The sequence below is a fragment of the Erinaceus europaeus genome, chromosome 20, assembly GCF_950295315.1.
Source record: "Erinaceus europaeus chromosome 20, mEriEur2.1, whole genome shotgun sequence".
Lineage (NCBI taxonomy): Eukaryota > Metazoa > Chordata > Mammalia > Eulipotyphla > Erinaceidae > Erinaceus > Erinaceus europaeus.
In genome coordinates this window covers 56,982,252-57,116,673 of record NC_080181.1, presented here as the reverse complement: position 1 = coordinate 57,116,673, position 134,422 = coordinate 56,982,252, and the positions used below count along the sequence as shown (strand labels likewise).

General features: G+C 56.6%; 8 protein-coding genes and 2 long non-coding RNA genes across 25 annotated transcripts in view; 2 read left to right on the top strand and 8 right to left on the bottom strand.

Annotated features, from left to right (window-relative positions):
• Window positions 1-8,926: 8,926 nt before the first annotated feature.
• Window positions 8,927-15,008, bottom strand: RCCD1 (RCC1 domain containing 1). Of its 7 annotated transcripts, none has more exons than XM_060179484.1 (8): window positions 14,821-15,008; window positions 14,058-14,527; window positions 13,026-13,371; window positions 12,829-12,950; window positions 11,344-11,439; window positions 10,829-10,999; window positions 10,561-10,590; window positions 9,665-9,850 (listed from the first exon to the last, which is right to left on the bottom strand). In XM_060179484.1, the coding sequence occupies exons 2-8, from the start codon at window positions 14,221-14,223 to the stop codon at window positions 9,684-9,686; spliced, it is 1,098 nt and encodes a 365-aa protein (XP_060035467.1). In that variant the 5' UTR covers window positions 14,224-14,527; window positions 14,821-15,008; the 3' UTR covers window positions 9,665-9,683. The 7 variants fall into 7 exon arrangements, with proteins under 7 accessions (XP_060035470.1, XP_060035474.1, XP_060035467.1 ...); XM_060179485.1 differs by lacking the exon at window positions 14,821-15,008 and having other exon boundaries at window positions 14,058-14,253; window positions 14,349-14,667; XM_060179486.1 differs by lacking the exon at window positions 14,821-15,008 and having other exon boundaries at window positions 14,058-14,226; window positions 14,349-14,667.
• Window positions 15,009-16,942: 1,934 nt separating this feature from the next.
• On the bottom strand, window positions 16,943-32,390 carry UNC45A (unc-45 myosin chaperone A). 2 transcript variants are annotated; one of them, XM_007533095.3, is made up of 20 exons: window positions 32,249-32,377; window positions 31,498-31,659; window positions 31,373-31,409; window positions 30,944-31,119; window positions 27,770-27,862; window positions 27,212-27,379; window positions 25,581-25,749; window positions 25,185-25,355; window positions 24,094-24,265; window positions 22,140-22,440; window positions 21,146-21,240; window positions 20,858-20,999; window positions 20,447-20,587; window positions 20,072-20,199; window positions 19,906-19,972; window positions 19,490-19,603; window positions 19,261-19,376; window positions 17,916-18,033; window positions 17,667-17,822; window positions 16,943-17,516 (listed from the first exon to the last, which is right to left on the bottom strand). In XM_007533095.3, the coding sequence occupies exons 1-20, from the start codon at window positions 32,342-32,344 to the stop codon at window positions 17,259-17,261; spliced, it is 2,880 nt and encodes a 959-aa protein (XP_007533157.2). In that variant the 5' UTR covers window positions 32,345-32,377; the 3' UTR covers window positions 16,943-17,258. The 2 variants fall into 2 exon arrangements, with proteins under 2 accessions (XP_007533157.2, XP_060035464.1); XM_060179481.1 differs by lacking the exon at window positions 31,373-31,409 and having other exon boundaries at window positions 32,249-32,390.
• A 133-nt stretch (window positions 32,391-32,523) lies between these two features.
• LOC103115128 (protein shisa-like-1) lies at window positions 32,524-37,672 on the bottom strand. Of its 2 annotated transcripts, none has more exons than XM_060179483.1 (4): window positions 37,574-37,672; window positions 33,313-33,608; window positions 32,993-33,188; window positions 32,524-32,780 (listed from the first exon to the last, which is right to left on the bottom strand). In XM_060179483.1, exons 2-4 carry the CDS (start codon window positions 33,404-33,406, stop codon window positions 32,531-32,533), a joined length of 540 nt encoding a protein of 179 aa, XP_060035466.1. In that variant the 5' UTR covers window positions 33,407-33,608; window positions 37,574-37,672; the 3' UTR covers window positions 32,524-32,530. The 2 variants fall into 2 exon arrangements, with proteins under 2 accessions (XP_060035466.1, XP_060035465.1); XM_060179482.1 differs by lacking the exon at window positions 37,574-37,672 and adding an exon at window positions 36,270-36,414.
• HDDC3 (HD domain containing 3) lies at window positions 35,060-37,800 on the top strand. The gene is made up of 4 exons (XM_007525015.3): window positions 35,060-35,217; window positions 36,290-36,345; window positions 36,411-36,651; window positions 37,648-37,800. The coding sequence occupies exons 1-4, from the start codon at window positions 35,106-35,108 to the stop codon at window positions 37,776-37,778; spliced, it is 540 nt and encodes a 179-aa protein (XP_007525077.1). The 5' UTR covers window positions 35,060-35,105; the 3' UTR covers window positions 37,779-37,800.
• A 2,167-nt stretch (window positions 37,801-39,967) lies between these two features.
• Window positions 39,968-63,187, bottom strand: MAN2A2 (mannosidase alpha class 2A member 2). 4 transcript variants are annotated; one of them, XR_009546637.1, is made up of 24 exons: window positions 63,056-63,187; window positions 58,875-59,024; window positions 56,897-57,154; window positions 56,306-56,450; window positions 56,060-56,231; window positions 55,639-55,766; window positions 55,306-55,479; window positions 53,764-53,950; window positions 51,719-51,896; window positions 51,405-51,607; window positions 51,010-51,192; window positions 50,587-50,701; window positions 50,394-50,461; window positions 50,152-50,317; window positions 48,878-49,114; window positions 48,648-48,770; window positions 48,436-48,550; window positions 47,418-47,551; window positions 47,169-47,310; window positions 44,162-44,295; window positions 42,352-42,543; window positions 42,152-42,262; window positions 41,828-41,990; window positions 41,430-41,570 (listed from the first exon to the last, which is right to left on the bottom strand). XR_009546637.1 is itself a non-coding variant. In XM_060179479.1 (23 exons), the coding sequence occupies exons 2-23, from the start codon at window positions 59,004-59,006 to the stop codon at window positions 41,418-41,420; spliced, it is 3,450 nt and encodes a 1,149-aa protein (XP_060035462.1). In that variant the 5' UTR covers window positions 59,007-59,024; window positions 63,056-63,187; the 3' UTR covers window positions 39,968-41,417. The 4 variants fall into 4 exon arrangements, 1 of the variants encoding a protein (XP_060035462.1); XM_060179479.1 differs by lacking the exon at window positions 41,828-41,990 and having other exon boundaries at window positions 39,968-41,570; XR_009546638.1 differs by lacking the exon at window positions 41,828-41,990 and having other exon boundaries at window positions 41,432-41,570; window positions 42,352-42,505.
• Window positions 63,188-69,124: 5,937 nt separating this feature from the next.
• On the bottom strand, window positions 69,125-80,925 carry FES (FES proto-oncogene, tyrosine kinase). Its single transcript, XM_007535116.3, has 18 exons — window positions 80,497-80,925; window positions 80,192-80,365; window positions 78,219-78,315; window positions 77,945-78,128; window positions 74,827-74,964; window positions 74,636-74,755; window positions 74,415-74,537; window positions 74,142-74,328; window positions 73,764-73,847; window positions 72,147-72,356; window positions 71,894-72,016; window positions 71,428-71,481; window positions 70,518-70,636; window positions 70,311-70,405; window positions 70,099-70,222; window positions 69,857-70,014; window positions 69,644-69,766; window positions 69,125-69,394 (listed from the first exon to the last, which is right to left on the bottom strand). The coding sequence occupies exons 1-18, from the start codon at window positions 80,698-80,700 to the stop codon at window positions 69,252-69,254; spliced, it is 2,460 nt and encodes an 819-aa protein (XP_007535178.1). The 5' UTR covers window positions 80,701-80,925; the 3' UTR covers window positions 69,125-69,251.
• A 781-nt stretch (window positions 80,926-81,706) lies between these two features.
• On the bottom strand, window positions 81,707-95,928 carry FURIN (furin, paired basic amino acid cleaving enzyme). 5 transcript variants are annotated; one of them, XM_060179502.1, is made up of 18 exons: window positions 93,978-94,214; window positions 93,151-93,500; window positions 92,444-92,519; window positions 90,936-91,267; window positions 90,706-90,804; window positions 90,503-90,598; window positions 90,265-90,393; window positions 89,991-90,067; window positions 89,746-89,834; window positions 89,024-89,196; window positions 86,495-86,707; window positions 84,996-85,096; window positions 84,811-84,914; window positions 84,612-84,729; window positions 84,354-84,533; window positions 83,912-84,036; window positions 83,722-83,832; window positions 81,707-83,620 (listed from the first exon to the last, which is right to left on the bottom strand). In XM_060179502.1, the coding sequence occupies exons 4-18, from the start codon at window positions 91,110-91,112 to the stop codon at window positions 83,025-83,027; spliced, it is 2,388 nt and encodes a 795-aa protein (XP_060035485.1). In that variant the 5' UTR covers window positions 91,113-91,267; window positions 92,444-92,519; window positions 93,151-93,500; window positions 93,978-94,214; the 3' UTR covers window positions 81,707-83,024. The 5 variants fall into 5 exon arrangements, with proteins under 5 accessions (XP_060035485.1, XP_060035486.1, XP_060035489.1 ...); XM_060179503.1 differs by lacking the exon at window positions 92,444-92,519; XM_060179506.1 differs by lacking the exon at window positions 93,151-93,500.
• Window positions 95,929-97,737: 1,809 nt separating this feature from the next.
• On the top strand, window positions 97,738-100,570 carry LOC132534882 (uncharacterized). The gene is made up of 2 exons (XR_009546640.1): window positions 97,738-98,106; window positions 98,202-100,570. It is a non-coding gene; the product is annotated as an uncharacterized LOC132534882 (long non-coding RNA).
• Window positions 100,571-118,989: 18,419 nt separating this feature from the next.
• Window positions 118,990-120,249, bottom strand: LOC132534940 (uncharacterized). Its single transcript, XR_009546699.1, has 3 exons — window positions 120,047-120,249; window positions 119,822-119,892; window positions 118,990-119,614 (listed from the first exon to the last, which is right to left on the bottom strand). It is a non-coding gene; the product is annotated as an uncharacterized LOC132534940 (long non-coding RNA).
• Window positions 120,250-132,445: 12,196 nt separating this feature from the next.
• Window positions 132,446-134,422, bottom strand: part of BLM (BLM RecQ like helicase) — an 88,713-nt gene continuing 86,736 nt past the window's right edge. Inside the window, exon 21 of the mRNA XM_060179616.1 lies at window positions 132,446-132,777. Coding sequence (XP_060035599.1) covers window positions 132,600-132,777 — 178 coding nt within the window. The 3' untranslated portion in view covers window positions 132,446-132,599. The remainder of the gene's footprint in view (window positions 132,778-134,422) is intronic.

Below are 134,422 nucleotides of genomic sequence, written 5' to 3'. Positions count from 1 at the left end.
GTGCTGCTGGGGATTGAACTCAGGACCTCATGCTTGAGAGTCCTACACTTTATGTATTGTGCCACCGCCCAGACCACTCTTCATTTTCTGTTCCTTTCTTTCCTTTTTCTCTTCTTGTCCACAAGCCTGGAGCTCTGCCCAGTGAACCCTGTGCCCTGCCTCTCTCACTCCTGGGAGGAAGCTGCCAAGAACAGACCCCGAGAGCAGACTGCAAACAGCCTCCCCACAGGAACAGCCCAAGGGGGCAGCCCCGTGGGAGCCGGGCGCAGCCAGCAGGGGCCCTGCTGTGAAATGTCGCCGCCTTGTGGGCGCGCCGTAGAATGCACCTCAAGGGAGACTCGAGCCCAGCCCAGGGCTCCCGTGTGTCTCTGAGTCCATTGTCTTCATGGTCTTTTCCTCACACACATCCAGTGAGAAAAACACACAGAGAAACCCCACAACACTGCTCAGCTCAAGCTCACGATGGTGCTGGGGATTGAAACTGAGTTTTTGGCAGGGGTAGAGAGCAAAATGTTTATGGAAACAGACTCTTGTGCCGAAGTCCCAGGTTCAATCCTCCATCCCACCATACGACAGCTGAGCAGTGCTCTGGTGAAAAACAAACAAACAAACAAAAAAACTGGGTTCTTGAGCCACAAGCATGAGTCCTTGGTAGAACTCTACTCATATCTCCTAAGCCCAAGCTCTTCTTCTTTTAAGTATCTGCATTTTATTTTATTAAATTTAGCTACTCATAGAGTAATAGAGTGTTGCTAATTATTAAGCTGTCTCCCAGCCCAAGGAATTCTTTTTAAAATATGTTTATTTCACTTTAGCTTGTTAATAAGTTTAGTGATGAGAGACGGGTTTAAGGAGAGAAGGACGCTGACTAAGAGGCAGGCACTTCTGCCCGAGCTCTTCTTCCTTATTCCCTACTTTATCCTGTTTGTGTTACTGTTCTCTCAGGAGTGAGCGCTAGAAACCCATGAGAAAGACACAGAGAGACTGGCCTGGGCAGAGGCAGGAATCCTCATGGGAATGCAAAGTGACTCTCACACCTGAAGCTCTGAGGTTCCCACAGCTGCAGGATGCAGGGTTGATCCAGGCTTTGGTAAAATAAAAGCAAATAAATAAATAAATAAATAAATATCCCAGATTGAGACCACACTGCTCAGATCAGACTTACGCTGGAGAGCTGGAGATTGAACCTGAAGCCTTGCTACATCAAACACAGAGCTTTTGACGTCGCCATATGCTCCCTGCACAGCCCCCAAGGTGTTCTTTGAACTTGAGCTCACAGACTGTTGATTCAGGCCCAGAATGGAGCAGCCAGCCAGAGGGCTCAGTGCAGGACAGGGATTCTCACACCTGAGAGCCTCATCCATCCCCTGCCCTTCCCAGGCCTAACTGTTCTGATCCCCTCTTGACTGGTTTGGCTAAATACACAGACCTGTTTCCCCCTGCAGAAAAGAGTGAATTCTGAGCAGCCTGGGAAATGCAAACTCTCCAGGTCCCTGGAAACAGAGGAGACCTTGACTCACATCCCCCAGCAGTGGGTAAAACTCTGCTCCTGCTGGGTGGACTTCCCATTTTCCAAGCACTGGGCAAGCCACAAGCCAACTGGATTTCTAACTCTATCTACTGATGAATTTATCTCTCTCTCTCTGATATTATTTCAAAATGGTATCAATTTAGAATGCAACATTTTCAAGATGTTATGTATTACCTATCATACACCAATTAGGAGAGAAGAGAGAGAGAGATTTAGAGCATCTCTTGCACAGATAAAAGTCAGCGGAACTCAGGCATCACCCTCCAAGGCCCTGTGCACTGACCCACTCACCTCCTGGGTCTCCAGACCCCACTGTGCCCATGAGGGGCCAGCTCAGAGCCTTTCTGAGTCAACAACAGGAAAGGAATAAATCCCCTTGAAGGGTCCCTGCTTGTGAGACCTCCACCCTGACCCCAGGCCCTGAGCACAGCTATGCGACTTGGAGGCACTTTCTGCTTGTTGGCACAATGACAGGCACCAGCCTCGCCCTTCATTCTGCCAGTTCCATCCCCAGCAGGACCTGTGAGGGATCCTGCATTTGTGCTTTGTCCCCATTTTCTCTCTCTCTTTCTTTCTTTCTTTCTTTATTAAGGAGAGGGAAATGAAGAGACAGAGAAAGAACCAGACATCACTCTGGCACATGTGCTGCTGGGGATTGAACTCAGGACCTCATGCTTGAAAGCCCTACACTTTATACATTGTGCCACCTCCCAGACCACTCTTCATTTTCTGTTCCTTTCTTTCCTTTTTCTCTTCTTGTCCACAAGCCTGGAGCTCTGCCCAGTGAACCCTGTGCCCTGCCTCTCTCACTCCTGGGAGGAAGCTGCCAAGAACAGACCCCGAGAGCAGACTGCAAACAGCCTCCCCACAGGAACAGCCCAAGGGGGCAGCCCCGTGGGAGCCGGGCGCAGCCAGCAGGGGCCCTGCTGTGAAATGTCGCCGCCTTGTGGGCGCGCCGTAGAATGCACCTCAAGGGAGACTCGAGCCCAGCCCAGGGCTCCTGTGTGTCTCTGAGTCCATTGTCTTCATGGTCTTTTCCTCACACACATCCAGTGAGGAAAACACACAGAGAAACCCCACAACACTGCTCAGCTCAAGCTCACGACGGTGCTGGGGATTGAAACTGGGTTCCAGAAGCCACAAGCATGGAAGTCCTTGGTAGAACTCCTAAGATAGCTCCTAAGCCAAGGTCTTTTTATTTTAAACATTTGCATTTTATTGCGTTATTACAATAAAATGGTACTTCTGTGAGTTTTGCAGGTAATCAATTTGCAACCTAATTGCATCAAATCAACACCCTGTATACCATACACATACAGAAAGTTTTATCTGAATGGGGGAGGAGTGCCTTTAGAAGGAGCACTATGCCCAAACAGTTACCACTTATTTAGACTATGCTTGTGCCCGGCACTGCACTGTCCATTTGCATATTTCATGTTCATAGCCACTCTATGAAGCAGCAAGTAGAGTCGCCTTGTGCAGACAGAGCTGACACAACTGTTCACCTGCCCAAAGGAGCGGCAGAAGTGACTTCTTACTGCGCAGTCACTTGCCAACTGCCCAAAGCCTTTGCACATAACAGAAACGCTCAACTAGAAATTATAAAGAACCAAATAATACACTACTAATAATCATATGTGAACTAGTAAGCCATTAATCCCCAGGATAAAGAAAAAGAACTTAAGAACTAGGAGACAAATCTTTTTAGATTTATGACCTTGTACATCATACACAATCACACAAAAAGGAAAGATTTAGGCTATGTAAGTGCAACAAACACCATTTACAATGACACCTAAAGTGCACAGTATTTACTTACAGGCACTGAAAGGTCCAAGGAATCAATGGTGGTGCACCTTATAGAAAGCACATGCCGGGCAGGGGTAGACAGCATAATGGTTATGCAAACAGACTCTCATGCCTGAGGCTACAAGGTCCCAGGTTCAATCCCTTGCACCACCATAAAAGCCAGAGCTGAGCTGTGCTCTGGTGGAAGGAAGGAAGGACGGACAGACATGTCACTATGCCCAAGGACGTAGGTTCAAGACCTGGTCTCTGAGAGGCAAGCTGCAGCTGGTGAGTGCTGCAAGCGTCTCTTTTAATCCCTCCCACTCCATCTCCTTCCTCCTCTCAACTTCTGTCTCTAATCATAGTTTTATTTATTATTGGATAGAGACAGAGCAATTGGTAGAGGAGACAGAGAGGGAGTGAAGCAGGGACACTTGCAGCCTTGCTCCACTACTCACGAAGCTTTCCCTGTGCAGGTAGGGACCAGGAGCTTGAACCCAGGTCCCTGCACACTGTAACATGAGTGCTTACCCAGGTGCCCCCGCGCCTGGCTCCTCTCTGTCTCTATTAAAATGACCAGAGGAGACCTAGATTTATCATGCAGACAGAGACCAGTGATAACCTAGGGCATTAGCAACAAAGTCCAAGACACATATGGGAAGGTACCATGGGCACAAACTTGCGGGCTGGAAGAAAGCATGATGTTTATGCAAAAAGACTTTCATGCCTGAGCATCACAGGCCCATTATAATCCATAAACCCAGGCTGAACAGTGATTTAATATAAGGAAAAAGCAAAAAAGCATGTGATAGTCAGAGAGGTGGTGCAGTGGATAGTGTTGGACCCTCCAGTATGAGGTCCTCAGATTGAGCAAAACCATCACATGTGCAAGAGTGGTGCTGGGTTCTCTCACTCAGCTCTGTCATATATGACTCTTTAAAAGAGTGGTAGAATAGAAGGGGGGAAATGACCTTTCTTGCTAGCTCAATGCATCTACAGATAACAATGAATTCTAAAAAATAATGTGTGGGGGCTGGGTGGTGGTACACCTGGTTGAGAGAACACATTACCAAGCACAAGAACGCGGTTTCAAGCCCCATGATCCCCCAGGCTGACGGGAAATTTTATGAGCAGAGGAACAATACTGTAGGGATTTTAGATTAGTATGTCCAAGATTATCAAGTTTTTATACACATGATCACATCTGAGCAAATTTTGAAAAACAATATTTTTTCCTGGATATATTTTGAAATGGAAGATGGGGCTTATTAGTCGGGCCAGAATGAACATAAAAACAGGTTCTCAACACTAATTCAAAGGTACACATGCACTTCTATGTTCATAGCTGCCTATCCACAGTAGACATGGGGTAGAAGTACCCTATATACTTATCAACAGGTTACTGGATAGAGAAATTATAGGATACAGGATTAAATAAATCCCTTTAATTAAAGCAATAAATGAATAAACAAGTTATGAGATAATAGATTCAGTGGAGTATTATGCTGCAACTGAAAATACGGCTTTGTATCCATCAGGACAAACTGGAAGGAACTAAATGTGATTATGCCTAATGACTTCAGTCAAGAGGTCAAAGACAACTACTGTTATGTTTTTTGCTCAAATGTGGAATACAGAAAATGGAAGCACAAGGCTGGGAAGACAGCATAATAGTTCTGCAAAAAACTCTCATGCCTGAGGTTCTAGTGTACCAGGTTCAATCCTCAGCACGACCATAAACCAGAGCTAAGAAGTGCTCCAGTCTATGTCATTAAATGAATAAAACATACAGGGGCTGGACGGCGGTGCACACGGTCAAGCACGCCTAACCATGCACAAAGACCCAGGTTCAAGCTCTCAGCTCCCACCTGCAGAGGTAACTGCAGAGGTAAAGCTTCAGGAGTGGTGAAGCAGTGCTGCAGATGTCTCTCCCTCTCGTTTTTTTTCTTTAATTTTTTAAATATTTATTTATTTTTCCTTTTGTTGCCCTTGTTTTTTTATTGTTGTAGTTATTGATGTCATCTTTGGTAGACAGGACAGAGAGACATGGAGAGAGGAGGGGAAGACAGAGAGAGAGGGGGAGAGAAAGACAGACACCTGCAGACCTGCTTCACCGCCCGTGAAGCGACTCCCCTGCAGGTGGGGAGCCGGGGGCTCGAACCGGGATCCTTATGCCGGTCCTTGCGCTTTGCGCCACCTGCGCTGAACCCGCTGCGCTACCGCCCGACTGACTCCCTCTCATTTTCTCTCTGTTCTATCAAAAGAGTTAAAAAGAAAAAAGAAAAAAAGCCAGCCTTGGGCGGGCGGGGGGCGGATAGCATAATGGTTATGCAGAGACTTTGATGTAAAGAAAAAAAAGGAAAGTAGCCTGCGGTGGAGCTCAGCGTATGTATATATACAGATCCCCTTCCAGCCGCCGGCGCCAAGGACCCAGATTCCGGATCCATGGGGGAAACCTAGCGGATCAGCAGGACTTTCGTGCGTCTCCAAAAGAAAGTTGCCACTAGAACCTTTGCTGAACTCCAGGCTTCGAAGATTTCACAGGGAAAGGACGGGACAGACCGGCTTCTGAGCGGCGTCTGGGCCCAAGGGGAGGAGCAGGCGCGGCCCTCGCCGTCACCCCGCCTGCAGGCGCCTCGTCTCCCAGGATGGTGGCTTCCCTCCCGTGACTGTCCCCGGGCGTCGGGGGTCACACCCCGTCCCCATCAGGCCTCGGGGCGCTCAGCCTGCAGAGCCGGGCGGGCGGAGACGGGGGCGACGGCTTACCCTCCGCCGCAGAAGCGCGTCCAGCCGCAGCCCCGCACCGCACCGCTACGCCCCGCACGCCGCCCCCTCCAGCCGCGGCCGGCCGAGCGACCGCCTTCCGCCCACGATCAGGGTTCTGATTGGCGCGCTCTCGGAAGCCCCGCCCCCGGCGACGCGTACTGACGCACTTCCGCCGTCTAGGGCGCCCTGGAGGCGGTCTCTGGGCCGGAAGGTGGCTTCGCGCAGCCTCCCCCGAGCGGCTCGTTCCGGCGGCTCGCGGCGTCACGCGCTCAGCCGCAGCCTCCCGGTTCTGCAGCCGTGGGGCCCGCAGCTGGCCGCCCGGGAGAAACGGCTTGCCGGGCACCTCCTCCGGGGCTCGTGCAGGTGTGGCCGTGGCGCGGAGCGGGACTTGCCGGCCACACGTCGCTTTCTGGGCAAGGGCCGCTTGGTTTCCTTGACTTTGATAACAGAAGCGCAGTGACACCAGAACACTGCTCAGCTCTGGCATGTGGGGCTCCAGAGCCTTTCTGCATGAGCACGATACTCTCTCCCAACCCGAAAAGGGTTACTTCTTTTTTTTTAATGTTTTATTTATTTATTCCCTTTTGTTGCCCTTGTTGTTTTATTGTTGTAGTTATTATTGTTGTTGTCGTTGTTGGATAGGACAGAGAGAAATGGAGAGAGGGAGGGGAAGACAGAGAGGGGAGAGAGAAAGACAGACACCTGCAGACCTGCTTCACCGCCTGTGAAGCGACTCCCCTGCAGGTGGGGAGCCGGGGTTCGAACCGGGATCCTTATGCCGGTCCTTGCGCTTTGCGCCACCTGCGCTTAACCCGCTGCGCTACCGCCCGACTCCCAAAAGGGTACTTCCTAAAGGGTTTATTGGGTGGGGTAGGTAGTATAATGGTTGTGCAAAGAGACTTTGATGCTCGAGGGCTCCTAAGTCCCAGGTTCTATCCCCCCACACCACATAAGCCAGAGCTGAGCAGGGATCTGATTAAAATTAAACTATCTTCTAATTCATATTAAAATGTGCCTAAAAATAAAGAGGAAGTTGAAGGGAAAACTGATGTGCTGAGCTTCATTAGTTGGTGAGCCTCACTGTCCAGTGTCTAAAGTGATTTAGGTCCTTCTTTGTTCACCTGACATGTATAGCTCACAGATGGAGGAACTCATCAGAACAGCTGTGTGATTCAGGTGCAGTGCTTCCACTCAGTTTGTTTCAGCACTTTCATGCCTGGTCAGAAACTGAACTTCAAAAGGCAATTGTGACATAGAAGAAACTACAGTCTAACAGATGTACAGCAGGGAACTCCCACTATCCTTGACACTGAGGAAAAGTATGTCAACCTCAGACAAGTGATCAGTTAATTCAACAAAAATATGATTTTGTTTGGAAAGTCATAATAAAAGTGGGCAGACTGGAGAATGCTTTCATGATGAAAGTCAAGTGTATTTCCCTGAATCTAAATTTAACAATCCCCTAAATAACCTCTGGAGCCCCGTCCCCCTACACCTCAAAGAGCATCACCTGCAGTAGGAAATGCAAGGCCTGCTGGGATCTGTAGTTCCTGACTGATACATATGTGGGTGCTCAATGCTAGTCACCTAACCTCAATGAAATAGGGACCTAAAAATGGTGCAGTGGATAAAGCACTGTACTCTCAAGCATGAGGTCCCGAGTTCAATCCCCAGTGGCACATGTACCAGAGTGATGTCTGGTTCCTTCTCTCTGTCCTATCTTTCTCATTAATAAATTATATGTAGAGAGAAAGACCTAATGCTTAAGAGTCCAATACTTTTATCCACTGTGCCATCTCTTGTACCACTGGAGAACTCTTAGAAGGCTAGAAATGGACCTACCCTATGATCCTATTATGATTTCTCTCCTGGAGATAGACATATCTATCTCCAGGAGAGAAACTATACATACATACATATATATATATATATATATATATATATATATATATATATATGATTTTCCCTTTTGTTGCCCTTGTTGTTTGATGGGTATATATTTTAAGGAACCAAAAATGCACCCATCCAAAGAGATCCGTGTATACCCATGTTCAAAGCAGCACAACTGTAACAGTCAAAGCCTGGAATGAACCCAAGTGTCCAACAACAGATGAGTGGCTGAGAAAGTTGTGGTCTATATGTACAACAGAATACTACTTAGCTATTAATAATGAATTCACCTTTTTCACCTCAACTGGGATGCATTGGATCGACCTTCTCATGGTGCATCCCGTGAGTCCCCATTCATTGGGGAAACTGACGATCCTTCCTAGCCGATTGAATCCACATGGATCCCAGTCACTTTCAAAGCCAGCAACAAGCAGCTCCTGACAGCTTTCAACCTGACGCTGTTGACTGGCTACGGAAGAAGGGCAAACGCTAGAAGAAGAAACTTGTATGGAACTTGAAAGCATCATGTTAAGTGAGTTAAGCCAGAAAAAGAAGGATGAATATGTGATGATCTCACTCATGGACAACAGTTGAGAAATAAGAACAGGGGTTGGGGAGACAGCATAATGGTTATGCAAGACTATCATGCCTGGGGTTCTACGGTCTCAGGTTCAGCCGGGGGTGAGAATGTTTTGCAGTAAATTGAGAGATTTTACCTATGTATCAACTGTATTTACTGTAAACCCAGTACTGACCCCCCAAAAGAAAAAAAGACTGAAATACAAGACCACAGTGTTTAGAAAACTAGCAAAAGCTACATCAGAGCATAATCCTGTAAAAGAAAAAAGCCTAGACTTTAACAAAATATAATTAAGAAAATGAAGAGTATCAAGTGGAGAAAAGATTTCAAATCTTTTTTTTTTAATATTTTATTTTATTTATTTATTCCCTTTTGTTGCCCTTGTTTTATTGTTGTAGTTATTATTGTTGTCGTCGTTGTTGGATAGGACAGAGAGAAATGGAGAGAGGAGGGGAAGACAGAGAGGAGGAGAGAAAGATAGACACCCGCAGACCTGCTTCACCGCCTGTGAAGTGACTCCCCTGCAGGTGGGGAGCCGGGGTTCGAACCGGGATCGTTATGCCGGTCCTTGTGCTTTGCGCCACCTGCGCTTAACCCGCTGCGCTACAGCCCGACTCCCACGATTTCAAATCTTAAGCAACAGTGCACTTGTGTCAGGAATTTATAAACAACTCCCCAAACTCAGCAATAAAACTGCTGGGTTTCAGCAGCAGGGGAACCAGCACTGCCCCTAAAGCCCCCAACGCAGAGTCCAGCCTTGTCCCTGGAGGCACATCGCAAGGCAGCTCCAGTCTCAGGTCCCAGCACAGCAACTATGGGTGCACCAATGAGCTGTTCTGTGCAGGAAGGTGATGACGGGGTGAGGTTCACAGTGCCACTGCAGTGGGGACAGTGTGAGCTGGGACAGAGCCCTGGGTTGATGGTGTGGGGGGACTCAATCAGGGGAAGGAATTTAATAGCACCACTCCAAGGTGGAGGGTTTTACATCAAGTCTGCTGAACCACAGTCAAAGAGAACAAACCAAAACCCTCCCTTCTAAGAAATGTTTCTTAATAGCCCCCATCCCCCAAACACATACACATACAGACACGCTGGCCAGGAACTGGACATCTCGGGCACCAATGTTTATTAGAGGCAGCTCTTCGTCTTGTTCTCCCTTGCCATGGCGCACACGTACGTGTTCCAAGGCCCGCAGCTCACAGCCTGCACGCGCAGCTGCTGAGCGACAAAGAACTCCACGCAGCGGGGCTGGTCCAGGCTCTGTGTGTCCCCATGGCCCAGCTGTCCGTACTTCCCTGGGAGGAAAGGCGCCCCTTTGCCATCGTCTCCTCTGGACAGGCAGCTCCTCCCCACCACGAGGGACAGGCAGCCACTGGAGCAAGGAGCCCTCAGGGAGAGGCCCCCCATCAGACACTGCAGGCCGGCCCCTCAGAGGCCAGTACAGGTGTTCCTGCGCCTCATCCTCTCTGCAGAGCTGGGGCAGAAATGCTGCCAAGAGTTCCCAACACAGACCATCACTCAACAGGGGCATAGAATATTGATACCAGGGGCTGAGTGGTGGCGCACCTGGTTGAGCGCATGTATTACAATGCTCATCGAACCCCCAGTCCCCACCTGCAGGGGGAAAGCTTTACAAGTGGTGAAGCAGGGCTGCAGGTGTCTCTCTGTCTCTCTCCCTCTCTATCACCCCCTTCCCTCTTGATTTCTGGCTGTCTCTATCCAATAAAGATAATAAACAAAAAAAACAAAAATACTGATACCAACACCTACTTTCTCCTGCCTGCTCTCTGACCTTCCGAGTGTGCCTTCCTCTCCCCAGAGACCATGAATCTGTGAGGAAGGGCCCCGGGTGCTCCAGCAGTGCTAGGCTGCCTGCGTGGTGGAGCGCATAGCAGGGTCTTCTGAGAGCCAGGCCACAGGCCCAGGCATGTGGGGCTGCCACCCATCTCCCTTCATCTTCCAAGGGCCCCCCTGCTTGGCATCCTGAAAGCCAATCTCCACTTACCCCAGCCCCAGGTGTACAGCTCCCCTGTCCCTGCAACCAAAGGCACAGTGAGGGCCGGGCCCCTGCCTAGGACACAGCCACCCCGTGAGCATGTGCTGCCTCCTCCAGCAGCTAGTGAGGACCAAGCCAAGGGCAGTCCCCTGGGCACTACCCAGAACCTCAGTGAACCACACACTGCCTGGTGAGGCTGTCTGGTCCCTGGCACCACTGTGCAGCCTATCCTCAGGTGCCGTCCTCTCCATCCCGAGTCACCCACTGCCCCACTCACTTGTCACCACGGCTGTGTGCCGGGATCCACAGCTGGCCTCAGCTGCCTCTGAGCCCAGGGGCAGGTCCAGCAGGGCAGGGAAGGGCTGGATAGTTATGAAGGGGGCAGGGCCTGTGTCCTCAGCTCCTGTCACTCTCTCCTCAGCAGAACCACCGCCATTTAGACCACTGGCTTCAGAGAAGAGGAGGGGTGACAGGGGCGTGACCTCACTAACCTTCCTTCCATTTTAACTCTCCCCCAAAGCGTCTGCCCCCTCCCCAACCTCCCGTGGAAGGGGCTGTGGTGTGATCCAGACTGGCAAGGAAGTCACCTGTCCTTATAATGTGACCTGGAGAGCCCTATGGTGTGAGCTGATGTGGCAAGTTTGTCACCTGTCCCTGTGATGTGACCTGGAGTCACAAAAATGTCACCTGTCCCTCTGAACACTAGCTCAGAGGCCAGCATGTGGCTAGGAGGTGGGTGACAGGCAGTTTTGGGGTAATGAGACCTCTGTGAAGCAAAGAGCTGATGCATACCTTGTCCTATGGCTGACTTATCCCCTGCCAGACTCCGGGTGGGCAGGGCCAACTGCCCAGACTCATTCCAGCCCCAGATGTAAATGTCCCCACTCTCTGAAATGGAAAAGCGCCAGTTACACAAGCCCAAGCATCCATCCAAAGCCCCCTAGCTCCTCCAGACAGTAAGTTCCTCCAGCACAAGCAGATCTCCGTATTTTCTGCAGGTGGGGACCAGGGGCCTGAAACCGGGTCCTTGTGCACTGTAACATGCAGTCAACCAGGTGCGCCACCACCTGGCCCCCTACTCCATCTTCTAAAAAATATTGTATTTGTTTATTATTGAGGAGAGACAGACAGAAGTTGAAAGGGTCGAGGGAGAAAGACACCTGCAGACCTGCTTCACCACTTGTGAAGCTTTCCCTCTGCAAGTGGGGGCCAGGGGCTTGAACCTGGGTCCTTGCACAGCATAATGTGAGCACTGAACCGGGCACCCATCACCACCTGGCCCCTAAATCCTTGTGTTTATGTATGTTTATGTTTACCAGCACACTCCTCAGCTCTGGCTTATGGTGGTGCTGGGGACTGAACCTGGGACCTCTGATGCCTCAGGCACGACAGTCTGCTGCCCTATTAAAAGCCCCATGTCGTTGGCACAGCAGCTGGTTTCTCAGAGGTTTATTTACTTAATGAAGGAGAACCCTGGGGCTGCCGGTTTGAGTCCTGGTGCTGCATGTACCGGAATGGTGCTCTAGCTTTTCTCACACGTTTCATGAAAACGAGCAAAACAAGCCGTTAAAAACACCGAGCACGGCTTAAGGATCCCGGTTCGAGCCCCCGGCTCCCCACCTGCAGGGAAGTCGCTTCACGGGCGGTGAAGCAGGTCTGCAGGTGTCTATCTTTCTCTCCCCTTCTCTGTCTTCCCCTCCTCTCTCCATTTCTCTCTGTCCTATCCAACAACGAATTGCGTCAACAAGGGCAATAATAATAACCACAACGAAGCTACAACAAGGGCAACAAAAGGGGGAAAAAAAATGGCCTCCAGGAGCGGTGGATTCATGGTGCAGGCACCGAGCCCAGCAATAACCCTGGAGGAGGAAAAAAAAAAAAAAACAAACACCGAGCAGACACTTCATCACGGCCTTCTGGGTGGGCATCACACGCCCGTCATCTTCCCACAAACACCATGGGCCTAGACCGCTGGTGGCCGCCTCTCCACCACCACCGGCCACGACCACCGGCAACGCCAGGCGGGGGGCACCAGGCACTGCGCGGAAGCGGGTGCGACTGACAAGGATGTCACCTGTCCCTGTGATGTGACCTGGAGTCACAAAAATGTCACCTGTCCCTCTGAACACTAGCTCAGAGGCCAGCATGTGGCTAGGAGGTGGGGGACAGGCAGTTTTGGGGTAATGAGACCTCTGTGAAGCAAAGAGCTGATGCATACCTTGTCCTATGGCTGACTTATCCCCTGCCAGACTCCGGCAGGGACCCGGGGCCACTCACCGCTCACGCACACCGAGTGCCAGCCGCCCGCCGCCACCCGCGCCACGGACAGGCCCTGCAGCGCCTCCAGCGGCCGGGGCTCCGGCTCGGCCTCCAGCGTCCCGTGGCCCAGCTGTCCGTGCCTGCGGGGGAGCCGCTCAGCGCCCACCCTCAGCCCCGCGGCCTCAGCCCCGCGGCCCTCAGCCCCGCGGCCTCACCTGCCGGCGCCCCAGGAGAACACCTGGCCCGCGGCGTCCAGCAGCAGCGCGTGTTCGCTGCCCAGCTCCAGCCGCCGCGCGCGCAGCCCCCCGGGCAGCGGCCGGTAGAAGGGCGGCCGCGGGCTCACGTAGGCGCCGGGCAGCAGCGGCAGCGCCCTGGGCCGCGGGTCGGCATCCGGCTCCAGCACGCGGGTCCAGAGCGGCTTCTCGTGCAGCGCCGCCGCGGGCGCCCAGCCCTGCAGCTCCCGGCCACGCACGACCACAAGCAGCCTCTCCGCCGCCCACGCGTCCTCACAGCCGTCCGCCTCGTCGCACACGGCGCCGGACAGCTGCAGCCGGCCGGCGCCTGAGAAAGCAATGCCAGGGGCGGGGCCAGCGCGCAGAGGCGGGGCCAGAAAGTGCGAGGGGCGGGGCCAAGGTGCAGGGGCGGGGCTAAAGTGCAGAGGCGGGGCCAGTAGGTGAGAAGGGCGTGGCTAGCATGCAGGGGCGGGGCTAAAGCACAGAGGCGGGGTCAGTAGGGGCGAGGGGCGGAGCTAAGGTGCAGAGGCGGGGCCGGTAGGTGAGAAGGGCGTGGCTAGCATGCAGGGGCGGGGCTAAGGCCTCTCGGGGCCAGTAGGGGCGAGGGGCGGGGCTAAGGTGCAGGGGCGGGACCGGTAGGTGAGAAGGGCGTGGCTAGCATGCAGGGGCGGGGCCAGTCGGCGCGAAGAGAGGCGAGGCCACCGTAGCGAGACTCGAGCGGGCGGCGCTAACACACAGAGGCGGGGCCTGTAGTGCGGGGAGAGGACACGGGCGGGGCGGGGCCTGGATGCACAGGATGGGGCGCGAACACTAAGGGATCAGGACCAGCGTGGGAGGTGCGAGGCGGAGCCTAGCAGCACAGTAGGGCCCGCCGCTAGTGCGCGGGGCCAACGGGCCAGGAGCGGGACGAGGACATCCCGCAGGGGACGAGGGAGGAGGGGATTGAGCCAGAAAGCCGGCGGTGGGGACCACAAGGACCGCAGGGGCGGCAGGCGGTGCCGGGCGGGCGCTCACCTGTCACCAGCGCCGTGTAGCTCCAGCCGGCGCTCACGTGCAGGAGGTCAGCCGGTGCCTGCAGCCGCTCGGGGCCCAGGACCTGGCGCGTCTGTCCCGCGCCCAGCGCCTGTCCGAAGCCGCAGAAGCCGAAGCCGAACCAGGTCCCGGTGCGCTGCCCTGCCATGCCCTGCTCGCCGGGAAGGTGTGAAGGCGACTGCGTGGGGCTCGCCCACCGAGGGCTGTTGTCGCCGCCTCTGCAGCCCCCCAGGATCAGACCAGCGGCTCACGCGAGCCTGGAGCTCGACCTACCCCGCCCCGACGGGAGCCGTCCGGTGCACAGCCCTCAGCTGACCGAGCGCCGCCAGCCCCGGGGCCTCCGCGGGTCCCACGCAGGCACCCGCCTCCGAGCTTCACTGGCCCTTATGGGCCACGGCTGTCCCTCGCCTGGGTCTCTGCTGTCCCTCGTGGGTCACTCGTCCCTGGCACTCCTGAGCGCGGACACACCGTCCAGGGGTCAGCAAGCACGTCCATTTCAACCCGCACCCCAGGGGCATTTTCGAGCCCGGAGGCCGGCTCTGCTGTCTCAAAGGCCGAGGCTCCGAAGATGGCTGCCAGGCGCCCCGGCCCCAGGCCCAGCTTCCGAGCCCCGCTACCCGCGGAAAGACCCCCCCCCCCCCCCCGCCAGGCCCCGAGAGAGCCGCGCGAAGCGCCTATTGGCTGGCGCGGCCTCCGCGGGGCCAATCGCAGGCGAGCGCCGTGACGTCAGGGTGGAGCGACTCACCTAGGCTCCGGCCGCCCCGGCGAGGCGGCACAGCAGAAGCGGCGGCGACCTTGGTGAGCCCGGGCCGCCGCCCTGCCGGGTGTAAAGTGCCGCTTGCCGGACAGGAAGCTGTGGGAAGCGGCCGGAGACGCCCTAAAGCCTGAACTCAGGGGCCGGCCAGGGAAAGCCTATGCAGGGCGCCACGCCCCTCTTGCCGCACGCAGGAAGTGGCGTCCCAGGGACGCACAGCTGCCATTGGCTCGAGACCCGTCACTCAGCGCCGCTGGACCAATGGGCTGCAAGCGGAGCTTCCGAGCCGAGGGCTTGGGGCCCCAGAGCTGCGTCCAGTGCCTGCACGACCCCCTTGCTCCCGCTCCCACTGCTCACGACTCCCTCTCACCCTAGAAGTCGGTGGAAACCCAGCCACACAGACAAAACACTGTGGCCACACACGCAGAGAGCTCACTCCAGGTTTCCCTAAGGCCCGGCAGCCTTCATCCCTAGACCCCGAAGTGCTGGCATGGCTAGCACGTGCCTTACTTTGTTGCTGAACTAAGTTGGCCCATCACTAGAAATTCAGTCAGCTCACGAATGGATTGTCTCCGAGCAAAATCACCCACTCTGTCCTTCTGGCCATAGAATAAAACTTAGTATTTTTTTAAATGTGTGTTGTTTTAAGATTTTATTTATTGATTGATGAGAAAGATAGGAGAAGAGAAAGAACCAGACATCACTCTGGTACATGTGCTGCCGGGGCTTGAACTCAGGACCTCACGCTTGAGAGTCCAGTGCTTTATGCACACTTGGTCAAGCTTTGCTGCCTGAAGGAGACTTGTAGGCCACCTCCCGGACCACCTTAAATTTTTTTATCATCTTTATTTATTGGGTAGAGATAGCCAGAAATCTAGAGGAAAAAGGAATGACAGAGAGGGGGAGAGACAGAGAGAGACACCTGCAGCGCTGCTTCACCACCGGCAAAGGTTTCCTCCTGGGGGGTGGGGGGGACTCGAACCTGGGTCCTTGCACTTGCACACTATAATGTGTGCACTCAACCAGGTGCCACCACCCAGACCCATAAAACATTTTTGCCTCCAGGGTTATTGCTGGGGCTCGGTGCCATCACTATGAATCCACTGCTTCTGGAGGCCGTTTTTTCCATTTTGTTGCCCTTATTGCTGCTGTTGTCGGATAGGACAGAGAGAAATGGAGAGAGGAGGGGAAGACAGAGAGGGGGAGAGAAAGATAAGACACCCGCAGACCTGCTTCACCGCCTGTGAAGCGACTCCCCTGCAGGTGGGGAGCCGGGGGCTCAAACCGGGATCCTTACACGGGTCCCTGCACTTCGCGCCATGTGTGCTTATCCACCCCCCCCCCCCCATAAAACTTTTTAAAGACTTATTCTAGGGGGTTAGGAGGTGGCTCACCCAGTAGAACCCAGGGTCAAGTCCCACATTACAACACAGGAGCATCAGGCAAAGGGGAATTTCATAGCGGTGCTATGTTGACTCTCTCTCTTCCCCTTTCTGTCTCTCAGCTCCATTAGAAAAAGTCCGCAGGAGTGAAGCTCCAGCTAAGTTCTTACATCAAGAAAACTACGTGTATTATACGTAAGCTAGAGAGATTCTCAGTGATAGAGCAAAGGACTTGGATGTCTCTCACCCTCTACAGAAAACCTGAGGACACTAGGAGTGGAATCCTGCAGGCATGGAGCCACAGTGATAACCCTGGTGGTAAAAATTTAAAAAAAAAAAAAAAAAAAAAAAAAGGTTTTACTGGGCTGGAAAGACAGTTCACTTAGTAGGGGTTCAAGCCGTTGGCACACCACATCTAAGCACCACAGCACTGGGGGAGGCTAAGTGCTGTGCTGTCTCTCCCTACCTCTGGCTGAAAGTCACAGAGCAGTGAGGGCCCAATGCCGACAAAAAATGTTACATCTTATTTTACTTACTGCCTCATGGAACTGACCATACTGCTGTGAGCCGCTTTTGGAACTACTGGTAGTGTTTCCCGCAGACTGGAGAGGCTTTTGCTGTTCAGCTGGTGAGGGCTGCTCCTTGCCTAGGTTAAACCTATTTTCACCTGGAGGGTTCTGTTCTCCCCCTTCCAGGACCCTCACATCCCGGCCCAGGGACAGGTCCATGCCTGAGGTCCACACACTTTATTAGAGGGCAGGGTGCCTGCTGGCAGGCTCTGGTGATGCCCTTGGCTTATGAGGTTGCTCCACCTGTCCTTCCCAGTGCCCTCACTGGCGCCAGGCTCACAGGCCCAGCCAGGGCACAGCTTCCTGTTGTGCCTTCTACAGTAGTTTGGGAGAAGTCCTGCTTCGTGAGGCTGAGGCAGTGCTGGAGGGTGGGGTTGTGGCCACACGTGGCCCCAGGCTTGAAGCAGAGGCTGTGGAAGGGCAGCTCCCTGTGCCCATGCAGGTGTGTGCACTGCTTCAGGCAGTGTGCGCATGAGGCTCACTCTCCGTCCTGGCTGGGTTTGATCAGCCCGTACTCTACAGCCTTCCCCAGGCAGGTGGCAGCCACCCTGCCAACAGGGTCCTCCTGGCCCTTAGCCAGAACCGACAGGATCTCCAGTACCTCGCTCTCCATCAGGGTGCCGGCAATCTCCCTTGAGGCTTCCACCAGGTTCAGCACCACCACGGCACCACGGTGCTGTAGCTCCCGGCTGGGGCTTAGGAGCAGGGCCTGCAGGATCTCCAGCCAGTGCGTGGTCTGCCGGAATGCACAGGGCTGGGCATGAGGCCGGGGCCAGCAGGGACCACCCCACGTCCTGGGTTTTTGCCCAGGCAGCGCCCCCAGGCCAGGGGTGTCCTGGCTCTTCAGGCTCTCCCCCCTCCACCCCTACCAGGAAGCAGGACTGACCACTTGGGGGATGCGGCTGCAGAGGGAGGGCCGCATGGAGGTGAGCATGGCCAGGCCCCCGGCTGCCGCACGCTGGAGCAGCTCATCGTCTTCCCCACTGTACAGCACCAGCAGCTTCAGACGGTCGTTGCCAGGGGCTTCAAAGAGGTCCTGCACCTGTGATCAGAGAGGGGAGCGGATGGGTGAGCCTAGCCCCGGCCCGGGAGCCTGCGTGGCTGCCCCCCAGGCCCACCTGGCCATCTGGCTCACCTCCTTGCTCATGGCCAAGTTGCTCATGCACTCCGTGGCCGCCCGGCGGATCATCTCGTGCTCCTCAAACATGTAGCCCTCGATCATGGGCACAGCCTTCTCCTTCAGGATCTTCTGTCTGCAGGGCCAGGCAGACGGGTGAGAATCATCTCAGCCTCCAGGCCCACTGCCCCCACCCCGGAATCCCCAACCAATCAAGCCCTGGGCAGGTGTCATGACTCCTGACAGGAGAGAAGACAGGCCCACACAGGGAGCCTAGCACCCACTGTGCGGGTGCTTCTCCACATACACTCTCACTCCTGCCTCCTCGCCGCCCTTTGTGAAATAGGTACTAAGCCCGGCCCACGTCACATCAGGACAAGAGAGGTGCGGGATGGTGAAGTTGCCCGTTTGAGGCTACACACTAGTAGCCATCGAGGCCAGACCTGAATGCAGGCAGCCTGGCTGCCTTCAACATGAGCTCAGAACACTGCTCAAGGCAAATGTCTCTTGGGGCCAGTGAGGCAGCTCCGCAGTGGGAGCCTCATGTGCCTGAGTGAGGTCCTGGGCTCCGCTCCTGGCTGGTGGAGCCTTCTCTGTCTCTCTCATCACACAGCTGTGCTGGGGCAGTCTAGGCGGTGACACGGCAGATGGAGGGCAGGATTCACAAGCATCAGGGCCCAGCATCGCATGTACCAGAGGACTGCTCTGGTTCTCTATCATAAATAAATCTTCAAAAAAAAAAACTGGGAGGGGGCGTGTCTGCGTGGTTGAACGCACATGTTAGAATGCTCAAGGAACCAGGTTCAAGCCCTGAGACCCCACCTGCAGGGGAAAGCTTCATGAGTGGTGAAGCAGGGCTGCAGTGTCTTTCACTCTCCCTCTCTCCCACTTCCTCTCAATTTCTGGCTGTCTTTATCCAATAAATAAATAAAGATAATAAAAAAGAAACGGGGGGCGGGCGTTGATGCACCTGGTTGAGTGCACGTTACATTGTGCAAAGACCTGGGTTCGAGCCCCCGGTCCCCACCTGCAGGGGGAAAGCTTTGTGAGTGGTGAAGCAGTGCTGCAGGTGCCTCTCACTCTCTCCCTCTCTATCTCCCCCTTCCCTCTCAATTTCTGACCGTCTCTATCCAATAAATAAATAAAGATAATAATTTTTTAATGTGTTGGGAGGTGACTGAGCAGCGCAGTACATGGCTCACGTGCATGAGGTCCTGGGTTCAGCGCTACAGGAAAGAAGCCTCTCCGGGCCTCCCAGCTGTAGGACACAGAGGCTTAGGGAAGCAAGTACCAAGAAGTGCTGTGAAGTGCTCCCTAGCTCAATGTCCCCCAGTGGCTTGGCCCACGTCCCCAGAGAGCTCACCGGAGCCGCTCGCTGATGCCCGCCAGGTTGGTCAGTGCCATGAGCGCCTCGAAGTTCTGCAGGCCTGAGCAGTTGAGGTGCAGCAGGGAGACCAGGGGTCGGACCACCTCATAGACCTGCACACACGCAGCTATCAGGGCAGGCCCCTCCCTCGCCCTCCAGTAAGTGCCCTCAGCCCTAGCCCTGGGTCCAGTGGGGCGGACAGGCAGGCCCAGCAAGAGACACGCACCCGCTCACCAGGAAAGGTCATCTCTGGGTTGGAGGTGATAGTGAGCTTTGCCAGGGCCTGGGCAGCCTTTGTCTGCCCTGTGTCGGTGCCTTCCAGGGCCAGAGGGAGCAGAGCCTGTAGGGGAAGGCCAGCAACACCCACATGTACCACACGCCAGATCTGAGGGAGCCCTCACCTTCTCCACTCACAGGGCTCCCATCAAACCAGCCAATGCTCCTACCAACCAAGGGCTGGGAAGACACAGCATCCCGGGTGCTAGGGCCATGGGGAAGGACGCTAGGGAAGGTGCATGGTTCCCAGAGCTGTGGCCCAGCCCACTCAGCAGGGAGCAGGGTGCTCCAGCTGCTGTACCACACACGCCCCCACAGATGCGCTGAGTCACACTTGACACCCGCTCAGAAGGAGTTGCGGCTTACCTTGCCCCCGCCCTGGGCAACCACAGTGCCTCGGTCCTCCACCTCCTCCACCAGTGCCAGGAAGACCCTGTGGGAAGACGGGGGCAGGTGGGCAGCTTAGCAGAGGAGGCAGCCGGCAGGGCCCTTGTCTCTCCGACCCGGCGGGCAGCAGGCTTGACTGGCTCACCGGGACAGCAGCTCCCTGCAGGAGTTGGTCAGCACGGGGCTCTCGGTCTTCACCATGCAGGTCAAGGCCGACACCACACCGGTTGCCAGCAGTTTCTTCACCCGCGCCCGCACGAAGCTTGGCTTGTCCTGGGGAAAGGGAAAGGGAAGGGGAAAGGGAAAGGGAAAGGGAAAGGGAAAGGGAAGGGGAAAGGGAAGGGGAAGGGAAGGGGAAAGGGAAGGGGAAAGGGAAAGGGAAGGGAAAGGGAAAGGGAAGGGGAAGGGAAAGGGAAAGGGAAAGGGAAAGGGAAAGGGAAGGGGCAGGGCAGGAGGTGACCAAGGGAAGGGGACAGACGCTGTGAACACAGGGACAACACTCGCTGCAATGGGGCCTCACCTTGGGGTGCTGCTCGGGCACGTGCTGCTTGGCATACTTGGCCAGCTCCACCATCTTGGGGTCAGGCTCCTCGTAGTCATAGCTGTTGGTGCAGTTCACCAGTGCTGAGGCCACGGCAAAGAGCACTGAACGCTCGTCCGACTGTGGGGCAGGGGCAGGGGCAGGGGCAGGGGCAAGTCAGCTGGGAGCAGGCAGCCTGGAGCTGGGCCCTGATTCTGGACTCTTGACGCCTGACACCATTCCCCCCACCCCCAAGAAAAAAAAACACCCTGAGATAGGGCCTGGACCAGCAGTATGGTCCCGGGCCATGTGCCCACCTGACTGCCCGCCACTCAGGAATACAGAAATCATCGGCTAAGACCTGCAAGGAAGGGCTAGAAAGCTCAAATTCAAGAGGAGCCCCCAGCTTACCTTGCTGAGCTGGAACAGAGCCTTCAGGGCAGCCTCGTCCTCCACAAACTCCTCCTTCACGTCGGCATCGAAGGTGAGGTAGGCCAGGCCCTCCACTGCCCAGCGCCGGGTGCCCGCATCAATCTGGTCATTGCACAGCCACCTGGGGACACGTGAGGCCAAGATGAGTGTCAGAGCCAGAGCAGGGGGACCTGGGGGTGCTGGAGAGAGCAGTGAGGAGCCTTGGGCCTCCTCCCTGCCTGAAGTCAGGCCAGCAGATGGGGAGCCCAGGCCTTGCCCGAGACTCACTTGCGACACTGCTTGGCCAACTTGAGCGTGGAGCCCTCAGCAAACTGCTTCATGCTGAAGTCGGTGCCTCCGGCCGAGCCCAGCTTACAAAGCCCCTGCAGGAAGGGAAAAGTGAGAAGGGAAAGCGGTCTGTGCTGGGACACGCTCTGCTCCTTCCCTTCTCTCTTTAAAGACTTCTCATTTATTTTCCATGAGAAGGTGAAAGAATTCAGAACAGTGGGAGTCAGGCGGTAGCACAGTGGTTTAAGTGCAGGTGGCACAAAGCACAAGGACTACCGTAAGGATCCCTGTTCAAGCCCCCGGCTCCCCACATGCAGGGGAGTCGCTTCACAGATGGTGAAGCAGGTCTGCAGGTGTCTGTCTTTCTCTTCTCCTCTCTGTCTTCCCCTCCCCTCTCCATTTCTCTCTGTCCTATCCAACAACGACGACATCAGTGACAACAATAATACCTATAACAATAAAACAGCAAGGGCAACAAAAGGGAATAAATAAATCTTTAAATATATATTTATGAAGTCAGAACAGCACCAAGACTCTAATGGGACACAGGTCCTGCACTTTATTGGCTGAGCTATCTCTCCGGCCACTGCTCTGTCCCCTTCCATGTCTACAAAAAAGGTTTTCTATCCAACACTGGAGGAAGCTATGCCATCTCTCCACCTGAAGTGAGAATGGAAAGTGGTCTGGTAGGGGTGGAAGCAGCATACTGCAGGCCCAGGTGTAGCTGAGGCCTGTGTGCACAGGGCACTCGAGCCACAGCAAGGCTCCCTGCAGAAGAGAGAACCCAGGTCCTTGTGCTGGGGCAGGCCCACCTCCCCCAGGCTCAACAGGCTCCTGGAGGCCTGGACACCCACACTGCCCTAGCCCCCACCTGGCGTCCCCATAGACCAGTCCCTGGCCTGAGGGCCAGGGTGAGGCGCCCTCGTGAGCAGGGGTGGGAGTGCCCCACATGGCAGACAGCCTGGCCCCGCCACCCCGTCTGCCCCAGCCTCACCACCAGAGCCCGGATGCGGATGCTGTCCTTCTCACTGCGCTTGTATAGGTCCTTCAGCAGCGAGACACCGTTGGCCGTGATGAAGGAGGCCCGCTTGGCCTTGCCGGCCGCGTGGATCAACGCCTCCACAGCCACCAGCTGCTCCTCCTCCTGTTCCGAGGCACACAGGGTGATCACGCTCTCCATGACGCCGCTCAGCTCCAGGGCCCGGTTGCCAGTGTCACACGGGCCCTGCAGGAGGCAGGACACCGTCTGGATGGCCCGCAGCTTCCCGGCCAGCCCGTGGCCCTCAAACCAGCTCCTGGAGCACAGGGAGAGTGTCACAGTCCCTCAGCAGAAGTGACCCCCTTCCCTGCACCCCCAGGGCAGGAACAGCAGGGGAAGCTGCCAGCACAGGACACAGGGACAGTCCCCACACCTCACCGAGGCTGCAGGCCCTCGCTCCCACCACCCTGCCCACTCGGCCGGCAGAGACGGCATGCCGTCATGAGCAGGGGCCCGGGGTGAGCCCCAGGCACACGCGACAGGATCTGCAGGGGCAACTTCACGGGTGGTGGAGCAGTGCTGTGGTGCCCCCCCCTTCTCTTCTCACCCTCACTCTATCAAAAAAAGAAGAAGCAAGGAAATGATGGATGCAGGACTTGTGGATGCACACAGGCATTGCGCTCTAGTGCCGAAACAACATTCTCATATACCTATGAATGAGACTTTCAGCCTAGGAGACAGCTCATCTGGTGGAGTGCAGGACTTCCACATGAGGGATAAGCTTGATCCCCGACACTACACCTGCCAAAGTGATGCCCCCTACTGGGGCCTTTTTCCCCCCATCACCAGGATTATTGCTAGGGCTGTGTCTGTATGATTCTACTCTCCTTGGTAGCCATGTTTTGTTTGTGTGCTTTTTGCTTTTTCCACAGAGAGAGAGGGCTGGGGAAACGGCACAATGGTCACACATAAGACTTTTCTGCCTAAGGCACCAAAGGTTCCAAATTCAGTCCCCAGCACCACAAGCCAGAGCTGAGCACTACTCTGTTGAAAAAAAAAAAAGGCAAACAAACAAGAGTGAAAGAGAGAGGCAAAGATAGAGACATCGGCAACAATGCCCCCACCCCCAGTGGGGGCCGGGGACTTGTGCACGGCAGCATGTGCGCTCCACCTAGTGCACCACCACCCAGCTCCTCTTGGGCCAACTTTTCTGTTCTTTTCAACTCAAATAGAGAGAAACAGAGAAACATTATAGCATCAGAGCTTTCCCTGATGCCAGGACACTGCCAGGTGGTGCCGGGGCTTGAACAAGGGCCATGTGCTTGGAAGACATGCACCCCACTAGGTGAGCTCTCGAGCTCTCTCCTAGCCCCTCAAAATAAATATTTGTTTGTCTGCTTTTGTTTTGTGTCCAGAGCTTTGCTGCTTTGGGCTGATTTTTTTTTTTTTTAATTGATGAAAAGGATAGGAGAAGAGAAAGAACCAGACACCACTCTGGTATATGTGCTGCCAGGGATCGAACTCAAGACCTCATCTTAAGAGCCCAATGCCCTATCCACTGTGCCATCTCCCGGACCACAATCTTTTTTTTTTTTTAATGGAGAGATAGAAAAACAAAGAGAGGGAAAGACCCCACAGTATCAGAAAAGGTCTGAAGCCATCCTGCTGGTCCCAGTCCAGTCCTGCCAGCAGCCTTCTGAGCACTGAGCAGTGGGCCCCCAAGGGTGAGGCCTGGCTGGCTGGCTGCCGAGTCAGACAGACACACAGAGCTCAGGACACACAGCCTGTGTTCCAGGATGTTTTGCATCTCAGAGAGGTGATGTGAGAAACCAGATCCCTCGGGAGATCACGTTGGAACAAGAGGAGGCCACGGGGACTGCGTCCTCCCTCCCTGTCCCCTCCTGAGGCTGAGTCCCCTGGCGCGACCCCTCCCGCCCCGGCCCAGCCCAAGGCCCAGCCAGCGCCTCACTTGATGTAGTTCTCGCAGAGGCGGTGGAAGTTCTCCCTCTCAGCGTCACACTTGAGATCCTCAAAGAGTTTGCTGAGGAGAATGGAGGCACTCATGCAGCTGTTGGCTGTCACTGTGAGCTCCCCCGGAGCATCCGGCACGGAGCCCCCCACCTCCAGAATCTTCCTCAGGCCTGAGAAGACAGGCAGGCAGTCAGACAGCTCCCTGGGCTGCGAGTGAGCAAGTCCACTCGGCTCAGAGTGGGGAGCCGAGCACACGGGGACGTGAGGCTCCTGCAGGACCAGAGGGGCACAACCCTGACTCGGTACCCAGGCGCTGCTCCTGGGGACCCCTGCGCCTTGCTGGCCTGACTTGTGGGGGGTGTCCCCACTCCGTCCAGGGGCTTGTCGGGGGTGTCCCCACTCAGTCCAGGGGTTTGGGAAGCCAGGGCTTCAAGGAAAGTGACATTTAAAGGAAGCAGGTCCTGACTATATGATTTCAATCAGTGTTGCCAAGAATGTTTTTTCTCAACATTGCAAAGAAGTGGCACTGAGTGAGTGGGGCTTTGTTTCTGCTTATTAAGTTTAATGCTGTGTTATACTTTTAATGTTTTTACTGAGATCAGATGGAGTACTCGCACATGAGAAAAAAAACCTTCTGCTAGAGAGCTGGCCTGGCCTTCCCCACAGGCTGTGTGAGCACCTGTCTCCCCACATAGGCCCCAGGGTGCACGTGGGTGCAGGCAGAGCCGGGGACAGTCACTCTGGGGAGAAGCAGGCCAGCTACACCCAAGCAAAAAGCAAGCCATGTGTTCTGTCTCCTCTATTTGTTTGGAATGCATTTCTCATGCAGCTCCAGGGGGTGAACCCAGGGCCTCATGAACGTGCAAGGGCACTGCTGAGCAGCGTCCCTGGGTGAGTGTAGAGAGGAGGAAGAGGAGGGGCCAACAGAGAGAGGAGAATTGACAGCACTGCCGCACCAAGCAGGGAGCTCCCTGAGGGCCACCCACAGTGCTCTCCGCTGGTGCTGGGCTTGAACCAGGGTCTCACAAGCGGCAAGGGGTACACGCCATAGGTGAGCTCTCTCCAGCCCTCCCGAGTGGTGTCACCCACCTTGGTCAATGACCCAAAGGGTGAGGCTGTTGTTGGGGTCCTTAGGAGACTTCCGGGGCACCACTTTAGTCAGGAGGGTCAGGGAGTTGTCGCGGCCCTGGCCCGAGACGCCCTCGTCAGTCAGGAGCTCCAGGAGGTTGCTGATGAGGACCTTCAGCTCCCGGGAGGGGTCTGCACACAGAGCAGAGGCATCGTGGCTGACCCTGATGTTCCCACAAGCCGGGAGACGCCGGCACCCGCCCCCTGGGGCTAGCCCTCCCTGAAGCACCCAGCTGCTCACACACTGCCACCCAGTCCACCTTCCGGAACCACCAGCAGCTGCCCCTGGTCGTGAAAGAACACGCCTGTTCCCTTAGCTCTATGGCGGCAACACCCACGGGACCCAGGTCCACTCACCCACGATGATGGCTCCTTCTTTGCCCCGGAAGCCTTTCTTGACACCTTCCTTGAGGGCATCAAACATCACCTGTACCAGATGGCAGGCCGCCAAGGACACGGCAGGGCTGTCTACACCCAGCATGGACACCACTCGCCGGGTTCCCAGCACACTCAGAGTGGCCACCGTCTGCGGGGACAGGGAACAGAACCTCGAGTTGGCAAAGGTCAGTCAGAGAGACTGACCAGGAGCCAGTGTGGCCAGAAGGCGAGGAGTACAGTGGCTTTATGAGGATGACAGCCCCCATATCAATGCTCTGGCTCCCATCTCAGGAGAGGGAGACCAGACCAGCACCTGGAGACTGGGCCAAGCTGCCCACCCACGGGTGCTCCACGGGCAGTCTGGGGCTGGCGACACACGGGGGACAGTCCATGACCCTCTCCACCCCACTTCTAAGCTGCAGGCTGGGGCTATAATCAGGATGGGGAAGAAGACTAAGAAGCTCCCAGAAATACATAGCTTTCGATTCCTGGTCTTAGCAGCCCAGAATAGAGTACCAGCTTGGCTCAAAGAGCTTTCATGGGGGCCAGGTAGTGGCGCACCTGGTTAAGCGCACACTTTGCACAAGGACTCAGGTTTGAGCCCCTGGACCCCACCTGCAAGGGGAAGGCTTCACCACTGGTGAAGCAGGGCTGCAGGTATGTCCGTCTCTCTCTCTCCCTCCCTTCTCAATTTCTGTCTCTATCCAATAATAAATCAATAAATAGTCATTTAAAAATATAGAGCTTTCGGGAATTGGGTGGTAGCGCAGCAGGTTAAGCACAGGTGGTGCGAAGCGCAAGGACTGTCGTAAGGATCCCAGTTCGAGCCCCCGGCTCCCCACCTGCAAAGGGGTCACTTCACAGGCGGTGAATCAGGTCTGCAGGTGTCTATCTTTCTCTTCCCCTCCTCTCTCCATTTCTCTGTCCTATCCAACAACAACAACAATAACTACGACAATAAAACAACAAGGGCAACAAAAGGGAGTAAATATAAAAAATAATAATAATAATAGAGCTTTCATGGAATGTTCTAGAATCCTGGGTCTCCTCCTCCCCATGTCTAGGAAGTGTGGGCTCCTCCTCTGGCCCCCAAGTACAGCCCATCCTGGAGCTGGGTGGGCTGCATGGCCCCAGGCAGCACAGCTCCTGCAGAACAGAGGGCCAAGTCCCAGGTCTCCACTGAGATTCACTCTAGGGCCCCTCCAGTCACTGTCTCCATGGTGACAATGCCACGGGTGACATCTGAGACCACATGGCTGGCACCACATGGCCTCCAGGGGGGATGCTGGCTCGGTTTTCCAGGAAAGAGCGTGTCCTTTTCCTCTGACCTTGTAGCCGGTGAGGGGCTGGCCACCAGCTGTCTCGTGAGAGCCACCCTGGGCGCCTGGGGCTGGGGCGCCTTGGCCGCTTCCTGCCCCCACAGCCCACTCACCCCAAGCCATGTTTAACATATTTTAAACACATTTTAAACATATTCTCTCTCTTGGGCTACGTGTCTCATCCCACTTTGCCTGCGTTCTGGAATAAGCCGAGGGGTGCTCCAGGGAGAGGCTTATAGTCAGACGGGGGGAGGACAGAGGCTGACAGTTACTAGCCTCTCCCCAGCCTACCCGGGACTGGTGCTCGGAGCAGATGCCAGTCAGCGTACGCAGGGCCGCCAGCATCAGGTCGGCCTCTCCCGTGTCCAGCAGGCGCTGCAGGAGCTGAAGCCCGTTGCTCCGGAAGATCTTCTCAGCCCCACTGTCCTCGCGGGCCAGCACCACCAGGTTCTGAGACGCCTGTGTGGACGGAAGCATGCAACGGTGTAAACGCTGCATGGAGGGTGTGCCGAGCCCTGGAACCCATCTCCCTGCTCCCACCTCAGCAGGTGAGCTGGCCACCAGGGCTGACCGTCAGGGTAGGTGGGCTCCTCAGACACAGCAGAGCCAGAAGGGCAGGGCCAATGCCTCTGTCACCTTGGGCACCCAGTCCCCGCAGAGACTGATGCAGAAAGCACTGGGTCCCTCTCCTGGCTCACACTCAGGCCCATAGGCCCCCACCCAGCCTGAGTCCAGCAGGGAGCCTCAGGCCTGGCCACAGGTGAGGCAGGTGGGTGGGGCTCAGGCAAGAACCCGCTGGAGGGCGGGGTGCTCTGGTGAGTGTCCTCAGCTCCGGCCTCGACCTCATACCTTCTGCTTCTTCTCAGTGCCCTTCTCCTGGGGGTCCAACAGGATCTGAAACATCTGCTCCACCTTCGCATCCGTGGAGGACATGTACCGCACCTACGGCAGACAGCAGCTCCTGCTCGGACACGGCGCCTCTCCAGGGCCTGGCTCCAGTCTCCAGGAGGAACAGGGAGGAACCGAGGCTCCGGGCAGGAAGAGACTTGCCTGGCAGCCTCTCCCTAGCTTCTCATAGTTGCTTTCCCTCCTGAGCCACTTTTGGCTTGGGCAGTCGGGGTGGTGGCAGCGCTGCCAGCAGAGTCACCCACCAGGGAGCAAGCACCCTGCAGCCTGAGCTAACCTTCCCCGCATCACAGTGCCCCTCCCTCGGGTGACAAGCTCAGCAGGAAGCCAGCAGCTCATGAGGCCACTGCTAACACTCCCTTTAGCCTCAACTGTCTCTTTCCAGTTAAAAGAACTTAGCTGACAGGCCAGGAAGTGGTACACTGCATAAAGCACTACACTCTCAAGCATGAGGTCCTGAGTTCTACCCCCGGCATCGTGCTGGAGCGATGCCCTGGTTCCCTTTCTCCCCCGCCACTCCCCATTAAGAAATGCATTTTTGGGGAGTCGGGCGGTGGCGCAGCAGGTTAAGCGCACGTGGCGCAAATCGCCAGGACCTGCATAAGGATCCCAGTTCGAGCCCCCGGCTCCCCACCTGCAGGGGAGTCGCTTCACAGGCGGTGCAGCAGGTCTGCAGGTGTCTGTCTTTCTCTCCTCCTCTCTGTCTTCCCCTCCTCTCTCCATTTCTCTCTGTCCTATCCAACAACAACGACATTAATAACCACAACAATGTTAAACAACAAGGGCAACAAAAAGGAAAATAAATTAATTAAAAAAAAACTTAAAGAAATGCATTTTTTACATTTATTTACTTCCCTTCTTTTTACCCTTGTTATTGTATTGTTATAGTTATTGTTCTGACGGTTATTGATGTCATTGTTGGATAAGACAGAGAGGGGGAAAGAGAGACAGACACCTGCAGACCTGCTTCACTGCCTGTGAAGCGACTCCCCTGCAGGTGGGGAGCCGGCGGCCCCAACTGGGATCCTTGCCGGTCCTTGCGCTTTGCGCCACGTGCGCTTAACCCGCTGTGCTACCACCTGACTTCCTAATAAATATATTTTAAAAAGTAATCTGAAGGGGGCTGAGCAATATCTTTCTCTCCCCCTCTGTCTTCCTCTCCTCTCTCCATTTCTCTCTGCCCTATCCAACAACTATGAAACAATAACAACTACAACAAGGGCAACAAGGGCAACAAAATGGGAAAAATGGCCTCCAGGAGCGGTGGATTCGTAGTGCAAGCATTGAGCACCTGGAGACAAGAAATAAAACAAAATAAAAAATGAAAATAAAAATTAAAAAACATTTTTTAAAAAAAAGTAATCTAAGAAAGACCATCCTGGGCCTGCCTCACAGTCCTGGGCACGGACAGCGGCACACACCTGGCACAGGTGCTACCCATCCTGTGCTTGTGAGACAGACAAGTGCGGTCAGCCATGGCACAGTCCCTCCAGGCCCAGGCAGCCTACTTCCTGCACACAGGGCTCTGGGCCCCTGTCCAGCATGCACAGCTGGTACAGAAAAGAAAAGAGTTGGCTTTCCTGAGTCTCGGCTTCACAACAAGGTGTTTGCCATCGTGTTACTAGCTCCTGCTGGCTTAGCACTTCACCCCCAAATTAGCTGCTTGATTCAAGCTTGCATGTGATGCATGGTAGTCCTCAGAGTCCACATTAAGTCTTAAATATGTGTACTATACAAGCTATATCTCTTTATAAAAACAAATTAATGCTCTCCTTTGAAAAGCCTCCTCCCTCTCATTCTTTTCCCCAGATTATACCATTACCATTTTTTAAAATATTTACTTACTTAGTCCCTTCTGTTGCCCTTGTTTTATTGTTATAGTTATTATTGTTGTTGTTATTGATGCCATCATTGTTGGACAGGACAGAGAGAAACGGAGAGAGGAGGGGAAGACAGAGAGGGGGAGAGAAAGACAGACACCTGCAGACCTGCTTCACCGCCTGTGAAGCGACTCCCCTGCAGGTGGGGAGCCAGGGGCTCGAACCGGGATCCTTATGCCGGTCCTTGCGTGCTTTGTGCCACGTGCGCTTAATCCACTGCGCTACCGCCTGACTCCCACCATTACAATTTTGACACAAGTCTTTTAAAAATATTTTTTAAGTTCAAACCCCAGCACTGCTAATGAAGGAGTGGTGCTCTGGGTCATCCCTTTTTAAAATAATTCATTCTCTTTTATTTTTATTTACTTGTTATTTGATAAAGACAGAAACTGAGAAGGCAGGGGGAGCTAGAGAGGGAGAGACACCTGCAGCCATGCTTCACCACTTGTGAAGCTTTCCCCTTCAAGTGGGGACCAGGGGCTTGAACCTGGATCCTGTACACTGTAATGTGAGCTCTGGTTTCTCCTCTCTCTGTGTGTGGTTCATTCCAAAGCACTTCTCCTTCATACACAAGGATGGAACCCTGGCCTCACAAAAACCAACTCAAGAAGCTCAAACCATTGAACCATCCATAAACGTAGGCTTTTTTTTTTTTTTTTTTTTGCCTGCAGGGTTATTTCTGGGGTTTGGTGCCTACACCGCGAATCCACTGCTCCTGGGAGGCTATTTTTTTCCCTTTTGTTGCCCTTGTTGTTTTATCGTTGTGGTTACTTTTGTTGTTACTGCTGTCGTTGTTGTTGGATAGGACAGAGAGAAATGGAGAGGAGGGGAAAACAGAGAAGGGGAGAGAAAGATAGACACCTGCAGACCTGCTTCAACACTTCTGTAGCGACTCCCCTGCAGGTGGGGAGCCGGGGGCTTGAACCGGGATCCTTACACTGGTCCTTGTGCTTTGCGTCATGTGCGCTTAACCAGCTGCGCTACTACCAACCCCCCCCTTTTTTTAATTGTAAGAGCTATTTCCACCAGCAGCTCCGTGCCACCCCGGGTCCCCCCACCTCACCTCCCAACACAGTGTACCAACTGGAACCGCTTGCCTGACAGACTGCGGCAGAAGCACCCCTGGCTGCTATGTGGCTGCCTCCCTGACTGCTGGTCACCAGCCTACAGCCACAGGGAGCAACAGCCTCCTGGGGGGCCTGTGCCCCACTCAGTCCCCGCTCCCATCACTACGCACCTTTTCCTGAATCTGGCCCCCGATGTGCCGCAGGGCCTCCTGGAAGACTCTGTTCTTGGGCTCCAGGCTCACGCATCTCTGCAGGTCCAGGACGGCCTGGTCCAGGCGACCCAGCTTCTCCAAGGCCTGGCTGCGCCGGTACAGGGCCTTGACGTCCCCGCCGTCCCTTTCAATGGCTGAGCACAAACAGGAGCCCGTCAGCACCCAGGCTCTGGGCGAGAGCAGGAGGGAGAGATCTCGAGGGCCAGAGGAAGGTGAGGGACACAGGTGGGGCCCGGTCCGGCCTCAGAGAAGGTGAGAGCAGCTGCAGAAAAGGAAATGGAAACGCCAAGGTGGCGGGAAAAGGAAGAAGGTGGCGTGAGGAGGGCGAGGAGGAGGAGGCAGAGTGCAGGTGTGGCCCCAGAAGCCCCGGCCCCCGCCGCTCCCTACCCCTGGAAGCCTCAGCTTCTGCTCTGTCATAGTCCTCCTGAAAGAGAGGGAGCCCGGACGCTGGTGTGGGCCAGGGGGCAGTCCTCGGGCAGGGACAGCCACTCCCCTGGCCCCTCGGGCCTCACCAGCTTCAGGTGGCAGGCGGCCCGGTTCCGGTGCAGGACGGCCCGGTCGGGGGGCGCGGCGCCCAGGTCCAGTGCCTGCGTGTAGGCCGCCAGGGCGCCCTGGTAGTCCCCGCATTTGAACAGCTCGTTGCCTTCCTGGCGGAGCTGCTCGGCGGAGCTGGCCTGCAGACGGGCAGCGAGGGTACACGAGGGGTGTCGTGGCACATCAAAGGGGACACGGGGGACCCAGAGGGGACGCGAGGGGGGGGTACCCAGAGGGGACGCGGGGAGGGATCCAGAGGGGACGCGGCGGGGGGACCCAGAGGGGACGCGGGGAGGGGCCCAGAGGGGACGCGGGGGGACCCAGAGGGGACGCGGGGGGACCCAGAGGGGACGCGGGGAGGGACCCAGAGGGGACGCGGGGATGGACCCAGAGGGGACGCGGGGGGACCCAGAGGGGACGCGGGGGGACCCAGAGGGGACGCGGGGGGACCCAGAGGGGAGGCGGGGAGGGACCCAGAGGGGACGCGGGGGGGGGGACCCAGAGGGGACGCGGGGGGGACCCAGAGGGGACGCGGGGGGGACCCAGAGGGGACACGGGGGGGCGTGGGGCTATTTCGGGCAGGCTGCGGGCGAGTCCCTGGAAAGCCCGTTGGGGTCCATCAGGGCAAGAGCGCGTCGCAGGGGCCAGCGGGGCGAGTCCCTGGAGGGGAGAGGGCGCTCGGCAGAGTCCGAGCCCGTCGGCGGCCGGGCGGGGCTGGGGGCCACTCACCATCATCTCGGAGCCGCCGTCCCGGCCGCGCAGGCGCAGTCTTTGGGGCGGGGCGGGGGCCGGGCTCACGAAGTCTTTGCCACCGCCCCGCCTCATTACGTCACGAGGGGCGGGGTCAATAAGACTGTGTGTCCTGCAACGCAGGCGCAGTCTCCGGAGGGGAAGGATCTGGAACCGCCGCCGTCGACCGCCCCGCCCCCTAACGTCAGGAGGGGCGGGGTCGTGGCTCCGGGGGCGGGGCGCTGGGCCCTGAGGCGCAGGCGCAGAGAAGCCCCGGGGCGCCTAGGTAGTTCCCACTGGGACGCGCAGGGGGCGCGCGGCGGAGGAGCGAGAGGGCGGCCCGCGGCGCCCACAACCGGCTTGGCTGCTCCTGCCCCGGCGCTCGGCTCGTGCGCGCTCCCGGCCCCGGCCCCGGCCCCGGCCCCGGCCCCGGCTCCGGCCCCGGCCGCGGCAGAAGTGCGCGAGGTCTGCGGCCATCAGCGCGGCGAGCAGCAGGCAGTAGAGGCCCAGTGCCAGGAGCGGGCCCGTGCCCCTGCGGAGAAGAGCCGCGTCGGGCCCGCCGTGGGCGCCCAGGCTCCCAGGCCCGGGGACGAGGGCGGGTCCGTGCTGGCAGCCCGGGGCTCAGGGTGCCCGATGCTGCGCGTGCAGCGCCCCCCGGTGCAGTGGCGACCCTGGGTCTCCCATCTCCTCTCTGACTGTCCCTCCATGGCCAGTGAGCTGCAAGCCACCACCCCCGCTTCTCACCGGAAGATGGGCGGTGGCGGCAGGGCCGACAGGTTGACCCGGTACAGGGCTTCGAACTCGGCGCGTGTGCAGCAGGCGTCCCCGGCCGCCGGCGAGCGGCAGCAGTAGGCCTCCTCGGGGGCGTCGGACAGCCGGGGGCAGAAGAAGCCGGGGCTGCGGCGGGTGGTCTCGCACAAGTGGGGGTGGTGGGCCAGGGCTGGAAGGAGGGGTGAGGGCGCTGGAAGGGCACAAGGGACGCCACACCGCCCTGCCTGCAGAGCGCGAGCGCTATCCCGAGAGCGGCCCCACCTCCCCGGGGCACCTTGCCCTGCTGCCAGTACCTGAGAGGTCGGCGGGCTGGGCAAGGGCCACCCAGCTCAGCAGCCCGGCGCACAGGCCCGCCAGCCGCGGGCCCGGCCTCCGCAGGAAGCCCATGCGGTCACCTCCGCCTCTGCCCTGTCACGGAACCGGACACCCCACTCTGAGCCGGGCCACTGGCAGCGAGGAAGGAGAAACCGGAGCCCCGGGCCACCCCCACCAGCAGCACAAACCAGAAGATAAGAGGCCGGGGTCTGTGTCCCGCCGGGGACCGTGGGGACGGTGGTTCCAGCCACAGGGTCTGGCCAGGCTCAGGAGACTAGAGGGGAAGGAGCAGAGCCAAGTGAAGCCCAGCTGCCTCTCGCTGTGCTGTCAACTCCAGGGCTGCCTGTCCCGAAGCCCTGGGAATCCTGAGAGCTCCACTCCAGCCCCCTGGGACCCTGGTGGTTCCCTCCCTGAACTCTGCACCGTGGCAACCACGCAGACGAGCTGGAAACCCAGGGCGATTCTCTCTCTAACCTGTCCCCCGGGCCCCATACGCCTCAACTCCCAGCCGAGCACCAGAGCTCCCTGCCTGCGCGACAATGCCTTCTCCGTGGCCGGCACCCCCATCTCACGGGGATCTGCCCTGCCGGGTCTGGCTGCATGGCACAGCGGTGGCAACATGTCACCCCAGAGGCCCAACTGGGGCATGGTGCCTGGGGACTGAAGGGCGCTGCTTAGACTGCAACTACACTGCAACACCCATGTATTTTGGCCCAGCCTCTGAGGGAGAAGACAGCTTCTGCAGAAGCGTCTCGGCCTGGAGCCCAAGTGGCAGGGTGAGGCAGGGCGCCCAGTCTAAGCTGTGCCTCTGGGGTGCTCAGCCGTGGGTCTCTGGGCCCCAGAGGGGTTCCTTTGCCCTCAGCAGCCAGGCCTGTCCCTGTTAGGAACTGCTGCTAGCACAGGCCGGGTAGGAGGCCGACTAGGGGGCGGGGAGGCTGAGAGTCTAGGGCAATCACCAGTCCTCCAGGGGACAGGGCCCTGTGCCTCCCCGGACTCTGCACACAGGGACCTCACTGCATTTCTGGTCGGCCTTCCTCCGTCCCCCGGAGTGTGGGATCCCAGAGGACCAGGCCTGTTCTCACTTGCTCAGCAGGGCACAGAGTCAGGACCTGATGCCCAGGAGTCTGAGGGTAGCGCAGCAGGTTAAGTGCACGTGGTGGCACAAAGTACAAGGACCGGTGTAAGGATCCCGGTTTGAGCCCCCAGCTCCCCACCTGCAGGGGAGTCGCTTCACAGGCGGTGAAGCAGGTCTACAGGTGTCTTTCTCTTCCCCTCTCTGTCTTCCCCTCCTGTCTCCATTTCTCTCTGTCCTATCCAACAGTGACGACAACAATAATAACTACAACAATAAAACAAGGACAACAAAAGGAATAAATAGATAAATATTAAAAAAAAAAAGAAAGAAAGAAAAAGTGTAGGAGTCAGGCACAGTGGGTTAACCGCAAGGACCGGAGTAAGGATCCCGTTTCGAGCCCCCAGCTCCCCACCTGCAGGGGAGTCGCTTCACAGGCGGTGAAGCAGGTCTGCAGGTGTCTGTCTTTCTCTTCCCCTCTCTGTCTTCCCCTCCTCTCTCCATTTCTCTCTGTCCTACCCAACGACGACGTCAATAACAAAAATAATAATAAGGGAATAAATAAATAAAAATATATTTTTTTAAAAAGAAAAGGACCTGATGCCCTGCCCCCCCTCCGGCCCAGCGCCGGGCCTCCGCGGCGGCAGGGGGCGCTGTGGACTCCGGGCGCACCGCCCGCCCCACCACACCCCCGGCGATATGGCCTCCGAGGCGGCGCAGCTGCTGGAGGCCGCGGATTTCGCGGCTCGCAAGCACCGATGGCAGCGGCGGAAGGACCCAGAGGAGACCCCCTACATCAACCACCCGATCGGTGGGCGTGGGGTCCAGCGGCGGCGCCGGGGGGAGGCCGGGGAGCGTTGCCTGGGGAGCGCACTCGGTCCCTGCGCAGGGCGGACACGCGGGGCTGGACTGGCCGGGGCCACCCGGCTTCCCAAAAGCCGCCCCAGTCTCCCGGGACCCGGCCCACTGCCCGCTCTGCCGCCCCTGTGCTCCCGGGACCCCGGCCCACTGCCCGCTCTGCCGCCCCAGTCTCCCGGGACCCGGCCCACTGCCCGCTCTGCCGCCCCTGTGCTCCCGGGACCCCGGCCCACTGCCCGCTCTGCCGCCCCAGTCTCCCGGGACCCGGCCCAATGCCCGCTCTGCCGCCCCTGTGCTCCCGGGACCCCGGCCCACTGCCCGCTCTGCCGCCCCAGTCTCCCGGGACCCGGCCCACTGCCCCCTCTGCCGCCCCTGTGCTCCCGGGACCCGGCCCACTGCCCGCTCTGCCGCCCCAGTTTCCCGGGACCCCGGCCCACTGCCCGCTCTGCCGCCCCAGTCTCCCGGGACCCGGCCCACTGCCCCCTCTGCCGCCCCTGTGCTCCCGGGACCCGGCCCACTGCCTGCTCTGCCGCCCCAGTTTCCCGGGACCCGGCCCACTGCCCGCTCTGCCGCCCCTGTGCTCCCGGGACCCCGGCCCACTGCCCGCTCTGCCGCCCCTGTGCTCCCGGGACCCGGCCCGCTGCCCGCTCTGCCGCCCCTGTGCTCCCGGGACCCGGCCCACTGCCCGCTCTGCCGCCCCTGTGCTCCCGGGACCCCGGCCCACTGCCCGCTCTGCCGCCCCAGTCTCCCGGGACCCGGCCCACTGCCCCCTCTGCCGCCCCTGTGCTCCCGGGACCCGGCCCACTGCCCGCTCTGCCGCCCCTGTGCTCCCGGGACCCGGCCCACTGCCCGCTCTGCCGCCCCTGTGCTCCCGGGACCCTGGCCCATTGCCCGCTCTGCCGCCCCTGTGCTCCCGGCCCACTGCCCGCTCTGCCGCCCCTGTGCTCCTGGGACCCCGGCCCATTGACCCCTCTGCCGCCCCTGTGCTCCCAGCCCCCGGCCCACTGCCCCCTCTGCCTCGCCAGGTGTGGCCCGCATCCTGACCCACGAGGCGGGGATCGTTGACATGGCGGTGTTACAGGTAACCAGGGCGGCGTGGGGGCCCGCGCCCGGGGCTTCCTGGCCTGACTCGGCGCCCGTCCCCAGGCCGCCTTGCTGCACGACACGGTGGAGGACACGGACACCACCCTGGAGGAGCTGGAGCTGCACTTTGGGGCGCGGGTGCGGGGCCTGGTGGCAGAGGTGACTGATGACAAGACTTTGCCCCGGCTGGAGAGAAAGCGGCTGCAGGTGGAACGGGCACCCCGCAGCAGCCCCGGCGCCAAGCTGGTAAAGCTGGCAGACAAGCTGTACAACCTGCGGGACCTGAACCGCTGCACCCCAAAGGGTACGCTGCCCACTGGCAGAGAACTAGCCCATGGGGAGCACGCAGGGCTAAGCCCCAGGGGTCACGTGAGAGGCGCTGTGGTCTCTCTTGCTCCAGCTTTTTGTCTGTCTCCATGTGAGTGAAAAAGTGATCCAAAGTTGGGAGTCCGGCGGTAGCGCAGTGGTTTAAGTGCACATGGAGCAAAGCTTAAGGGTCCTGGCTCGAGCCCCCGGCTCCCCACCGGCAGGGGAGTCGCTTCACAGGCGGTGAAGCAGGTCTGCAGGTGTCTGTCTTTCTCTCCCCCTCTCTGTCTTCCCCTCCCCTCTCCATTTCTCTCTCTCCTATCCAACAACGATGACATGACATCAATAACAATAATAACTACAACAATAAAAAAACAAGGGCAGAGGTGTTGGTAGTATAGTGGTGAGTATAGCTGCCTTCCAATAAAAAACAAGGGCAACAAAAGGGGAAATAAATAAATGAATATAAAAAAAGAAAAAAAGAATCTAAAAAAAACAGTAATAATAAAGAGGCAGGCCATGATGCACTGGGTAGAGGACACATCGCCATGCATGAGAACCTAGGTTCAAGCCCCCAGGACCCATCTGTAACAGGGAAGCTTCATAAGCAGGGATAGCAGCGCTGCAGTTGTCTCTTTGCCTCTCCTCCTCCTCTCTCTCTCTCTCCCTCCCTCTCTCTTCTGCCCGTCACCCTATATCAAAAGAAAGAAGCAATGGTCGCTGGCACTGGTGACACAGTATAGATATGGAGCCCTAGGAATAGCTCTGATGGGAAAAAGAAAGCAAGCCTGGATATTCCTGTTCATTCCCCAAATGTCTTACTACTCTGATCTTCTTCACATAATGGAAATGTAATTGTGGGGCCAAGGGGGACGTTTTCAGTATAGTCATTTCCTCACGAAATCATCCCATTCACCAACCTGTCCAGAAAGTGGCTAAAGTTCCATGATGTTCCGGGTGTTGCATGAGCAGGTTTCTGTCGACTCTTGTGCAGGATGGTCGGAACAGCGAGTCCAGGAATACTTCCAGTGGGCGGCCCAGGTGGTGAGAGGGTTGCAGGGAACAAACCAGCAGCTGGAAGATGCGCTGAAGCAGCTGTTCAAGGAGCGGGGCGTGGCACTCTGAGCCTCACGCGGATACGAGGAACGATACAGCACAATCCGTATACGAGGAACCCAGCCCTTGCCTTGTGTCACTCTGGAGATCGCCTGCCAACCAATCCCAGCATGCTGGGCATCAGGCACACGCCTCCATTTCTGATGGGTTTCCTGCCCTTCTCCGGGCTTTGGGCCTGTTGCTTTGTGCCCTGATGGAACCTCTGACTCCTTGGAGACCTGGGCGTCAGCTATCACTATGGGAAATAAAGCCTTTTTGGGTAAAGGTTTCAGTGCCCGCTGCTCCTTCTGGGTCCTGAGTGGGGAACTGGAAGGTGGGGGGAGGGGGCGTCTGGCCCTCAGCAGGGCAGGTTCCCAGTCCCCTGGTACAGCCAGCTCAACCCCACCCTCACGCAGGCCCAGCTCTTCTCTTCACCACCTGTGAAGCGACTCCCCTGCAGGTGGGGAGCCAGAGGCAAAGAGGGATCCTTACGCAGGTCCTTGTGCTTCGCGCCACGTGCGCTTAGGCCGCTGCGCTACTGCACGACTCCCTATTTATTTCTTTAGGATAGAGACAGAGAAATTGTGGGAGAAGGGGGAGAGAGAAAGAAGCACCAGCAACATTTTTCCACCACTCACGAAGCTTCCTCCCTGCAGGTGGGGACCAGTCCTTGGGGACTCGAGTGTGTGTGCACACCAGGTGAGTTACAGCCAGCCCCATCATTTGTGTTTTAACTTTGATGTTTCTCATCCCACAGAAACTTCATGTGTGTTAAAATATTTATCCTCTCCTTAGTTTATCTTTTTAAGATTTCATGTCATGCTCAGAAAAGGCCTTCCTGGGGCTTGGCAGGTAGCTCACCTGGAAGGCTTCCTGCATTGTTTTGAGCTGCCCAGGTGTATGTTCCTGGTGTGCCACACGGGAATGCGAGGGCCCAGGGCGGGGGTGCTGTGACGTCTCTCCCTGTACCACTCTCTTCTTTTTGGTAATTTACTTTTTTTTTGTCATCAGTGTTTTTCCTGGGGCAGGTGCTTGCAGGACAAATCCATAGCACCTAGTAGCCATTTTTTTAAAATTATCTTATTTTTTAATAAATAATTTTTAAAAGATTTCATTGATTGATTGATGAGAAAGATAGGAGGAGAGAGAGAAAGAACCAGACATCATTCTGGTACATGTGCTGCCGGGGCTTGAACTCAGGACCTCACGCTTGAGCATCAAGCGCTTAATCCACTGTGCCACTTCCCGGACCACTAAAAATTATCTTTTTTTTTTAAATTATCTTTATTTATTGGATAGTAGCAGCCAGAATTTAGAGGAAGGGGGTGATAGAGAGGGAGAGGGACACCTACAGCTCTGCTTCACCACTTGTGAAGCTTTCCCCCTGTAGATAGTGGCCAGGGCTTGAACCTGGGTTCTTGTGCACTGTGGCATATGTGCTCAGCCAAGTGCACCACCACTCGGCCCCCTTGTGGCCATTTTCCTCCTTTCCTCCTCCTCCTCCTTTATTTGTTAGGACGGACAAAAATTAAGAGAGGCAGGGGAGATTGAAAGGGAGAGTGACGGAAAGACACTTCCACTACTTGCCTCACTGCTTGTGAAGCCTCCCCTCCGCAGGTGGGGACCATGGGCTTGAAGCCAGGTTCTTCTGCATGGTGATATGTGTACTGAACCAAGCACACCATCACCTGACCCCTTTTTTCTTAAGAGATTTATTTATATTGACATTTAGGGGCTTGAGAGGTGGCACAGTAGATGGGGTGTTGAACTCTCAAGAAGCAGGGTCCTGAGTTCAACCCCCAGCATCACCTGTGCCAGAGTAATGTTCTGGTTTTTAATTTCACTGAAAAATAAATACATCTCTAAACATTGGAGAGAAAGGACCAGAGCATCATTCGGACACATGCAATGCCAGGCATCGAACTCAGGACCTCATGCCTGAGAGCCGACACTACGCCGCACCACCTCCTGTGCCTGCCTCCTTCTACCTGAAAAACACGGCCAGGAGTTTGTAAAAGCCCAGTGATGACCCCCCCCAAAAAAAAAAAAGAAAAAGAAAAAGAAAAAAACCACAACAGAGGTACTGAAAGAAAACAAATCATAATAATAAAAAACTTTAAAAAAATTTTCTTCTATAATTTTGGAATTGTTTCCCTTCCACTGTAACTAATCTTTGTGGAAACCTGAGACAGCACTAACTTGCTTTAGTAAGCAGCCAGTTGTCGTAAAAGTACTATGTTTATTAAATATCCCATCGTTTCCCTACTACATATGCCTTTTATCCTGGACTCCCTGTTCTGGTTCCATCTGTGTGTCCAATCCCACAACAGGCGGTACTGACTGGGCTCATAGTCCTGACAGAATCCCAGGGCAAGCCTGCGGGGTGAGTGACCGCCTCAGCGCCACCTGCCCTGTTCACCCCTCCAGAATGCTGTGTCCACACGTGTTCAGGCTTCCAAATGAGCTCTAGAGCTGGCCAACCTTCCAGGCTCACCACTAAATCTGGGGTTGGGGGCAAGCAAGATCTCTGCGGGGACAGGATGCATGTCCCCGGGTGAGCAGAGGGAATGCTCTCTAAGGACCTGCAGTTGAATTCTATGCATCTTTTTTGGCCTCTGTCCTACTGTCTACCTGGGATGCCAAGTGCCATCCTTCCTCACCTGCCCTCCTGCAGGGCTGATGGTGCAGTGCGGGATGTGGTGGCAGGGTGCGGAGCCCTGGCAGCTTGATCAAGCCTGGGTGCTTACTCCAGAAGGCCCCGAACTGCCGGCTTCCGATGGAGCCCTTTCTCTAGGTTTGGGTGTTTCTAATCTGAACTAGGTAAGGGTTTGATGAGGGCTGGGTCTAAGCTGCTCTGACCTGGCCTCAGCATCTATAGAGACAGTCACAATCTCTAGTCATTGAAGCTGAGCTTCAGGCTGTGAGAAGCTCTCCTGGCTCTCCTGTGGGAGGGGCACTGAGGCTGGTGCTGTGGCCTTTTCGAGGCGTCGTGTGCACGGGGACTTGGAAAAGAAGTCTACCAGCCCACACGGCCTGGGATGGGAAGGTGTTCCCGAGGATTGGGGTGCAGAGTCCAGGGCCCCTGCTACCGGCCACAGATCAGCACACAAACCAGATGCCCGGTCTGAGGAGAGGATTTCGGTACCTGAATTGTGGTGACATCTGGTCATAACAGTGTCTAGTGAGTCCTTCCTGCCACCTACAGCCCTGAGCGTGCAGCCGGGTGGCACCTGAGTCCGGCCATCATGAAAAACAGTGCTTCTTTCTGTACCTGGCCCCGACTGCCAACTGAATCCCCTGCCCTCCTCTTCAGTTACCCCGGGGCATGGTACCCACGGCTTTCTCCCTGCATCTCCTCCAGCCTGTTTCAGAAAAAAGGATAGCTGTTAGCGCCCAAGCTAGGCAGGGCCAACACGGCCCAGAGCTAATGCTGGCAGCACCACCCTGCTCCCAGGCCTCCTCTCCTCTGCCCTCTGCCGCGGCCCTCCTACCACACCAGGCTCTGGGGAGGTCCCGCACGAGGAAGGGACAGGTGAGCGGGAAGTGTGGATAGAGCGCAGTCCATCCCAGTGCCGAGAGGTAGGTCAGGACTGGCTGCCGGGTGGTGTGCCCACCCAACCCCATGTAGGGGCAGTCCCTGCAGACAGGCTTCTCTGCGGCCGAGAAGGCCTAGCCCAGGCGCAGGCGGAAAGTAGCGATCTCCATGGGCTCCAGGGACACGTCCGTGCTGTTGGACGGCGCACCCAGGGGGTACAGCAGGGTCAGGGAGGTTGGCTGCAGGAATCCCACGTCCAGGCCCTGGAACAGGCTGCTCAGGGTCACCTGCGGAGAGAAGTGGGGGTGCAGCTGGGTGGTGCAGACGCCACCTTCAGGCAGCACAGAGGACCCCGGAGTGCAGGGCAATCTCAGGCTCCGCCCACTCGGCCCGTGGTGCACCCACAGACCCGTGCCCGGCTCCTCACGCACTCAGCCCTGCAGTGGCCCAGGGATCCCAGCCGCCAGCCCTCTGAGGCTGGGAAGTCGCCCTCCCCCCAGTCTCATCCCAAGAGCCGAGGTGCGGGGGCACCGCCAGTACCCACTCTGGCCGGCAGCCAGTGACTGTGAGCAGAGCCCGCATACAGCATCAAGGCTGCTCCGATGTTTTATTTCTGGAGGCTTCCGCTGTGCGTGGGGCCTACGCACAGAACAGAGGCTTCCCAGCTACAGGCCTCTCCTGAAGTGTGTCCTTTCAAGCCTCCGTAGCTTTGAGTTTTAGCAATGTGTTCATTGCGTGAGAAAGACAGACAGGTCAGAACGCCACTCTGACACGGGGGGTGCTGGGATCAAACCTGGGGCTCAAGGGGGTGTGGAGGTGTCCCTGGCCCCCATGGGGCTGCCTTCCCCACACCTGGCCCCTCGCTCACCTTGCCTTGGCTGGTGCTGCAGTTGAAGCCCAAGTTCTTGGCCTCCAGGCCACAGTCAAAACCTTTGCGGTGCAGGATGAGGGCGACTTCTGCGGAGGGCAGGGACTCCTCCTGCAGAGACAGCGCAGGGTGGAGGGTGGGGCTCGCAGCTCCCGGGGCAGCACCTCTGCCCAGAGGAGGCAGGCCAGGAAGCCACTCACCTCGGCTGGCAGTGCCCGCAGGTTGAGCAGGTGGAAGTCGCAGGGCAGTGGGGCGGCCAGAGGGCAGAAGGAGCGCAGTGCGGGCCCCGGGGACTGTCTCTTGGCCACCGGCAGTGCCAGCACGGGGGTGCCGAGGCACGCGGTGGTCAGGTGGCTGAGGAGGGACGGGTAGCTGGTGGGGCTGTCCTGCACCTGCAAGGTGGGCCCAGGGCCCAGTCCAGTCACTCCGTTTGTTGGGTTCTGGTTCTTTTTCTGTGGTGCCATTTCACCACTCCTAAGCTGATTTTTTCATTCTTTTTATGTCAGACAGATAGGCTATAGCATGGAGGCTTCCCCTGGACAGCAGTATTCCAGTATGGCATAGGAGACTTGAACCTGAGCCTAGGGCATGGCAAGGCAGGTGCCCTACCCAGTGGACCGGCTCATTAAAAAAACAAAATCCGGAATTTGGGCGGTAGTGCATCAGATTAAACGCATGTGGCACAAAGCGCAAGGACCGGTGTAAGGATCCCAGTTCGAGCCCCCGGCTCCTCACCTGCAGGGGAGTCGCTTCACAGGCAGTGAAGCAGGTCTGCAGGTGTCTTTCTCTCCCTCTCTCTGTCTTCCCCTCCTCTCTCCATTTCTCTCTGACCTATCCAACAATGACAACATCAATAACAACAACAATAAAACAACAAGGGCAACAAAAGGGAATATATATATATATATATATATATATACATATATATATATAAAAAGACCACAGCACCAAAGCTTCCTTCAGTGCAGCGGGCCTAGGCTCAAAGCTGGTGGGTGGTGTGCACGGCAAAGCAGCGTGTTGTCCCAGTTCTCCAGCCTCCTGCGATTCTCAGCCCTCGGCCACAGTGGCAGCCCTGATTCCCTGGCCCAGCACTTCCCACAGCTCGGCAGATGGCTGATCTGGGCTCAGGTTCTCAGCTCCGGGTCCAAGCGTCCCCAGTGCCCCTGCCTGCACTTCCTCCCCCTCCTCTGTATCCCCACCTTCCTGCTCTCCTTCCACCCTCAGCCCCGGCCAGCACACCCCTCACAGAGGTGAAGTTCCACCCTGCCACGGTGCTCCCACACTGCCACACCCTCCCACGGTGCTCCTGCCCAGGTCTCCAGGATAGTCTGAATTCTGCACTGTCAGCCTAGCACTGGGTTCTAGAACCTCCTGCAGCAGTGCCTGCCTGCTATGGGCTGCATTCAGGCCAGCTACCAGCCCTTGTGGGCGCCGACACCCTGAGCCGAGGCCGCCGCTGCTCTCGGCTCTGCTGCACTCAGAAGCAGGAGAGGTGTCGCCGCTGTGGTCTCTGAGCTCCCCGGCTCCCCACATGCTGCCCCGTGCTCATGGGTGGGTCCGCTCAGAGCCCAAACATCAAAGCACCACGTCTGTGTCCATCCGAGGCCCTCAGGGATAGCAGGTGCTCATTCTGTTCTGGCCCCTGCACCAGGGATGGGGTGGGGCGGGCGCTCTGGCTGTAACCTGCTACCTACCTCTGGGGTGGGCTCCTGCTGCAGGGGGAGGAGGGTCCTAAACCTGGCAACCGGATGGAAAATTAGCTAGGCGGGGGGTGGGGGGGGCAGTGGCGAGGGCACTGAGATGCAGGCAGAGCAGGTGGGAAGGCACTGGCCACGGAGGGTTGCAGACTACAAAGCTAAGTGTCCGACAGACCCCAGGACCAGGTCTTGCCTCACTCTGCCTCTTCTACCTCTAGCCCTGCTCTTCACAGCTGGGTGGTGGGGACCTGGGGCCACCCGCAGGGCCCAGCCTGACTCCAACCTTGGGCAGCGAGAGGGGCCTGGGACTGACCTCGCTGCCTGGTGCCCGCCGCTCCAGCAGGAGGCGGAAGTGGTTGTAGGTCCGCTTGTTGTCCTTGAGGCCCTGGCCGAGGCCCCGGTTGTCATCCTGCATCAACCTCCGATCCAGGATCACCTCCAGCTGACCTGGGGAGGGTCAGCAGGGACACTGTGAGCAGCCAGGACAGGAGTCCAAGGGCCCAGACAGGACGGGGGCCGGGGGCTGGTTTCAGCAGCCAGGACAGGAGTCCAAGGGCCCAGACAGGACGGGGGCTGGGGGCTGGTTTCAGCAGCCAGGACAGGAGTCCAAGGGCCCAGACAGGACGGGGGCCGGGGGCTGGTTTCAATAGCCAGGACAGGAGTCCAAGGGCCCAGACAGGACGGGGGCCGGGGGCTGGTTTCAGCAGCCAGGACAGGAGTCCAAGGGCCCAGACAGGACGGGGCCGGGGGCTGGTTTCAGAAGCCAGGACAGGGGTCCAAGGGCCCAGACAGGACGGGGCCGGGGGCTGGTTTCAGAAGCCACGGCAGAGGCCAGGCAGGCATTCTCAGGCTGGGCAGGTCTTGTGACAAATGTCACAGGATGGCGTATTGCACCAAAGTCAAAGACTCTGGGGTGGGTGGGGGGGAGAGTACAGGTCCAAAAAGGATGACAGAGGACCTAGTGGGGGTTGTACTGTTATATGGAAAACTGGGGAGTGTTATGCATGTACAAACTATTGCATTTACTGTTGAATGTAAAACATTAATCCCCCAATAAAGAAATAAAAAGAAGTAGTTTAGATACAGCTTAATAAAAAAAAGCCGCAACAGCCACCCTCCTGCCCTGCTGTGCCCAGGACACCGGCCCGTCACTCATCCGCCAGAGGAGGACAGCTGAGACAGGCCAGCCAGGTGCTGCTGCCTATGGCTCTCTGGGGCTGGGACGGGGTGTTTCTGTGTGGAGGGCACAGGGGCTCTCAGGCTGCTTCCTGCAGTTGGCCAGCCCTGTCCACTGTGCCATCATACCGGGGGCCTCTGAAATCTTTGTAGGTAGAAGTCACAGTGCACACAGAAGGGCAGAGAATCAGCTGGGCAGTGAGACCCACGGGACAGTTCAGGCAGGTGGGGAGGGCCTGGGTCCTGGGGCTACAGAACCACACTGCCCTCTGCAGGGAGCCAGGTCAGCCCCCCGCCACCCACACCCTCCCCTCAGCACTCCGAGGCCACAGGTACAAGCTGTTTTCTGTGCTCTGAGGACCTGGGTGCTAGGTGAGCAACCCCAGGCCAGCACTCAGGTCCTTGTTTGATCCCTAAGAGTCTCGGGGCCGGGTGGTGGCGCACCTGGTTAAGCACACAGTTACAACGCACAAGGTCCCAGGTTCCAGCCCCCGTCCCTACCTGCAGAGGGAAAGCTTTTAGAGTGATGAAGCAGGGCTGCAGGTGTCTCTCTCTCTCTCTCCTTCTCTGTGTCCCCTCCCCTCTCAATGTCTGGCTGTCTCTATCTAATAAATAAATAAAGATGATTAAAAAATAAAAAGATATTTATAAAAAAATTAAATGAATAAATGAAGAGTCTCAGTCTATCAGCCCAGGAAGCAGTGTGTCAGGAAGTGTGTTGGACTTGCAAGTGTGAGGTCCTGGGTTCAATTCTTAGCACCACATATGCCAGAGCAAGTGTGTGGCTCTTTCCTTCAGTAAATAAGTAGATCTTTACTCTGTGTGTGTGTGTGTGTGTGTACTATACACATACTATATATATATTCAGTGATTTTTTTTTTTTTGAGACCGAGAGGAGCAGAGAGTGAAAGAGCCCACAGCACTGAGCCTTCCTTCAATGCAGTGGGAGCTGGGCCCAAACACGGGTTGTGTACATGGCAAAGCAGTGCTCTATCCAAGAGAGCTATTTGCTTGCCTAGTTTTTGTTTTTTTACCAGGTCACTGCTCAGTTCTGGTTTATGGTGATGCTAGGGATTGAACCTGGTGCCTCCAGCACGAAAGTCTGCTTCCCTACCCAAATGGTAATCAAAAAAAAATATTTATTTATTTATTCCCTTTTGTTGCCCTTATTGTTGTAGTTATTATTGTTGTTGTTACTGATGTCACTGTTGTTGGGTGGGACAGAGAAAAATGGAGAGAGGAGGGGAAGACAGAGGCGGGGAGAAACCCCTACACCTATGGACATCTAATCTTTGACCAAGGTGCCCAGACTATTAAATGGGGAAAGCAGAGTCTCTTCAACAAATGGTGTTGGAAACAATGGGTTGAAACATGCAGAAGAATGAAACTGAACCACTGTAGTTCACCAAATACAAAAGTAAATTCCAAGTGGATCAAGGACTTGGATGTTAGACCACAAACTATCAGATACTTAGAGGAAAATATTGGCAGAACTCTTTTCCACATAAATTTTAAAGACATCTTCAATGAAACGAATCCAATTACAAAGAAGACTAAAGCAAGTATAAACCTATGGGACTACATCAAATTAAAAAACTTCTTCACAGCAAAAGAAACCACTACCCAAACCAAGAGACCCCTCACAGAATGGGAGAAGATCTTTACATGCCATACATCAGACAAGAGGCTAATAACCAACATATATAAAGAACTTGCCAAACTCAACAACAAGACAACAAATAACCCCATCCAAAAATGGGGGGATGACTTGGACAGACTATTCACCACAGAAGAGATCCAAAAGGCCGAGAAACACATGAAAAAATGCTCCAAGTCTCTGACTGTCAGAGAAATGCAAAGAAAGACAACAATGAGATACCGCTTCACTCCTGTGAGAATGTCACACATCAGAAAAGGGAACAGCAGCAAATGCTGGAGTCAAAGGAAAAAAGAAAAAAAAAGAAATATGAAGGAAGCTCTTAAAAATATATATATAAAAAAAACCCCAGTTGCCTGGGGGAAGAGAGTATCAGCGAGTGTCCACTCTGTGTCTAACGGCAAAGGAGGGGGTCAGATGGGGGGCTGCAGGTCAGGCAGCCTAGGGGAGGCTGGACTCCTAGTGTCTCTTCCCACCGCCCACTCACCACTGCGGAGGCTAGACACACCCAGGGCCTGGGCAGTGTGCAGGGTCAGGCGGCTCTGCGCGTCCTGGATGTAGGCCATGACTGGCATGGGGTAGAAGTTGGCCTGCAGAGGCAGCTTCTTCAGGTGTCGCCGGGGCTGCACCTGTGGGGCCGGGCTGACAGGTCAGGGGTGTCCTGGTGTGCTGCCCCCTCCTCCCTCCCTCTCTCCCCAGGGCTGCCTCCCAAGGCCCCTCGAGGCAGCAGACCCACCTGGAAACCATTGAGGTCTGTGAAGAAGGTGCCCTGGCTGTCAATATCAGTGTGGATGCTCAGAGCCAGCTCCTTGTTGACATAGTCCCGGATGTCCACCAGTGAGGACATGTGCAGAGACAGCCCCTCCACCCCTAGGGAGAGCATGGGGAGGGACCTCGAGTGCTGGCTGGGAGGCTGGGCTGGGCCCCCAGCCCCTCACCCACCACCCCTGTGGCATCACTTAGTCTATTTTTTAAATTTTACTTTATTTGATATGGCAGAGAGAAACTGAGAGAGAAGGAGGTAGAGAGAGAGAGAGAGAAACATCTACAGACCTGCTCCACTGCTCAAGCTTCCCCCCCTGCAGGTGGGGGCTGGGGGCTCAAACCCAGACCCTTGCACATTGTAACGTATTCACATCAACTGGGTGTGCCGCTTCCTGGCCCCGGGACATATATATGTATGTACGCATGTTTTTTAAAGAATTGGGGGGTGGGGCCAGGCGGTGGTGCACCTGGTTAAGTCCACAAGGGCCCAGGTTCGAGACCCCAGTCCCCACCTGCAGGAAAAAGCTTCACAGTGCTGCAGGTGTCTCTCTGTCTCTCTCCCTAACCTCTCGATTTCTTTTAATCTTTATTTATTTATTGGACAGAGACAGCCAGAAATCGAGAGGGAAGGGGAGAGAGAGACACACCTGCAGGTATCTTCACCACTCGTGAAGCTTTCCCCCTGCAGGTGCTCAAACCTGGGTCCTTGTGCACTGTTAACACGTGCGCTCAACCATGTACGCCAGCACTGGGTCCCTCCTCTTGCCTTCTGACTGTCTCTATCCAATGAATAAATAAAGACAGTAAGAAATTAAAAATAAAGAGCTGTGGGGCTGAATCGGCCGGGTGCCCTGTGCTGCTGCTGCTGCCCCTGGCAGGCTGAGGCCTTCTTGGACGACTCTTCCCCGGGGAGTTAAGAGCAGTGATTGATGGGGCAGAGATGGCAAAGGAAGGGCAGGCCGCACCCTCTGCCTCCCTGGCAGGCTCACCGGGCAGATTATAAAGCCGGACCACCTGGTGGACGTGCTCGTAGCAGGCAACCACCTCTGAGAAGAAGGGGCCTTCCGTGACCCGCACCACAGGAGGGTCCTTGGGCACATAGGGCTGGGGAGAGAAGGGTGGGGTTAAGCCGTGGCCCTGGGGCTCTAGGGACTGCCCCCCACCCCACCGAGTCAGGAGCCCTGGCCAGGGGTCCGGGTACCTGGGCCTCGCCGTCGGGCAGGAAGAGGTAGGCTCCGCTCTTGTCCTTGGACGAGCGGGTGCCATAGACCAGGAACCGCATCTCCGCCCGCTGCTCCTGCTCCTCATCCAGCCTTCGGACACTCTGCCGAGAAACACAGGCCTGACCCCTGGCCCCACAGCAGCATGTCAGGCCAGCCCCCAGGCCAGGACCCCCCAACCCTCTGTGGCAGTGCCCGCCCAGTTCCTTACCTTGAGGAGCCCAGTGAGGCCGGAGAACCACACCTGCACATAGCGGCTGCTGAGGGCGAAGTCGGTGGCGCCGGAGTCGATGATGCGCAGGGGGAAGGCCTCGTGCTGGCCCACCGACAGCCGGCGGCCGTGCAGGTAGAGACGCAGCGCTGAGGGCAGCGTGTGGCGGGTGTCCAGGCCCAGCTGCAGTTGCAGCACGCCCAGGCCCAGGGCGGGCAGGCGCAGTGGCACCGACACCTGAGAACACAGGGCATGGGCACTGCGTCATCCAGACCGGCCGGCCCCTCCCCCGGTGGAGACTGAGAGCCACCCTGAGGGCCCCGCTGGAGTCTGTCCTCTGAGAGAACAAGAGGTGGGCAGATGTGACCACCCTGCCCACAGAGACCTCACTCACTCACCTGCTTCTCACACACAGCACCGAGGTCTGACTCGGGACTTCCTGTGTGTGTGTGCCACCACTGAGCGGCCTCCACAGCATGTTTACAGAATAAAAGGAGGACTTCTTATTTTGTTATTTTATTATTTTATTTTGCTTTACTTTATTTTATTACCAGAGCACTGCTCAGCTCTGGCTTACGGTGGTGCAGGAGACTTTGGAACCTCAGGCATGAGTCTCTTTGTATAACCATTAGGCTATCTACCCCTGTTCTGATTTCTTCTTCTTCTTCTTCTTCTTCTTCTTCTTCTTCTTTTGCCTCCAGGGTTACTGCTGGGGCTAGCTGCCTACACTGCTCCTGGAGGCTATTTTTTCCATTTTGTTGTTATCACTGTTATTATTATTGTTGTTGTTGTTGGATAGGACAGAGAGAAATGGAGAGAGGAGGGGAAGACAGAGAGGAGGAGAGAAAGACAGACACCTGCAGACCTGTTTCACCGCCTGTGAAGTGACACCCTCCCCTGGTGGGGAGCCAGGGGTTTGAACCGGGATCCTTGCGCTTCGCACTATGTGCACTTAACCCGCCGGGCTACCGCCCAGGCCCATTTTTTTCATTTTTATGACAGAGAGCAAGCAGCACATCACTTAGCTCAGATATCTGGTGGTGCTGGGGGCAAAACTGGCCTTGGGCAGGCGAGTCTCCTGCTGAGCCACCTCCCCAGCCCCTCACTCCTAACTCAATGTGCTCAGGGAGGGAGACACCACACACAGCCCCACGCACCATTCATGAAGCTCCCATGCGGTCCCAGATGTGTGCTGTCTCCTGGCCCCCAACTGTCACTCTGTCCAAGCATAGGTTCCATCCCCAGAGTGACTGTCCAGGATGGGGCGGGCTCACCTGGTAGATGTTGGGGACCATGTCAGTGGCCGAGCTCCAGTGTGGGCTGACCTGCACGGCCAGCGGCTGGCCGTCCTCCGAGAGCACGCGCACACGGGCAGAGTCCACCAGCAGGGTCACCATGCTGAGCCTCTCCTGATCCAGTGGGTTGAACAGCACCACGAACCTGAGAGGAGCAGGGTCAGCGGGGAGGATGAAGCGGGTGGGGGGAGGTGGGAGGAAGCAGAGAAGTGTCCGTTCACCTGGGCGAGGCGTCCAGCTGGATGACTGTGCGCTCCGGCAGGGCGTCGTGATTTAATCGGGTGTCATCCTGGGAGGAAGCGGGTGGCATGGAGGGCTGGGCTAGGCCTTGCATGCCTCTGTCCACTGCCCAGGCCACCAGGCACCCTGAGAGCCAGAGGAGACAGAGTGGCAGGTGTGCAGCTGCAGGCTCACCATCTGCAGAAAGGGGGCGTCTGGATCGAAGCGGTAGGTGTCCTTGTCCCCTAGCACCAGGTAGTGAGCTGCATTGATGATGACCTGCTTCAGGCTGACCAGTGAGCGCAGAAGCCTGGGGGCAGAGGTAGGGCAGTGGGGACGGTGACTCCCAGGCCTTTCCCATGGGGGGCAGTGGGGACGGTGACCCCCAGGCCTTTCCCATGGGGGCAGTGGGGACGGTGACCCCCAGGCCTTTCCCATGGGGGCAGTGGGGACGGTGACCCCCAGACCTTTCCCATGGGGGCAGTGGGGACGGTGACCCCCAGACCTTTCCCATGGGGGCAGTGGGGAAGGTGCCCCCAGGCCTTTCCCATGGGGGGCAGTGGGGAAGGTGACCCCCAAGCTGTCCCCTGGGGTGTGGGGCATGGGGGCAGCTCCCACCTGACCCCGTAGTCCACCACCACTGCCTCCTTGGCTGTGCCCGTGATGGCGTCATGATGTTGGAAGAGCCCCAGTGTGCGACGTGCCTCCGTCAGCAGGCCCAGGTTGGACAGTGGGTACTGGCTGGCCTGTCCCGAGCGCCGGGCGTGTGCCACAGCCAGGCTGTACAGGATCTCTGCCCCCCTGCCCATACGGAGCTGTCAATGCCCCCCAGGGGCTGCTGGAGTCCCCAGGCTCCCACACAGGAGACCCCACAGTGCCGCTCCACCACCCAAGAAGCTCACATGTGGTGCTGGGGTTCAAACCCAGGGCAGTCGACCACCCACATCTCCATCTGCTGGCAGGGCTGGGGGCAAGCTGGAGCCACACTTCCCACTCCCGCTTGGGGTTCTCACCGCAGGTGGGCCTCCAGCACTCGGTCCAGGCTCTTGTAGAAAGGCCGGGACGTGTAGTAGCCGGTCCAGTAGTGGTCCTCTCGGTCGGCGTAGGAGAAGAAGTCCCCACTCAGCACGGGGAACCCCGGAGGCCGGGCCCCTGGCTCCACACCCGTCCTCTTGTACAACGCGTCAAAGTAGTCGGACAGGGTGCCAAACTGGGCCTGGGCACCCCCCAAGAGCCACTGTGTCAGCACCAGAGCCCCCTGAGGAGCCGGAGCCCCACCCACGGGAAGGGAGGACACTCAGGCTGGCGGGAGGCACAGGGGAGGCACCTGCACATGCAGCTCAGGCTTGCTGTTGAGGAAGTCGAAGAGCCGCTGGTAGTTGAGAAACTGGGCATCCCACTCCTGGGGCTTGTCGTAGCGGAAATCGTCACCCAGCGGCACGAGGAGCACGTTTCTGCGGAACAGCCGGGACTTCTTGCGGTACTGGTCCAGAAGCAGGGCTGCCCTGCAGGGATGGGTGTGGAGGGGTCTGAGCAGAGCCGGCGGGCAGCCCCCCAGACATGCCCCTCCAGGAGCCTCAGGGCAGTAGGGGGTTGGGGGGCTGGGGTCCAGCTTGCTCCTGATGCTTCCAGCTGTGAAGGCTCCTCCCTGGCCAGCACTCTGGTTGGACTTCCTATCCCCCCACCCTACACTGAGAGATGAAGCCCCCATACTCCGTGTCATCCCTCCAGGTGGCCCCGACCTAGCTCCTGGTCCACATGGCTCCCCAGTAGTCAGCATCCAGCAGCTCAAACCCCATGTCCCCAGGCAGGTGGCTCACTGGGTAGAATGCACACATTGCCATGAGCAAAGACCCTAGTTCAAGCCCCTGGGCTGCAACTTGGGAAGGCCTGCAGGGGAAGAGTTTTATGAGTTTTAGAGCAGTGCTGTGGTGTCTCTCCCTCTCTCTCTGTGTCTCTCTCTCACCCACTAGCCAGAGAAAAGAAACAAAAGAGAGGTGGGATCCCGCAGGCGCTGATCCTGTAGCCCCATGGGTAACTCTGGTGGCAAGAAAGAGTAACATGGGAGTCGGGCAGCGGCGCAGCGGGCTAAGCGCAGGTGGCACAAAGGGCAAGGACCGGCGTAAGGATCCCGGTTCGAGCCCCTGGCTCCCCACCTGCAGGGGAGACGCTTCACAGGTGGTGAAGCAGGTCTGCAGGTGTCTGTCTTTCTCTCCCCCTGTCTTCCCCTCCTCTCTCCATTTCTCTCTGTCCTATCCAACAACGACGACATCAATAACAACAACAATAACTACAACAATAAAAACAAGGGCAACAAAAAGGGAATAAATAAATATTTAAAAAAAACAGAAAGAAAAACAAAAAGAATAAAGAGGGAGTCCATGAGATGGTGCAATGGATAAAGCACTGGATTCTAAAGCATGAGGTCCTGACTTCAATCCCTGGGAGCATGTGTACCAGAGTGATGTCTGGTTCTTTCTCTCTCCTCCTATCTTCTTCTTCTGCTTTTTTTTCTTTTTTAGTTTATTATTTTATTTTTCCTCCTATCTTCTTTTTTAATTTTTTAAATTTATTTTCCCTTCTGTTGCCCTTGTTGTTTTATTGTTGTAGTTATTACTGTTGTTATTGATGTCGTCGTTGTTAGGACAGAGAGAAATGGAGAGAGGAGGGGAAGACAGAGTGAGGAGAGAAAAATAGACACCTGCAGACCTGCTTCACCACTTATGAAGTGACTCCCCTGCAGGTGGGGAGCTGAGGGCTTGAACCCAGATCCTTAAGCCGGCCCTGCGCTTTGACGCCATGTGTGCTTAACCCACTGAGCTACCGCCCGACTCCCTCCTTCTATCTTCTTAATGAATAAATAAATAAAATCTTTAAAAAAGAGAGAGAGAGCAGCCTTCCAACCTTCACTTCTTGCCAGGACTCCAGCTTAGTTTCCTGACCCTGAAGACAAAGGGCCACTTTCTTTCTCCTTGGGTCACACTTCAACCCAGGGGCATCCAGAAACCAGGGTAAGGCCATGTGAAAACCAGTTCGACCTGTTAACTCCTGAGGCGAGTAGCTTCTGACTAAACCAATCCCCACTGGCTTCATCTCTCTCTGTACTTTCTGGGCAGGACGTCTTTTTCTTTTATGATTTATCAATGTGGGTACTGACTTCAGCAATGGTGGCATGTCTGGGGGGGCCTTCAGAGAGGATAAGCCTGTGTTCCAGCAGGCTATCTGGCTGGGTGGGGACGCTGGCTGAGCCTGGAGGAGCTGGGAGACTCCCTCACAGAGACCTGCCTGCAGGGAGGCTGCCATTCTGAGAGGAGGCTCCTCAGACAGCTCCAGGCTACGGGGTCTTCTCAGGGCCCCATCCCGGGTGCTCACCTCTCTGCCACGTTGGCCTCCGTGATGGCCCGGGGCGGCACTTTCCAGGGGCAGTTGATGCGTCCCCCTGGCAGGCGTTTGAAGTCAAATTGGCAGCAGATCTTGGGGTCCGGGCCGCAAGTGTGGGGGATGTCGTAGCTGTAGAAGGGCATCATGTGGCAGAAGATGTCTGTGCTGGCGTCTGAGTCTGTGGAGCACACAGGGCTGTCAGCAGGGCTGGGGCACAGGGCTATGGGCATGGGTCAAGGGTTCAACTCAGCGCCGATGCCTGTCTCCCCATGGGAGGCATGAGGCCCTGCAGGGTGGGGCACACTGCTTCTCTGGGGACAGTGAGGGTGCTCCAGCAGAGCCCTGGAGGCTGAAGGGCAGCAGAGTGCACTCTGGGAGTTTGCCCCCAAGCCTGGTGGGCAGCTCTGAGACCCTTTGGGACATCTTTTTCTTTTATGATTTATCAATGGTTCCAAACACACCCATGAGAGGGAGAATGCATGCACGTGCGTGAGAGAGAGAGAGAGAGAGAGGGGATATCAGAGCATCCCTCTGGCATATGTGGTGCCAGGAGACCACATTAGGAACTTCCTGCAAGTCCTGTGTTCTGTCACTGCACGAACTCCAGACTGCTCTGCCAGCTTTCCCTCTACTTTTCTTTTCCCCAGAGCCCTGCTCCGCCTGGCTTGTGGTGGTGTGGGAGACTGGGCCTGGGATGTTGGAGCCTCAGGCATGAATCTCTTTGCATAACCATTAGGCTGTCTCTCCCACTCCTTCTACTTTTTAAGATTTACAACAATAATAACTACAACAACAATGGCAACAAAAGGGAAAATAAATGTATTAAAAAATATTTAAAATTTTTTACCTATTTTACCCTGACCTCTTTTTAAAAAATATTTATTTATTTATTCCCTTTTGTTGCCCTTGTTTTTATTGTTGTAGTTATTATTGTTGTAGTTATTGATGTTGTTGTTGTTGTTGGACAGGACAGAGAGAAATGGAGAGAGGAGGGGAAGACAGAGGGGGCAGAGAAAGACAGACACCTGCAGACCTGCTTCACCGCCTGTGAAGTGACTCCCCTGCAGGTGGGGAGCCGGGGGCTCAAACCAGGATCCTTAATGCCGGTCCTTGTGCTTTGTGCCACGTGTGCTTAACCCGCTGTGCTACTGCTCGATTCCCTTTTCTTTTTTCTTTTTTTTTACCTCCAGGGTTATCAGTGACAGCACTATGACTCCACTGCTCCTGGAGGCCATTTTTCCCATTTCTGTTGCCCTTATTATTATTGTTGTTGTTGTTGTTGGATAGCACAGAGAAATGGAGAGAGGAGGGGAAGACAGAGAGGGGGAGAGAAAGACAGATACCTGCAGACCTGCCTCACCGCCTATGAAGCGACTCCCCTGCAGGTGGGGAGCTGGGGGCTTAGACTGGGATCTTTACTCGGGTCTGTGTGCGTCACACCATGTGCGCTTAACCCGCAGAGCTACGACCCGGCCTCCCAGTTGACTTGTTTCCCTAGGAGAGAAAGCTGCCTGGCTTCTGAGCCCGCCTCACCCCATGCCTGCCTCCACATGAACTCCAGGCTGTGGGTGGCAGCGAAGTGCTTCTTGATGGCGTAGTGCACCCTCTGGATCAACATGCCCGTCAAGTTGGCACGGCGCAGTAGGTAGGCCATGGTGGAGCTGTATCCAAAGGGGTCCACAGCCCAGCCGGAGCGTGGGGTGGCACCTGGGGGCACAGACCCGACGCCCTGAATGCCGGCTCTGGGGCTTGTCCCGCCTGGCCTGCACACCTGACACACAGGGCCTGGGGCCCACCCAGGAAGGACGCCTGCCAATCCCTGTGCCTGTGGGCCCACCCTGGCCCCGGGGCTGAGCCCAGGCTCACCCAGGTTCCTCTCCAGCCACTGGTGCCCCTCGATGAGCTGGTCGATCAGTGCAAAGTAGTGAGAATTGGCCTCATCAGGCATCACCCAGCCTCCTGTAGCAATCTCCAGCTGCCCGTTCCCCACCAGCCTAGAGGGAGGGTTCACGTTCAGCCGGGGACAAGGACCCACCAGCACGGTTACCCGGAAATGCCAGGCTCCACACTGACCTCTGCTCAGGACCCAGAGGGCAGACGAGGTCGTCCTCTCACATCCCTGCCTCAGTCCACGACCCCGTGGGGACCCCCCCCCATGCTGCTCTGGCCTTCTGGCCTCCACCCTCTGTCATCACTGCTCGCCTCTGCCAGGCCCCAGACTCCCCCTCAGCCCCGTGCTGGCCCTCGGGCTCAGGGCACAGCCCCAAAGCATGCTGCCCGCACTGGCCTCCGCACGGCAGCTCTCTTCTGGGCACTGATGTTGTCCCACCACTTGGCGAAGAAGGAGACCTCAGCCCAGAGGAAGCGGCGCCGCGGGTCCTCCTGCAGCTTGGTCACCATGCTGTTGAGGATGTGCTGGGTCTGCTCCACGTAGTACTTGTCGAAGGTCTTGATCCAGCCTAGGGGTGCCAGCACGGGCCGTGGGGACACTGCCCACCCCCCTCCAGCCTGCCCCAACACCCCGGTTCCTCACCTGGGTCATTGTGAGAGTGGGGTACCACAAACACCTGCAGGTCCTCGGAGTCCCAGTCATTGGGGCTGTAGGAGATGTCAAAGCCTTGCTTCCACACCCCGCCGTCTACATTGTCAAACGGCAGCTCCTGTGACACACTCAGCATCTGTGTGTGGGCAGACAGGCTCAGTATCTGAGAGCAGAGGGAGGGACTCAGCGCCTGTGGACAAAGGGGCTCAGCATCTGTGGGCAGAGGGGCTCAGCATCTGTGGGCAGAGGGGCTCAGCATCTGTGGGCAGAGGGACTCAGTGTCTGAGGCCAGAGGGGCTCAGTATCTGAGGGCAGAGGGGCTCAGTATCTGAGGGCAGAGGGGCTCAGTGTCTGAGGCCAGAGGGGCTCAGTATCTGTGGGCAGAGGGGCTCAGTATCTGAGGCCAGAGGGGCTCAGTGTCTGAGGCCAGAGGGGCTCAGTATCTGAGGCCAGAGGGGCTCAGTATCTGAGGGCAGAGGGGCTCAGTATCTGTGGGCAGAGGGGCTCAGTATCTGTGGGCAGAGGGGCTCAGCGTCTGAGGACAGAGGGGCTCAGGGCCAGCAGAGGAGCACTCACACTTACCTGCAAGTCCGGCTTCTGGCCCTGGCCACCCAGGGCGAACTGGCAGTCTTGTGGGGAGACAGAGAAGAAGCTGGGCCGGGGTTCTGGGGGCACCACCCAGGAGCCGTTGATCGTGTAGTAGGGCAGTATTGCGGGCGGGCCCTCGGCGTGAGCCGTCAGCTCCAGCACCGAGTCCTTGATGTGGCTGATGATCTCATGGTTCTCCTCCAGCAGCTGCTCCAGCTGCTCGATGCGGTTCTGCAGCACAGAAATTTGGCTCTGCCAAAACAAAACAGAACAGACCAGAAAACAGGGCGGTTACCACAGCTTCTCAAAAGCACAGGGGCCAACCGTGCCTGCCCTGCAGCCCGTCTCCATCTGGGCCAGATCCAGAGTCCACAGGCCTGAAGGCTCTGGTCAGTCAAGGGAAGAGGCACAAATCACCACTGGGACACCACCGGGCCCTGAGTTCACCCCCTTCTCCCCCAGGCACCACATGAGGGCGCCCAGGGTGCTAGTGTCTCTAGACTCTCCTCTTCCTGTCTGCCTCTCCGTTTCTCTCCCAGTGTGCAGAACTCACTTTATTTCTGTCACCAGGGTTATTGATGCTGCTGCTCCTGGTGGTCTTTCTTTCCTTTTTTTGATAAAAGGTGAGAGACAAATAGAAGACACAGAGAAAAGGAGAGACCCTGCAGCACTGCCTCACCACTCAACAAGCTACATCCCTGCAGGTGCCCCCTTTAAAAAATTTTTTTAAATATATTTATTTATTTTCCCTTTTGTTGCCCTTGTATTGTTGCTGTTGTTATTGATGTTGTCATTGTTGGATAGAACAGAGAGAGATGGAGAGAGGAGGGGAAGACAGAGAGGGGGAGAGAAAGATAGACACCTGCAGACCTGCTTCACCGCCTGTGAAGCGACTCCCCTGCAGGTGTCGGGGGCTCAAACTGGGGTCCTTACGCCAGTCCTTGTGCTTTGCGCCACGTGTGCTTAACTGCTGCGCTACTCCCCCTGCCTGAAGGTGCTCTTATGTGGTGGCTGGGGGCTTGAGTCTGGGTCCCCAAGCAATATAAACTGTGTGCTTTACCAGCAAACCACATCCCAGAAATTAAAAAAAAAAAAGGGAGGGGAGGGCTAGAAATATTTATTACAGCATAGCAAGATACTCTGGGGAAGGAGGGAAAGAAAGAGTGGAGAGGGTGTTGGGGTCCTGGTACAAGATGTGGAGAAAGACCTTGTTGGCGGTGAGAGAGTTCTTTTTTTTTAATTAAATTTTTAAAATTTTTCCCTTTTGTTGCCCTTGTTTTTTTTATTGTTGTAGTTATTATTGCTGTTGTTATTAATGCCGTCATTGTTGGACAGGACAGAGAGAAATGGAGAGAGGAGGGGAAGACAGAGGGGGAGAGAAAGACAGACACCTGCAGACCTGCTTTACTGCCTATGAAGTGACTCCCCTGCAGGTGGGGAGTCGGGGGATCGAACCGGGATCCTTACACCGGTCCTTACATTTTGCCACACCTGCACTTAACCCGCTGCGCTACTGCCCAACTCCCAGGTGAGAGAGTTCTATGGACACCTATCACAGGGAGGTGAGAAATTGTGCATCTGCAGCAACAACCGTACTGAAAACCATTGGCACCTCACCAATAAAAGTGATTTTTCCTTTTATTACAGGAAAAAAGGGCTGGAGAAGTATGTCGGCAGAACCACGTATGTGTGAGGCTCCTAGAGGAAAATTCATCGGGGTGGGGGGACAGGTCCCCCACATTCAGGTTCAGGAGCGAGGCTGCACTGGCAGTGCCTGCCTGCGGGGACTCAGGAAGACAGAGCTCACCCTTCTCCTTCTTTGCCTCTTCCTGCCGTCACTGACGTAGCTTTGGGCGGGCTGGGGAGCCCTCCTGCCAGGAAGGGCTGTCCCTGCCAGTGACCTGACTTGCAACTGGCCATCGGCTAGAGGCCCCGGCCGGTCCGTGAAGAGCCCTGCCATGGCCCCACTCACCCGGGGGAAGTTGCCACCGCTCTGATGCCGGGCGGGGTCGTGCTGCACTCGGTCCAGCATGAGGTAGAGCGAGAAGACCGCCACGCAGAAGACGGCAGCCCCACACACGGTCACCTGCTTCTTCAGCTTCATCCTGGCCTGCGCACACACCTGGCAGAAGGAACGCCATTGACAGCAGCTCTGGCCTGTCACAGCCCCCCCAGGGAGGTCCCATAGGCTGCTCCCCAGGACCCCTTTGTGAGGAGGGTGAGGAATGTCTGAAGCTCTAGGTTTGATCTCCGGCAGAACATAGACTAGAGTCCTGCTTTGGCTTCTCTCTCATGCAAAATATATAAAAATAAGTCTTGGGGCTAGGTGGTGGTGCACCTGGTTAAGCGCACACGTTACAGTGTGTAAGAACCAGTGCTAAAGACCCTGATCCCCACCTTCAGGGGAAAAGCTTTACAAGCGATAAAGCAGGTGTCTCTCTATCTCCCTTTCTCCTCTCAATTTCTCTGTGTCTCTATCCAATAATAAATAAAAATAAAATAAATAAGGAGTCGGGCAGTAGCACAGCGGTTAAGCGCACGTGGCGCAAAGTGCAAGGACTGGCATAAGGATCCCGGTTCCAGCCCCCGGCTCCCCACCTGCAAAGGAGTCACTTCACAGATGGTGAAGCAGGTCTGCAGGTGTCTGTCTTTCTCTCCCCATCTCTGTCTTCCCCTCCTCTCTCCATTTCTCTCTGTCCTATCCAACAATGACAATATCAACAACAACAATAATAATAACTACAACAACAATAAAAAAGACAGTTCATCTTCTGTGTGTGAAGCTCTGGTCCCATCCCCTTCAGTGCAAGGAAACACTATGGACAGCACCACGGGGACTCCACAAATGGTGGTGCTCTGGTGTCTCTCGCTCTTTCCCTCTCTCCCTGAAAAATACAGAGTAGAGCTCCCTGGGTGGGGCAACTGCCTTTCAGCCCCTGGCACCACCTGGAGCAGCCAGCACAGGGCGCTCGTGGCCCACCAGTGCTGTGATGCATCTTCCTTCTGGCTCTGCCGGCTCATCCTCTGATATGGAAATGGGGAAAACAGCCCACTGGGAGCAGTGGATCAGGCAGGTGCAAACAGCCCAGGATACAACATCGGGTGGTAGCACGGCGGATTAAAAAAAAAAGGACCGGCTTAAGGATCCCGGTTCAAGCCTCCAGCTCCCCACCTGCAGGGAGGTCACTTTAAGGTGGTGAAGCAGGTCTGCTGGTGTCTTTCTCTGCCCCTTTGTCTTCCCCTCCTCTCTCAATTTCTCTGTCCTATCCAACAATAATCACAACAACAATAAACAAGGGCAACAAAATGGAAAAAATAGCCTCCAGGAGCAGTGGATTCATAGGGCAGCCACCAAGCCCCAGCAAAATAACCCTAGGGGCAAAATAAATAAATAATTAAAAAATTCATTATTTTTTAATTAATTATTTTTTTAAAGCCAAAAACAGAACCAACACTGGGCAATTGGGCCACATTGCTGGGCTGAGAGCCTTGGTTCACTCCCGTGGCTCAAAAAGCCAGCACACCCTCAGTGCCAGTCCCAGCACTGGCTGTGGGGCCAGCCCGCCTGGGTCTCCTCTGGGTCGGGACTGGGGGCCCAGGTAAGCACCCATACCGGCTCATGCATGCGGCTGCACCGTGGAGTGCAGGCCCGAGCGCACCCTGAGAGCACCCTGGCAGAGGTCGCGTCCCCGCCCTCTGCTGGCTCCCAGCTCTAGGCTCACCGAGCAGGCTGACTGTGGCGAGCTTCCCACCCAGCGGCTGAGCAAAGCGCCAGGCCTGGCCAGCACTCCTCATGCAGTGGAGAAGGACCTTGCTCTGCCTCAGAGCCAGCCTCCCGCCTTCTGCACTTGGGCAGGCGCTCGCCAGAAACGGTGCCTGGCACCACTGCTCACTGCAAACAAGTGCACTGAAAAGGCAGCCTGTTCCCCACACGAGCAAGTCTAGTCCCCTTGGTGGTGGTGGGGGGGTGCTAACAGGCTCTACTGAGCGCTTAGAGGCTTCCCCCATCGCTGATGCTTACGGCCCCTGAGTGACCAGTGTTAGGGACCCCAGTGACAGGGCCAAGCAGTGAGGGATGGTTAGGGAGAACTTCAAATCGAGTGATGACAGGGACCCCTGTGACTTATGGTTAGAGACCCCCAGTAACTGAAGGTTAGGGACCCCCGGTGACTAAAGCTAGGCACCCCCCCTTAACTGAAGATTAGGGACCCCCAGTAACTGACTAGGGACCCCCAGTAACTGACTAGGGACCCCCAGTAACTGACTAGGGACCCCCAGTAACTGACTAGGGACCCCCAGTAACTGAAGGTTAGGGGCCCCCGGTGACTGACTAGGGACCCCCGGTGACTGATGAACAGGGACCCTCGATGACTGAAAGTTAGGGACCCCCAGTAACTGACTATGGACCCCCAGTAACTGAAGGCTAGAAACCCCCGGTGACTGACGCTCAGGGACCCCTGTGACCAATGCTCAGGGACCCTCGTGACAGGTGTTCAGGGACCCCCGAGACCGACGCTCAGGGACCCCGATGACCGACGCTCAGGGACCACGTGACTGATGCTCAGGGACCCCCGAGACCGACGCTCAGAGACCCCCGAGACCGACGCTCAGAGACCCCCGAGACCGACGCTCAGAGACCCCCGAGACCGACGCTCAGAGACCCCCGAGACCGACGCTCAGAGACCCCCGAGACCGACGCTCAGGGACCCCCGAGACCGACGCTCAGGGACCCCCGAGACCGACGCTCAGAGACCCCCGAGACCGACGCTCAGGGACCCCCGAGACCGACGCTCAGAGACCCCCGAGACCGACGCTCAGGGACCCCCGAGACCGACGCTCAGGGACCCCCGAGACCGACGCTCAGAGACCCCCGAGACCGACGCTCAGGGACCCCCGAGACCGACGCTCAGAGACCCCCGAGACCGACGCTCAGAGACCCCCGAGACCGACGCTCAGGGACCCCCGAGACCGACGCTCAGGGACCCCCGAGACCGACGGTCAGGGACCCCCGAGACCGACGCTCAGAGACCCCCGAGACCGACGCTCAGAGACCCCCGAGACCGACGCTCAGGGACCCCCGAGACCGACGCTCAGGGACCCCCGAGACCGACGCTCAGGGACCCCGATGACCGACGCTCAGGGACCACGTGACTGATGCTCAGGGACCCCCGAGACCGACGCTCAGAGACCCCCGAGACCGACGCTCAGAGACCCCCGAGACCGACGCTCAGAGACCCCCGAGACCGACGCTCAGAGACCCCCGAGACCGACGCTCAGAGACCCCCGAGACCGACGCTCAGGGACCCCCGAGACCGACGCTCAGGGACCCCCGAGACCGACGCTCAGAGACCCCCGAGACCGACGCTCAGGGACCCCCGAGACCGACGCTCAGAGACCCCCGAGACCGACGCTCAGGGACCCCCGAGACCGACGCTCAGGGACCCCCGAGACCGACGCTCAGAGACCCCCGAGACCGACGCTCAGGGACCCCCGAGACCGACGCTCAGAGACCCCCGAGACCGACGCTCAGAGACCCCCGAGACCGACGCTCAGGGACCCCCGAGACCGACGCTCAGGGACCCCCGAGACCGACGGTCAGGGACCCCCGAGACCGACGCTCAGAGACCCCCGAGACCGACGCTCAGAGACCCCCGAGACCGACGCTCAGGGACCCCCGAGACCGACGCTCAGGGACCCCCGAGACCGACGCTCAGAGACCCCCGAGACCGACGCTCAGGGACCCCCGAGACCGACGCTCAGAGACCCCCGAGACCGACGCTCAGGGACCCCCGAGACCGACGCTCAGAGACCCCCGAGACCGACGCTCAGAGACCCCCGAGACCGACGCTCAGAGACCCCCGAGACCGACGCTCAGAGACCCCCGAGACCGACGCTCAGGGACCCCCGAGACCGACGCTCAGGGACCCCCGAGACCGACGCTCAGAGACCCCCGAGACCGACGCTCAGAGACCCCCGAGACCGACGCTCAGAGACCCCCGAGACCGACGCTCAGGGACCCCCGAGACCGACGCTCAGAGACCCCCGAGACCGACGCTCAGAGACCCCCGAGACCGACGCTCAGGGACCCCCGAGACCGACGCTCAGGGACCCCCGAGACCGGCGCAGAAGCGGCCACCCTCGGGCCCCACTTGCCTGTGGCGGCGGCGGTCACCTCTGGCGCCGCCCTACTCAGCGCGACGCAATTCCGCCGCGGGCTCCGGGCAGCGTTCCGGCGGGGGCGCCTGGGTCAGGCCCAGGTGGGCGGCGCTGGAGAGGAAGAGAGCGCTGGGCCCGGGCCGTGGGACCCGCCGGGCGGGCGGCGTCGCCAGGCCTCTGCCGCTCCGGCCTCCCCGCAGCCCCCGCCGCTCGCCCGCCTACCGAGTGCGGCCGGCCTCCGCGCTCCGGCCCGCGCCCCGGGCCCGCCGGCCGCGCTCACGCACATGCCCGGCGAGCCGGCGGAGCAGCCAGGCCGCGGCCGTGGGCCCCTCGCCCCTCGCCCCTCGCGGCGCCGCAGCCCCGATCCCGGGCCAGGCCGCTCCAGAGCGCCGCCCAGCGTCGACAGGGTGCGGCGAGCAGGGCGGGGCTGGCGAGGCTCGGGGGCGGGGCTGGCATGTGGGCGGGGCTGGCGAGGCTCGGGGGCGGGGCTGGCGAGGCGGGAAGGGCGGGGCTGACGAGGTTCGGGGGCGGGGCTGGTATGGGGGCGTGGCTGTCGAGGCGGGAAGGGCGGGGCTGAGGCTCGGGGGCGGGGCTGGTATGGGGGCGTGGCTGTCGAGGCGAGAAGGGCGGGGCTGAGGCTCGGGGGCGGGGCTGGCACGGGGGCGGGGTCTGGTGCGGATGGGGCGGTGCTTGATGGGTGGGCGGGGCTGGAGGGGCGGGGCTCCTTCCGCCCTGACTGGTCCCCGCACCCGAACTGGGCTGGCCTCTGGCTAAGGGCGCCGCCTCCTGCGGGGTGGGTGCAGGCTCGGGCCCCCTCCCAGGCAGCAGCCCCGCCTACCGGCCCCAACTCGGGTGGGGCTCTGCGCATCCGCTCCGCGGCAGGGGCCAGAGCAGCCCTGCCTCCCCCATTGGTCCCCCTCCCCCAGCGACCCCCCTCCCGCTCCAAGAGCGACGGGGTCCTCTGGGCTGAAGCCCGTCTCCAGAAACCACCGACAGGGAACAGCCTGCAGGGTGTCTGCCCTTTGTCAGTCCGCCTTGACGCCCCCGCCGAACGGCCCCTTGCAGCTCAGGACAAACTTGGCTTCCCCCCTCCTACTGGCCACGTGGACTTCCCCGGTCATGTGATTAAATCTATTTCCTCCTGAGGATCTGACTTTGGTTTGCTCCCAAGGAGTGAGTGTGAGTGTGTGTATGTGAGTGTGTGAGAGTGTGTATGTGTGTGTGTGTGTGTGTGTGTATGTGAGTGAGTGTGTTCTCTGCCCATAGCTGTCACTTGCAGAGGCGATAAGGACTTCCATGGCTGATGCTATGTGGATCCTATTGTTCCCCCAAAAGGACTGAGTCAGTGCACGCTGCCAAGTTCAAACTGCTGAATGTTGGTTAAATCATTTCCTTCCTTCCCTCCTTCCCACCCCTTTCCTTTCTTTCTTTTTTTGAGTTGGGGTCTTGTGGATGCACAGTTTCACTGCTCGCAAAACCAACTTTTTCATTCAAACAAGGAGTTGAGGGAGAAACCCCACCACAGCACCAGAGCCTCTCTCCCAGTGCCCTGACATTCCTGTGTGGTGCTAAGGCATAACTCAGGGCCATGTGTCTCCCCCGGTGAACCATCCCAATCCTTGCAACAAGGCCTACTGGGGACAGGCAGGGTTCAGGGACATCTCCCTTCCACCAGTGCCCCCGGGGCAAGAACCAGTACTTAGACATCACTATACAGCTTCCTTTTGTCTGTTTGTGAACTTCATAAAGTGTAATCCTAGAACCAGGAAGACAGCTCTGCCACATGCATGCCCCCCACCGCACTGGAGGACTTCAGAGCTGTGGTGTCTTTCCTTCTCTCCCCGTGTGTCTCAGAGTCAGGCCAGAGTGGTGAAGCCCTGGTGGCGATCAAATGCAATAGGACAAAACAAAACACGTATATAAATCATCTTAAATACACACTCTGTTGCATCTGACCTTTTTGTTCGCAAGCCTCTGCGATCCACCGGGCGGGTGTGTGGTCCTTTCATTAACTGCTGCAGAGATGCTTGGGTCACTTCTAGTTTATCCTGATCCTAACTTCTCTCTCTCGGAATGTCACACCCGAAAGTATTAGGCCTCACACTTTCCTAGGATTGGTCCTTTACATTGTCTTTGTTGTACATACCTTCTCTGATTGCCTTCATGTTCACTAATCCTGTTTTCTGATGTGTCTAATTATGACATTATCTTTCAGTTCTGTGCTTTGTTGATGAAGGTCACCTGGTGATGGTCACTTCAGAGATAGAATTTTTCAGTTCTACCTGCTCCTTTGAGTCTTTTAAAATATATTCCATCCTGATGAGATTCTCTGTCTTTGCATTTGTTCTATCCATCTCTTCTCTATTTACCATGGTCCTCACAGTTATTTTTCTTGTGTGTGTGGTAATGGGGTCTAACACATGTGTGACTCCATGGCTTCCAGGCTGTTATTTTCATTTCCAGATAAAAGAGAGGAGAGGCATAGCATTGCTCCAGCATCGTTGGTGCTGGGACTCACACCCACATTCTCCTGCTTGGTAAGATGTGTGCTCTTCTGGGTGGCTTTGATTACAGTTCATTTCTGTCTGTCAGCTCCAGTGTCTGGGTCAACTGACTGTGGATTTGTTTCTTTTCTTTTTCTTTTATTTTTCTCCCTTGGACATTGGCTTCATGTCTCTCTTTTTGCCTGTTATATAGTCATCAGTACATACTGCATCCTGGATTCAAAGATGGGGCTCCGCAGCCTGCTCCCGGTTCCCAGAGGAGCTAGTCACCTTGCTGGGATCAAGTGCTGAGACGGGTCAGAGCAGGCGTTCCTGCAGGACCCAACTGCTCACTGTCCTTGGTCCCTGAGTAGCCCACTTGAATTTGGGGTGGGAAGTCCAGTCTGTCCCTCTCAGGCCTTCACATTCCATTCTTCACAGATCTGGGGTCTGGTTTTTAGGTCCCCCCCCCCAGCCCAAACCGCTTCAGATCTGGTCAGTATCTTGAGGGGGAGACCACTGCTTCTGGCCCTTCCCTCTAAATACCATGAGATGGGGCTTGTTCTTCCAACCCTTCCCTTCCCCGCTGCCCACGGGGTTGCAGAACTTGTTAGATATTCTACTCGGGACACTGGCTTTGTGTTCTCAGTAATTCTCTCTCCTGATCAACAGTACTGTCCCTGTGGCCACCAGAAACTGTCACTTCCTTTGTCTTTCTTGGGGGACAAGTTTGATACTAAGATGCCCCAAATCAGCTAATGGCTCTGGGAAGGAAGCTGCAGTCCAATTCATTGTGGATTAATTGCTCTCTCCCCCTTGAGAATTCAAGGTGTCTGCTCCTCATTTCTTTTTAAAGATTTTTTATTATTATTATTATTATTATTATTTTGCCTCCAGGGTTGTCGCTGGGACTCGGTACCTGCACTACAAATCCACTGCTCCTGGAGGCCATTTTTTCCCTTTTGTTGCCCTTGTTGTTTATTGTTGTTATTATTGTTGCTTTTGTTGTTGGATAGCACAGAGAGAAATTGAGAGAACAGGGGAAGACAGAGGGGAGAGAAAGACAGATACCTGCAGGCCTGCTTGTGAAATGACCGACACACACCCCCCACTGCCGGTGGGGAGCTGGGGGCTCGAACTGGGGTCCTTACACCGTTCCTTACACTTTGCACCACGTGTGCTTAGCCTACTGTGCTACCACCCAGCCGCTCTAGTCCTCACTTCTGCTACCACTTCTGTTCTCTGCTTTATTTATTTTGCCACCAAGGTTTTCGCTGGTACTCTGTGCCTGCCCAACTCTACTGACCCAGCAGACTATCTTTCTCTAAATGGTTAAGAGGCAGGGGAGAGAGAGACACCACAGCACTGCTACCCTGTGTAAGTGCTCTCGTGGAGGCCAGGGGCTTGAACTCAGATCCTAAAAAGTGGCTGTGTGTTATGCAAAAAGTCTCTCATGCCTGAGGCTTCATAGTCCCAGGTTTAAGCACCCACACTACCATAAGCCAGAGCTGAACAGACTCTGATAGAAATATTAAAATATTAAGAGAGAGAGAGAGAGAGATGAACACCTACAGACCTGCTTCACCGCTTGTGGAATCCCTGCAGGTAGAGAGCGGGGGCCCAGATCTGGGTCCTTGTGCTTGGCAATCTGTGTGCTTAACTGGGTGCGCCAACACCCAGCCCCTCTGACCTCTTTTTAAAAATATATTTATTTATTTATTCACTTTTGTTGTCCTTGTTGTTTTATTGTTGTAGTTATTATTGTTGTTGTTATTGACATTGTTGTTGTTGGATAGGACAGAGAGAAATGGAGATCCTTGTGCTTTGTGCACGCAACCAGTGCTTAACCTGCTGCGATACCGCTGGACTCCCCCCTCTGACCTCTTTAAGATGAGGGTTCCTGGGAGTCGGGCGGTAACACAGCGGGTTAAGCGCAAGGACTGGCATAAGGATCCCAGTTCGAGCCCCCGGTTCCCCACCTGCAGGGGAGTCGCTTCACAGGCGGTGAAGCAGGTCTGCAGGTGTCTGTCTTTCTCTCCCCCTCTCTGTCTTCCCCTCCTCTCTCCATTTCTCTCTGTCCTGTCCAACAATGATGACATCAATAGCAACAATAATAACTACAACAATGAAACATCAAGGGCAACAAAAGGGAATAAATAAATGAAATAATTTTTTTTTTTTTTAAAAAAGGTGATGGTTCCTACTTTATCCCTCCCAGTGCTGCAATGGGAGAGGTAGTTTGAGGGACCTACCACATCCTTTCCAGGAGCAGAAGTGCCCGAGTTCCGCTTTTTTGTCATTTCCAGGAAAGACAAGACCTGACCTCTTAGCAATTCCACCTAGTCGTCCTCCAACATGGTTCACAAACTCTGGGGCCTTTACTTCTTTGAAAATAGATGTCAGCTCTTTCTCTCTCTCTCTCTCTCTTTCTCTCTCTCTCTTTCTTTCTTTTATCAGAGCACTGCTCAGCTTGTGGTGGTGTAAGGGATTGAACCTGGGATCATGGAGCCTCAGGCATGAGTCTCTTTGCATAACCATCATGCTCTCTATCCCCATCCAGCTATTTCCTAGATGTTCTTTTGAGTATGGCCTGAGACCAGCCGGCCATTCTGACAGCCTCTGCCAATATGTTTTTTTGGTGCCGGGGTTGGAATTCATACATGCAAGGCCTGTGCTCTACTGAGCCACAAGCCCTAGCCCCAGGATGCTTTTGTCCTTGACTGCTATGATTCTTTCCAGCTTCCTCATCATCTTCTTCAACCTCTTCCTCTTCTTTTTTATCAGAATCCTGCTCAGTTTTGGTTTATGGTGGCGCAGGGAGGAACTGAACCTAGGACTTCAGAGCCTTATGCTGAGCGTTTTTGTGTAGCCATTAGCTGTCGGCCCAGCCCTTCTCATTGTCTTCTTCTTTTTTTATGTTTTTTAAACTTTTTTTTATTGTTGTTGTGATTGTTGTCGTCGTTGTTGGATAGGACAGAGAGAAATAGAGAGAGGAGGGGAAGACAGAGAGGGGGAGAGAAAGACAGACACCTGCAGACCTGCTTTACCGCCTGGGAAGCGACTCCCCTGCAGGTGGGGAGCCGGGGGCTCGAACCGGGATCCTTCTGCCGGTCCCTGCGCTTTGGCCGCCTGCGCTACCGCCGGACTCCCCCTTCTCATCTTCTCCACCCTCCCTGTGACTGCTGGAACTCTTCAGGTGACTTGTAGATTTGGGGGGCCCAGGGCAGGAGCTGTCTGGAGAGACAGGCTCCCTGGGAAGCGTTTCCCTCTCCAGCACCTGCAGGCTGACCTTGTGTGACTGCTGTGCACACTTCACGCTGCCCGTGGATGCTTCAGTGCCAGGGGCCTTCAAGCCTTGGCTCCTACCGGCGCTTTCAGGCATGTGAGTCCACACTTTAGCCTGCAAAGCAACACCTCCACCCCCTTCCTCCTGCACTGGGCTCCTCGGCTCCCACTCCCCCACACCTGACCAGGGCTTGCCGGTTCTGGTTCTGCGCAGAACATGGCACTTCCCCAAGCCCACAGTCCAGAGCCTGGACCCTTCTCACCCCTGCCCCGGGGGACCACACGTGAGAGCGCGGGGTGGGCATCAGTGGCTTTATTGTTTGTCTGCAGGAGGGCCTGAGAGGGAGTGGAGTGCAGGCAGACCTGCAGCCCAAGTCCAGGGCTGGGGGGAGGCCCGGTCGTGCCTGCGGGGGCCTCGGCCAGTCTCACCGGTGCCGCTTGCGAATGCTGTGTAGCTCCTGGCAGATGGTGCTGAAGCTGGGTCGCTGCCCCGACTCGTAGGCCCAGCACTGCTCCATGAGCCGGAACACAGCATCAGGACACAGCTCGGGGCAGGGCAGGCGGCCCCCTGGGGGGACAGCATGGGTGAGGGGCAAGGGCCCTTGAGCGGGTCTGCTGGGGTCCAGGGCTCTGGGCTCAGCCCTGCCATGTGCAGGCATGAATAGCCGTCAGCTATTCTGTCTATGGGGGCGTGTGAATCCCACCTCCCACTCCAGGGCCCCCCAGCCTGCTACGAGGACGTTCCGGCCATGCCGTGAGAAGGCTGGCAGGTGAGTCCTGGCTCTGAGTCTCAGGTCACCTCCCAGCAGCTTGTTACCGTTCTCCACAAACTCCCGGGTTTGCTGGTTGCTGAGGTTGGGGTATGGGGAGGCCCCCAGGCTGAAGGTCTCCCAGAGCAAGATGCCAAAGCTCCACACATCACTTTCAGACGAGTAGCGGCCTGCAGAGGGGCAGCTGTGTGAGGGCCTGCGTGTCCCTGCCCGGCGGCCTCCTGGCTCCCGGCCCCCGACCCAGGTCCCCCCACACACACCATAGTTGAGTGCCTCGGGCGCGGTCCACTTCACAGGGACTTGTCTCAGGCCCCCAGAGGCCGCGTAGATGCCGTCTGCTTCCTCCCGGGACATCCCAAAGTCGCTGATCTTCAGGACGTTTTTCTCGGTCACCAGGCAGTTCCGGGCAGCCAGGTCCCTGGTGGGCAGAGGGGCCTGTGTCAGGGCATCCTCCCAGGAGACTGGTCCTGGGGGGTGCTGAGGGTGGGGGCTGGCGGCTCACCTGTGAATGCAGCACTTGCTCTCCAGGTAGGCCATGCCTGCTGCCGCGTCCCCCACCAGCTGCAGCAGCGTCTTCACGCGCAGGCGGCTGCCCTCCGTGCGCAGGTAGGTCAAGAAGTCGCCCCCTGTGGGCAGGAGAGTAGGGTTCTCTGGGCCTGCGGCTGGGGGGCCTGGCTGGCCTGGGTCTGCACTGCCCTCACCCCCAGTGCTCACCCTGCACCAGCTCCATGACGATGTAAATGGGCTGTTTTTGGGTGCACACGCCAATGAGACGCACGATGTTGGGGTGGCTATACTGCTTGAGGATCCTGGTGGGGTGGGGGGCTGCTTAGGATTCTGCCTCAGGGTTCGAGCACCCCTCTAGGTCCCGAGAACCCAGAGAACCCCAGGAGCCCCAGGGTTGCGCTGAATGCCTCCCACCTGGCTTCCTGCAGGAACTTGGCCTTGAGTTCGGGCGGAAGCGTCTCCCGGCAGGATTTCACGGCCACTGGGGTGTTGTCGGCCCGAAGACGCCCGCTGAACACCTCCCCGAAGTTCCCCTGCAATGGCCTGAGGCTGTGACCGGCTCTCCCGGGTGCCCTCCTCCCCTCCGCTGGGCCCCATGCCCATCAAAGGCTCAGAAGTGCTCTGCTTGCCTGTCTGAGGGGCAGGGGATGGCCTGTCACCACTGCCCCAAGTGACATTTTTTTTAATTTTATTTATTTATTATTGGATAAAGACAGAGAGAAATTGAGAAGGGAGGGGGAGATGGAGAGGGAGAGAGAGATTTGTGTAGCTCTACTTCACCGCTCTTGAAGCTTTTCTCCTGCAGGTGGGGGACCAGGGGCTTGAACCCAGATCCTTCTGCACTGCAGTGTGTGTGCTTAACCAGGTGTGCCACCACCTGGCCCCAGGGCAAGTGTCATTTCTTAAGCAGCTGTTCTGGTGCCCTCCCAACAGGGCATGTCCCCTGCACACATACAAGAGCACGGGTGGGGGAAGCAGTGGTTGAGTGCACATGTTATTACCATGTGCAAGGACTTGGCTTCGACTTCCTGTTCCCACCTGCAGGAAGAAAGCAGGTCTGCAGGTGTCTCTCTCTCCTCTCCTCTCCTCCTTATCTCCCCTTCCCCTCCCATTTCTTTCTGTCCTATCTAGTAAAATAGAAACAAACAAACAAAAAAAGATCACCCTTGGTTTGGGGCCATGTGGGGGCCAGCAGGAGGGGATGTGGCAGTGAAAAGGGTGGGGGCCAGCAGGCAGGTGAGGGCAGACAGGGAGGGAGGTGGCCCAGCTCTGAGGGCCTCAAGGAGGTGGGCTGGGGGCAGCTGGCAGGAGGCCCTCCACTCACCCGTCCAATCTGCTCGCCCAGCACGAGGTCCTCATGGTTCAGCACCCACTTGTCCTGGAGGGGGGAAAGTAAGGCCCCAGGTTGGTGGGGAGGGTGTGACAGAGGAGCAGGCCTGCTGTTTCAGGCATCGAGCTTATCGCCCCAGGAGTTGGGATAGGGAGGGGTCGGGGTCACAGGTGCCCATAAGCGGAGTGTGAGGTCCACAGAATGGATTGGCCATGACCTCCCAATCCCAGCAGGAAGTGCCCCTGAGCCCTGTGTGTGGACCAGGTGCCAGTCCACCCCTGTTCTGACCCAGGGGAACAAGCACTATGGGTGTCAGAGACCTGGCACCCCTGCTCTGACTGGAGGCTGGCCCAGGGGCCCCTGCTCTGCTTGGGGACCCACTGTGGGGACCTGGGCCCTGGCTGCCCCCTGATGTGCTCTGGGGGCTTGCCCAGCACTCTGTTCTGCTCTGGGGGCTCACCTTGGGCACTGCCCTATTGAGGACCACTCCGCTCTTCTTGGTGAGGGGCTGCTGGGAGTGCAGCAGATGGTCGATGAGCAGGGGGATACTGGGGAAGCCATCCCCTTCCAGCCGGAACAGGTTCTGTGGGGTGGGGGGTGGGGGGCAGCTGAGGGGCTGGGATAAGACACCACCTAAGACCCCCGTCCCTGGGTCAGCTCTGCTAGGGGTTCCCCCAGGCTCATTGGGGATGTGGGGAGGGCCAGGCTCTCACGTCTGAGGACTGGATGATGAAGTGGCGGGGCTGGCCGTCCCACAGCACGGACAGCACAGACTCCTGCTTGCCCTGGCTCTCCCGCACCAGGAAATCCCCTGAGTGTGTCAGCAGCTCGGCCACCTCTGTCCGAGGGATGGCCCCATGGTACCACAGCTGCTCGTGCAGGGGCTTCTGGACTTCGGGAACCAGCTGCAGCGGCGGGGGCAGCTGGGCAGGGGAGGAGTGAGGAGGGGTCAGTGGGGCGGGGGGAGCCTCAGAGGCCCAGGCAGACTTAGACTCACCAGCTCAGCCCAGCAGAGCAGGGGACAGGATGCTTACCTGTGAACCCAGAACCCCACTTAGGCTACACTCACTTCCAGAGCAGAGAGAATGCTGGGTAACCAAGCCTGCAGGGTCCTCCAGCTCACATTATGGTGGAGAGAAAGGGTGTGAAGGAGCTGGACTTGGTATTCCAGGGAGAAGAGGGGAGCGTCAGTGGGGAGGGGTTCAGTAGGTGGAGTGTAGGATTTGTATGTGCGAGGCCTCTGGTTTGGTCCTAATACTGTCTAACCGGCTCTCTGGTCTGTCTGTCTCTCTGGTGATGAATAAATAACTATCTTTTCAAAAAATAAAAAATAGGGGGTTGGGCGGTAGTGCAGCGGGTTAAGCGCATGTGGCACAAAGCGCAAGGACTGACATAAGGATCCTGGTTCAAACCCCCGGCTCTCCACCTGCCGGGGAGTCGCTTCACAGGCAGTGAAGCAGATCTGCAGGTGTCTGTCTGTCTCTCCCCCTCTGTCTTCCCCTCCTCTCTCCATTTCTCTCTGTCCTATCCAACAATGAACGACATCAACAACAACAATAATAACCACAACAAGGCTACAACAACAAGGGCAACGAAAGGGGGGGGGGGAATGGCCTCCAGGAGCAGTGGATTCATAGTGCAGGCACTGAGCCCCAGCAAAAACCCTGGAGGCAAAAAATAAATAAATAAATAAATAAATAAATAATAAAAATAAAACATAAAAAAGATGGCTTGGTAGTTGGTAGTTGGTGCAGTAGATAAAGTGTCAGACCCTCAAGTCTGAGACCCTATCCGGAGCCCCAGCACTGCATGCGACAGCCTGGTGCCCTGGCTCCCTCTTTCTTCCCTTCCTTCTCTCATTAATAAACCTCAAGAAGAAAAGGTAAGGAGGGTGAGGAGGAGGAAGAGTGGTTTGGTGGCCAGGAGGTGGTACAGCAGGCAGAGCGCATGACTTGCACCCAAGAGGTCCTGAGTTTGATCCCTGGTATTGCAAGCACCACAGTGATTCCCTCTTTTGTTGGTCAATCAATAAGAGCCGGGGAGAGAGAATAATAGTTTGTACAAGACGCTCCTGCCTGGGGCTCTGAAGTCCCAGGTTCAATCCCCAGCACTACCACCAGCCAGAGCTCAGCAGGGCTCTGGTAGAAGCATAAATAAAAAGTCCATGAAACTTAAAGAGCAGCCTGGGCAGCCTGGTAGAGGCTCCTCTCTGCAGCAACCCCATGACCAGACCCCAATCACCCCAGAAGCAAGGTTTAGGGGGCAGCTCTGAGGTCTCATCCATCTCCCCCCAGTTGGGCAGAGGGTCTGGCCTGGCCGAGCCTACTCACTGAGAACCTGGGACGGAAGATTCCAGAGATGTGGCTCTTCAGGATCTCCAGGGTGGGTGTCCTTCCCCCTTCTCGCTCGGGCTCCTGGGGCCAGGGACAGACGTCAGCGGGTGGCCAGGCTTGGGGGGTGGAGGGTGAGAGTGAGCAGTACTGGGGCAAGAAGGCAGATCAGTAGGCAGGTCAGGGAGGTGGGGGGCAGCATGGGGACCAGGGCAGGTGGGCGGGAGGGCAGTGGGGCAGGCAGCCGAGCAGCTGGGAAGGGGAGCAGACAAGAGGGCAGGTGGGCAGGCGGCAGGAGGTCAGACGAGTAGGCGGGAGAACAGTGGGCTGGCAGGTGAGGAGGGCAGGTGGCAGGTGGGCGGCAGGCGGGGTGCTCACCGAGGACGAGGTGGAGTGGCGGTCGTCCTGTAGCAGCAGCACGGGCGGGGGCTCTCCGGGGCCCAGCTGCCTCACCTTGGCCTGCAGCAGCTCATGCTGGGCCTGCAGCTTGGCCTGGCTGCACAGGGCCACCTGCAGGGCCTGTAGCGCCTCCTGCAACGCCTGCTTCTTGCCCAGCAGCTGCACCCTGCGGGCGGCACGGGGTCAACAGGACTGGTAGGCAAGACGGTGGGGCGGAGGCTGGGGGCTGGGGACTGGGTGGTGCCCACTCACCGCTCCCGGGGGTGGGTGCTCTGCTTCTCATCCTGGAGCTCCTGCTGCAGCTGGACGACCGCCTCCTGCCTGCTCACCACTGTGTCGGTGGCCGAGGCCAGCTCATCCGTCACGGCGGTCAGGCTGTACGCAGGAGGGAGGACCGAGTAAGAGCCGCGCACCCCCCCCTCCCCCGTGCACCTGCAGAGCCAGCCAGGCGGCCCACCACCCTCGGCACTCACGTGTGCTGTACGCTCTCCACTGTCAGCTCATTCAGCTGCAGCTCCCCGGGCTCCAGTGCCTCACCCTCCTCCAGCAGTGACTCGTCGAAGGTGACGCAGGGAGGGACGTCAGGGGCGGTCCTGGGGTGGAGGGGTAGCACCTGTGGGTGGTCTGGCCGGACCCGGAACAGGTGTGGGGGGGTGGCGCTTACCCATATTGCCGCAGGAAGCCGTGGTACTCAGCTTCGGGCTGGATGCGGGCAGCAGCTGAGGCCATCTCTCGGTGGATGGAGGCCACCTCGTCCTGTACCAGGCTGCTGATCTCCAGGTACTCCTGCAGGATGTCCTTCCTGCACAGATGGGACCCAGACAGTGGGGGCTCAGGCCAGGCAAGGCGGTCAGCCTGGGAAGGCCCCCACCTCATTTCCCATAGGACTAGGAGCTGCAGGGAGTTGGGCCAGGCTCCTGGGACTCCCCGGGTGAAGACAGAAATGGTTTGTGGGGAGTCGGGTGGTAGTGCAGCGGGTTAAGTGCATGTGGCCCAGAACAAAAGGACCGGCAAAAGGATCCCAGTTCGAGCCCCCGGTTCCCCACCTACAGGGGAGTCGCTTCACAGGCAGTGAAGCAGGTCTGCAGGTGTCTATCTTTCTCTCCCTCTCTGTCTTCCCCTCCTCTCCATTTCTCTGTCCTACCCAACAATGACAACATCAGTAACAACAACAACTACAACAACAATAAAAAGACAACAAGGGCAACAAAAGGGAAAAATAAATTTAAAAAAATTAAAAAAAAAAAAAAAGAAGTGGTCTGTGGCAGCTGGGCCAGGCCAGGGATGCTGACTCCCATCTGCCTCTGCAGTCCCGGAACCTGCCCAGAACTCCAGTCTCCAACCACCCACACTGTGTCCACTGCCCCCGGTAGCTGGCTCAGCAGGCGGGCAGCATGTGAGGTCCCAGGCACTTCAGATGGCCAGAGTGGCCTTGGGTATCCTCTCCTCCGCCCCCCATCTCTCATACACAATAAATAAAATAGAAAGGTCTTGGGGTGGGGAAATGTCCTGCTAGTCTTTGCTTTGACACCCAAGTCCCACCCACATCCTGACCTCAGAAGCCATTCTCCTTGGGCCTCTCTCCGCACAAGCCAGTACAGTGCCATCCTCCACATCCCAGGGCCCACCTCAATGACCCACAGGGCACTATGATGTCTCTCTCATATTCTATCCAGGCCACAAATCACGCTGGGCCTGCCCAGCTCTCCCCTTCCCTGGTGGCTGTCCCAGCCCACTGGCCAGGCTGTCTGATGTGGACTTCACACCAGCCCTCGGGTGCTCTCTGGGCCTGTCCTCACCTGGGACAGCAGGTGGGCAGTGAGGCCTCTCCTCCAGCAGTCCCCACCCCCAGCTCTGCCTGGCCCCGCTCGACAGGGGCTCCCTTACTACGGTTATCTGCATTTCAGGCCTCCCCACCCACAGGTTCCCACCTTCCCTTTTCCCATTGGCTTTCTTACTTCTCCTTGACTTGCTATCAATTTCACTAATGGGGTTTCCCTTTCTTCTCCCTGAAACCAACAATCGGATCCTGTCTCCACAACTCCCTGCTGAGCCCCAGAGCCTACAAGTGACCTGATCCAGCCCTGCAGCCCTGAGTCATGTGACTGTCACAGGACAGACAGGGTAACCTGGACCCTGTGGCCGCTCAAGTGTTGCAGTGCGAGAGTGCGACCCTTGCAAGCACAGGGTCCTGAGTTTGATCCCAGCCTTGTATGTGTTAGAGTGATGCCCTGGATCTTTCTCTCCACATAAGCCTTAGAAATTTCAAAAATGGGGGAGCCGGGCGGCAGCACAGCGGGTTAAGCACAGGTGGCGCAAAGCGCAAGGACCGGCATAAGGATCCCGGTTCGAGCCCCCGGCTCCCTATCTGCAGGGGAGTCGCTTCACAGGCGGTGAAGCAGGTCTGCAGGTGTCTGTCTTTCTCTCCCCCCTCTGTCTTCCCCTCCTCTCTCCATTTCTCTCTGTCCTATCCAACAACGACGACATCAACAACAAGAGTAAAACTACAATAAAATAACAAGGTCAACAAAAGGGAATAAATAAATAAATAAATATTAAAAAATTTAAAAAAAAGAAATTTCAAAAATGAATGAAGTGGCCGGTAGATGACTTATCAGTAGAGAGCACACTTCACCATGTGCGAGGACTCAGGTTCAAGTCCTCAGACACCATGTGGAAGCACCAGCACAGGTGATAGAGCTGTGTTGTAGTGTCTCTCTTCTGCCTCTTTAACTCTCCCTTACTATTTCTTATTCTTATTTTTAAAAACACTTTATTAAAAAAAAAACTGGGGGCCGGGCGGTAGCACAGTGGGTTAAGCACACATGGCGCGAAGTACTAGGATTGGCAATCCGGGTTTAAGCCCTCAGCTCCCCGCCTGCAGGGGAGTCGCTTCACAAACAGTGAAACAGGTCTGCAGGTGTCCGTCTTTCTCTCCCCACTCTGTCTTCCCCTCCTCTCTCAATTTCTCTCTGTCCTATCTAACAACGATGATGACAGCAATAACAACAACAACAATAAGAGGAACAAAAAATGGGAAAAATGGACTCCGGGAGCAGTGGATTCGTAATGCAGGCACTGAGCCCTAGCCATAACCCTGGAGGCAAAAATAAATAAATTAATTAATTAAAAAAGAAGAAAGAAAGAAAAGAAAAAAGCAACTAATGACAATTTCACGGTGTCAATATGACCACAGAACTTTAAAAAACAAACAAACAAACAAACAAGAAACTGTGCTGGGAGTTTTCTGGGAGTGGTATAATTGTGCAGGCAAGAGAACCCTGGTGGGGAAGTAATAATAAGACAAGCTGGGAGTCGGGCGGTGGCGCAGCGGATTAAGTGCACGTGGCGGAAAGTGCAAGGACCATTGTAAGGTTCCCAGTTCGAGCCCCTGGCTCCCCACCTGCAGGGGAGTCACTTCACAGGCGGTGAAGCAGGTCTGCAGGTGTCTGTCTTTCTTTCCCTCCCTCTCTCTGTCTTCCCCTCCTCTCTCCATTTCTCTCTGTCCTATCCCACAACAACATCAACAACAATAATAACCACAACAACAATAAAAACAAGGGCAACAAAAAGGAAATAAATAAATATTTTTTTAAAAGAAAAGCCAAAATCTATATGCCCTGGAGGTGGCTTAGTGGTGGAGCACAGGACATGAAAGCAGGAGTTCCTGAGTTTCACCTCCCGCACTACCACAGGTGCCAGAGGGATGCCCAGCCCCCTTCTCTCCTCCCTCCTGAGTGCTGGATGCCCAGGAATGCTTCCTGACACAGGGAGGGGCTCACAGGATGCAGGCCATCTCCTCGTGCAGGTCCTGCAGGGACTGGAGCAGGCCGGGCAGCAGGCGCTGGTGGTGGTGCTGGTGGTGCAGCTGTGCCGCACGCACGCCCAGCACGTAGCGGTTGTGGTGGGCGAAGAGCTTCCAGAGGCTGCGCACGTATTTGTCCTTGGCCCGGTCACGGTCCTTGTCTGCAGGGCGGGGACGGTGCTATGGGGCTGGCAGAAGCCCGGAGGCCCGGTCTGCAGTCCCCCCCACCCCGACCTCAAACGACCCCTTACCTTTGCTGGCCTCCTGGTACTTGCGCCTGGCCTGGGCACTATCGCGAGCTAGCGCACGGTACTGGCTCTTGAGCTTCTCGATGTCCTGGCTGTGTGTCTGGGGACAGAAGAAAGGCCGGTGGCGGCAGGGCCCGGGCTCAGCAGTCCTGCCCTGTGCCACACACCCATGCCCACCCTCCAGAGGCCTGCAGACCCCAGGGGAGTGACTGAGGGGCTCGGGTCAGAGGGGAGGTTCTGGGGGAGTCAGGTAGGACCCTGGGTCTGCCTGGTCTGCTGACATCATCTTTAAAATCTTTTTTAAAAAGATCCATTTAGACTATTTCACACGGGGGTAGGGGAGACATGGAAGCCAGAGCACTTGTGGCACTAGGGATGTGAGTCCGGCCACAAATTCATTTTATTTTTTTGCCACCAAGATTTCTCTGGGACTTTGTGCCTGTACAATCTCACTGCTCACGGCAGAATCTTTTTTATTTTTCTTCTTCTTCTTCTTCTTTTTTTTTTCCAGATAGAGGAGGAAAGACAGAGGAGATACCATGGCACTGTTTCACTGCATGTGGATCTTCCTCTTTCTATGTGCCACTGGGGGCTCAAACCCGGGCCCTTGTGTGTGGCACGGTGTGCACTCTGTTGGGTGAGCTGTCTCCTGACCTCCAGTTGAAATTCTTGGTAATTTTAAAAAAAAAAGTGTTGCCAAGAAATGAACTCAGGGCCTCACCCACACGTGATACCACTGAGCACGGCTGTTCAGGCACGGCGGCTTTGTTCACTCAGGAGACAGAGAAAGACATGTCCCATCCACGGAGCCCAGGGCCTTGTGTGCGGTGAGGAGCCTGCCCCACTGGGTGACCAGGCTGCAGGGCTCTAGTGCTTTGCCAGCAATGGTCCCTGAGTTCCCACTCTGCACCGAGTCCCCAGTGGCAGGACGGTTGGTTGTGGGGACAAGAGTTCTCATGCCGGCCTCAATGGATGTACTGGGCACTCAGGCAAGCTCCCGCCCTCTCCTCTTTGCCTCAATTTCCTTTCATGAATTGAGCTGAAGGTAGTGATGGGAATCATATTTTTCTTAAAAGGCCAGAGGGTGAACAATTCATGTGTGCAGATCACATTGCTTCTGTTAAGAGGAACTCTCTTTACTTGAATAGCAACAAAGCAAACCAGGGTGTCCGAGAAAGCCTATAGTAACAGTAGGCAACTGGGGAGAGGACAAACAGCTCGCTCAGTCTGCTGCAGCACAGACTCATTTGTACGCCTGAGGCCCCAGGGGCTACAGGTTCTATCTCCAGCATGATCTTGTGCCAGAGCTGAGAAGTCCTCTCCATAGATAGACAGATAGATAGGTAGATAGGACAAACATCAATCTTAAAAGAGACAGGAGAGCAGCTTCCTGGGAGAGCGGGGCAAGCTGAATGGCCACCAGGGGCCGCTGCAGTCCACATGTGGAAGGGATGGTTCCCAAGGGCTGACCTGGCCACTGAACGCAGCCTCAGACCCCAGAGGAACACAGCCTTGGACCTGGGGCTGGCAAAGCTCAGGCCTAGGCAGGTCGACTCTCTCCTTCACCTCCCAAGCCTGGAAGGACTTGACAAGACCCCTGGGGATGCCACACAGCTCCACATCGCCCAGGCTCAAGCCTGGCTACAGGAGCCATGACCAGGTGGCCAGGGCGCTGGGCTGGAGCCTCAGGGATAGCAGAGGAGGAAGCTGTGGTGGCAGAGCAGGCCTGTGGTCAGGGGCTGACTTCCCCAGTGGCCGGGGCCCTGGTGCAGAGACGTGGGGCCTGGTGTAAAGGAGGGGTGCAGAGGTGTGGGGTCTAGTGCAGAGGTGTGGGGCCCTGACACAGAGGCAGAGGAGCCTGGTGCAGAGCTGGGGCCCTGACACAGAGGCAGGGGAGCCTGGTGCAGAGCTAGGGCCCTGACACAGAGGCAGGGGAGCCTGTGGGGCGGTGGGCCTGACACAGGCAGGGGCCTCACCTTGGCCAGCTCCTGCTGCAGCTGCTGCCACTGTTCGCTGTAGCTCTTGCGCATCAGCTGCCGCTCGCGGATCAGCACACTCAGCTTGCTCAGTGGCCCCGAGTTCAAGTCCTCGGCGTGCTGCCTCAGTACTCGGCTTAGGCCCTCCGTCTGGCTGGTGATCTCGGCCCAGGACTACGCAGGGGACGGGTAGGGGACGGGCAGGGGATGGGCAGGGGCTCCTAGGGTCCGCAGCTGTCCAGCCCGGGAGAGGGGGACCCGGCACCCTGGGGGAGGGGGGACAGCCCTAGGGAGGCCGCACGCACCTGGCTGACGGGGCTGTCAGGAAGGCCCCGGCCCCCACCGTCCTGCAGGGACATGTGGTGCAGCAGCCCCGCGTACTCCCGGTCACTGCGCACTCGCTGCGCCATCCACTTGCGCATGCCCTCCAGCAGCCGCAGCTCGGCCTCCTGCAGTTGCTGCACCGCCCCGTGGCCCTGCGGGCTGCACAGCTCTGAGGAGAAGCCCATGGCCACGTCCTGTGCTGGGGGGCCAGGGAGGCTGGGGCCAGGCAGCTGAGGTACCACGGAGAGGAGCTGCAGGAGGGTGAGCCTGGCTGTGATACAGCCTGAGAGCCAGAGGGGACTTGAACCGGCCCTCACTGCTGCCCTTGTCCTGGGCACCGTCCTGGCACCACAGAGGCCCGGCCTGGTCCCGGGAACCCTGAGGGGCCTCCTTCCCTGGAGCACCAGCCGGTGGCCTCTGAAAGGGTGGTGTGTGAAGGGCTCACCGGGTCCCAGGCCACTCTGTGGCCACCGCCCAGTCAGTCACATGGCTGCCCCGTGCTACCCCTGGGAACCCCCACCCCTGCCTTCACCCCCGGTACCCCCAGCCCCTGCAGGAGTTACCAAGGCTGCTGCTCCCGGGGCCGCTGAGGAGAGACCTGCTGCCGGCCAGTTCCTGCTTCCGTGCTTCCTCCTCCGGGGTTTCAGTTGGCCAGCCCCAGGGCGGGCCACAGAGGGGAAGGGGTGGGCGGGAACACAGTCCCCCCACCCCACCGGCCCCACGGAAACGGAAGGGAGGAGGGGTGGCCGGGAAGAATGACCCAGGAGAGGTGCCCCACCCTGCACCCTAGGCCCAGGAACCCGCACCCTGCGGGTGGGGGGAGTGGTCCAGGGTGTGCTTTGGAGCCTGTTCCAGGCCCAGGCCACTGCTCCCTTGGCCAGGTGGCAGCTTCATGTCCCCAGGATGGCCAGGGGCAACCAGGCTGGGCAGCCGGCAGGGAGTTTCCCAGCAGCACCTGGGCTCATCCAGGTCCCCCAACAAACCACCCCCCACCCTTTGGTGGGTGGCCTGGCCACTTCAGACCCTGAGCTACAGTGGTAGGCACTGGCTTGACCCGTCCTTGGATCGAAGTCCTGGCCGTGGCCCCAGAGGCAGGCCTGCTGTGGGGGTCTCTTCCCCCAACACCGGCCCCAATGGTGTGTGTGGGGGGGGAGGTGGGGGGGGTGGTTTCAGCACACAGGGAGACTGAGCCTGGTTTGCATAGTCAGCACGTTTAATCACTTTAAAATCTCTAACATCATTTCATGTCCATTAAATAGAACCAACAATGCTGGGCCTGTTTAAATTACAAGAAACAAAAAGAAAAGTCACTGTGCACCAGCCCAGCATCTTACAAAACGCACTGGGCTGGCCACGCGGGGTTGGGGGCGGGCGGGGGGCACCCCTGGGCATGTGGCTGGGGATCGGGAAGGGCCAGGAGAAAGAAAAGGGGGGCTCCCAGCTGGGAGGGGACTGATTGTCCTAGTGGGAGGGGTGCAAAAGGCACGTCAGAAGAGGGGACTTTGGGAAAGGCCAGGCCAGTGTTCCCGCCAGGGCACAGTGATGGGCTCGGGCCACTGCCCGCCCGCCCACCCGCCCACCCACCCTGGCCCTTGTTAGGATGAGTCCTGCAGAGGCACTGCAGGCCTGCCCCTCCCAGCAGCCCTTGCCCGGGGCCCGCCTGCCCCTCCAGCACTTGGGGTCCAGCTGCTCTGTTCCCCGGCATCTGGCTGTGGCCAGGGGCCTAGCAGCAGGGTGAACGGTGGGCATGGGGAGGTGGATGGGCAACTGCTACCCCCATTAAAAATACAAAAAAAAAAAAAAAAATCAGCATCTAAAGTGAAATCGTCACAGAGTGAAAATATATCCTCAAACAGCCCCTGAGGTCCCCACAGGGGAAAGCAGCATAGGGTGGGGGGGGGAGGAGCGGGGGGCCACCGTCCCTCCCCACCATCCACCCAGGGGCTCCAGGACTGTGTGCCAACAGCCCGGGCAGCCCCGGGCTCAGAAACAGGGCACAGGTGGGCAGAGGGTATGCACCGCCTCGCCTTGGTCCCTTCTTCATGGCAGCCCACCACTTCCACGAGGCTCGCTGAGAGGGGGACCCGTGGGTGGGGCCAGACTGGGATGCAGAAGCCCTTGGAGAGGCAGCCTCCTCCTTCTCCAACGGCCCCTGGTCGGCCTCCCTGCTGCCCGGTGGGGCCATTATTGCTTCAGAGGGACGAGGGGGCTCAGCAGGGGTGCCCAGGAGAAGGGCCACATCCCTTCTCACGAAGCAGGGCCCAACCCTGGGCTCCACTCCTTCCTCCCCACGGGGTGTGTGGGGGGGGTGAGGCCCCTGCCCCGGCTGGTCCTGGGACCCACCTCAGGCAGCTGGGGAACCCCGTGTGTGAGGGAGGCAGTACCAGGAGGTAGCACTGGCCTCTCCTGCCTCCCCCACCAGGATCCAAACCCAGTCCCGAGATAGAAAAATACTTTGGTGAATTAAAAAAGTGCCCAGGAGGGGTGGGCCGTAGGGCGTCAGCAGGTGTCAGAGGGCGCTCTGGTCTCTGATGAAAGCGGTCCTCTCGCCTCGGCCCTCATCCTCGTCTGACTCCGATGGGCACTCCTCCTGCCAGGCCTCGGGCGGCAGCCCCTTATAAGAAATGAGGCCGCGGTCCATGGTGTGCACCTTCACGCCCCGGAAGCTGAAGCCAGAGCGCAGCTGCAGGACCAGGAAGATGGTGGCGAAGACCAGCACGATGAGGGCACAGCTCAGGCCGGCCACCACCTCGGGCAGGTGTGAAGGCAGCAGCTCTGCCCGCTCCCTGGGCTCGGCCGCTGGCTCGGCAGGAGGCCCAGGTGGCAGGGGAGGCCTCGGCGGGGACTCACGGCTGCTCTGGCTCTGCCGGGAGCAGGTCTGCCCCACAGGGTCCAGGGAGGCGTGACTGGGGCAGCTGAGGCAGTCTGTGGGGGCCGGGCCCCGGCAGGTGGCACAGGAGGCATGGCAGGGGACACAGACGCTGGCCCGGATGGGCTCCACGTCATTCTCTGTGCTGTAGTGCGTCATGAGGACCTGGGGGGTCGTTCCAGGGGGGCAGTGCTGGACACAGCTCTTCTGGTGCAGGGAGAAGCCTTCCTCGCACACTGTGGCCGGGAGAGGGGGGTTAGCAGAGGAGCCGGGAGCGGAAAGTGTGGGACTATCACCCCCAGACCTCCCTGTTCCCTGCCTGGGCCCCAAGACTCACCCACACAGGCTTGGCTGGACGTGAGGGTCTTGCAGCCAACGCTCTCTGGGGCGGTGGGCAGACCCTCCGGTGCCGTGCCATACAGCACAAGGGTGAACTTGGTCAGTGTCCCTGTGGAGGTGGGGTGCGGCAAGAGCTCAGGTACTGGCCCAGGCCAGACCCCCGCCCCCAGCCCTCCGGCAACCAGTACCGTAGTTGTTGGCCTCGCTGGTGTTCTCGATCTCCAGGACCCACTCGCCGGAGGGGTCCTCATCCCAGGAGTGGGTGGTCATGAAGGCCCAGTCATTGAAGCCGTCCGCGGAGTAGTCGTGAGGCCTGTTTGGGGGTGTAGTGTGAGGCCCCGGGACCCGGCGTGGACCTCCCACCCCCACGCAGCACCAACCCTTTAGGGTGGGGAAGGACAGTGTCCCTGGTTTCCCCGGGGAAACCAAAGGTGCCACCCAGAAGATTCTGGAGACGCGCTGGGGCATCGCACAGCCCACTGGCGTCCAGCAGGCAGACGTCAGGGTGTCCCACAGAGACCCAGGACAGAATGGCCCTGCCCAGGAGTGTCTGGGGAGATGGGGCTGGGAGCGGGAGTGTGAGGCCAGGCACACAGCAGAGGGAGGCACCGGGCCGGACGGGGTGGGCACCTGGCAGCCAGCAGGGTGGAGCGGGTGCCCATGGGGCTGACCAGGTGGATGGCCAGGTCGCCCCGGCGATTGTAGGACAGGGTGAGCCGCGCCTGCGCGTGCTCCAGCCTCACGATGTGGTTGGGCTCCCCCAGGCAGGCGCTCACTGGCTTCCGCACCTCCAGCCGCTTCCCGATGTCCCTGCAGGAAAGCACGGTGAGGGGCGCCCCTGGGGGGCCATTGGCCACCCCACCCCCCAAGCCAGGGTCCGGCCCTCACTTGGGTTCTGTGAGGATGTCGATGACACACTTCCGCTGGGGGGCCACCGTTGTCCAGTTCTGGGCCAGGGCCACCATGGCGCCCGCATCCAGCAGCCCATAGCCGTAGGAGTGGCTCACTGTGGGGGCAGGCGGGACGTGTGGGTGGAAGACACAGGGGTGGGGGGTCTGGCCGATCCACCCCCGGCGCCTGTGCTCACCTTTGCGGCCCACGCCGTTGGTGCTCCAGTCGTTGGCATTGAGGTGGGCCGGCTTGGAGGTCTGCACCACTAGGTGCTGCATGTCCCGCCAGGTGAGGTTCTTGCTGTGGGAGACAGAGATGGGGGCTGACAGGCACCGCCTGGCAGAGGGTGCTGGGGGCAGGGCTGTCGAGCCCCCCACTCACTTGGCCTCCAGGGTGAGCGCGATGATACCGGCAGCCAGGGGGGCGGAGGCGGAGGTGCCCGTGTGGGACTCTGTGCACTTCTGCCGCAGGTCCGTGGTCACCTGTGGGGAGACAGTGTTGTGGGCTGGGCCGTAGGCACCAGAGGGTCAGCTGCCTGCTTCCCTCACATGGGGTGTCTGTGGACAGGCCCCCAGCTGACTGGGCCACAGTGGCCCATGGAGCACAGTGGTCAAGCAGAGGTTGAATAATTTTGTGGTTTTTTTGGTGGCCTCGATTTCATACCTGATGGATTCCTCTACTCCTTGCAGGCTTGTTTATTTTCCAGTTTTTTAATCACAGAGAAAAACAGGGAGAGAGACTGAGAGGGGAGGGAGACAGCACGGCACCGTTCTACTACTTGTGAAGCTTGTCCTGTGCAGGCGCTCCCATGTGGTGCCAGAGGCTCAAGCTCAGGTCCTCACACGTGGGAAACTACGCTGAGGCATCGGGGAAACTCTTTTGCTTCTTCAGCAGAGCCCTGCTCAGCTCTGGCACATGGTGGTGCTGGGGACTGAACATGGGAACTCAGTGCCTCAGATGTGAAAGTCATCTGCAGAACCATTATGCTATCTCTCCAGGCCTTCCCCCAACTCATGATGCAGAGAGGAGGAAAGAGACACCAAAGCACTTGTGCCTGGTGCTGAGCTCCTGGCTCCCCCTGCACAAAGTGTGTTGTGCTGAATACACTTTTTTTTAAATCATTTTACTTTATTTATTTTCTTTTGTTGCCCCTGTTTTATTGTTGTAGTTATTGTTGTTACTGATATTTTTGTTGTTGGATAAGACAGAGAGAAATGGAGTGAGGAGGGGAAGACAGAGAGGGGGAGAGAAAGACAGACACCTGCAGACCTGCTTCACCGCTTGTGAAGCGACTCCCCTGCAGGTGGGGAGCCTGGGGCTAGAATTGGGATCCTTATGCCGGTCCTTGCGCTTTGCGCCATGTGCGCCATGTGCGCTGAACCCGCTGCACTACCGCCCGACTCCCTGGATACACTTCTGAAGTTGACTAAAAGGCCTGCTGCCACAGGAAGTCAGAGCCTGCAGGCCCACTTCTGTAGAAATGGTAACCTGAATGAGCAAGGAGGAAGGGGTGCTATTCAGACCCACCTCCGTTTTCTTGCATGAGAGAATGCTTATGCAGGGAATCTATATTTTGAGGATGAACAAACCGGCCTGACCTTAAGTGAGTCTTAAGTTATTGCTGGCCCTGTAGGAAGCAGGCTGGGCCTGAGTCCCCAGGCCTGCAGGTCATCTGGCTCTGGGTCCATGCCAGGTCCCCAGGCAGCCCTGCCCTGGGGGGACATGGTTCAGGAAGGTGCATGCAAGCTTGCAGGGAGCATCCACACAGCCCCACGCCCCGGGATTCTGAAAGCCCCTGGCTCAGGGTCCATGGTGCCTGAGCCATGTCCCCCTGCCCCGTTTTCCCTGGCTCCCCACAGCCCCACGCTGGCAAGACTCACAATCTGCTTCTCGTTCTGGTTGCCGCTGCTGTAGGTGGTGGCCAGGGTGGAGGAGCAGGCCTCGCTGTACCAGGGCACGTTGCCGAGCTGGGTGGCGCTGCTGATGGACAGCGTGTAGATGCTGTTGGTGTAGCCATCACAGTTGCAGCTGTCGTGTTCCCGGCCCCCGTTCCCCGAGGCCCAGACAAAGATGGAGCCCAGGCCCCCTCGGCCCTGTGGGCAGACGGGTTGGTCACTGGACAGCAGGGTGTGGGGGGGGCAGCCTGGGGCCATGTTCCCTATGTCCCTCCTCACCACCCCATCCCAAGATGTTTGGGGGATCAGGCATGCATGCAATATACACTTCTCTCTGTGCACAGAGAATACACCCAGTGGCTTTATAGCCATGTAAATTCTATTAAAATCTTACTTTATTATTATTATTTTAATTTCTTTTAAAATTATTTTTAATATTATTTACTTTTGGATAGAACAGAGAAATTGAGAGGGGAGGACAAGGTAGAGAGGGAAAGGGATGGAGAGACACCTGTGGCCCTGCTCCACCACTCGTGAAGCTTCCCCCCTTGCAGGTAGGGACCAGGGGCTTGAACCTGGGTCCTTGCGCACTATAATGGGAGCAGTTAACCAGGTGCACCACTGCCTGGCCCACAAATCTTACTTTATTATTAAAAAAATAACTTGACTCCCACCTAATGCTCATACATTTCAGCTCAGGCCTGGGGTGAGTTCAATTCACTTTTTTCTTTCTCCCCCCACCCCATCCTCCATTTTTTTCCTTTTTAGTCACCACTGGGATTTCAGCACTAGAGACTAACTTTTGCAGGTAGAGAGGAAAGGAGCGATACCACTACACTGAAGCAGACCCGGTGTGGTGGGGTCAGAGCTCAAACCTGGGTCCTGTGTACACGGCTAACCAGGCGCCCTCCCCGGTGAGCTGCCTGCCAGCCCCAATTTTCTTCTTCCCCCCGGTAGTCCCTCAGTCTTATGATTTATTCTATTTTTAAATTATAGTTTTTTCTTTCTTTTTCTTTTCTTTCTTTCTTTCTTTCTTTTTTTTTTTTTTGCCTCCTGCTCCTGCAGGCTACTTTTCCCATTTTGTTGCCCTTGTTGTTGTGCTTGTTGTAGTTGTTATTGTTGTCATAGCTGTTGTTGTTGGACAGGACAGAGAGAAATGGAGAGAGGAGGGGAAGACAGAGAGGGGGAGAGAAAGACAGACACCTGCAGACCTGCTTCACCGCCTGCGAAGCGACTCCCCTGCAGGTGGGGAGCCGGGGGCTCAATCCGGGATCCTTATGCCGGCCCTTGCGCTTTGTGCCACCTGTGCTTAACACGCTACGCTACCGCCCAACTCCTACTATTCAAGTTTTTTTCTTTCTTCTTTTCTGTCCAAGAGATGCTGCAGAGGGGAAAAGCACAAGATTTGCAACCATGTGTCCCTAAATTCAACCACTGGCACTGCAGCTGTCAGAGTGATGTTTTAGTTCTCTCTCTCCCTCTTGTTACTAAATAAATACTTTTAAAATATTAATTTTTATAAGGGGGGGGGTCAAAGCACAGCTCAGTTTTAGGCATTGTTTTATCCCCTTGGTGTCCTAATAAACACAGATTTTTTTTTAATATTTATTTTTATTTATTTATTCCCTTTTTTTGCCCTTGTTGTTTTACTGTTGTAGTTATTATTGTTGTTGTCGTTGTTGGATAGGACAGAGAGAAATGGAGAGAGGAGGGGAAGACAGAGAGGGGGAGAGAAAGACAGACACCTGCAGACCTGCTTCACCGCCTGTGAAGCGACTCCCCTGCAGGTGGGGAGCCGGCGTTTGAACCGGGATCCTTATGCTGGTCCTTGTGCTTTGCGCCACCTGCGCTTAACCCGCTGCGCTACAGCCCGACTCCCAAACACAGATTTTAAAACCTTAAAACTAAACATAAGAGCAAATGAAATGAGGTAGGTGAAAAGCATGTATTACCAGGCGGGTGTGAGGCCCGGAGCACCATCACCACCCTCACCAAGGGAGCGCCATGGGCAGGGCAGCGCCAAGGGAGCTCCAAGGATGATGGGGCAGCTCTCGGGAGTCTTTCTCCTTTTTCTCAGAAAGTAGAGAGTGAGAAACTTGTCCAAAGTGGGGGAGACAGCATAATGGTTCTGCAAAGAGCCTCTCATGCCTGAGGCTCCAAAGTCCCAGGTTCAATCCCCTGCACCATCATCAGAGCTGAGCAGTGTGCTCTGAATGAAAAAAAAAACTTGACCAGAGAGGTGCTCCGTGGTTGTCCACAGGCTGTGGTCCAGGGTTACAGCTGCACCACACATGCAAGAAAGAACAGGGCCAGCGAGATGGCTCAGCACGCTAGAGCACAGGACTTGTGTGGCTGGCATGTCTACACATCCTGTGATGGGGTGTGTCTCTCTCTCTTCCCCTCATAAAAAAAAAAGTCAGTCTTTGGAGAAAGAACGAAACAACAGTAAGGAAATTCAAAGGAGAAGGCTGTGAAGACAGCTGGGGCCCTAGCCCGGCTTGCACCCCACCTCACCTGGCTGACCCCCCGGAAGAAGGCCTCCTCGGCCAGGCGGGCAGGCCCATCCACTGTCTTGCCGTCATCCTCGGGGCCCCAGCTGGCGCTGTAGATGTGGATGTGGTTGGGGTTCAGGCCCAGCGAGCGAGCCTCTACCGCATCTGTAACTTCGCCGTCCAGCATGCGCACCCCTGGCGGGGGGGGGGGGGGAGTCAGGGAGAGGGGTGGCGTGTGGGTCCAGGCAGTGGTGTGCTGGTGAGCCCTGAGCCCGGTCTGCCTTTCATAGACAGGGAGGGACAGACGTGCTGTGTACTGCCCACGTCAGGTTGCTGGACCTGAAGGGCCAGAGCCTCACAGTGGAAACAAGGCCTTTATCACTTGGATGCGGATGCAGGAGAGGCCTGCTGAACTGCACTCAGCTGCCCTGAAGCATGGCACCCATGATACTGGGGCCTGCGGCATGGAGGGCCTGTGGCATGGAGGGGTCTGCAGCATGGAGGGGTCTGCGGCGTGGAGGGCCTGCAGCATGGAGAGGTCTGCAGCATGGAGGGGTCTGCGGCATGGAGGGCCTGTGGCATGGGGCCCAGCTCCTCCAGCAGCCAAGTGCCCTCTACGAAGTAGCCACCGTGCAGTGTAAGGAGCCACATGGGAGACTGGCAGGAAGCGGACAGTGGGCAAGGGGAAGGAGAACGAGCACACCCGAAGGGCCCTCCCAAAGCCGGGCTCGGGCCCACACTCACCTCCGATGCGGGCGTTGTAGGCCACACCCACGCCGCAGACTCCATTATTGGCCACGGCGGCCACTTCCCCCGCACATCGAGTGCCATGCCTGCCGGGGCCAAGGGCACGGCGGCGTTAGTGGGAGGGGGAGCACAGCAGGCAGAGGGAGGGGTGAGAAGGGCTGGCGGCTAGCGGCCACTCAGGCTGCCCCGTCCACTCCGTCTGCCACCTCCCTGCAGAGGCCTCTGGGCTGGCTTTTCCTCACCTGTTGTCATTCATCTGCGTGTACCGGGGCTGAGGGTCTGGGTCCTGATCGTTGACGTCGAAGCTGGCCCCGGGGTCCTAGAAACAGCACAGCCAGGGTCAGGGGACTCCCAGGCACCCTGGTGACAGGGCCCGTCCAGACGTGACGTGCAGCTGCCCCCACCCCACAAGGTGCAGTTCTGGGGTCTGTGGGAAGCTGGGCACATGGGAGTCCTGCACACACGAGCCCTCTTCTCACCCCATACCAGCCAGCTGCCTCCCACCCGGCTCCTCACATAATTGCCTGCCAAGTCTGGGTGGTTCTTCTCGATGCCGTCGTCCAGGATGGAGACCACGATGCCTCGGCCCGTGAAGCCCTGAGCCCAGGCCTCCTTCACATTCAGGTCCCGCTGGGCGACGCCAGACTATGGGGACGACATCCCACAGTCATCAGCCCGGAGATGCCCCCGACCTCCTCCACCAGCCTACCCAGCAATGCCCACCGCCCTCTGCCTAGACACCGAGGTCACGTACCAAGTACCACTGCTGGGGGAACTTGGGGTCTGTGGGCTCCTGGAACACGTCCCGTTTGATCCGGCGCTTCGTCACTTGCTGCTCCAGCCACTGTACCTGTGGGGGGGTGAGGCAAGCAGGTGTGGTCAGCTATGGGGCAAGGGGGGAGGGAGAGGCCCCCATGTGGGGAGGGAGGGGACAGCAAGGGCTGGGGCCACACTCACTTGAGGCTCCCTCTGCAGTCGACTGTGCCGCAGGCGGTGAGGTGACAGGGACCGCTTTGTCACTGCTCGGTGCCAGAAGTGATAATAGTCACCAAAGATCTGCAACAGAGCAGGAGACGGGGCTGGGCTCCCCATCTGTCAGTCCCCGAGAGGTGGGGGTGGACGGCAGCCTGCAAGGAGGGGCCGCGCTTCCTGCCCAGTGCCCCTTCAGCAGATGGGCGCACACCTACCTGGCCCAGGTTGAGGAAGCCATGCTTGCGGGCCACGCTGTCTGCCACGGCTGGGCCCCCAGAGACGTGCACAGCCCAGGTGTTGGTGAAGACACTCTGGCCGCAGGCGTCGGCCGCCAGCAGGACCAGGGCTCCTGCTGCTGCTACCACCCAGAGCACCCAGGGCCTCCGCTCCATGGGGGGCGCAGGTGGCCGGGACCCCCGGAGCCTTCGTCTCCTTGGCCTGCTCACAGGGCCCCCGAGTGCCTGCTCACTGTCCGTGGCCCAGGGCTGGCTGGAGGGGGCATGGGTCCGGGCCAGGCGGGGCTGGCACTGGTGGTTGCTGGCTGCGGCTCTGGGGGAGAGAAGCGGAGAGCGAGTGTCAAGCCCGTCCGGACGTGTAGTGCAGCTGCCCCCACCCCACAAGATGCAGTCCCGGGGTCTGTGGGGAGCTGGGCACATGGAGTCCTGCACACACGAGCCCAGCTTCACCACACCAGGACTCGGGAGCCCAGGCCCAAGCACTCTGCTAGAACGATGGCTTGCAGGGCAGAGGGCCACATGGAAGACCCTGTGACCAGCCGCCTCACTAAGGAGCCCGCTTGTTCACGCGTCCTTATGCACCAGCGCCAGAGTCTGGAGGGCCGCGAATTACAAAGGTAACAAGGGGTCTCCCGAGACAGTGGGGATGGCAAGTCACTGCCACCATCTTTGTGGTCTCCTAAACCACCCAGGTCTGTTCTATACAGAAATGAAATGCTGGATTTCCCGTTGGTTTTTTTTTTTTTTTTTTTTTTTTAGAGAAATGGAGACACCACAGCACTGCTAGGCCCTCTGTGGAGCTTCCCCCCGTTACTGTCCATGGTGCTCCTAGGTGGTGCTGGGTTTCAAATCCCGGGCAGGCCTCAAGTTGTGATAAAGCTTGAGCTCTACCAGGCAAGCTATCTCCTGGCCTGTTTGTGTTTTTAAAGTTTCTAAGGGGAGACAACTTCACCACGCTGCCCGTCCATTTCCTGCCTCAGCAAAGCAAATCCAGCCCCAGGGGGTTATTTACAAAGACCCACAGTCCCCAGGAAGGAAGGGTGGGTCACCCTAGGTGGTGTGGGGGCCTGGGGCACTTAGCTTCACCTCCCCCTGTGGCCCAGACCCCCGCCCAGCAGTCAGGGCACCAGGCTCTTCCGACACTGCTTCCTGGGGGAAGGCTGGCCAGTTGCCCAGCCGCCAGACACCCCAGCAGCCCCCCTGCTCACTGCCCGCTCCACCCCCTCCCTCCGTAACCCGAGCCAGGGCTGCCCCAGGGCTGCAGAGAAGCCTGGGAACACCAAGGTGAGGCTGAATCAATAGTCCTGGCGTTGTTTTTCCTCCTTCAGCAAACAGACAGCTCAACCTCTCTGCCTCTTGCTAGGGCCACATAACTGTCCCCATAAGGGCCCCTCGCCTGCCAGACACCAAGGGGGCTGGGGCCCACCCCCATCTCAGGGCCAGATTTGCTGCGCTGAATGCTTCCCACAGGTCCTTGGTGTTCTCACCACTCCAGGCCGCCTGTCCTAGGTCCCTGGTGGGTGGGGGCTGCCTCTGCTTCTGCCGAGGTTCCAGCCCTGCAGACTGGGTGACCAGACACATAATTCCTGGAGCATTTTCAGTTTACACCAAAATAACCTGACAGCTGAAGGCGGGAGGCACCCACAGCACAGCTCCTCCCCTCCCAGAGGCAGAGTCCACGGCCCCCTGCCCTGCTTGGACACCACCGGTCCACGGGGCCCCAGGCAGCCCAGTTCCAGAGCACAGGTCTAAGAGACACAGGGTAGCCAGAGGCCCAGCCCCAGAGGGTGAAGGTTAACAGAGAATGTGGAGCCGGCTCAAGACCTCTGCTCCCGTGTCCACGTGTCCTCGAAGGCACCCCAGACCGCAGCACTGTCAGCTCTGCTGGCCTCCCCCCACCCATCTAGATCCATCAGCTGGGCACGGCCAGGCTCCTGCAAGCAGGATGGGTGCTGCACCCGTGTTAGGGGTGACTAACCGACTTAATTTAATTACCTTTGCAGCACCCGGAAGACAGGCAGGCTGGAGGCACAACCCCAAGAGGGGCCTGTCCCCACTAACATCCCCTGGCCAGGGTGGGGGGGGGACCGGCTTCCCAGAGCCCCCCAGCCTGCTCCCTCAGCCTCCAGGAGCAGGAACTGAGAACAATGAATGAATGGGCTTCTCCCCACCCCCAGCCCAGACTCTGACTCACCCTCTGAGTCCCAGCTCTCAGGCGGGACTGGAGCTGGGACTAGGACAGGCGGTGGCGGGGCTGGGGTGGCCCTCCAGACACCCACACTGGAGCCTGCCCAGGAGGCGAGCTCGGGCTCCCTTCCCAGCAGAGACCCGGGGCGCCAGGGTTCCCGCAGGCCCGCGTCCAACCCCCGCGGCTCCAGTGGTCTCAGGCCAGTCTCAGTCCACTCTGGGCCTCAGTTTCCTTGCTGGGAAAAACACCAGGCCAAAAACTCTCCAACTTTTCTCTTTCTTTTTACAGCCACAGCATTAATTCTCTCTAAAACAAGTCAGATGCTCGGTGGAAGCGCAAGCAGGAAATACTTCACCCTGGCGGGGTGAGCGAGGTCAGGCTTGGACACGCTCCTGCGGTGTCCACACTGGCAGCCCAGCCCTCCCCGGGCCACACCACCTGGCCTCCCTCGCCATCCGGGGGACTCCCAACCCTCGGGCCGGGCCGGCCCCACTGCCCCCGGCGGCGGCCACACCGGTCTGGCCCGCAGGCCGCCCCGGCCCCCTCGGCCCCCCGCGTCCGCACCTGAGCCCGCTCGCCAGGTGAGCCGGGGCGGGGGCGCCCCTCGACGGCGCTCGCCCTCCCCGGGCCGCAGGCCCTCCCGGCCCGCCGAGTGGACGGGGCGGCCCCGCGGGCGCGCTGGAATCCGGCCTCCCGGTCCCCGAGGCCCAAAGCCCGCGCCGGCGGGGCGCCCAGGTGGGCCGGGGCCGCGCTCCCCGGTTCCGCCCTCGGGCCGGCCCGCCGCGCCCGCGCCCGCCGCCTCCCCGCACCCCGGCCCCGGCCCCGCCGCTTACCCTGAGCCCGGGCGGGGAAACTTTTCCGGGCGGCGCGGGCGCGGGTGCGGGCGCGGGCCTGGCCGAGCTGCCGCGGGCCTGGAGGCGCGCTCCCCGCGCCCGGAGCGGCGTCCCCGCGCAGGCGGCGGCGGCCTCGGCCTGGCCCGGCCGGCGAGCAGCGAGGGCTCGGCCTGCGCTCGGCTCCGCGGGGCGGGGGCAGCGGCCGGCCGCGGCGGCGCGGCTTGTTTACTCGGCCGCTGTCAGCGCCGCCGGCTCCGCCTCCTCCGTCGCGCTCCGCCCCGCGCCGCGCCGCCGCCGCCCGCCCAGCGCGCCCGGCCCGCAGGTAGGAAGGGGCGGCTCCGCCGGGCCCGCAGCCCCGCGCCCCTCCGCCGGGCCCGCAGCCCCGCAGCGCCTCCGCCCGGCCCGCAGCCCCGCGCCCCTCCGCCCGGCCCGCAGCCCCGCAGCGCCTCCGCCCGGCCCGCAGCCCCGCGCCCCTCCGCCCGGCCCGCAGCCCCGCAGCCCCGCAGCCCCGGTCTCCCGCCCGGCCGCACCGTGGAACCCCGAGTCCCAGGCCCGCCTCCCTCCGAGGAATCCCCGGGCCCGCGCCCCTCAAGATCCAGGACTCCTGGGCCAAGCGCGCCCGCGACCGCTTGCCGGCACCAAAGCCCTGGTGTCCCCGCCCGGACCCTCCCGGGCCCCCACCTGAACCTCGAGACCTCGGCGCCCCCCGCGCCCGCCCCATCTGCATGGTGAGCTCCTGCCTGAGCTCCGGACCCTCGGGACGGACAACGGGAGAGGGGCTGCCGCCGCATTCGGGGTGTAGCCGGTCGCACCCCACATCACCGCCGGCAGGTGCCCCACCTGAGTGACCCCAGGCTGCCTCCGAGGGGGCCCCAGCCTGCGCCCTCTGCGGGACACGTGGGTGAGCGGAACAACTCGCCAGCTGTCTTTTTTTCCTTTTTTTTTTTTTTTTTTACAATAAGCGCCTGCCAGGCAGCCGGCCAGCCCCTCACATATCTACTCCCTGTGTACATTCTTTAATCCACATAATCCTGTTAGGCTCACAGTATTAATCCCATTTTACAGATAAGGAAACTGAGGCGCACAACAGCTAACCAATTTGTGCAGGGTCCCAGACGGCCGCCTGCAGCCCTGGAGCCGAGCCTGGTTCCAGCCTAACCTGGGGCCACGGAGCTCCCCACCTGGGTGCTGCTGGCAAACCTCACCACCCTCGAGGGGCTGGAGGCCAGCACCTCCCGGGCCACCCCAGGGCTCAGCACTCTGCCTTCCCTCCCTGCTTCCCCAGATGCGGCCTCCTGTGAGGACAGCAACCAGCACGGCCCATGATCCCGTGACCCAGGAGCGCTGTGGCCACCTCCCACCTGTCACCATCAGCCTGGACCGTCGGTGATATTCCTAAGGGAATGCACCTGGCTCAGATCCCGCCTGTTCAGCACCTCAGTTCACCCTCTGCGAGGCAGAGGCAGATTCCATCAGCAGGACACGTCCGACCAGCTCCCTTCTCCAGGCAGGAACTCCCTTCGCATCCAGGGGCTTCCAGGGATGGCAGTGGCGGTCAGGGCCACCCCGGGCAGCCCCCACCAGGCCAGCACCGTAGGGAGGGTGTTACTGCTGTCAGAGGAGGCAGGAAGTGAGTCACGGCCCTTCCTCAGTCTGAGCAAGAGCACCCCAATGAGGGGAAATCGGGACAGGGCTGGCCCCAGCCTCCCAGTCCCCACGTCCTTCCCACTGTCCTCTGGCCCAGAAGGAAGGTTGGGCCAGACAGAAAGCCACCCTGGCCGCTTTCGGGCCCCTCCCACCCTGGAGGCTGGCCCTAGGGAGCAGCGGTGGGTCTCGGAGGAGGGACTGGCCTGGGCCCAGCACTGCCACCCCGGCAGGGGCACTTGCCAGCTTCTCCCTGCCAGCCTGTCCCTCCACTCCCGCCATTGGCACAAGGCAGAGTTCTTTGCAGTGTGCTGCCCAGAACCCTCGCTGGGGGAGTGGGTCTGGAGGCTTGAGGTGAGGAGTGAGCCCCGTGTCAGGCTGCATCCAGCACAGGCTTCACACAGGCATTTTATAACCTGTTTGTCACAAAGCATTTGGAAGCCGCTCTCCTGAGCCCCCCTCCCACAAGAGAACAGGCTTTGGAGGGGTTCCCCATAGCAGGATGACTGCTCCATACCTCCCCCCCAACAGTCCTGTGGGCAGTCATGTGCTGATGAGCTGGGCACACCTGGGGGACACAGGATGGAGGCTGCCAGCCTCTGGGTCCTCAGAATTGCTGTGAATCTAAGAGGCTCCAGGAGTAGCCAGGGGAGCCCTGCGGTTCAGTCTTCCTGCTCCCCTCACCCCTGCATTCCCACTGTCCCCTGGGTGGTCTGCAGGGCCCCCTTTCTCGGCACCCCTCCCCTATTTCTGGTGCCTCAGAGCACTAGGCAGCAGCTCCCCCTGTTACAGCTCACGGTGTTTCCTCTGAAAGGGCAGGACCTGGGGACTTCCCGTCCTTCCTACCTGCATTTTCTGAAGGGTCTAGAGTGGTGGTGTTTGCGACAGAATAGGGAGGCCTTGAAGCCAGGCAGAGGAGGAAGGCGAGCCCACACCTCATCTGCAGTGAGCGAGGGTGCTGAGAGCCTCCTCTCCCTCCCAGTTCCAGCTTAGCCACCTTGGGAAACCCTCCTTTATAGGATGGGCCTCGGGGACTCTGTGGGCGTGGGGAGGAGCTGGGAGTGATCTGGTGTGACACATCTGTCACGTTGGCTGGGACAGCACCCCAGTGTGGTCGACCAGTCTTTTCCCCAGTTTGGGCAGTGGGCCACACTGATCTTCTCTCATCTGCTTTTGTGAAGAGATGGTCACTTGTTGGCTCGACCTGCAGTGCCCAGTCAGTGCTGCCCGTAGCTGGGCCCTGGCGAGGTCTCCAGGTGCGGCCGGGCTGGCAGATGGGTGGATGGAGGTGCTGGGGTGCTCCAGGGACTTCCTGAGCCTTCGCCCTCCCGGGCTATAGCGCTCTCCGGCCAGCCCTGGTGCTTCCTCCTCAAGCTGGAAGAACAGCAAGGGTCTCGACACCTCGCTGGGTTCCCAGTCACTTCTGCCACCCCGGGCACTGGTATCGGACCGGGTCTTCAGCTTTTTAGGGGTCGGGCTGGCAGCGCCCTGGAGGGCCTCTGCCCCTATAATGACAACTCAGCATGTCCCCAGACATGGACATACGTCCCCTGGGAAGGTAGCATCACCCCTGGCTGCCCATCAGGGAGGGAGGCTGAGGCCCGAGGCACTGCAGGAGCGGTCAGCTACGAACCACCCGGGCAGCTGACCGTGGGCAGCATCCCCAAGCCCCGGGCCTGCCAGGGCAGCAGCGGGCCTCCTCAGGTACAGGCAGGCGGCCTGGAGTCTCTAGACCCCTGAGCCTGTGGCTGTTGGTAGATCCCCAGCTACCTCGGAATCCAGGCAAGCTGTAGTCCTGCTGTGGGGAAGGTGCCCGGCTCTGTGTGTCCTCAGCAACTTGGGGACAGGTGTGGGGGAGCTTTGGGTGTGGTGGGCCTGTTCTCTAGGACAGCAGTGACAGCCGCGGGGCCCAGTGCTGCTCAGTCTGTCAGCCATGCCTCACTACAGCTGTTTTAAAAATAAACCGTAGTTAGTTGTTTGAAGTTTCAGTGCTTGAAAGGCATTTTAAATTTTTTCTGATGGGAAATAACCCATTTCTTGACTATGCCAGGTTGGTGGAGTGGGAAGGGGTAGGGTGGGTGGGGTGGGGTGGGGGACGCTGTTGCACTTGAAAAAGTAAATGTGACAGGGACAAAGGAGAGATCATAGACCTGCAAGACCAGCTTGGGCGGAGTGGGGGGCGGGCAGAGGGCCTTGGCTGAGACCGTGAAGTAGGGGGGCCTGTGGCTTCAGGGGTGCCATGGACTTTTTCTGTTATCTGATGCTATCAGCCCGATGTGCTGGGGAAGCAGGACAGCAGAGGCAGTGCTGGCTGCCAGGGAGGTGCAGATGACTGGAAGACGGGGCCCTGACTGTAATCCCTAAAGCAAACAGTCAGGGAGAAGCCGCCGACAGGTGCTGGCTGGGCAAGCACTGTGCCACCGTGGGGCCTGGTGCCCTGAGGCTGGCAAGGGAGCGGCCATGCCCAGAAGAACTGAGGACACAGGTGAGGGGCTCTCCTGAGGGTGGGCGGGGGCTCGGGGGATGGTGAGGTGTGACAGCACAACCTCTGGAGGGTGACTGTTGACACCCCCTCCACAGGAGCTGCTGGGTCCAGGGCTTTGGGTGAGGGTGCCAGTGAAGAGGAGTTCAGACCTCCAGAGGTAGTCTGCAAAGAAAGAAATGGAGGGCAGGGAGACAGCATAATGGTCATGCACAAAGACTCTCCTGCCTGAGGCCCCAAGGTCCCAGGTCCAGTTCCCTCCCCACCTGCACCACAAACCAGGGCGGAGCAGTGCTCTGGGAAAAAAGAAGAAGAAGAAAGAAGAGGAGCCGTCCCTGCAGTGCTCAGAGAGGGCTTCCTGGGGAAGGTGTGTGAGCCCTGAGCATCTGCAGGGCAGGTGCCGGGACATGGAGTGGGGCACTTCTGGAGAGTTCTGCTCCTTTGCAAAGGCCCTCCTGCCTGCCCACTGTGCGGGTGATGCCAGGAGTGGCCTCGGGGAAGGGGTGGCAGCAGGAGGTGCCTTTCTGTCACAGTGAGTTGAGGGGACTAGACTGGGGACACTGAGTGACGCTCATCACTAGGGGCCCCAAGCAGGCCTGGGGAGGCTGGATGCAGGGGTGCCCCAGGTCCCATGGGGGAGCCCCTCTTAGGCTGAGGACTGGCAGGGTCCCTCTGCTTAAGCACCTGTGTGTCAGGGGCTCCCCCACACCACACCCTGTGGGCTCCCAGTGACCAGAGCGCAGTGGACAGCCAGGCTGGTTGCCTGGCTGTTTCCCGGATCAGTGCCCAAGGCTTGGAATGAACATGGCCCCTTCTTATCCTGAGCCAGACACTGTTATCATCCCCAGCCTACAGAGGAGGACACTGAGGCCTAGGCAGCTTGCTGGGAGTCAGGGAGGGGGGACCCAGGCTTTAAAGTGGGGGGGGGGGGCACGAGAGGGGGGAAGCCCAGTTTCTGCCGTGGGGCTTTTGTCTCTGGGTGTGGTGTGTGGGCAGCTCCCAGTGACTCACGTCTGACTTTTTCTGGGACGAGGCTGGCTCACCTGCACTCGCCCAGTGCTGATGTTTCTGGAACGTGTGAGCCACTAAAGCGGAGCTGTTCTCCCCCACAGCAGCTCTGTGTTTTTCTCTGTTGTCCGGGGTGAAGCCTCAACGCCCTGGGCCCCGGCTTCTGAATCTGTAGAATGGGACAGAAGCCGCACAACTCATCAGGGACATATGCGAAGTATTCTGGGTGGTGAGAGCCTGAGCCTGCCCCCACGGTCCCGCCGCCTGCTCCCCTCAGGCCACAGGGCACGCTTGCTGTGCGCCGGCCTACAGGCAGTCTTGGTGAAGTCCTCAGCAGCTGCTCCCCCGCTGCTGCTGCTGCCGTCAGGTTACTTTCTCCCCACGGGACAGCTGCCAGCCTCCTCACGTTGCTGCGTGAGCTCAGAGCTGCCTCTGGTGCCTGCACCTGCCTTGCAAGATGCCTGTTCTTCCTGCCCGAGATGGGAGGTCAGCAGATGTCCTCGGAGATGGTGCTCCCCTCCGGTTCATTGTGACATGTGGAACATGTGAGTGCCTGCTGGGACAAGTGCCCCAGGCGGATGGGGGCTGTGGGCCCTGCAGCCCCACCTCCTGCTGACGGAGGCTCTGGAGCCATACAAGCAGTGGGCAGGACTTTCCTCCAGGGGGTACCTGGTGGCCTGGCCACTTGGGGACAGGTATCTGTCTGCAGTGTCCCTCCAGCAGCTCAGCTTTGTGCTTGCTGGGCTCTCTCCTCTGAGTCTGGATAGGACTTGTCCCCTGATCGTCTCAGGCTTAAAGAAGTGCTTTCCTGAGAGCTTGTGGGAAGTGGCAGGCCCTGGCTCCCCAGTGCAGCCTCCCGGGTCAGGTCAGTCCCCAGGCACGGCAGGCAGTTCCGTGAGGTGGTCGGCCGGCCTTCTCTCAGCTCCTGCGCAGCCACCAACTCCAAGAGACTCAAAAGGGCAAAGCTACAGAGAGTGGCACACAGAAAATCTCCTTCCTCTGGTATAAAGTAAAAGACTCTGGGGTGGGGGCTCAGGCCCTGGAACATGTGGCAGAGGAGGACCTGGTGGGGGCTGTATTGTTATGTAGAAAACTGAGAAATGTTATGCATGTACAAACTATTGTATTTTACTGTCAGTGGTAAACCATTAATCCCCCAATAAAGAAATTAAAAAAGAAAAAAGAAAATCTCCTTCCCACCTCTTCAAAACCTCTGCAGTCCGCTGTGCCTGGCACCAATTTTCATCAGATCGCATTATGGGTCCAGTGCTTCTCTCTGGAAAACAAACAAACATACATTAAGAAAAAATAAATAAAAAGCCACCTGAGAGGCGGCTCGGGATAAGGTACTGGGTTACTCAAGGACAGGGCCCCAAATTTGATCCCTACATCATATGTCTCAGATGAATGCTCTGGTTTTCTCTGTCTCTCATGAATGAATAAAGGTTTTTAAAAATAAGTTAATTAGGGAGTCGGGCGGTGGCGCAGCGGGTTAAGCACACATGGCGCAAAGCGTAGGCATCGGCGTAAGGATCCCGGTTTGAGCCCCCGGCTCCCCACCTGCAGGGGAGTCGCTTCACAGGCGGTGAAGCAGGTCTGCAGGTGTCTGTCTTTCTCTCCCCCTCTCTGTCTTCCCCTCCTCTCTCCATGTCTCTCTGTCCTATCCAACAACAAAGCAACGTCAACAATGGCAATAATAATAACCACAACGAGGCTACAACAAGGGCAACAAAAGGGGGAAAAAATGGCCTCCAGGAGCAGTGGATTCATGGTGCAGGCACCAAGCCCAGCAATAACCCTGGAGGAAAAAAAATAAGTTAATTAAAATATTTATTTATGTATTCCCTTCATGCACGGTATGAAGAGAAATTTCCATGAATGATGGAGTGATGCTGTGGTATCTCTCAGTTGCCTTCTCTTTCTCTCCCTCTCTGAGATTGAAAAAAAAAAAAACTGCTGGGAGCAGTGGATTTAAGCTAACATAAGGCTTCAACAGAAAAAAAAAGTTTAAATGTACACACACCACAGAACTATAACCCCAGGGTTGGAGAGATAGCATAGTGGCTCTGGACCAGGCCCTGAGGTCCCAGGCTCACTTCCTGGCACTACCATGAGCCAGAGTGACTGGTGCTCTGGTGAAAACAAACCAACAAAGCAAAACTACCCAGCCAGTACAATCTGTAGCGGCCACACCAATTTAACGGGATGGACGCTGCTGCATTCTGGGTGTGGCCAGTGCGGCTGTGTCCTCTGGGTCCTGTGGCCAGTGGGCGTCCCATGGGCTGGTGAGTGACTCAGTTCTCCCAGGACTCCTGTCTGTCTGAATTACCACAGCCCTCACTCCTGTTTGCATTGGAGGCTGTTACATCATTTGGCCTTCGCTTGGCTTCAATGCATCATTTACACATTAAGTCTGCCTCTGCTCTGTTCTTGTTAGCCAGTAGCAATTAAGAAGGGCTGCTCAGTGCCAGCACACACCTGGGCAGCAAAATCCTGTGTCAACAGGAGGTTGGAAGGTGGTCAGGTGAACGGCCATGATGGTGACAGTGTGGGGACAGTGCCCTGGTGCTCACCCCACAGGCAGGGGTTCGGTGAATCCCCTGGCAACTGCCCCTTCTGCAGGTGGAATGTTCCCTCTGGGAGGGGTGAAGTCACAGTGACAGGCAATGGGACAGGCCCTGTTGTTTTCGCCGAAGCCAGCCCGACAAGGCCCAACTTGGGCCTAGTCAGACTGACCCCGGTGACTGCTGGAAGGGCTGCTGGCTGGGGCAGGGAGTGCTCTGTGTCCTTTGGCATGGGTCTCTAAGCGGTATGATCGCTGTGGCCAGGTCCTGTGGGTGAGTGAGGTGGTATGTGTGGGACCCAGGGCTGAGGGCAGAAGGACAGTGAGGGACCCAGTCCCTGTTGGGGCCTGGGTTCTGGAGGGACCTTCTGAATCCTGGTGAAAGTCCAGCAGCCCAGCCTCCTCTTTCCCAACACCAAAGCAAATAAACACACACGCCAGCAATACCATTTAAGAGATAATGATCTGTATCCCTGCCTGTGACAATGACACTTTGTCAGGTGATGGCAAGTGGCCCCGCAGAGCCGCTGGCTGTTGTGAAGGCTGGGTGCGGCACACCCCTGGCTGTAACCTGCTGTGGCCTGTCGCTTCGTTCCTGCCCTGCCTCCCTTCAGCTCCCAGCTTGCTTCTGCCATGGCCTGCTGTGCCCTCCCTGACCCGGCTTCTTCTGTGTCCTCCAACTCCAGGAGATACAGGAAGGGAAGTGGGCTGGAGCCTGAGGCCTCAGGCCAAGCTTTGTTACTGAACCACTGGCCTGTCTGAGCTTCCCTGGCCTCTTGGGCAATGGACAACTTAACCAGTTTGATGATGGGGGCTGGCAGGTGACACACCTGGTAGAGTGCACACATTATCACGCATAAAGACCTGGATTCAAGCCTCAGGCCCCCACCTGCTTCCTGGGTGGTGGAGCGTGCTGCAGATGTCTCTCCTCTCTATCTCTATGTCTCTCTCTGACCACCTATCAATAAGAAAAGAGAGAGAAGGGAAGAAAGAAAATTAGAAACCAGGAATGGTGGCATGGTGCAGGCACCAAGCACCCAGAAATAACCCTGGTGACAAACTTAAAACAAAACAAAACAACAGTCCCCTGATGGAGCTGAGGATCTGGTGGTGGAGCCCGATGGGGAGCTGGCTTCCACCGTCCCAAGGGGCAGACCCAGGCCAGGGGTTTGACGTCAAGCCTTAGGAGGCCCAGGGCTCCAGATGCTGGTTGACTTACGCCCACAAAAGAGATGCCAGGACCCCCCAGAACCTGCCAAAGACCAGATCTGAGCTGGTGTTCCTTGCTTTCTCTGTCTCTGTCTCACCTAAAAATAAACACAGCGGAGGGGAGGTTAAATACACATTACCATGTGTGAGGACCCAGGGTCAAGGCCCAGCTCCCCACCTGCAGTGGGGGAAGATTCACATGGGGTGGAGCCGGGCTGCAAGTGTCTTTTCTTTTCACTGTCTCCTTTTTAAATCTTTATTTATTCATTGGACAGAGACTTGCAGAAATTGAAAGGGAAGGAGATGATAGGGAGAGAGACAGAGACACCGGCAATGCTGCTTCACCACTTACGAAGCTTTCCCTCTGCAGGTGGAGACTGGGGGCTCGAACGTAGGTCCTTGTACATTGTAACATGTGATCTCAACCAGGTGCACCACCACCCAGCCCCTCCCTCGCTCTCTCTTTTTAATTCTTTATTTACTTATTGGATAGAGACAGAAATCTAGAGGGAAGGGAGAGACAGAGAGGGAGAGAGACAGAGAGACACCTGCAGCCCCGCTTCACCACTTGCAAAGCTTTCCCCCTACAGGTGGGGACCAGGGGCTCAAACCTGGGCCCTTGTGCACTGTGATATGTGTGCTCAACCAGGTGTGCCACCACTCAGCCCCTTCACTCCCTCTCTACCTCTCTTCCCCTCTCAGTGTCTCTGTACTGTCAAATAAATAAACAAATAAACAAAGCTCTGACCAGCAGGGGCCTCCTCATCTCTGCCGCCCTCAGCTTTGGGTGGGGATCCCCACAATCTAGATTTGGCAACATGATGGGGTGGGGTCACCTCACGGAGCCCAACAGTGGGTCCAGGAGGAAGCAGAGAAAGGCCTGCAAGGGCGGGTGGTGATGGGTGGGGGTGGGGGTGGGGATAGCTGCCTGGACATGCTAGAGGACCGCAGGGCGTCCGCATCCTGAGCGGTGTCCACAGCTGACGGCCACAGCGAGGAGTTCCAGTCTTAGGGAGACCTAGGCTTCTGCTTTGTCATTTGATAAGTCAGCCTTTTATTTCCTTTTTTAAAGACAGAACACGAGACACAGAGAGGGACAGAGTGAAGGGGAGACACTGCGGCAACATGGCTCCCCCATTTGCAGGCTCCCCCAGGAGCTGGAGCCCAGTTGCTCACACACACTGCACTACTGCCAGCTGCCCTCCCCTTCTTTTTAAATTAGAATTAACGACTACTTTGTCATCAGGATTGTCACTGGGACTTTGCATCTGCACCATTTTATTGCTTGCTGATCTTGTGTTTGGTTTTTTTGCTTTTAAGATACAAGGTGGGGGAGTCGGGTGGTAGCGCAGCGGGTTAAGCGCACATGGCACGAAGTGTGAGGGCCGGCGTAAGGATCCCGGTTCGAGCCCCTGGCTCCCCACCTGCAGGGGAGTCGCTTCACAGGCGGTGAAGCAGGTCTGCAGGTGTCTGTCTTTCTGTCCCCCTCTCTGTCTTCCCCTCCTCTCTCCATTTCTCTCGGTCCTATCTAATAATGACGATATCAACAACAATGAAAAACAACAAGGGCAACAAAAAGGGAAAATAAATAAATATAAAAAATTTAAAAAATTAAGATACAAGGTGGGACATGGAGATGCAGAGAAACACATCAGCACTGTTCCACCACTTGTGAAGCGTCCTCCATGCAGGTGCTCCTGTGTGGGGGGTGGCTGGGGGTTTGAACCTAGGTCTTTGACGTGGCAAAGTGCACACTCTACCAGGTGAGCTATCTCCTGGCTCCAGTATTTTCCTTTTTCTTCTTCTTTTTTAAAGTCTTCTTTATTTTATCACAGCACTGCTTGCTCGGTCGCACCCAGAGGCTCATGTTTACATGCTCAAGCCACTGGGGTTCCTCCCCAACCTGCAGTTTTCTGCTCTTACTCCTGTACAGCTGGCCCTGGAGTTGCAGGAGGACCATGAGTTTGGGTGTTGGGGACATTGCCAGGGAGGGCCACCGCGAGCTGTTGTCACAGATAAGGCTCAGATAATCCCTGGTAGGCGGCAGCCAGGCAGCGAGGCCGGTTATCTGGGGCAGGAAGTGGCTGTAAGAGCAGGAACCAAGGCAAATTCCCCTCACGAATGCTGTGTCATTTCTCCAAGGACCGGGCATCCGTCACAGAAATGGGGTTAGCAGGGCACCTCAGGGAGGGGGAGCGGCCGGGGATCTCCCTGGGGGGTTTGCTCGGCACAGGACACTCGGGGGCGTGGGGGGGGGCTGCCACCAGCAGACACGCAGCAGCCGAGCCTCCACTCCTTGTCCCTGCAGTGTGGCTGACCCAGCTCTGTGTCAGGTGGGGTCCTGCTGCCGTGGTACTCGGGAAGTCGCGGCTTGTCGGTCAGGCCTGGCGCCCCAGGACACGGGGAGCTCCTTTGGGGTGACACAAGGGCAGAGCGGTGTGTCTCCGCCACCCTGCCATCTGCAGTCACAGGGCTTGCACTGAGGAGGACACCTGGCTGTGGGTCAGTGAGGAGGTGGGTGCGGCCCAGGAGGCAGAGTGCAAAGCCCACACGCACAGGCTCCCAGAGGAGCCCAGCTGCCCTGTCAGCAAGGCCCAGGGAAGCCCCTGGGGTCCTGGGCCGACTTTATCAGCTCCGGGCTTTCTGGGCCCTGAGTCAAGGGGCGCATGGGTAGAGGCCAGGCTCCCGGTGCCTGGGACATGGGCGCTGGGCAATATGTCCACTGCAGCCTTTGTCCCTGGCCTGTCTCTGGGTCAGCCCTCCGCCCCCCCCAGGGAGCCCAGGGGATGACTGCAGGCCAGTCTAGGGGCGAGGTGGTCTCTGCCTCCATCTTTTTAAAAAAATTTTTTTATTGTCTTTATTTATTTATTGGATAGAGACAGCCAGAAATCAAGAGGGAAGGGTGGGTGGATAGAGAGGAAGAGAGACAGAGAGACATCTGCAGCCCTGCTTCACCACTCGTGAAGCTTTCCCCCTGCAAGTGGGGACTGGGGACTCAAACCTAGGTCCTTGCGCACTGTAACATGTGCTCTCAACCAGGTGCGCCACAACTCGGCCCTCTCTTCCTCCATCTTTCGGCCTCCTTTCTTCGACCACCTAGGGGCTGGGGATGCCTTGACTGATGTGCCTGCACCACACTTGCTCCCAAGGCCAGGGCAATGACCCGGGGACCTGCCCAGTCCCAACAGCCCCCCACGAGGCACACCTTCCCCTGGGAAAGATCCTCCCTCCTCAGCCTGCTGTCACTCCACCTGAAGCACTTTGGCTAAGTGTGGAGGGTGAGAGAAATGGCTTCTCTGGGATCTGGGGAAGGACGAGAGGGGTGGGGACTCCTTGAGGAGCAGTCCAGAGTTCTGTGGCCTCCTGTGTGTGTCAGTGGAGAGTTCGGGATGGCGGCCCCTTCAGGGACAGAATCCCCCCCCCCACACACACACACACACACTGTCGTGTGTGTTGGGGCTGGATTGGGGACATGAGTGCATCACCTGCTGGGAGGCAGATCCTGGCAAGAGGACAGAGATGACTGTCCCTTCACTCCTGGGAGCCTCAACTCCGGTGTCCCCACCTGCATCACACAGGTGGCACTGTAGAAGGGACAGTGGTGGCACTGGATGGGAGAAGGACAAGTGGATCTTGCCATGTCCAGCCCCCATGATGGGGGCTCTTTTTCTCTATTTGAAAAATCAAGTGAAATTAAAAACAAGAGAAGAGACTGGGAAGCAGTTCAAAAGTACAGCATGCCTTACCATGCTCGAGGCCTGCTTCAGAGGCTGACACCACATGGGAGCACATGGATGGGACAGAGCGGGTGGGACATGGATGGTGGAGCTGCAGTGGAGAAGTCAGTCTAGGAGTGGTGGGGTTCCGCATGCAAGAGACCCTGGTGCTGTGAACAGCAAACAAGCCAACAAAAGACAATGGGCAAAGCGAGAAGGAAAGGCTGGAGTCTGGGCTGGGTGGGCTGTACACGAGGCCCTGGGTTTCATCCCTGACGCCACCTGGGAGGACCAGAACGGCACCAAGGGAGCCCCGGGGTTGTGGGGCAGCGCTGTGCTTTCCCCTCTGTCTCTAGCTACAAAGTACATAGATGAGAGAGAGGCTGGGCCGAGCCTGCAGCTCAGTGGTCTCACAGGCACAAGGCCCAGGGCTCACTCCCTGGCACTGCATCCAAGAAGAAAGGAGTGGCTACCCAAGTGTGTGCGTGAAGTGTACTCACACTGGAGAAAGGCCTGGGAGAAATGCAGCGACAGGCTGAGAGTGGGCGTCCTCAGGGGATGCACTGCGGGCTGGACGGCAATGTTCTTTCTGCCTTTCAGACATCTCGACAGTGAACACGACTAGCAATGAAACAAAGCACTGTCTTCCAGCCTTGGTTCATGAAAATGGTCTGGACTCCAGCTGTGGGCAGAGGGCAGGGCTGCCTGACCTGACCTGTCACCCAGGGGAGGTGACACCCAGGCTGGGAGTGGCGGAAGGCATTCTGTCCTTGGTCTGGGGACACCTCCTGGCTCTTTGCCCAGTCAGGCTGGGTGCAGACCTGGAGTGAGGGAGAGGCGGGGATCTCCTTTCTGGTCATGGAGAAGCTGCGGCTTTTGACCCTCCCCCTCCCCCCACAAGGGGACCTGGCTCCTTTCTGGGAACTGGGCCAGGCAGACGGAAGTAGTGACAAGGATGGGTGACGGGTCCCCACTTCCTCTTACCTGAGTCTGCTGCTGAGTCAGGGTCCCTTCGGGGATGGATGCAGGATGTGGCCAGACCTATGGGCAGGCGGTACCAGAGGGAGGCCTTCTGTGGCCGGTGTGTATCTGAGTTCCAGTGCTGTGGTTGTTCTCTGCAGAACCTCCTCCTAAAAACCCGACCGTGGCCTGGCAGGGTCCCCAGCTGCTCTGCCCTAGCCATGTCTGGTCGCCATGCCCTGCGGGGTCCCAGACTTGTCGTGTGTGTAGACCTCAACACCGACCACTCTCCTGCCATCCTGGAGGCTGACATGGTGACAGAAGCCAGGGTCTGTCCAGCCCTTCCCTCTTCTCCACCTGTGCTGCAGAGACGGGCAGCAGAGTGGCTCCAGGACATGTGTGGAGCTCTCCCAGAGCTCAAGGCTGTCCGTCTCCTCCACTTCGGAGCTTGGGGAAGGCTCCTCCTCATAGGGCTCCACACCTGCTCCCTCTTGGCTCTCGTGTCACTTGCTGCCCTTAGTCAGACCTCAGCCTTGAGCAGTCTGCTTTCATGGCCAGGCCTTTTCCACTGCAAGCAGTGGGATCATTTGACTTGACTTCCCTCCGGGACAGCTAGCTCACCTGTGAGTTCACAGTCTGGATCTGGGGAGGAGGAGAGGAGGGGGTGCTTGCCCACAGCCTGGTGAGAGGCCACCGGGGGTTCAGTAATCTTCTCCTCCCCCAGCCAAGTCTTGGGGTCCCACTGGGGTCCACATTGGGTAGCAGTGGGTTTTGACAGTCTTTTAAAACAATTTTATTTATTGATTCATGAGAAATGATAGAAGGAGAAAGAACAAGGCATCACTCTGGTACATGTGCTGCCAGGGACTGAACTCAGGACCTCATGCTCGAGAGTCCAATGCCTTATCCACTGCACCACCTCCCAGACCACAGTTCTGACAGTCGTAACTTCCTACTAATCTGATGCTCGTTGCTCATCTAGTCTATTCTCCTCTGGCAGCAGCCATACAGTTTTCTTGGCCTGTGAGCTATCTGTGCACTACTCACGCTGAATTTTCCGATGGGCTTATCTTTCCCCTTGCTCAGCAGAAACCTCTTACATGTTTGGTTACACTCTTCTGACATTTGTACAGACTGCAAATATCTCCTGTTGGACTAGGCCAGGCTTTTTATATCTAAGATACTCTTCCTTGTCATGAGCAAGCTATTTGTACCCTACTTCTTTAATTTAATTTAATTTAATTTATTGGGTAGAGACATAAAGAAACAGTGAGGGAAGGGGAGATAAAGAGAGAGAACAGGGAGTCAGGCGGTAGCGCAGCGGGTTAAGCGCACGTGGCGCAAAGCGCAAGGACCAGCGTAAGGATCTCAGTTAGAGTCCCCCGGCTCCCCACCTGCAGGGGAGTCGCTTCACAGGTGGTGAAGCAGGTCTGCAGGTGTCTTTCTCTCCCCCTCTCTGTCTTCCCCTCCTCTCTCCATTTCTCTCTGTCCTATCCAACAACAACATCAATAACAACAACGACAATTCAACAACAATAAAAAAAAAAGCAAGGGCAACAAAAGGGAAAATAAATAAAAAAGAAAAAGAGAATAGCAGCACAGCTTCACAATTCATGAAGCTTCCCCTGCACATGGGCGCTGGGGGATTCAACGTGCGCTCCACTCGGTGTGCCACCACCTGACCCTGCACCCTACGTCTTGACCTGGGTGCTAGGTACAAAGCTGGCTCACTTTGTGAGGTTTCCTCAAGCTGCCTGACCACAATATTCACTTTTCTGTATGCAAAAGGGCAGTTTAACAAAAAAGTCTATTTCAAAAAGAAAACATTCCTTCCCCTGAAGTCATAAGAATATTCTCCTAGACTTTCTTCTCACTGTGTTAAAATGCTGTTATTCACATGTGAGTCTCAGATCCACCTGGAGTGGTGTGTGTGGAGTTAGCGGAGGAGCTAATTTTACCATTTCCATATGGATCACCACTTGTCCCAACGCCATTTATAACAGAGTCTGTCTCTTCCCCCGGCTGGTGATGCCTCTTCAGCTCCATATTGTCCTAGGGCCCCTCTTCTGCTCCTACCGTCTCTGTAGTCTGATACCCAAGCAGTCTTTCTTTATTCCTTTAAGAAGTTTTAATCTCTGGTTGGGCCCACAGAAGCACCTGGAGCTGGAGACTGGGTGGGACGTGGTCAGCCTGAGGGTGGGCGTCAGAGGCCCGGGCCTCAGGGCTGGTGGTTGCTCACTGTCCAAGGGCGAGGTGGGCTGCATGGTGGTGGCTGCATGGAGGCTGAGAACTTATGCTGACAGTGGAATGGGAGTAAATCAGGCAAAATTTGCTGATGGCTCAGAAATACTGCATCCATGATGACTCCTTAGAGATGGAGAGACAGTTCAGCAGTAGGGTACAGGACTTTCATGCAAGAGATCCCAGCTCAAGATGTTCTGGTCTCTCCCTTTCTCATAAAGAGGACAAACCTGTTTTAAAGGTGGCTCCCTCTTCCTTCCTTCCTCCCTTCCTTTCTCTCTCTCTTTCTTTTTTTTCCATCACATGGAAAAAAAGCTCAGAGGATGATGGTGTTTTTTGCTGAAACAGTAAGACTGGGTTGGCGTCTGTGACTGGGCTCCCAGGAAGTACCATCAGTGCCTGACCTGGGCTGAGGAGGGAGAGGTGCCCACATCCCACAGGGAGTTCTCAGGGAGCACCGGACTAGCTACGGCAGTGTCTCCGTGTCGCCCCCTAGACAGCACCATCATGGCTAGGGGAGGGAAGTCTTTCCTATCTCTGACGTGGCTCCTGTTTTTTCTTAGCCACTGTGGCAGGCCTGGCTGTCATGGCCCCTTCCTCAGCTACGGAAGTGGTCTGAGGACGTTTGGATGTTCTTTGGTGGGACAGAGCCCCTGATGTGAAGGAAGCCCCTGGGCTCTGCTGGAGGTGGGGCTCAGGCCTGGGCTGCTGGCCACATGGTTACTTTGTGTACAGCTTGCACTGGCTCAGCACCCCAGCTGTTATGAAAACCCCTTTCATCCCCAAAATATGGACATGCCTCTGAGTCTGGAGCTGAGTCACCTCTCAGAGCCAGCCTTCAGCTGGGGCTGGGCTGTGGCTCTGTGTTTACAACTGGAGAAGGCCCCAGGGGGCTTGGCTGGCCCATTCCAGCCCAGCTTCACACAGGCACTGGGATTTGAAGGCCATTTTGCATTGAGAGTGGGGCCCTGCCATGGGGATAACTGAGGAGAAAGGAGCAACCCTGGGGCCCCCAAATCTCCAAATAGCAGGAATGTGCAGGCTGGGGAGGCAAGGGCCAACAAGGAAGAGGCGAGGAGGAGGTTGGCTATATACTACACTTGCAGCCAAAGGCCCAGAGGTCCCAGGTTCAATTCCAGGCACCACCACATTCCAGCGCTGAACAGAAGAACTCTGCTTTCTCTCATGAAAACAAACAAATCTTTTTTTTTTTGCCTCCAACTGAACTGTGGTTCAGTGCCGGCACTACAAATCCGATACAAATTCCTATAGGCCTTTTTTCCCACTTAAAAAAATTTATTTATTTATTCCCTTTTGTTGCCCTTCTTGTTTTTTATTGTTGTAGTTACTATTGTTGTCGTCGTTGTTGGATAGGACAGAGAGAAATGGAGAGAGGAGGGGAAGACAGAGAGGGGGAGAGAAAGATAGACACCTGCAGACCTGCTTTACCGCTTGTGAAGCGACTCCCCTGCAGGTGGGGAGCCAAGGGCTCAAACTGGGATCCTTATGCCGGTCTTTGTGCTTTGCGCCATGTGTGTTTAACCCACTGCACTACCGCCAGAACCCCCCCACACTTTTAAAAAATATTTATTTCCTTTTGTTGCCCTTGTTTTATTGTTGTAGTTATTGTTGTTGTCATTGATGGTGTTTTGTTGGATAGGACCGAGAGAAATGGAGAGAGGAGGGGAAGACAGAGAGGGGGAGAGAAAGACACCTGCAAACCTGCTCCACCGCCCGTGAAGCGACTCCCCTGCAGGTGGGGAGCCTGGGGCTGGTCCTTGCACTTCCTACTATGTGCGCTTAACCCAGTGCACTACCAACCCCCCTCAAGAAACAAATATTTATGAGGGGGGCGGGGGATCTTGGCTGGGGTGGTGATGCCTGACTGCTTACTGGTGGTGATCATGACCTTGCCCTTGGCCCGAAGCACTATCATCTGTGTAGCTTTGGCCAACAGTGACCTTCAGCCCCAGTGTGGCTCTTTCTGGGGAGGAAGGAGGGGCAAAGGCAGGAGAGAAGGAATAGTCTGTATTAAGCCCTGGGCTAGCTGGTTCTTCAGGCCTCACCCCAGACCAGGAATCTTGGCCACTTACTGGTGACAAAGCCTCCTCGGCTGTGACCTCACCTCACCCTCCTCTTCTTCTTCCTCCTCCTCCTCAGCCTCAGGCCTGCTGTGAAGGTCGAGACGGGTGATGCAAAGGCACAGTGAGGGAGCGGCCCCGGGTTACATGTAGAATGGGGGCTGTGGGCGAGGGCGCCTGTCTCTGTGCCAACAATGTTCCTCACAGCAGTTCCATTTAGAGGAGAGGCCTCTTTTCAGCACCAGTTTATAGGAAAATAAACTGGGGGTGCAGCTAGGCAGGGCCTGGGAGATGGCATAATGGTTATACAGAAGACCTTAGGGGGTCGGGCGGTAAAGCAGTGGGTTAAGCACACGTGGCACAAAGCGCAAGGACCGGGCGTAAGGATCCTGGTTCGAGCCCCCGGCTCCCCACCTGCGGGGGAGTCACTTTACGGGCGGGGGAGTCACTTCACGGGCGGTGAAGCAGGTTTGCAGGTGTCTATCTTTCTCTCCCCCTCTCTGTCTTCCCCTCCTCTCTCCATTTCTCTCTGTCCTATCCAACAACGAACAACATCAACAATGGCAATAATAATAACTACAACGAGGCTACAACAACAAAGGCAACAAAAGGGGGAAAAGATGGCCTCCAGGAGCAGTGGATTCATGGTGCAGGCACCGAGCCCAGCAATAACCCTGGAGGAAAAAAAAAAAAAAAAAGAAGACCTTCATGGCTAAGGCTCCAAGGTCTTGGGTTCAATGTCTGCCACTACCAGAGCCAGAGCAGAAAAATATAAGTAATAAAATCATTGGAGGGACAGAGACATTAAGTGGCTTGTCCAAGGCCATAGGGACACAGAACTCTTCCCTGGGAAACAGTGATGCATGTGTTCCTAAGTAAACCAGGTGGGTTGGATTCAGTCGGCATTTCTCAGTGTGAATTCTCCAGGACTATGTTCTACTTCAGGAAACCGCTTCCTGTGGCCAGTGAGGTGGCTTAGCAGGCAGAGTACGTGTGAGGACCTGCAGTTCAGTCTCCTCCCACCACACATGCAGGAGACACGCTCTGATTCTTTCTCTTTTTATTTTTTTAACTTTATTTATTTGTTATTGGATAGAGACAGAGAGAAATTGAGAGAGAAGGGGGAGATAGAGAGGAAGAGAGACAGAGAGACACCTGCAGACCTGTTTCACCGCCTATCAAGGGACTCCCCTGCAGGTGGGGAGCCGGGGGCTTGAACCGGGTCCTGACGGTCCTTGCGCTTTGTGCCACATGCGCTTAACCCGATGCGCTACCACCCGACTCCTTGATTCTTTCTCTTATTAAAAACTTATTATACTTATTGAACTCTTATTATAAACCCTTCAAGAGTCAAAAAATAGAATGGCTAATAACAGAGGGAAAGAGGCCCAAGAGACTGCTCACCTGGTAGATTTCACACTGGGTTTAAGTTCTTGAACCACGTGGAAGCTCTGTGGCTAGTGCGATGGTGCTATGGTGTCTCTCTTTTCTGTGTTTTTCTTGCCTCCTGTCAGAAATAAAAATATATGAACAGGTCAGCCTAGAAGGAGCGGAAAGTACGCATGCATGAAGCCCCAGCACCACCAAAAGAAAGAAAACACTACAAAAGAAAGAGAGGCAGAAAGGAGGGAAGAAGGAAGACATCACTCCTAAGCGGTGATCTGGCCTCTGCCCACCTCGCCAACACCCTGATCTTGGGCTTGTAGCCTCTAGCCGTTGGCGAGGTGCCTTGCTGAAAGACACGTGGGGACGAGGGAGAGGCTGTGCTGCTCTCTGGGTTAGACAGAGCCTCTGCTGGGCAGGTGAAGTAATTCACTTACTTGCATGGTGCACTGCTTTGCCATAGCACAGCCCAGGCTTGAGCCCATGTCTCACTGTACTGAAGGAAGCTTTGGTGCTGCGGTCTCTCTTTCTCTGTCTCTATCTTAAAACAAAACAAACCGGGGAGTCGGGTGGTAGTACAGCGGGTTAAGCGCAGGTGGCACAAAGCACAAGGACCGGCGTAAGGATCCCAGTTCAAGCCCCCAGTTCCCCACCTGCGGGGGGGGTGAAGCAGGTCTTCACAGGCGGTGAAGCAGGTCTGCAGGTGTCTGTCTTTCTCTCCCCCTCTCTGTCTTCCCCTCCTCTCTCCATTTCTCTCTGTTCTATCCAACAATGACGACATCAATAATAACAAAAATAATGACAACAATAAAAAACAACAAGGGCAACAAAAAGAGATATATAAATAAATAAATATATATTAAAAAAACAACCAAACCCTAACAAAGGAGTAATAGCACTGCTGACAGGTGCTACAGTCCTAACTGTGGATTTAAAAAAAAAAATTTATTTATTTATTCCCTTTTGTTGCCCTTGTTATTTTATTGTTGTAGTTATTATTGTTGTTGTTATTGATGTCATTGTTGTTGGATAGGACAGAGAGAAATGGAGAGAGGAGGGGAAGACAGAGAGGGGGAGAGAAAGACAGACACCTGCAGACCTGCTTCACCGCCTGTGAAGCGACTCCCCTGCAGGTGGGGAGCCGGGGGCTCGAACCGGGATCCTTATACTGGTCTGTGCTTTGCGCCACCTGTGCTTAACCCGCTGTGCTACCACGTGACTCCCGGATTTTTTTTTTTAAACTGACACTAGGGTTATTGCTGGGACTTGGTGTCTACATGATGAATCTATCACTGTCAACAGCCTTTTTTTGTTTTGTTTTTCTGTCCTTTCCTCTTTTCTTGTTTGATATAGAGAGAAACTGAGAGGTAAGAGGATGAGAAAGAGCGACATCTGCAGACCTGCTTCACTGCAGGTGAAGTTTCTCCTCTACAGGTGCGGACTGGGGGGTAGGATGCGGGTCCTTGTGTGGGGCAATAGGTGCGCTCTATCGAATCTGACACTATCTAGCCCTTTCTGTGTGGAATTTTAACCTGACCTCTTGAAGGTCACTGCCCTGTAAGACTCCTCTTGGTGATGGTAAGCAGAATCGGTAAATATGCTGCAGTATCAAGGAAAAGGAGCCCATCTACCTACCGACCAGCCAAGAAAACAAAAAGGCAGCTTCTCCACCAGATAAGCACGGAAAGCACTGGAAAACCACGTCCCCTTCTCACTCTCCTGCTCCTATCAAACATGAGACCAGAACACAAATTCTGTTTGAAGAATTTCAAAATCTCATGGAGAGGATGGACACTGGGGAGCCCTGTGGTAGCACCTACATGTTAAGAAACTGGGGAGGGCTCCCTGGAGGAGGCATGGGTTGGACTGATGAGTGAAGGGCCCTTGGAGCTGGTCATGGTTGTAGAAAATATTTATACATTTTGTTGTATAACGTACAACAAAGGTTGTAGAAAAAATAGTGTGTGTGTGTGGGGGGAGGCAGCAGCGCAGCAGATTAAATGCATATGGCATGAAGTGCGAGGTCCTGGTTTGAGTCCCTGGCTCCCCACCTACAGGGGGGTCGCTTCACAAGTAGTGAAGCAGGTCTGCAGGTGTCTACCTTTCTTTCCCCCCTCTGTCTTCCCCATCTCTCTCCATTTCTGTCCTATCCAACAACAACGACAGCAATAGCAATAACAAAGGCAACAAGCGCAACAAAAATGGGGGAAAAATGGCCTCCAGGAGCAGTAGATTTGCAGTGTAGATACTGAGCCCCAACGATAACCTGGGATGAAACAAACAAGAAAGAAAGAAAGAAAGAAAGAAAGAAAGAAAGAAAGGGAAAAAATAGGTTGTAGAAAAAATAGGTGAAGTGGTCTGGGAGGTGGTATAGTGGACAAAGCACTGGACTCTCAAGCTTGAGGTCCTGAGTTCAATCCCCAGCAGCACAAGTACCAAAGCGACATCTGGTTCTTTCCCTCTCTCCTCCCATCTTTCTCATTAATAAATAAAATCTTTAAAAAAGGGGGTCGGGCTGTAGCGCAGCAGGTTAAGTGCAGGTGGCACAAAGCGCAAGGACCGCCCCCGGCTCCCCACCTGCTGGGAGTCGCTTCCCAGGCAGTGAGGCAGGTCTGCAGGTGTCTGTCTTTCTCTCCCCCTCTCTGTCTTCCCCTCCTCTCTCCATTTCTCTCTGTCCTAGCCAACAACGATGACATCAATAACAGCAATAATAACTACAATAATAAAACAACAGGGCAACAAAAGAGAATAAATAAATATTTTTCAAAAACTTTTAAAAATAGGTGAAAAGAATGAGGTTTTCTAGGCCGCAGAGGACCTGGCCTTCTGGGCACATTCAGTCACCATCCATCCTGTGGAGGCCAAGTGGCAGGGAGCCAGGAGAAGTGCCCACCAACCCTGGTCTCAGCCCACAGTCTCACCCCTCACCTCCCTCCGCCTACATGTCCCAGAGGTTTTGGATCAGGCTACAATGGCTGCCTGGCACCCTCAGAACACAAGGGGATACTCTTTAATACACATATCCACTGGAGGTTTACCTGTTGTGCCTTTTTTAAAAATTTCTTTATCGGGGAATTAATGTTTTACATTCAACAGTAAATACAATAGTTTGTACATGCATAACATTCCCCAGTTTCCCATATAACAATACAACCCCCACTAGGTCCTTTATCATCCTTCATGGACCTGTATTCTCCCCACCCACCCACCCCAGAGTCTTTGACTTTGGTGCGATACGCCAATTCCATTTCAGGTTCTACTTGTGTTTTCTTTTCTGATCTTGTTTTTCAACTTCTGCTTGAGAGTGAGATCATCCCATATTCATCCTTCTGTTTCTGACTTATTTCACTTAACATGAATTTTTCAAGGTCCATCCAAGATCAGCTGAAAATGGTGAAGTCACCATTTTTTACAGCTGAGTAGTATTCCATTGTGTATATAGACCACAACTTGCTCAGCTACTCATCTGTTGTTCGACACCTGGGTTGCTTCCAGGTTTTGGCTATTACAAATTGTGCTGCTAAGAACATATGTGTACACAGACCTTTTTGGATGGGTGTGTTGGGTTCCTTAGGATATATCCCCAGGAGAGGAATTGCAGGGTCATAGGGTAGGTCCATTTCTACCCTTCTGAGAGTTCTCCAGACTGTTCTCCACAGAGATTGGACCAATTGACATTCCCACCAGCAGTGTAGGAGGGTTCCTTTGACCCCACAGCCTCTCCAGCATTTGCTGCTGTTACCTTTTCTGATGTATGACATTCTCACAGGAATGAAGTGCTATCTCATTTTTTAAAAATTTTATTTATTTATTCCCTTTTGTTGCCCTTGTTGTATTATTTTTGTAGTTATTATTGTTGTTGTCGTTGTTGGATAGGACAGAGAGAAATGGAGAGAGGAGGGGAAGACAGAGAGGAGGAGAGAAAGACAGACACCTGCAAACCTGCTTCACCGCCTGTGAAGCGACTCCCCTGCAGGTGGGGAGCCGGGGTTCGAACCGGGATCCTTATGCCGGTCCTTGTGCTTTGCGCCACCTGCGCTTAACCTGCTGCGCTACAGCCCGACTTGCGGTATCTCATTTTTGTCTTTATTTGCATTTCTCTGACAATCAGAGACTTGGAGCATTTTTTCATGTGTTTCTCGGCCTTTTGGATCTCTTCTGTGGTGAATAGTCTGTCCAAGTCCTCCCCCCATTTTTGGATGGGATTATTTGTTGTCTTGTTGTTGAGTTTGGCAAGCTCTTTGTATATGTTGGTTATTAAACTCTTGTCTGATGTATGGCATGTAAAGATCTTCTCCCATTCTGTGAGGGGTCTCTTGGTTTGGGTAGTGGTTTCTTTTGCTGTACAGAAGCTTTTTAATTTGTTGTAGTCCCATAGGTTTATACTTGCCTTAGTCTTCTTTGTAATTGGATTCGTTTCATTGAAGATGTCTTTAAAATTTATGTGGAAAAGAGTTCTGCCAATATTTTCCTCTAAGTATCTGATAGTTTCTGGTCTGACATCCAAGTCCTTGATCCACTTGGAATTTGCTTTTGTATTTGGTGAAATACAGTGGTTCAGTTTCATTCTTCTGCATGTTTCAACCCATTGTTTCCAACACCATTTGTTGAAGAGACTCTGCTTTCCCCATGAATAGTCTGGGCCCCTTTATCAAAGATTAGATGTCCATAGGTGTGGGGCCTCATTTCTGGGCTCTCAGTTTTATTCCACTGGTCAGTGTGTCTATTCATGTTCCAGTACCAAGAAGTTTTGATGACAATGCTGTTTTGCCTTTTTTAAAGCACAGCAGGAACAGAAGATAACTCACAGGGTAGAGTCACTGCCTTCCCATGTGCCGGCCCAGGCTCAGGTCCCAGCACCATGTGGGGGTGTCGACCATAGCGCCGGAGGCCTTGTGGTGCCGTGGCCTCTCTCCTTCTAAGATAAAAAGAATGAAGTGTGGCTGGCCCGGAGGCGTCCGTCAGCACTCGCTGGGTGCCAGGCCCGAGCCTCCAAAGAGCAGACAGACCAGGGGGCCTGCCGCAGCAGAGGCAGCCGGGTTAGACCAAACAACTGAGTGGCTGTGAGTGGCTGCTCTGTATAGTCAGGGACACCACGCCTGTTGCCATGGATGGCTGCTTGCAGGTGAACTGCTGCGCACAGCCGAGGCCTCACCTGTGTCTGGCATTGCCACGGAAGCAACCACTCCCCACTGGGCAGGGGGGCCTAGCTTGGTGAGTATGTCCAGGGCCACCCACGGGCCAAGCCCACGGAGTCGTAGGCTGGGGAGACAGCCCAGTACGGGCTGCATGTCTGAGGGCCCAGGCTGCAGACTTGGTCCCCAACACCACCTCATGCCAGAGCTGAGCAGGGCTCTGGCCATTTCTCTCCTCTCAGAATAAGCAGATAAATACACAGAGAAGAACAGAGGTGAGCGGGGACTTGCAAAGCCTTGGGTCTGAGACCCACAAGATTCTGCAGATGCTTACAGGACTTGCCGATCCTAGGCACAAGAGCACTAAAATCAATTAGCTAAAAATCCCTGAAATGTTCAAGGAGGGAGAGTATTGGACCTCCACCCAGGAACGTGCTATAAGTGGAGTGGTGTTCTCAGGACCAGGGCTGGGGCTCCCTGAACCTGGCCTGCAGGCCGGGTTAGCCTTAGCTGGTTGTGAGGGTGCTCCCCATTTCCCCTTCCACCTCCACGCACTGGCTGCTGCAGCTGCCCAGGGGTGCCAGTGGGCCCCTGCTCCCCACCATGCGGTGCTCTGTGCTGGGCACTGGGAGGCCATGGGGACCCAGACCCCCAGTCCCTTGATGCTCATGATTGTGCAGTGGTCAGGGCCAGGATGAGCCGGCTCTGACTACTGGGCACCCAGGGGCTGGGCCATTACATCACAGTGCCTGTCTGAAGGGGTCAGGGAAAGGCTCCTCTCTGTTTCTTCCTGGCAAGGAGCCCAGCAGAAGCCCTCCGACCCCCACCAGTTAATCTGCCCCACGGGTTTTTGTTTTGTGCAACCCGGTTGGGGCATAGCACTGCCCTCTGGCCAAGAAGCCTAACCAGCAGGCACCCCAGCCCGCTGACAGGAGGCTCTCACACATGGCAGCCATCGGTCTTCCCTGTTGCCTCTGCTGCTGTTGTTTTTATTGACGCCTAGGGTGTGCCCCCTGTGCCTGCCTGTGCTCGGAGCTCCCCATCCTCACACAGCGCCCTGATCCTGACACGGGGGCTGAGGCAGAGGTGCAAGGAGGGAGGCAGGAGACTTCAGCGCCACTGGGCCCGCATGGCCTTACGCTGCCTCAGTTTCCTCATCTGTGGCACAGGGACAGCTGGCCCTCCCTGCAGGCCAGCCCGGGAGACACAGGTGCTCTGTGAAGGACACTGAGGTTCGGGCAGGAGGGGGACACCACCATCTGCCGTGACTGTGACTACGGGGGCTGCGTCCTGCCCTTGCCCAACAGTCCCTGTGCCCGAGGGGAAGAGTTCACACTCCTGCTTTCTGAAAAGGGCGATAGGTCTCACCCCCGCCTGCCCTGAGATTCACCCGAGACAGGGGAGGGGGTGACCTCAGCTCACCTGTGGGGGCTGGACTGTGCCCCAAAGCAGCTGTGCTCAGAAGTGCAGTCTCAAGTGGGGGCTTCTTCCAGCTGGGGGAGGAGGTTTGGGGGCTGAGCTGGAGGGGTGACCCCAGCTGTCCCCTGCCCCCAGCCCCCATCCAGAGCCTGTCCTCCCAGGAAAGCCAGCTTTCCTCAGCTACAGCGGGTTCCTCCATCCTTCCCCGACTGCTGCTTCAGCTCATACCTTGCTGTCAGTCTTTCAGCCAAGTGCAAAGCAGACACGGCAGCTTCTCTATTCCTTCTGCGACGCCAGGGGAACACCTCTCCCGGTGTTGGGCTGCCACAGGAGGAGAGTCAGCGAGGACGAGAATGCCAGGCTGGGGCTGGCACTGACCACAGGCCTGACCTGGAGCCCTGGCATCTGAGGTTCAGAGAGGGAGGGTAGGAGGAGACTGAAGTGCAACAAGAGCTCATTCATGCCAAGGCCAGGTGGTGTGGCGCGGGAGGCTTGGGCCAGCGGGGTGTCAAGGCACAGGGCGGGGTCATTAAGAGGAGGGAGGGAGAAGTGAGGGTGGTGGAGTCAGACAGGGCTTGGGAGTCCCCGTGGCTGTGGAGGGGAGAACCTTAGCCAGGTGTGTCCAGGAGCCTGTAAGGCCAGGCAGGGTCTTAGCCTGGACCCACAGCCAGTCGGAAAGGGCACCTGTACCAGCTAGTAGGAGCCTCTTGATAATGAAAAAGTTGGCCTGCGAGCAGTGCCTGAAAGGGAGAGGGAGAGTGAGAAAGAAACAAAAAAGAAACGCTTGGGAGTCAGGCGGCAGCGCAGCGGGTTAAGAGCATATGGTGTGAAGCGCAAGGACTGGTGTGAGGATCCTGGTTCGAGCCTCTGGCTCCCCACCTGCAGGGGAGTCGCTTCACAGGCGGTGAAGCAGGTCTGCAGGTGTCTGTCTTTCTTTCCCCCGCTCTGTCTTCCTCTCCTCTCTCCATTTCTCTCTGTCCTATCTAACAATGATGACATCAATAACAGCAACAATAATAACTACAACAACAATAAAAAAAAAACAAGGGCAACAAAAGGGAAAATAAATAAATAAATAGAAACAAAAAAGAAAGGAGTCGGACAGTAGCACAGTGGGTTAAGTGTACGTGGCGCAAAGCGAGAGAACCGGCATAAGGATCCCGGTTCGAGCCCCTGGCTCCCCACCTGCAGGGGAGTTGCTTCACCGCCTGTGAAGCAGGTCTGCAGGTGTCTTTCTCTCCCCCTCTCTGTCATCCCCTCCTCTCTCCATTTCTCTCTGTCCTATCCAACAATGACGACAACAATAATAACTACAACAGTAAAAAAACAAGGGCAACAAAAGGGAAAATAAATAAATATTTAAAAAGAATTTAAGAAAAAAGAAATGATACACAGTCTTTCACACACAAACCAAACAAGCTTGCAAACTTGAAGCGTCAAGAAAGAGGCTCAGCAGGCAGAGTGCAGGGCTTGCCTTCCTCAGTCCCTGGGTTCTATCCCCAGGGTGTATATGCTGGAGCAGAGAGGTGCTCTAGCCTCTCTCATTAAGCAAATCTTTCCAGTTTGTTTTTAAAGCAATTAAATACAAAGAAGGAAGCAACACATGCCCACCGTTCAGCAGCCAGCTTTGTGGGGCGGGGGCTTGCTACGCTGCTACGGTGCCGACGGCTAGACAAACGGAGGGTCCAGCTCCTGCTCAGCTCGGCAGAGTGTATGTGCAGAGACCCAGTGGAGGTGGAGAAGGCCAGGCAGGAAGGCAAATGTGGCCAGAACGTCTAAGAAGACGGGACTGCACACACCTGTTTTATTTGAAGCTAAAAGAATTTGATTTTACTTGAATTTAACTGGAAAAGGAAAAAACTGCTGAGTCTTAGGTTTCACGAGCACTATTTGACCTGATGAGTTTCTCTAGCATTAAAAGACTGTGAAACTCATTACGAGATTTGTCTTGGGGGAAAGGAATAAATGCTCCACTCTGGTCAAGACCAGTTGCTTCCTGGATTTAATTCTGCTGGATTTCATCTTGGTCCTATATTTAAATAAACTTCGCTTTATCTTTTAAGCATATTTAGTTTTGTGTTGGAGTCACCTGAGGGTTGTGTCAGGAAATATTATGACAACTTTAAAACAGGTCAAAAAAGCAGCGTCCTGTATTTTGGAATCTACGTTTTCTGAGATCTCGGAGCAAATCTAACTTGCAGAAAGCCTATGACGTCAGTGATTCTTGTCTATAGAAATGGAGCTGGACGCTTCCCTGACTGATGGGATCAATAGGAGTGTTGGGCTGGCAGGACAGCTCACCTGGGAGGCCCCCATTTTGCCGTGTGTAAGACTCGTGTCTGAGCCCCTCTCACCCTACACCGGGGGTACCATGGCACGGGGGAAGCTTGGGTGCTGTTGGGTGCCTCTTTCTCTGCCTCCCTACCTGCAGTGGAGCCCTGGTCATGACAAAAACAAAACAAACAGGCAAACAAGCAGAAAACCCAAGTTGACTGTTGCTCGGCCTGTATCGGGCTTTTTACCTTATAGCTGGGGCTAGGAGATAGCCCACCTGGTTGAGCACGTGAACTGTCTCACTTGCGGGAGGGCTCAGGTTCAGGGCCTGGCACCGCACAGGAGCACCGAGGCGTCAGAGAGCCCCATGGGTGGTGGGGTGGCGCTACAGTGTCTTTCCCTCGTTCTCGCTCTGAAACAAAAAGTCAGCCCAGGAATCATACGTGCTGTGGCTCCAGCAGCACAAGTGGCCTGGCCTAAAAGTGGAGCTATCAGGGGAGGGGGTGGGCTGTGGAGTTCTGGTGGTGGGGACTGTGTGGAATTGTACCCCTCTTATCCTACAGTCTTGTCACTGTTTCCATTTTAGAGACAGAATTTTTTTTTTTTAAAGTTGACCTTCTGGGCGGGGGGACAGCCAACCCGGCAGAGTGCTTCGCCGTGTGTAAGGGCCTGGGTCTGAGCCCCCGACAGCATGCGGGAGCTCCACGCACAGCAGCCGCATGGTCAGTGGGACAGTGCTGTGCTGTCCTCCTTCTGTCTTTTTAAGAATCTTTCTTTGGTAGGACAGAGAGAGACTGATAGAGCAGGTGGGTAGAAAACGAAGACCCTGCAGCCCTGCCTCACTGCTTGTGAAGCTTCCCCTGCAGGTGGGGACCATGGACTTGAACCTGGGTCCCGGAGCACAGTGACATGCACTTACTTAACCAGTTGCGCCACTGCCGGGCCCCCCTGCCCTCCTTCTTTCTCTGTCTTTCTGCCTCCACTTGAATTCTTTCTTTCTTTCTTTTGCCTCCAGGGTTATTGCTGGGGCTCGGTGCCTGCGCCATGAATCCACTGCTCCTGGAGGCCATTTACCCCCCTTTTGTTGCCCTTGTTGTTGTAATTATTGTTAGTTGTTGTTGGATAGGACAGAGAGACATGGAGAGAGGAGGGGAAGACAGAGAGAGAGGGGAGAGAAAGACAGACGTCGGCAGACCTGCTTCACCGCCTGTGAAGCGACTCCCCTGCAGGTGGGGAGCCGGGGGCTCGAACCGGGATCCTTAGGCCGGTCCTTGCGCTTCACACCACGTGCGCTTAGCCTTGCCAACCCCTCTCCACCTAAAATTTTAAAAGGAACCAAAGAAACAAAGACAGAGAGACCCATTGGGAGTGGTGGGATCATGCAGGGTACAAGCCCTGCGTCAAAAAAAAAATTTTTTTTGACCTTTTTTTAAGAGTTAGCTAGTTTTCAGTCCTGAGGAACTCCCCCCTCCCCCAAGGGTGTCTTTCCCATGCCATGCTCTATCTATACACCTCAACAGTGTCACTGGGTGTAACATTCTTGGCTCTCAACCGAAGACTCGCTCCTCTCCTCTGGTCCTGAATGCTGCCAAACAAAGAGCCGAGGCCAGACAGTTTTTTTCTCTCCTTGTTGATGTGCTTCTCCCTCCTGGTGCCTGAAAGAGGGGTCTCTCTCCTTTAGCCTAGAGTGCATGACTCAGAGCCATTCAGGGCGCTCCTGATCTCGATGGCTCTGAGTCCCTCTGGGGTCCTCTCGGTCCAGACAGCCGGTTGGTTCCTCCTTTGTCTGAGGGAAAACTGTCTCTGAAGATATCCTCTTGCTTTTGCTGGTGGGGAATCTACTGCAGGGATTCTTGTCTCTCTTACACTGGGAGGTCTGGCTTCCAACTTGATAGCTGTCTGAGAGTTTATTTGTTCCCTTTCTCTGAATTTGCCTGTGACTGCTGTAAGTCTCTTCTGGCTGTCGGCTGCTGTGGAGTCATGTTTAGACACACAGCTGTCCTGTTTGGGTCCTCAGTGTGCGTCCTCCCTCTGCTCGCTCTCTGCATCTTCTGTGCTTTTGTCCAATTCGTCTCTCCCTTGTGCTTCCTATAGCATATTCTCACAAGCCTTTCTCTGACGTGCAGCTGCCCGTGCCAGGGAAGCCGCCTTTGATCCTCGTGCTCTCATGTGACTTTCTTCCCTTTCCTGGCACTTGGCTGGCTGGGCTGGCAAGGCTTCCATCTGACTCAGTTAATGCCAACAGCTCCTCTTGTTAACGTTCAAACGTGGGAACGTGGCTGCCTCCTTCAGAAACATGGTTTTGAGGCTATGCTGTTTCCTGAGGCCACCCTGCTGGGGAATGCCTCTCAGGCCCTCTGACCAGCTGTGTTGGGGCCTTACCCCCCAACCCCCGCCCCACACACAATGCAGTTGGGATCTGTAAGAGTGCAGGGCCCTGGAGGCCAGTGCTGTGGACACTGCTGTCCTCTTGGCTTGGTGGCAGGTTCTTTTTGTAAACAGTCTGTCCTTGGTGCTCATTTGTTAAGGGAGTAGGGAGGGTATGCTCTGCCCTCACTCTGCTTCCTGACGTCTGAACTTCTCTCCTGGGCTGCCTCTGTTTTTTAGATTTTACTTATTTATGGGAGAGAGAGAGAGAGAGATTGAGAAAACCAGAGTCTCACGGGTAACGCGGTGCTGGCCCCATGCTTTTAAATTCAACACTCTGGTCACTGCCCCCCCCACCCAGGCCACCTGGGCTGCCTCTTGAAAAAACCAATCTGCAGGGATCTGTGCGTCTGGGTGCGCTGCTCCTTCCTCACCCAGGGTGAGCAGATGTGCAGACTTGGGGTGGAGTCACCTATAGGGCCATTTGCATTTTAGCCAAATTAAAGGAATGTGGCTTTGGTCTTGTGTGACAAGGCATTGGGAATGTTCTAGTGGGTGGACAAACTGGGCCACTCGTACTTCTGGTGAGGCCTCTGAGGCCCAGAGAGGGGGGTGATTTGTCCAAGGCTACACAGCAAGGCAGGTTGGGAGACTAGAAAGGACTGGCCCAGATCAGGTCAGGCCTTTCTGAGAGGGTCCCCCAGCTGTGTGAAGGAGGAGTGGCCAGAGTGATTTGCATCGTCTGAGCAGAGGGCAAAGCAGAGGGCTCCTATGGGTGTTCTTCTGGGCATGGTCACCCCTGGTTCTGTCCCTAGCCTGCCCCCGCAGTCTGATGGCCCCTACAGAGAAGGAAGCACGTGAGGGGCATGAAGCAATTCTGTCTGGGTGTGTGGGTGTAGACTGTTGGAGTCCTCAGACATGAAGCATCCAAGGAGGAGGGCCAACTCTAGATGCAAACTTGGGCTGCCCAGGTCCCAGGATGTCACCCACTTTCCTGGCCTCCACAGCATCCTGGCAGGCAGAGGCCAGGTAGGAGAAACTAACAGTGCCTTCTGTGGTCAGGCAGCAGCAGCCTGGACGCATGGAGTAGGGCAGTGCCCGGGCTGACCTGAGCTGCCTGCTGGGCACTGCCGTCACCTGCTTGGTGTGACGGGGCAGGTGCGCCCCTTCCTCCAGGTACGTCTCCCACCAGCCTGCTCTTGTGGCTAATTACTATTGGTGGCTTTCCTCCTGGGGTTCCACACTGTCTGATTTCTCTGACCACTTTATTGAGTAAGAAGTCCCCACTGCTCCCAGAGAAGGATGCAAGGGCTGAGCTGTGCCTACATGCGTCTGGGGGTTCTGGCTTCTGGGAGGCCCTGAGGAGCCGGGCCAGGATGCCTGCTGGGGCCTCATTTAGCTGCTTGGAGACAATCTGGTGTAAATCTGGCAGATTGGGAGCCAGGCGGTAGCGCAGTGGGTTAAGCACAGGTGGCGCAAAGCGCAAGGACCAGCGTAAACATCTCGGTTCAAGCCCCCGGCTCCCCACCTGTAGGGGCGTGGCTACACAGGCGGTGAAGCAGGGCTGCAGCTGTCTGTCTTCTTTCCCCCTATTTTCCCCTCCTTTCTCCATTTCTCGCTGTCCTATCAACAACGACATCAATAACAACAATAACTACAACAATAAAAAAGGGCAACAAGAGAATAAATAAATATCAAAAAAAAAAAAAAAGAAAATGTGGCAGATTCCAGAGATCTGAAGGAACACAAAAATAGTTTATATGAGATCGCTCACCCAGTACAGCACACATCTTCCTGTGCATGGGGCCGTTGTCCCAGCACCACATAGGAGTACCATAGGTGGTACCGTACCAGGTAGCTCCAGACAGTGGAGTGGTGCTGTCAAGTTTGTACTCTCAAAAAAAGGAGAGGGGGCATGCACCATGGAGAACACCCAGCAACTGTATTGCATGTGCACAAGGTTTGGGGTTCAATCCTCAGCACCACATAGGAAACAACAGTTCATGTCACTTGGGAGCTTGAACACACCCTGCCACCCTCCCTCAGTGCTCCCGGGGCCCCTGGATTCTGGGCTGAGGTTTTCTGGGCTCTGTCTGCTCTCCAGAAACCTAGGACCTGGCTGTGAATAACTGTTGGGTGGCTGGGTCTGGCAGTGCCTGAGGGTTCTTTTAGTTTACTTTTAAGAGTGTTTTGTTTACTTACTTTTATTATATTCATTTTATTTACTGGATAGAGACAGCCAGAAATCAAAAGGGAAGATGGTGATAGAGAGGGAGAGACAGAGACACCTGCAGCCCTGCTTCACCACTTGCAAAGCATTCCCCCTGCAGTTGGGGACCGGGGGCTTAAACCCCGGGTCCTTGCACATTGTTATGTGTGCTCAACCAGGTGCGCCACCACCTGGCCTCGGGCTTTTTAATTTATATTTTTATTTATTATTGGATAGAGACAGAGATAAATTGAGAGGGGGAGGAGGTAGAGAGGGAAACACACCTGTAGCCCTGCTTTGCCACTTTCCCCTATAGCAGGTGGGGACCAGGGGCTTGAACCTATTGCACACTATATTATGTTGCTTAACCAGGTGCGCCACTGCCTGGCCCCTGGGCCTTTTTTTCTTTTTTTAAGATTTTATTTATTTATGTAGGCAGAGAGAGAACCAGATATCACTCTGGTACATGTGCTATCAGGAACTGAACTCAGGACCTCACAGTTGAGAGTCTAACACTTTATCCACTGTGCCACCTCCTGGACCACATGGGCCTTTTCTTTTTTCAAAGTGATTTTATGAGAGATGATGGTGGGTGGCTGGGGAAACAGCTAGACAGAGCATAGACTCTGAGAATCAGAGCGGTGGTGCTTTTCTGAACACATCGGCCCCCAGAGCCCCTGTCCAGTTTCCAGTGGGCCATGTCATGAGGTGACGTGTGCTTGGCCTGGCAGGGAGCAGCGGATTTGGGTAATCATGTGACCCCGCCTGACCCCACAGGGCCTGAGGCCTGGGCAACATCAGCTCACACTCGTCCCCACATCCTCACCACTCCCTGGTTCTGCCACAGCTCACACAGGCTCGTCGATGCTGCGGATGCAGGAATCTCAGTCACCATGGAGCCAAACACCCTCATTTTTGCAGCTGGAAAGCCAGTGGTGATAAAGGAGAATGCTGTCCACCCAAGGCCCCTAAGTAGGTCTCCCAGCAGATGGGAGTTATACTGGCCCAGCACTCTCCTCCCTGCAAAATCCAACTTGTATGGGGCAGGGGTGAGGTGTGTGTGTGTGTGTGTGTGTGTGTGTGTGTGTGAGCAGTGACTCCAGGGAATTTGTGAGAACTGACCGCAGCCTCCACCCCAGACCTAGACCCTGCCTGGAAGGAGAAGCTAGTGGATTCCACCTCACTGCAAGCATCACCATCATGTGAGGGGGCTCCAGACATGTAGGCTGGAACAGGGTGCTGGAAACAGCCCGGGGGACTCAAATCTTTGCACATGGGAATGGAGCGCCTGCAAACCGTAAGCTGTGGGAATGGGCGGTGTCTCTGAGAACAAGTGAGACACAATAACCCAGGATCAACACACATACACACACACACACACACACACACCTCAGAAAGGGACGACTGAGGTCAACTAGAAGACAACTTACCTTTGCCTTGGTGAAGCCAGCAGAAGTGTCAAGGGGGGAGGCAGTTAGTAAGCAGTCTGCTACTGTCCTCACAGGCCTGACGTGGCCGACTGACCTGCAAGAGTCTATGGTTCAGCCAGCCCCAGGCCCGTCTCCCCCTTCCTACCTCTGGGGGCTAGTCAAACAGCTTCACAGTGATTCTCTCTGTTCAACCATCTATCACCCATCCACCCACCTACTCATCTATCAACCTATCCATCTAACCACCCATCCACCCACCTACCCACCTGCCCATCCATCCACCAGTCCCTCAGGCAACAGACCGACAAGTCTGGGAGGTGCTGAGGCCGAGTCCTGGTGATGTGGTAATGCCACTTCTCCAGGATGTCTTGAGAGCAGGCCCTCATCCCTCCCGGCCCCATTTCCCCTCCTGCCAGCTGCTACCTGAGAGCGGATCCATCTCTGGACAAGCCTCCTCGTTGTCTGCAGTCCCACCTCAGGCTCTGATGATTTCCCCACCAGGGGTCAGGGCAAGTTTCCTGGGCCTCCTGGCATCATGCCCCAGGCCCTCCGCACTCCTCAGGCCCTCTTGGCTGGCTTCTCTAACTCCCTCCATACTGGCCAGAGAGGTCCCCACAGGCCATGAGACCACTGTCACTGGAGTCTCCTTGCTCAGCTGTTGCTTATCCCTTGAGGTTGCATCTTATTCTGGGCCCCCAGACCAGACCAGACCAGACCAGACCAGACCAGGCCAGGCCAGGCCAGGCCAGGCCAGACTAGACCAGACCAGACCAGACCAGACCAGACCAGACCAGGCCAGGCCAGACCAGACCAGGCCAGGCCAGGCTAGGTCAGGCCAGGTCAGCCCAGGCCAGGCCGGACCAGACCAGGCCAGACTAGGCCAGACCAGACCAGGCCAGACCAGGCCAGACCAGACCAGGCCAGACCAGGCCAGGCCAGGCCAGGCCAGACCAGACCAGACCAGACCAGACCAGGCCAGACCAGGCCAGAGCAGGCCAGGCCAGGCCAGGCCAGGCCAGACCAGGCCAGGCCAGACCAGACCAGGTCAGACCAGGCCAGACCAGACCAGGCCAGGCCAGGCCAGGCCAGGCCAGACCAGGCCAGGTCAGACTAGACCAGACCAGACCAGACCAGGCCAGGCCAGGCCAGACCAGACCAGGCCAGGCCAGGCCAGGCCAGACCAGACCAGGCCAGGTCAGACTAGACCAGACCAGACCAGACCAGGCCAGACCAGGTCTGCCCTAAGAGCCAACAAAGCACCCCACTTCCACTTCTGTTCCTCAGGGTGTTCACATGCTTGTCTGTCTGTGCCTCTGCCGTGGGCCAGACCTGTCTGCACCGGTGTTTTGGTAGCGGAGGTCTGCGGAAGGAGCAGGGTAGCTGGCTGGGTGCTGGGCACCCAACTGGTGGTGCGATGAGGCCTGTCCCCACAGCGTGGATGGATTTGTCTGGCACCAGTTGTCGAACTGCAGCCACCAGACGCTTACACTTCTGCCCTGAGGTCAGCAGGGTGACTGCTTCTGGGTCACAGGAGGCCGGGGCCCCTTGCCGGGTTCTGGGTTTGAGTGGGGTCCAGCTGCTGGTCTGTTTCAGTCACGCTTCCTTCCAGCTGGTGCTCAGATTGTTACTGGGGACTCCTTGGGCCTTTCCCCATGCAGTGAAGGTGTCCCGGTCAGGACCTCAGCTCACGCCTCCATTCGGTTCCACGGCCCACTGTCTGCCCCACCAAACACTTTTTCCTAGGGGAGACAGGATCCCCATGCTCTGCTCTGACTCAGAGGGACGAGGCCACGGAGGGTGGGACCCAGCAGAGCCGAGTGGAGACCTGCTGGTAGCTGCTCTTTTCTGGACTTGGGGCTACAAGAATCACCCACCGGCTGGAGTGGGGGGACCATGCAGCTAAACTGATATCCACACCTGCACGGAAGCAGCTTGTGTCCCGTCCTGGCCTCCCTGAAGAAGCCAGACCAGGCCCCTGGGAGCCCACCCTCACCACTGAGGCAGGATGGTGAGGGGTGGCCCAGCCTCCCTGCCCTTCTGCTAACTGGGGGCACAGGTTTGAGTGAGAGAAGTCGTCTGGGGTGGCACGCACAGGAAAACAAAGTTGTTTGAAAGTCAAGATCTTTCTGAAGATCAAGGGAGCTGCAGAGACAGAAACAAGCCCTCCCTCACTGCAGCTGTGGACTCCCAGCCTCCTCCTGGCAGCTTCTCAGAACCCTGTCTGAGGCCACACAGGACCACGGGGGCTGAGAGCTCTTGCGGACTCCAACCTCATCTTCACAATGGGCTCACAGGCCACTGGCCCTCTGCGGGGTTAGACGGCTGCATCCTGGGGGCCCCAAGGCAGGGTGGGCCTGGGGCCTCACAGTAGCTCCCACCTGTGGGAGAACCAGCAGCATTTCTTTAAAAATTAAAAAAAAAAAATTTTTTAAATATTTATTTACTCATTCCCTTTTGTTGCCCCCCCCCTTTTTAAAATTGTGGTTATTATTGTTACTGATGTCCTAACTGTTGGATAGGACAGAGAGAAATGGAGAGGATAGGAAGACAGAGAAGGAGAAAGACAGACACCTGCAGACCTGCTTCACTGCCTGTGAAGCGACTCCCCTGCAGGTGGGGAGCCGGGGGCTTGAACCGGGATCCTTAGGCCGGTCCTTGTCCTTCTGAAGAGTCTCAACTCAGTGATCACATGCAGCACATGCAGCCTGTTCTGGGCCTGCCCTGGCTCCAGGGGCTTCAGGTGGCAAAGTGGGTGTGGGAGGAGGAGGTTCTATAGGGAAAGCACAGACCTGGATCTCCGATAGAGGACTGCTCAAACTGGAGCACTTTCGAGAATGAAAGGAAGCCGTCGCCAGGGCCACAGACGCAAACTGGAACTTTTCAGGGCAAACCAAGATGTCTGTTGGCCTACTTAGAACCACTTCCTAGCCGTGCATAGTTGTGCAGTTACATAACTTCTCTGAACTCCGGTTTCTGCATAAAGTAGGCTAGTATCATGTGCCTGCCCTCCAGAGGGGTTGGATGGATTAAAGGAGTGAATCAAATCATGTGCAAGTTCTTGGGGCAGCCCTGGACGACAGAGGCTCTCCATATGACACTGGCCTTTGAGGTATGGAGTCTCCTGTCCCTGGAAGTAAGCAAGCATGTTGGCTCTGGACTGAGTTCTCATGGTGGGACAGTCTGTCCACACCCTCAGGCTATCGTCTGGGGAGGTCGAGGCAGAGACGGGTCCTAGACCACAACTTCCTGGTGGACTTGTCCTCTCCCTTCCTCTGGGGTGGTGACTTCTGGGCCCACTAAGGGCCCAACTTGCAGTAACTGCTATCACCACCTGCCTTTGGCACCAGGTTCTGGCTCTAGGATAGTCCTGTACTCCCTGGGGCTCTGCAGAAGTTGTGGGCATTTTTTGCACCTGCTCCTGGGGCCTGAGGAACAGAGCAGAACCTGTCCCAACCGAGACCGCTTAGCTGGATACGGCCTGGCTCTGCCACATGACCTAGGTGAGCGTAATCCCAGTCCTTAGGAAAGTCCCTGCAGATGGCAGCTGTGCTGGTCCTTCTCAGTCTCAGCACCCTCAGGGGGGGCTTCCTCTTCAGGCTGCTCTGTCTTCCTCACTGCCCAGGGGCCCAGAGGCAGCAGGGGCCCTGCTGTACTCAGTGTCCAGTGACCTGGTCTTCATGGCCTCACTGGGAGGCTGCCCCAGCCCACCACCCCAGAGCTGGTGTGGGCTGGAAGATGGGCTCCTGCCAGCCACTCTGTGGACTGTTCACTCAAATGTCCTGGCCACCAGCCTAAAGAGCTGCCTCCCTGACTCAAGAGAGCAACATCTCGTTGCTGTGTTCTCACCAACAGGGTGTTTGGCTCTTCTCTCGTCTACCCAGGGTTTGGGGATATTTTTCAGTGCCGACCCTTTATTTATTTGACGGCAAAGGAGGTGACCTGCTGTTGTTTCTCTTTTCAACTAGGGAGGGAGACGGAACATTTTCCACATTACCTGTGGGCCCTATATAATTTTCCCTTCTGAGAGGCTGCTTCCCAGCCATTGCTCTGCTGGACTGTCTCCTTCTCTTCACGATCTATAGGCACTCTGTATACGGTGGCTATGAATCCAATGTCATCTGTCTGTTCTCCGACATCCTCTGTCATTTGCCTCAGTTTTGTTTATGTTGCTTTCTACAAGTTTGAGATTCACAATGTCACAGCCTCGTCTCCTTCAGCTTCTGTTTCGTGTTGTGCTTAGAATTTCTTCCCGAGATGATTCAGCTGCTGCCTCAGACATTCTGAGAAACAACGGCCATGGCGCTTGCCACAGCAGCAAATTATGCTTATTCAAATGAAAACGGTTACTTTAAAAATAAGAACTGTCACCCCAAGCATTTATTTAAATAATAGATTCGGGTAAAAATTACAAATGGTATAACAAAACTCATAGCTTTATATTCACAGATGGTCAGATGCTGACAAACAAGAAGTAAAATCCGTGTGCATGGAGATAGGGCTGTCATAACAATGTGAATGAAGGCTTGAGAAATGGTCTGTTTAGTGGCTTTGGTGGAGCCATGATGCCCAGTTTCCTATTGGCTCCTGACACTGCCTGAGAACCATGCACAGCTGAACTCGGCCCGGAGATGCTGGAGGGCTTAGTCCTAGAAGATGACTTTCTGCATGTGGTGGACCCCCTAAATGTGACAAAGAAAACAAAACTGTTAAATGAAGCCAAGAGCAAATTGTCTTCTTTTTCCTAACATAGTTAGTTCCTAACTTTCCTTGGTGGTAAGAGTCTGCGTGATTTCTTTCTTTTTAACATTTGATTTTGCTGAGAGAGATACCGAGAGAAAGACATAGACAGAAACACCAAAGCCCTGCTCTCTGGCTGAACCTGGGCCCTCAGAACCGCAGGCACCAAAGTCTTTTGTTTTGGCCTTCAGGGTTATCGCTGGGGCTCAGTGCCTGAACTACAAATCCACTGCTCCTGGGGGACAATTCTCCATTGCTGTTAGACAGGACAGAGAGAAACTGAGAGACAAGGGGAAGGGGGCCCTAAGCGCACATGGCATGAAGCACAAGGACCGGCGTAAGGATCCCAGTTCGAGTCCCTGGCTCCCCAGAGACAGTAGAGCAGTTACTCCAAAAGCGGTGAAGCAGGTCTGCAGGTGTCTTATCTTTCTCTCTCTCTCTCTCTCTGTCTTCTCCATCTCTCTCGATTTCTCTCTCCTAGCCAACAACAATGACAACAATAACGATATACAACAAGGGCAACAAAAGGGAAAAAATAGCCTCCAGGAGCAGTGGATTCACAGTTTAGGCACCGAGCCCCTTAAGTGCAGGTGGCGCAAAGTACAAGGACCAAGAGTAAGGATCCCGGTTCAAGTCCCCGGCTGCCCACCTGTAGGAGAGTCACTTCACAGGCGGTGAAGCAGGTCTGCAGTTGTCTGTCTTTCTCTCTCCGTCTCTGTCTTCCCCTTCCCTCTCCATTTCTCTCTGTCCTATTCAACATTGATGACATCAACAACAATAACACTACAAGAATAAACCAAAGGGGACAAAAGGGAATAAATAAAAAGATTAAAAAAGAGAGGGGGGGGGATTTGACTTCCAGAGGTGGAGCTACGAGCAGCAGATCGCTTTCCCTCCTCTCCTCTCCTCTCCTCTCCTCTCCTCTCCTCTCCTCTCCTCTCCTCTCCTCTCCTCTCCTCTCCTCTCCCGGATCAACTAGGAATACCAAAGGAGACCACCTGGGACCGAAACAAGACAGGACTAGAAAGACCACAGGAACCCACTAAATCACCGGTGAGTGCAAACACGCGTGGCTGGTGACAGAGAGGAGAGAGGAGCCTAAGGAGAGATTAAGTGACTGCTAACAGTTCAGCAGTTTATCAGTTGAGACACCACCTCCAGTCTGCTCCACCAACAAGGGGACAGCTGAAGGGAGGAGAGGACTCCCCAGAGACTGACCAAATGCAACTCTGAGTCTCCATTGCTACTGCCCTCAGAATCTGGAGCAGCAGCAGGGAGGGACACCAGGGGACAGAGATCTAACCAGGAAACTCAGGAGAAGACCTATACCTCCGTGGCATAGCTGAGGGGCTGTGAAAGTCTCTTTGCATAACCACTGGATTATCTCTGCCACACCCTGCTTTATCTCTTGGTCAGGAGTCAGTGATTAAGCTAAGAAGCCTATTGATAGTTTAAAAGCCCTCAGGCTCCCATAGCCTACAGGGAAGAAAAAAAAAAGAGGCTTTTAAACCACTGAGCTCCAACTCAGGGATTGAAACAACTGTTAATTTCCACCACTGTAAACCCTTTAATTAACTTACTTAGACA

Coding starts and splice junctions, on each gene's coding strand:
- RCCD1 (XM_060179484.1), bottom strand. CDS start 14,223: ATGGCAGGGCAGCGCACCGGGACCTGGTTCGGCTTCGGCTTCTGCGGC. Junction 12,951..13,025: donor TTCTCCTGGGGCGCCGGCAG/GTGAGGCCGCGG, acceptor GCTCCCCCGCAG/GCACGGACAGCTGGGCCACG. Junction 10,591..10,828: donor GCACACAGCCGTGGTGACAA/GTGAGTGGGGCA, acceptor CTTTGGTTGCAG/GGACAGGGGAGCTGTACACC.
- UNC45A (XM_007533095.3), bottom strand. CDS start 32,344: ATGAGGCGGGGCGGTGGCAAAGACTTCGTGAGCCCGGCCCCCGCCCCG. Junction 24,266..25,184: donor CCTTTGGGTCATTGACCAAG/GTGGGTGACACC, acceptor CTGTCTTCTCAG/GCCTGAGGAAGATTCTGGAG. Junction 21,000..21,145: donor TTGGCCAAGCAGTGTCGCAA/GTGAGTCTCGGG, acceptor ACGTGTCCCCAG/GTGGCTGTGCAATGACCAGA.
- LOC103115128 (XM_060179483.1), bottom strand. CDS start 33,406: ATGGGCTTCCTGCGGAGGCCGGGCCCGCGGCTGGCGGGCCTGTGCGCC. Junction 33,189..33,312: donor CCAGCCCGCCGACCTCTCAG/GTACTGGCAGCA, acceptor CCCTCCTTCCAG/CCCTGGCCCACCACCCCCAC. Junction 32,781..32,992: donor CCGCCACCGCCCATCTTCCG/GTGAGAAGCGGG, acceptor TCTTCTCCGCAG/GGGCACGGGCCCGCTCCTGG.
- HDDC3 (XM_007525015.3), top strand. CDS start 35,106: ATGGCCTCCGAGGCGGCGCAGCTGCTGGAGGCCGCGGATTTCGCGGCT. Junction 36,346..36,410: donor TTGACATGGCGGTGTTACAG/GTAACCAGGGCG, acceptor GCCCGTCCCCAG/GCCGCCTTGCTGCACGACAC. Junction 36,652..37,647: donor GAACCGCTGCACCCCAAAGG/GTACGCTGCCCA, acceptor ACTCTTGTGCAG/GATGGTCGGAACAGCGAGTC.
- MAN2A2 (XM_060179479.1), bottom strand. CDS start 59,006: ATGAAGCTGAAGAAGCAGGTGACCGTGTGTGGGGCTGCCGTCTTCTGC. Junction 50,462..50,586: donor ACGCCCCCTTTCTGCAGATG/GTGAGCCTGCAG, acceptor GCTTCCTCCCAG/GATGACACCCGATTAAATCA. Junction 48,771..48,877: donor GCCTCACTGGGCTCCTCAAG/GTAAGGAACTGG, acceptor GTTTCTCGGCAG/AGTGTCCGAAGGCTGGATGA.
- FES (XM_007535116.3), bottom strand. CDS start 80,700: ATGGGCTTCTCCTCAGAGCTGTGCAGCCCGCAGGGCCACGGGGCGGTG. Junction 72,357..73,763: donor TCTTCCGTCCCAGGTTCTCA/GTGAGTAGGCTC, acceptor TCCCCTGCCCAG/CTGCCCCCGCCGCTGCAGCT. Junction 70,015..70,098: donor AGCAAGTGCTGCATTCACAG/GTGAGCCGCCAG, acceptor TCTGCCCACCAG/GGACCTGGCTGCCCGGAACT.
- FURIN (XM_060179505.1), bottom strand. CDS start 91,112: ATGGAGCGGAGGCCCTGGGTGCTCTGGGTGGTAGCAGCAGCAGGAGCC. Junction 86,708..89,023: donor TCTTCCGGGGGGTCAGCCAG/GTGAGGTGGGGT, acceptor GTCTGCCCACAG/GGCCGAGGGGGCCTGGGCTC. Junction 84,730..84,810: donor CAACGGCGTGGGCCGCAAAG/GTGAGCACAGGC, acceptor CTGCCCCCACAG/TGAGCCACTCCTACGGCTAT.